The following is a 144,179-nucleotide window of genomic DNA, read 5'->3' as shown; positions in this document are numbered from 1 at the left end:
CACACCCGATACATCGTTGAAATTGTCAGGGTGTGCAGATGAACATAGGCTATATAAATAAAAAAATATTAGGTATTTAAAAAATTTACGAGAAAAAAAAAGTAGTCCCATGGAAGTAGCGCCGGCCGCTACGTGCGTGCTGACATCTGGAGCGCGGGGAGGAGCGGCGTCCAGGAGCGCGAGGAGGAGCGGCGGACATGAACGCGGGGAGGAGCGGCAGACATGCGGGGAGGAGCGGTGAGGAGCAGCGGACAGGCTGGGAGGAGCGGCGGACAGGCAGGGAGGAGCGGCCGACCGATGAACTCAGGAGTGCAGGGAGGTGCGGCGGATGAGGAAAGGCTCCAGGGGATCCACGGACAATGTCGGGGCGGGCGGGGGCCCTGAAGCCAAGGTCGGGATGGGCTGCTACTCCGGGGGACCCACGGACAATGTCAGGGCGGGCGGGGGCCCTTAAGCCTGATTGCTCCCGGACAAGGTCGGGACGGGCTGCTAGTATCAGACTAAAAAGGAAGGAATATAAACAGGTTCAGGCAGAAGCACCCGGATTTGGGATTACATATATGATGCTGAAAACTATGAGGAGTCATCTGGTGGCTAAAGAGAGGCAGAGTGGTAAATAGCACATATAAAACTTTACCCACCCTGAGCCCTGGCATAAGCACTTTTCTGATTTAAATGGCCTACCCCGAGGGATGGGCGAGCCTAGGGTAAGCAGCAGGGCCCAACGGAGTGTCTGGGGATCTTTTTCACTCAGACCCAGTGAATTGGGCCACATACATAGATATATTATTTAATGGAATATTCGGGTATTGCTATTCAGAGCAGCTGAAAAGCAGCAGAGATCATTCCAGCTCACAAACAGGGCTCCAGGGACTCGCCCTTAAATAACAGATTGATATATTTTTTTTATGTTAACCAGAATGTTTTCTGCGGGCAGCTTCTTAACAAGCTTGACCTCTGGATTGAAGAACGGAATTCCTATCAAACCTGCATAAGGGTTCTAGGAGAGATATGAGCACCATCGACCAGTTCTTCAAATTTGTTACTATTTACTGGAAGATGGTGGTCCTCCAGAAATCACAACTATATTTATTTGGATTTGGTTTCTCGCCATAAACTTTGTGAGGTATTGAGGCAAAATGAGATCCCCCCTGCCTTGCTGAATATTTCTGATATGTTTGTACAAAGAAGAACATGCCCAAGTGCACTGGGGACACTCCAGCGAACTTGCAGAACGCATACAAGGTGTACGCCACAGGTGCTCCAACTTTATTCTCTCTATACCTTAATGATGTGGTGGCCAAACTCGAGGACTGTGAGACTGATACTGCAGGCCAATAGATCCCCTTGTTTTTATTTGCAGACTACACCTTGTTGGTGTCTAAGACATTGGTTGGCTGGCAGAACCTTGTGGATCACTTTGCGGCCTTTCGTGATGAGCTAGGGTTGATGATAAATCATACACGGACTAATACATTTATGCCCATAAATCCCCACAGATCATTTAAAGACTCTATCAGCCTTGAGGGAAGTAGCCTAAATAGAGTGATTGCGTTCAATTACCTTGGAATTTGGTTAACCAGGAATATGATATGGGCTTCTCAAGTTCAGAAAAGCAGCTGGAATTTACGCAACACCAGTAGTACAAGAAACACTGCAGAGGTGTCAACGGAGGTTTTAAGTAAAAAGAGATGGAGATAGTATCAGGCATTGCATTTCCACGTGTCCTCCCATCTACGTGAGATGTTCAAGTGTTAGAAAAAGTCCCCGTTCACTGATCAACTGTGCATGGGAGAGCAGGGCCTGGGAAGTGTACACATGCATGCCACCCAAACTGCTCAGTACCAAAAGAGTGTTATTGCACCACCCTAAATACTGGTGGGATATTCACCACTGGTCTCCTATCTATGTATTTTTCGCTGTACCGTGTTTGATTTTATTTGGACAGCTCGGAATCGCTGTAACAAAAATAGTAAATACAAAACATGTAATGCAGTTCAGCAGAAGCACACCGGTTACCTGCACTGCGGATACGGTACATCCAGATGCTGTAGTAATGCATCAAATTTCCTCTGGACCTCAGAAAGTGGGCCGCGGAGTGACTATGAAAATGATCTACAGCAGTTAACACATAATAATACTTTACAAGCCAACATTCACGGAATGTTCCACGTTTATGTGAAACATTCTGCTTTTGCAACTAAGCACACACTTCTGTACAAAGGCGTGCACATCTGTCAAAGGATCAACAGATGTCTCGATATTTATGAATTCAGAAACAACAATCAAGGTCACTTCATTTTGGCCAGTAGAAAGTATGCTGGATACCTTAAAATATAGCATGGTACATGATACAATCATTCTGTTTATTTTTCTCAAGCACATTGCCGTTATCTCACTTTGTTTACATCCATTGCTCCCCTTTCCGACAAATCCTGACCTTTGCTGTTCAAACATGTTGTTTATTGTTGGAGCATACTCTGCTTTTATAGTAAATAAAACGTAATCTTTGGCTTTAAATAATAAATCTCCAGTGGTGAAGGATTCATTTTATATTAACTTTAATTGAAGTTCCCAAACACCAGATTTATTCTGCAAGGACATTTTAATCGACTTGAATTTTAATCATTCTTGGAAATTAATACTTTATTTTACAGTCTGTACACAGCCAGAGTGGCAGAAAATCTATCTTGCAAACTGCCCAATTGCATTGTCTGCACTGTAGCGTGTCTAAAGCATAGTGATGGGCAAACATAGGGCCTTATTTATAGTGTGGCAGACAGGGTACTCAAAGTATAGCGTTTGTCACATCCGATTAAATTAGAGTGCCCTTGCCTATAATTTGCCTTAATACATGAGATTCTGCAACTTCTGCATAAAGGTCCATCTCTAATATCTGTACAATAGGGGACTCGTGACACACCCAGTAGCCGATCATAAAGAAAATACATCAGAACTGAACTATTGCAAGTAAAGTTCTGGCTTCACAATACCTGCAGCCAGAGCCAGCAGTCATTCGAAAGGCAGGTCAAGTTACAGAGCATAATTAAAGCAGCTGTTTAAAGCAAGAGAACATGACATGCTGCTTTTCTTTCTTGTGATCTATTTTAATCCTTTGCAATGACAAGCTGAGAATATATGTATATTTTGCACTCTTCAGATACAACTAGAATCTTTCTGCATGTTTCTACATATTCTGAGATACTGCAGCTATTTTATTTATTTTTCCAAACTGGCTTCTATTGAACTATCTCTAATCTGTTTGCAGCAAATATCTAACAGTTGTTTTTAATGCGTTTCATTTTGCATTGGAAGTTTTATTTGTGGTTCTTCATGTTTGCAAAAATGTGTGTTTTCTGGAGCTATGCACCAAGGTTTTAAATGGTTTGTAGGAGACCTGACGGTGTGACCATGTATCATATGGGATAAAGTACCGCCTGGCATACATGATAAGCATGTTGCAAGTCAACTCGGAGTTCATAACCTTATAAAGGAACTTGGCCTTCAACCTTCTTCCTCTATATGGTTATGGAACTCAGTGACTTTCAATATCCCTAAAATGTACAGCAACAGGTACTTTATCCCGTATACAATACTGGATAGGTGACATGTTTGATAGTACGAAAATTGTCAATATTTAATTAAGGCCCTATTAGAAATTGGGTTTCTGGTTGGCAGAGTTTTGCACCCTGTCCAAGCTGGAGCCACAGTCCTCATCAGGGTAAGTCAGATACACATGAAAAGATAACCTGTGCTCACCCTTTGGTAGCCAGGCACACAGCAGTTAGGCTTATATAAAGAAGACAGTAACACAATAAAACACCACAAAAATACTCCACAAAGGTTTAGAAAAATAGAGGATATTTTTATCAACAGAACAAGACCAAAACAACTAAAATCTAATAAGTTGGACCAGCAATATGATTTAAAAAATAAAAAGTAGTGCTTAGATTCTCCTCTGCCTTTCCCTTTTTTTAGTAGCTGGCTGGGCCATTGCTCCTGGCTCCAGCCATGTTTGTCTCCCTTCCTGGGCAGCCATGTACCTTGTTACACAGACTCAATCAGGTAACCTCAACAACTTCACATGAGCCTTGAGCTCCAGGTTCTTCCAGGTAATCATTATCCAACTAACAGTCCACAGGCATGGTAGGGCACACAGCAACTTTTAGAAGAAAGGAACTCCTCCGCCCCCACTCTAGTGGAACAAGGGTCACTTGGTAGTGACCCTCTCTTTTGTCAGGCACCACAACTTGGTGGAATGCATCACCTACTCTGGGGTCACCAGCTGACTCCAACGCCATAGTCATGCTGGCACCTGTATCCCCCAAAGCCTGAACACCTTGCCCATTGATGGTGACCCATTGCCTATACTTAGTAGGATCTGAAGGCCCATTGATCTTAGGAAAATCTCCCTGTCACCCACGGACACTAAGGTAACCCCACTAACTTCCCCTGATTAACTGGGACAAACTACTCACCAGCCTTACACTAGCTACCCCTGGATTCTTTCCACCAGTGAAAGGCGGTGCTGTTTTGGTACAATTGGCCTCCCCTTTGAAGTTTCCCTACTCAGAGCACTTGATAGGCTTGGACTGCTGACTCTTGTCAGGGAAGTTTTTCTTCTGGTGGCCATATTGGGAATGAGAACCATACCCTTTCCCCTTTGACATGTTTTAGGGCCTTAAGATAACTCTGTCTTTTTATCTCCCCCTCCTTCTTCTGATGGGAACCCTGACCAGCCTTTTGGGAGTACCCCACAGATGCCTTCTTGGACACTTTGTTGCTGACAAATCGGGGCTCTCCCCCGCCCCCACCGACATGCAAGTCTGCGCTTAGCTAACAAGAGAGCAGTGTCCATAAATTTCCTATTCCCTCTGAGTATATGTGCAGTATGTCCAAGGAGGAAAACCATGGGATCTCTCGCTAACTGCAGTGTATGCATACTCTCCAATGCACCATATATTTGTTCCCAATAAGAACAGACCCGTGGGCATATCCACGCTAGATGGAAAAAGTCAGCTCCTGGTTGCCCACATCATTCACAGCGGTCTGTTTCTGGCAGTTTAAATCTATATTTCCTCGCAGGGGTATAATAAAGCCGGTGTAAGAATTTGTAGTGAATGATCTTAAATCTACAGCTAGATGTAATATGCCCTGTCACTTCGCAGCAGTACTCCTATTGCTCATCAGAGATCTCCACCTCCAAATCAGCGACCCAGGGACTCCTAGCCGCTCCCTCAACTTCAGGGGTATGCGCCCGGATGCTGCTGTATAATCTAGAGACTAGATGTGTGCCATCGGCTAGAACTCACTGGGCCGCTGATTCAGGGGTAGCGGCTGTGCAATCCATTCCTCCACAGCTATCTGCGGCATGTATCTTGTGGGTCTATTCCAGTGGTATAAAAAGTGAGCATGAGCACTAAGATAGTATGTCTCAAAATCAGGGATGCCAAATCCGCCTTTGTTATACGGTTGTGCCATGACACTCCATTTGAGCCGTGGCTGACGGCCCCCCCAGACCAGTCTCATCAGCTCCGATTTTAGGGTTTTGAAGAAGAACGCCCCCGGATAATAAGGGATATTAAGGAAATAATAGAGGAAGCGTGGGAGTATGACCATTTTGATTAAAGAGACTCGTCCCGCCATTGACAAGGGCAGTGCAATCCAGCATGTAATGGCATCTTTCAGTTTCATTATAGTCATTCCATAGTTCATGCGCAAGGTTTCCTCCCTGTCTCTCAATACCTGTACCCCTAGGTATTTTAAATCGGAGTGCCACCATTCCAGCGGGTAGTCCAGAGAGAACTCGGAGACAACAGGTGTTAGCGGAAAAAGTTGAGACTTGCTCCAGTTAATATTTACACCTGACAGTCCGCCAAATACCAGAAATTCCCGTAATAGGGCGTTCAACCTAGTCTGTGGCTCTCTGACATATAATGTTACATCATCTGCATATAGTGATACAGAAATCTGCCTCTGAGGGCAACGGAACGCACTGTCCTGATGTAACTGCCAGAGCCGGCACGCCAGCGGCTCGATTGCAATGGCAAATAAAAGTGGGGACAGCGGGCACCCCTGTCGGGTGCCCCTTGTAAGAGAAATTGCAGGCGATAGATGCCCGTTCACAAGCACCTTAGCGCTTGGTTCATGATACAATAGTTGGATCCATGACAAAAAGACTAGGGGGAAGCCCATTCTGTGCAGCACCGTAAAAAGATATTTCCATTCGACAGAGTCGAATGCCTTTGACGCATCCAGAAACACAGCAGCGAGCGGTAAGTCCGGCGCCACTGCCTGCATTAGGGAAAAGAGAGTGCGGAGGTTATGACTCGTAGCTCTCGTTGGGACAAACCCCGATTGATCTGGGAGTACTATCTGAGTCATAAGTAGCGACAGTCTGGTGGCCAATACCTTGTCCAATATCTTTGCGTCACAATTAATGAGCGACAGGGGTCGACACGAGTCAAAGGATTTGGGGTTCTTACCAGGCTTTAGGAGAGATGTAATCACCATGTCGTGCAGTGTTTGAGGTAGTAACCCCACTTCTAGCAAGTCCCCAAAAACTTCTCGCAGGACCGGCGCCATTATATCTATATAGCACTTATAAAATTCCGCCGGTAGACCGTCCAGACCTGGTGCTTTCCCATTTTGTAGAGACATTATCGCATCCTTGATCTCATCTAGTTCTAGAGGGGCACTCAAGAACTTCCTGTGAACATCACTCAGCCAGAAGAGAGCTATATCACCCAAAAAGGCATCAAAATCTGTTGCGCCCGAGACTTGGGAAGTGTATAAGCTCTTAAAGTGACCTGTGAGGACCTCCAGGATGCGGCTATTATCTTTGCACAGTTCGCCAGTGCAGTCTACAATTTCCAGTATATTGGTAGCGCCTCGAGCATTTCGTATAATTGTAGCTAGGGCTTTTCCTGGCCGCTCTCCCTCCCCATATTTTCTAGCAGTCCAGTATTTACTTCGAAACTTTGATTCACGAGCCACCTCATTCTCATATTCTGACAGCTTTACCATAACTCTGCCCGGTTCCCTTCCCCCTGCATCTGGTGCTCTAAGTTTTTCAACTCGCCCTCTAATCTACGCATGGTGCGCTGAATATCAGGTAGTACACCAAATCCCTTTGCTATGCACCAGCCACGAACAGTGACCCTAAAGGCCTCCCATATGGTTGCAACGCTTGCTACAGTGCCCTGATTGCGCGGGAAGAAATCAGTAATGTCCACTTGCAGTTCCTCCCTAAAAACCATGTCCAAGAGGGCCGTGGGTTGAAGCCGCCAGTTTGGCCTGGGACTGTCTCTACCCGGTATCTTCAGTGTAACCAACACAGGGCAGTGATCCGAATATGTACGGGCCAGGTGTTTCACAGCTGTCATAATACCCGCAAGTCTTTGTGACAGGAGACAATAGTCCAACCGTGTCCAAGTCCCTGTGTGAGAAGTGAAGTGCGTACCTTCAAGTGTGTTGGGATGTAGGTGTCTCCAACTATCTATTAACATTCCTTCCCCCAAAATATCTTGAAGAGCCTCCCTTGCTTTAACGTGATATTGTGCCATTCCATCCGCCCTGTCTAGTGCCGGCAGGAGTGGCACATTAAAATCACCCCCCCAAATCACATGCGCAGATCCTATGTCTAAAATCTTGCCCCACAGTAATATACAAAAAATTCCGGTGCATCCACATTGGGGGCATAACAATTTACCACTGTGACCGAGTCATCACCCAGCCTCCCCCACACAATCACATATCATTTCACATCATCAGTTACACTACCCTAGAGCAAGAACGGGACATTACGTTTAATAAGTATAGCAACACCTCTGGAATAGGAGGAGTAAGAGGAGAAGTATCGGCCACCAGCCCACTTGCTTGCAAAGGAGGGGTTGGTCTGCGGGGGGATATGTGTCTCCTGTAACAATACCAGTTGTGCCCCATGCCCTTCCAGGTAGGATATAACTTTTCGACATTTTCGTGGATCGTTAAGGCCCCTGACATTCCAGGATAGTATAGTTAACAACTTGTTAGTCGGTTCGCCAGTCATAAGCACACACAAAATATGTATAGTAATTCAGCAATGTCTTTGACGACCCTGCTACCCTGTAATCACCCCAAGATTCTGCTTTCTCATTGTGTGCCTTCGCACTGCCCAGACCGTAGTGGTCAACTGCCCACGTCACCTCCCCCCTACCACAGAAGAAACCCCCCTCCCACTGAAGCATCCCCAACTAATCAACTAGTCCCCTCATCTCCCTCTCTTCAGTTGTGACATATCCATTACGATACAGTACGCATTCGCACCCCATCCACCCCCTCCCACTGAAGCATCCCCAACTTGCCAGAGTTGTCCACCCCCCCATTACTCCCAAAAAACAAAAGAAGTATCCCACTGACATTGTCCATTAATGGGGAATACCCATAGGGGGACATCATTAGAAGGTCACACAGCCACTATCCCCCCTCAAGCCCCAGAACCTGTGCACCCTCTGGGCTGCGTCTGAAGTGGGGTAGTGGGGGCCTGGAATACGTTACCACTGGAACTGGTGTAAAGCTTAATGGGCAGTAAGCCATGAACCTCCGTCCTCCCCTTATATGCCCTGCAGTCCGTGCAGTGCTCATGAATCACAGTTCAGTTCCCAAGTCCTGCCGATTAAGCGTCCTCATCTGTCTCCCTTGCGTCCGCACGTCTCTCCGGGCTGCGATCAGTATCTACACATTGTGCATGTTTCAGTGCACGCAAATATTCCTCCACTTGCTGCGGGTTTGTGAAAAAACGTTGTTTCCCCTGATGCGTCACCCTGAGCCTCGCAGGGTATAGCAATGCATATTCAATTTGGGTTGCCTGGAGCTTCTTCTTCACCACTACAAACTTGCGTCGGTCTTCCTGAACTAATGGTGTAAAATCCGGGAAGATTGAAAAGGTAACTCCATCATAAACTAAGTTCTGATGAGTGCGCGCAGCCCGCAACGCCACATCGTGATCGACATAATTTAGGAGTTGCGCAATTATGGGTCGCGGCGGGGAGCCAGGTTGTGGTTTAGGCCCTAGAGACCTATGTGCCCTTTCAACAATAAATTGCGTAGAGAAAGCTTCAGAACCAATGGACGTCAAAAGCAGTCTTTCAATATAGCCCTCCATACGCCCCGTGTTTGTTGATTCCGGCACGCCCGTGACACGTATGTTATTGCGTCAGCTGCGGCCTTCCAAGTCTTCATTTTTTGCAGCAATGACCTGCAGCAGATTGTTCATTCTCGCTAATTGCGTCGTGTGGCCAGCTGTGACATCATCAGCAGTAGAGATGCAACTTTCCGCCTCCTTCAGCCGTTCTTCATGTTGATCCACTTTATGGACTATGGCGTCCATTCTGGAGGACATCCGATCCACCTTGTCCACCACAGTAGCGAACCCCTGTTGCATCTCTTGCAGAAGTTGGCGCATATCGCTGCTCCATTACATGACACGGCTGCGTCATGTGCCTCAGCCTCCGGCCGGGCAGTTTTGGGAGGAGTCCATTCTTGGTTGCGTCAAAAGTAAGTTTAGGCTGCAGAGTGTCTGGTTTCCCCATGACGCCACTAGGTAGCTAGTAAATTGCGGTTGAACAGTCAGCTTGTGATGCAACATTCACCTCAGGATCGCTTTGTGTCTTTGCTACTCCGCCAAATGAAGGTGGCAATGTCTTGAGCAGCTCTGACTCACCGCAAATAGATCTGACGCACCCCGGAGCGGTCGCACTACTATCGTGCTTGTTTCACCCCTGAGGCGGAAGCCGGGGGCTCTACTTGCTTTTCTCGATCAATTTTTAACTGACTGTGAAACTCAATTTTTATTATTTGCGCCGTTTCTCTTTACAAGTCACTTACTTACTTGTGGGGAATCTTAAGGATAGATTGTTGAGCTTGCCAAACCTCCAACCCCTATCCCCGCGCAGCCGAGTGGGGGCTGGCGCTGAGGGACAGAGACAGGGGCTTACAGCCATTCATAGCCGCCATCTTGAGAGGACTAAGGGGTTTGCAGTCTAGCTGCAGGACGCCTCCCGCCCTCATGCGGTATTTAAATCGCCATAATCTGTAGCACGTTTGATTACTATCGTGCTTGTTTCACCCTTGAGGCGGAAGCCGGGGGCTCTACTTGCTTTTCTCGATCTATTTTTAACTGACTGTGAAACTCAATTTTTATTATTTGCGCTGTTTCTCTTTACAAGTCACTTACTTGCTTGTGGGGAATCTTAAGGATAGATTGTTGAGCTTGCCAAGCCTCCAACCCCGATCCCCGTGCAGCCGATTGGGGGCTGGCGCTGAGGGACAGAGACAGGGGCTTACAGCCATTCATAGCCGCCATCTTGAGAGGGCTAAGGGGTTTGCAGTCTAGCTGCAGGACGCCTCCCACCCTCTTCTGCACCATATAAATTCCATATGTCTCTACGTCCGCCAGTGGGTGCAGCGGGTGCGCCGGTGGCGCGCCAAAGGCAAGCCCGTCTGCGCCCGTCTGTGCCCGACCGGGACTAGGGGCCACCCCCCCCGTTCGTCTTCAACGACAGAGGCTAACATATAATAAGGATTCCCTGCTCCAACTGCGTCCTTCCACACTAACATGCTGCCATCACCACCTTCACCCCTTGGAGATTCCTCATTCTTGTCCTCACTGTAAGTCTGAGTTAATTAACCCATCGACCGACTCAGTTTTAAAGTACTATTATATGTTTCTTCTTAACTGCAGATCTCTCCCTAAACATAGCCTAGAGATATCTTTGTTGTTGGAGGAATATACCCCGGATGTAGTTTTTTTAACTGAGACTTGGCTCACCCAAGACTCCCAGTATGACGTAGTACAAGCCCTTATTCCTGTCTATCAGATAGCCTGATTAGATCATCCGCAGGGCAAAGGAGGAGGGCTTGCGATTATTTATAAGGACATCTATGTATGTCGCTGCCTGACGGAGTCTATTGCTGACTGCGAAAGTCTCCCCTTTGTTATTGAATTTTCACCCAATAACAGCTTCTCTGGCATTCTTATCTACCGTCCGCATGGTCCTATAAAACAATTTCAAACGGATCTTCCATCTGTTGTGGCAGAACTGGTTACTTCTCCATCAAACTTTACACTACTCGGAGATCTTAATATCCATTTTGATAAAATTTTAGACACTATCGCCATAGGAATGACAGCCAGCTTAGCCGCTATTCAATTAGAGCAACTTGTCCTGGGTTCAATGCATATTAAGGGTCATCTTTTGGACCCAGTATTTAGTAACAGCGAACATCTAAAAGTGGGCAGTATCAGCCGTCTTCCTTGGACTGATCACTTTCTGATCCCTTTAATCTGGACCACTCCTAAACCTCCATCCTCTATCCCCCTTCCACGTACAACTCAAAATTGGTCCAAGCTCAATACAGACAAATGAACCAGCATTCTCACTGCCACTAGTCCCTCATTTTCTTGTGATCCTTGTGCCAATAACAGGCTATTTAACAACTGGATAATGAGCTCCTTGGACTCCGCACTTCCTTTTCGAGCCTTTGGCACAAAAAGGAAACAAAAAACAGCACCCTGGTATTCAAAAGAGCTCAGGGAAAAAAAACGTCTCTGCAAAGTATTAGAAAGGAAGTGGCGCATGTCCTACGATTCCACGGACAAAGCGACTTACAGGGAAGCCATTAGGACCTATGAAAATGAAATAAGAATTACACAGTCTACATACTACACTGAAAAGATTAGATCGGCCAAGTCTAAGCCTAAAGAGATCTATCAGATAGTGAAAACACTGACCAGGCAGCCATCTCCGTCGATAGGTAATGACAATTCATCCTCTCGATGCGACGAACTGGCTAATTCTTTCTTTTTGAAAGTAAATACAATTTATCTCTCCTTTTCTGATCCGGACGTAGAATTGTCCACTCAAAAATCGGATTTACCCATAGAGCTAGAGGCCTCCTTTCAAAAAAACTATCTGGACCATTTTCCTATGCTGCATCTTGACACTCTTGAGCCTTTAATAAATCAAATAAAATCGGGCTCTCCATGTGACCCTGCTCCCCCTGGCACACTGATCCTAGCCAACAAAGTCATCCTTCCCACTCTTATGGAGTTGTTGAACTCTTCCATAGCAAGTGGGACAGTGCCACAGGCCTGGAAGCATGCCATGGTTTGAGCATCGTTGAAAAAACCCACTCTTGATCCGATGAGCTTTAATAACTATCGTCCGATATCACTTCTCCCCTGGGTAACCAAGATCTTAGAGAAACATATTAACATCATTGTAACTCAGTTCTTCAAGCACAACCATCTGCTCGACGTTACCCAGACAGGCTTCCGCCAAAAACACGGCACGGAGACTGCCTTGCTGGCTGTGACAGAAGAGACAAGGTAGATCCTCGATCAGGGAGGGTCAGTGGCAGTGATCCTCCATGGTAAATCATAAAATACTCTTAAACCGTCTCCTCGACTTGGGAATATCGGGAGAAGCCCTGGCTTGGTTCAGGTCTTTTTTAAGTGATCGAACCTTCCAGGTCTTTGAAGGTACATCGGTCTCTTCTAGCAAGCCACTGGGATGCGGGGTGCCGCAGGGCTCTTCACTGAGCCCTACGCTCTTTAATGCCTACATGAGACCGATGGCTGGGATTGTGCGTCCGCATGGATTAACATCATTACCTATGCGGACGACACCCAGCTAGTGGTCTCTCTTGTGCAAAAGAGCAGCCCACTACCACAGTCCAACTTAACAACATGCCTGGAACAGGTCAAGAGTTGGATGACAAAGTCCTGTCTGAAGCTCAATGATGATAAAACGGAGCTTATGCTCTTAGGCCCCCCAACTCATTCCACCTTAGAGTTGTTATGGCCTCTGAGCATGGGCACAGCCCCCACCCCAAGAGACAACATCAAAAGCCTTGGGGTGTGGATGGACAAATCATTGACCTTCGACACGCAGGCAACCAAAGTCTCAGCGACCTGTTTTGGCCTTCTGAGGATGGTCAAAAGAATCCTTCCGCTTCTTCCCTTTGAGTTCAGGCAAATAGTTATACAGGGCTTAATTCAATCTCGCCTTGATTTCAACTATGCCCTGTACCTGTGGGCGCCGGAGTACACATTACAAAAACTGCAGCGCATCCAAAACTGTGCAGCTCGCACATTGCTTGGCACCCCTCGCAGAACCTCAATAAAATCTGGCTTAAGAGCATTGCATTGGCTCCCCATTAGAGAGAGAGTCAAGTTTAAGTCTATGTGCATCGCACATCAGGCTTACTGGAAATCTGGCCCAGAAATCAGCCACTCTTTGGTATCACCATACCAACCCACCAAAGTCCTCCGCTCCTCACATGCTTTCTTAGCCCAAGTCCCAAGGATTTATTGAGCGAGGGCTGGAGGTCGATCCTTTGCTTATAAAGCTCCTAAACTATAGAACGCCCTACCCCTCCATCTTAGAGCTGACTCCAACCTGTTGAGCTTTCGCAAACAGCTCAAAACTTTCCTTTTTAATCAATAGGGTCCCCCCAGCTCTTTTTTTCTGAAGGCATTGGTTGTAGTCTTAGCGCCTGGACGCCTCAGGGCAGCTGTTAGCGCTTAATAAAACTGGTTTTCATTTAATTGCATTTCAACAATTATCCGCAGTGTCACCTGATTTGTATAGGTATATATCAGAGAGTCCGCTTCCCTGTCCTGGACTGCCCCATGTGAACCAATCGACTAAAAAAGTCCCTCGGTACTGGTAGGTCACGTCCACTAACAGCTCAATGCAATATGGCGACAAAATGAGTGCCCCAGCGGTCGCGGCACCTAGGCGATGTCTTCCGCTATGTTGGTGATCACAGCCGCGGGCAAAGCAGAGATCCGCCGGGCAGCAGTTCCCGCTGTCGGGCACTGTAGATAGAGTGCGATTCGCCCCAGCTGACTCCTGCGTAGATGCACGCCCTGGCCCCTTTCACAGTGTGTCTGGACAGGCCCTCCTCAAAGCGCTGCCCGCAATGGTCACGGGCAGTTCGAGGGGGGTTGCTGCTTCCTCGTCTGCCTCACAGATGGCAACCGTTGGCGTAGGGGCGTTTGCACAGGCTATCCGCTCCCGCTGCAGCGCCACGAGCTGCTCTCACCTTCAGACCGAATCCGCTTCTCAGCCGCGCCACACGCACGCAGCAAGGAGGGCCCCTAGCCCTCGCAGAAAGCCTCGGGGTTTCGTGCTTCAGGCAGCCACTCACAGCAGACCCCTCCGCTCCAGCGCAGACCCGATGCAGAGTTCAGAGTGGTCGCTTTCAGGCTTGGAGAGAGTAATCAGTCCCAAACTTCCACCGAGGGCAGATGAAGGTATAAAAGGTATCAAAGACGTGTACCCTTCTTTTCAGCTGTGTGGTAACCGTTTTTAAGCAAATAAATGCAGGATCACTGGTCCAGGCAACAGGAGCCTCACCAACAGGCGGCCATTCTGTTTGTGCGCCCTCTAGCGCCCCCCATTTGTTGTTCAGTAGTTAAACATGCAGATGACAAATCTGGTCTTAAACTTAACCTTGACCTTTAAACGCCTTATACTCACTGAAACTTGGCTGAATGAATCCTCATCCCCAACCTTTGACATACTAGTCCCCTAAGCCATGACATCATCAGACTAGACCACTCAGGCACTCTGGGAGTGGCTTAGCCAGTATATTCAGAATAACACTTCTATGAAACAAACAGATTCTCTTTCACTGCCCTACTGGGAATATCTCAATATCAACATTACCACTAGGGACAACACATCATGCTCTTTTGACACGCTCTACCAACCTCCAGGTTTCTTGGTGATTTCAACATCCATTGGAACATCCCTAGTGACCCTGTTGCACACAGTTTTAAATACTTCCTTCAGGACATCAATCTTACCCAAGTTTGAAACAGCTTGACTCACAACAAAGGCGCTACCTTAGATTTATTCACTGCTAAAGAAAACTCCATCTAAATTGAATCTATCTAACCATGTAATTGGATCGTCCACAACTGCATCCCCTTCTGCATACCTGCAAAGGCATCTCTTTCTGAGGGCTAATGTTAGAAAGCCAAACATTGGGGTAGAAAAACACAAAACATTAACCATTTCATGATGTCCACTGTCAGTAATTGCAACTTGCTCCCTTCCTCCACCATGACTGGCGCTCTGGACCGCTCTGATAACTACTTCAAATCCATGTCCAAAATCATGGATACTACTGCCGACAAACAACTTAAAAGAGCCCCGACTACAAGCTCCAACCCCTGCTTCAAATGAAACACTAATGACGAATGACAATGCCTCAGACTTGCTGAAAGAACATGGCAAGTCTAAACTCAAATTTCTATGACATAAACGGACACTTAGAACAGGCACATTACAAACTCTAAAGCAAGATTCTTCCAGAATCAACTGGATACAGCTACTAATCAACCAAAAAGTCCGTTCGAAAAGATGAAAAATCAAACGAGCCTGAATATCAATGTTTTGCCCTCAGACTACACATCCTCTCCTGCCTGCAAAACCTATGCCTCCATCTTTGATTATAAAATGTGCCTTATTTCCACCAATATTTAGACCGATGTGAAGCTCTTACTTTTCAACCCCCCACATCCCATCCCGACTAACCCAGATAAATGCACAAGACCCCACGCATCCAAAAACAATGTCACCTAGTCATGCTTTAATGCCTTTGATGAAAATGATTGCTCTAAACTTCTATCCTCTCTGAAATAACTCCAACCCCTCCAAACTCCTCAATGAGTTCACGCACCTCCTACTCACCTTATGGACTAGAATTATCAATGCTCATTCATCCAGACTCCATACCCGACTTCCTATAAAGTGGGGAGGTTGCCCCATTCCTAAAAAAAAAAATAACGCCAACCAATCTGATCCCATCAACTTCCGCCCCATCTGTAACATCCCTAATCTGGCCAAACTCCTGGAAGAATGTGTGCTTCTACTTTTTCATTGTCACATCAAGCATCTTCAACTCCTCTACTAATATCAATCCGGTTTCAGGCCAGGCCACAGAACCAAAACTGCATTGATCCATATTGTTTATTATGCTCGATGTTTACTATCAGCTGTGTTCAACACTGTCAATCACAAAACCATTTTAAACCTTTTAGAACAAAGGATGGATATTGCTGGTACTATACCTAATGGCTCTCCTCATTCCCTCAGAATAGATATCAGTGCTTCTTATTCAATCATGTTCTCTTGAATTAGTCACCAGTGGTGCTCAGTGTCCCCCAAGGTTCTACTCTCTCCCTGACATTGTATAACCTATACACAGAACCACAAACTGAAATCCTCACACAATCTAACACCTCTCACCTCATGTATGTGGATGATATTCAACTCTACATAAAAATCACCTCTCCTAGTGACAGCATCACCCTAAATAGCACCTTGACAAAACCACAATATTGGCTGACCCGTAACCATCTCATGCCGTTAAAACTTCATTTTTATTGATACTACTGCCAGTTCGTGTTTGGAGGAGGTTGCTGTGGCTGAGAGAAGGACTGCAAGTCCCGGGGGACCTGCTGCTGATTGCTCGCACCTGAGCCTGTCACACCCTATTTCACAGCTCGCCGCTTCACGGGAGCCGCTTCATGTTTGGAGGAGGTTGCTGTGGCTGAGAGAAGGACTGCAAGTCCCAGGGGGCCCGTTGCTGATTGCCCGCACCTGAACCTGTCACACCCTAGTTCACAGCTCGCCGCTCCTGCTTCACATGACGCGGGCGGGCACGAGCCGGGCGAAGCCCGGGCCAAGGGCGGGCCCATTTGAGCCCATTGGAGACCAGACAAGGCCGGGCCGGGCCCACCCACTGAGACTGCTCATCTCATAAGGTTAGTCCTCTTCAGCATACTGGTGTTAATTAGTGAGGTACACAGAGGAAGTTTGCTATAATTCTAAATTTTTACCTGAGGATGAACCTACGAGAGGGTAAGGGGAGAATTGGGCCACCCCCAGGAAGTGTGGTCGGGACTTAGGACCAGTTCTTAATTAGAGCCAGCTAGGTTCCTTGCCCATGAGATAGCGCTGGCGGAGCGTCGTCTGTCTCTTGATCCCCAACTTTCTAAACAATCATCTTTGGCCGTTATAGTGTCTGCACGTACTCCTTATCATTCTTTGGTTGTAGACACTGACTCCCCTGATAAGGCACGTGATGCTGGTCAGTTTTCTAATGGGCCATTTGAAACCTCTGCACCGCTGGTCACTGATAATATATCCCAGCATGATGAGTCGGTCCAGACGGATGCGGTACCCATCCAAAGCAGCCCATGTCAACATATTGCTACAAGGTCAGCACCTCAACGTTCCTGCTCCGATCCCAGATCCACCGCTTAAAAGAAAGCGTGGAGGTGGACCTCAGAGACAGAAACCGGTGAAGACCCAAAGGACAAAAATACTAATGGTGGAAGTATTACTCCATTAACGGTAGCAATGGGGGATTCGGCCTTCAGTATGTCTGGATTCCTGACCTCAGAGATTACGGGTGGCTCCTCTGCTGAAGCAAATGAGGCTATGTGGAACAATTTGAGGGGTTTATTTGCAATATCCTTAACTCCTATTATCCACAGATTGACTAAGATCGAGGAGAGACTAAATAACTTTGATCAGAAGGTCATGACAAATCACAGTACTATAGAGCGTTTACCAACACAAGCCAATCGATTATCTACATCGTCAGAGCTGAGAAATGCGGTAGTAACCAATTCCAAATCATTAAATCTAAAGACAACTAGGTTGATGTCATTGCCGTCGGGGAACAATGGTACTGTGCTCATTAACCATGAAGCTGGGGTAACGAATGTGGGAATTGAAGTGGGTGAAATAGGGAATGTGCTAAGTGGTTTTGGTCTAGCTAACCAGGGTCCTCGGAGAGGGGAGGAAAGTAGACCATGTATAAGGCTAGCAGGTGAAATTGTACAAAAGCCAATTACCCGTACACGAGTAAATTGGGCTAGCTCTATACCAGGGCCACATGGCTGAGAGTACCCCCGGACGCACGAGGGACTAGACAATAGTCCAGCGTTAGAGAGCTCTAGAGTCTTACACCTTCCCCCGGCCGCAGCCCCTTTGGTGGTAGTTCTGAGGAATGGTACACAGTCAAAATATTGAGTTTTAGATTTCCGCCTACCAAAATATTGTGTTTGAAATTTCGAAGGTGCAGAATATCGATGTCAAGAATATCGTTGGACAGAATATCGACCCTAAGGTAAGTAATATCGAAATTCTTTATATCGATGTAAGTAATACCGAAGTTAGTAATATCGATAGCATATATATCAATGTAACTAATTTCGATGACACTAATATCGTTATTGTATTATTTTTTTGTCTTTTATTATGTATGTGTTATATGTTTTAGTTAAGTATTTAAAATAAATTATATTATATGTGCATTAATTTTATATATTAATTCATTTATTTATAAGTAAATTATATGTTTTAGTACTGGAGCGGGTTGTGGGTTTATAGGGGAATAGGGTGGGAAGTAATTTAATTGTAATTAATAAAACATTTTTTATGTATAATTTATTTTGTAATTAATTATTAATTGGCAATTAATTAATTTAAATGATAAATTAATTTTATAATTGGAAATTAATGTTCATTTTAATTAAATGTTATGTTTTAGTACCGGAGCAGGTTGTGAGTTTATAGGGGAATAGGGTGGGAAGTAATTTAATTGTAATTAACAAAATATTTATTTATGTATAATGTATTTTGTAATTAATTATTAATTGGCAATTAATGATTTTAATTGATAAATTAATTATTTAATTGGTAATTAATGTTATTTTTAATTAAATGTTATGTTTTAGTACCGGAGCGGGTTGTGGGTTTATAGGGGAATAGTGTGGGAAGTAATTTAATTGTAATTAATAAAATATTTTTTTATGTATAATGTATTTTGTAATTAATTATTAATTGGTAAATAATTATTTTAAATGATAAATATATTATTTAACTGGTAATTCATGTTAATTTTAATTAAATGTCATGTTTTAGTACCTGAGCGTGTTGTGGGTTTATAGGGGTATTGGGTGGAAAGTAATTTTATTGTAAATATTTAAATATTTATACATTTTTAGTTATGGATAATTAATGTAATAAATAATTATTAATTGGTAATTAATTATTTTAATAGATAATTATTTTTTAAATTGTCAATTAATATTTGTAATTTGAAAATATTTTTTAATACTAGAAAAATTAATTAATTAATTGTTAAACATTTTAAAAACAAATATTAATTAGTATAATGTATTTTAATTTTTAATATTAATTTAAATTTAAATAATATTTTATTGTTATGATAAATAATTTATTCTTTAATATTTATTATTTGGTGAGTAATATTTAATAATCATTATTCATTGGGGTTTGTTGTTAATTTATTGTCAATTAATTGTTCAAATGTAATTGGTTTTATTAATTATTAATTGTTTTTTATTGATGTTGATGTATTTGAAAAATTAATTATACATTATTTCAAATATAAATAAAAATAAAAATCTATGTTATTAAACGCTTTCCCTACTGTTGCACCCTTTGGTGTTAGAATAGTAATTTTTCCCCCTATGCTCTCCAAAGCTTTCCCTACTGTTGCTCCCTTTGGAGTTGGAATAGTACTTTTTCCCCCTACGCTATCCAAAGCTTTCCCTACCATTGCACTCTCTGGAGTAAGAATAGTAATGTTACACCCTACACTATCCAACGCATTCCCTACTGTTGCACTCATTGGAGTGGTAATAGTCATTTTTACCTACCAGCTATCCAACGCTTTCCCAACTGTTGCACCCACTGGAGTGGGAATAGTAATTTTTACCCATACGCTATCCAATGCTTTCCCTACTGTTGCACTCACTGGAGTGGGAATAGTAATTGTAACCCCTACACTATCCAACACTTTTCCTACTGTTGCACCCACTGGAGTGGGAATAGTAATTTTTACCCGTACGCTATCCAACGCTCTCCCTACTGTTGCACTCACTGGAGTGGGAATAGTAATTTTTAACCACCCGCTATCCAACGCTTTCCCTACTGTTGCACTCTCTGGAGTGGGAATAGTAATTTTACTCCCTACACTATCCAACGCTTTCCCTACTGTTGCACCCTTTGGAGTTGGAATAGTAATTTGTACCCTTACGCTATCCAACGCTTTCCCTACTGTTGCACTCACTGGAGTGGGAATAGTAATTTTTACCCACACGCTATCCAACGCTTTCCCTACTGTTGCACTCTCTGGAGTAGGAATAGTAATTTTACTCCCTACACTATCCAACGCTTTCCCTACTGTTGCACCCTTTGGAGTTGGAAAAGTCATTTTTACCCTTACGCTATCCAACGCTTTCCCTACTGTTGCACTCACTGGAGTTGGAATAGTAATTTATACTCTTATGCTATCCAACGCTTTCCTTACTGTTGCACTCACTGGAGTGGGACTAGTAATTTTTACCCAGCTGCTATCCAACGCTTTCCCTACCGCTGCACTCTCTGGAGTGGGAATAGTTATTTTTACCCACCCGCTATACAATGTTTTCTCTACTACTGCACTCTCTGGAGTGTGAATAGTAATTATTCTCCCTACACTATCCAATGCTTTCCCTACTGTTGCACCCTTTGGAGTTGGAATAGTAATTTTTACCCTTACGCTATCCAAAGCTTTCCCTAATGTTGCACTCATTGGAGTGGGAATAGTCATTTTTACCTACCCGCTATCCAACACTTTCCCTACTGTTGCACCCACTGGAGTGGGAATAGAAAATTTTACCCATACGCTATCCAACGCTTTCCCTACTGTTGCACTCACTGGAGTGGGAATAGTAATTTTTACCCACCTGCTATCCAACGCTTTCCCTACTGTTGCACTCTCTGGAGTGGGAATAGTAATTTTACCCCCTACACTATCCAACGCTTTCCCTACTGTTGCACCCTTTGGAGTTGGAATAGTAATTTTTACCCTTACGCTATCCAATGCTTTCCCTAATGTTGCACTCATGGGAGTGGGAATAGTCATTTTTAGCTACCCGCTATCCAACACTTTCCCTACTGTTGCACCCACTGGAGTTTGAATAGTAATTTTTACACGTACGCTATCCAACGCTTTTCCTACTGTTGCACTCACTGGAGAGGGAATAGTAATTTTTACCCACCCACTATCCAACGCTTTCCCTACTGTTGCACTCTCTGGAGTTGGAATAGTAATTTTACCCCCTACACTATCCAACGCTTTCCCTACTGTTGCACCCTTTGGAGTTGGAATAGTAATTTTTACCCTTACGATATAAGAACGCTTTCCCTAATGTTGCACTCGTTGGAGTGGGAATAATAATTTTTACCTATCCGCTATCCAACACTTTCCCTACTGTTGCACCCTATGGAGTTTGAATAGTAATTTTTAGCCTTACGCTATCCAATATAATTTATATTTATTTATGTATTTTGTAATATTTGTATTATGTTACATAATGTTGTGTTTAATTAATTTTAGTAATATTGAAAGTATATTTCATTGTTTTTATGTATTAAATATACATATTTATTATTATTTATGTTATTATTTTATGAGTGTTGATGTATTTGTAATTTATAGCATTTGTTAATATTTTTCAATTAATAAAAAAAAAAAAATATTATAATTAATTAAATATATATTACATATTGTATGTTTAATTTTAATTAAATGTTTAACATTAAATATGTATTATTTATTCATTTTAAACATTCTAAAATATTTTTACATAAGTTTAAATTATATAAAAGTATTATTTACTTTATATTTCTTTTTTTAATAACAAAAAAACCCCGATATATTTAATTACGATATTTTTAACATCAATATTTTAGTTTCCATATTTTTGTACTTACCATGTTGTAGATAGGGTGACGATATACTTGCCTTCAATATTCCAGCGTCGATATTTTGTCTGTCAATATCCTGTCTCTCGATATTCTGTTAGAGATTCCTGAGGAATGTCCCAGTATTACAGGACGGCTACATCAAAACCAACGATCAGCTGATGGCTAAAACCATGCACTGGCTTACAACACAATTGAAGGAGGCTGGGGTAGGGAACTGGGATATCTGTAACCAGATGATTATCTGCAGACGATCATCATGGATAGGTTATTCAACAAAGGACGGGAGAGGGAACTGCATATTTGCTAAAAAATAACAAGATTGTTGTAAGATTTCTTTTGGACCACCTAGGTAGCACTAATTTAGTGTATCATCCAAGAAAAATCTCCCTTCTGCCCCTAGGGTTCTATTATAGACCTCGCCACACACCCTTGATGGGTTGCGCGATTCCACGTGCAATGAACCACCCAAGGGCACCCCACAGAATCTTACATAGACCAGCTGACTTACATTTAGGTAATAGATTTGTTCCTCTTTCTGGTTTAGATGCCTGTGATTGACTACCAACCACAATCTTCCCCAGCAAGCTTTATCCCCTTCCCCAAAGAGCAGTGCGATTAGGTCTTTTTCAGATAGGGGGGTTAGCATTGCTCCCCCCTCCTATTAAATATAATATCCTGGAACATTGCTGGTCTTCAAACAAAAACTATCTCTAGTGACTGGTTGTGTTTTGTAGAGAATCAAGACATCATCATGTTCCAGGAGACTTGGTCATTGAACACGATCTTTCGTCCTGGGTATTTGGCTTTTGGTAAATCGGCTATTCCCAGTCATAAAGGGAGACCATCTGGGGGTTTGCTCATCTGGGTTAGACAGCAGGCATGTTACCAGGTGGAAGAGCTATTAATAGATGACCCTGACATTCTGGCTATCAAGATTCGTTTTGAACATGGGCTAGATCTCATATTTGTGAATTTCTACGCAAGAGGCATAGTGGGAGAGAAAGCTTCTTCTACTATCTATAAACTTGATCTATTCATCAAACCACTGAATGGGGCAAACCACCTAGTAGTCACAGGTGATTTTTAAAAAATGTTTTAAATTAAAATTAAAAAAAAGATTTTTCCGACATTTTACAATTCATGCTATCGGAGACCCGATCAAATGCCTTTTCTGCATCTAGAAGAATTAGGGAGATCGGGTCTCCTTACACCTCTGCGGCATCGAATAAGGTGATCGTGTGATGGACGTGCTTAGTGGTGCCTTTTTTGGGTATTAAACCGTGTTGCCATTTTGAGACTAAATCCTCATTGTTATTAGCAAGTCTGGTAGCGATGATTTTGGAAAAGATTTTTGAGTCAGTGTTGATTAGTGTTATGGGTCTATATGATGACATTTCTAATGGTGATTTGTCTTTTTAAGGGAAGATGATTATCCTAGCTGATGACCAGGAATCTGGAGGTTTGGTGCCCTTAAAAATAGATCTCACCACCTCAATTAATATTTCTTTTATTTGCTGCGAAAAAACTATGTAGAATTCTACGGGTATATTGTCGGTCCCTGCGGCTTTACCGTCCGGGAGGGAAGACATTGCTATTAGAATCTCATTCCATTCTGGGGGGATTTCCATTGCCTCACATTCGTTTAAGTTGAGCTCATTAATGGGGATGTTGGCTAAATAATCTCTTATCTTACCCTGGTTAGCTGAATCAGTTCCTCTGATTTTTTCCGAGTACAGTTCTGTGTAATATCTCTTGAAAGCCTCTTCAATTTTTCTCGGGTAAGATGTTGCTACATTGTCTATATTTATTGTGGAGATAGCGTTGGCGGTTATTTGTTGTCTAGTAGCGATGACGAGTTGGTGGCCAATATGCTTTCCAAGGTCATAGCATTTTTCCTTACCCGCTGCCCATTTGGTGGCTACTTTTTCTACCATTACTGCCCCCATTTCTGATTTGGCGATTGAGACCACTAGTTGTGCCGCATCAATCTCTGTGCCAGTCTGAACTGCGGATATTAATTTTTCCTAAGCTTCTCTCACCCGCCCCTGTGCCAGATTAATTTGAAGCTTCTCTTTTTTGTTCCTCCTAATGGAGAAGCGTAGTGTCTCACCCCTTATACCAGCCTTAAGAGTATCCCACACTGTCATAGTGGAACCTGACCTGTTGTTTGCTCTCAATAATTCTAAAATCCAGCTTGACATATGTTCACAATAGTCAACATTATACAATAGTGCTTTTTCAAAGGTCCACTGTGAGGTGAATTCTAGACCCTTCTAAAGTTAAAGTTAGAAGATTGTGATCAGAAAGAATTCTGGGGGTAATATCAATAGAGCAGTCATGTATTAAAGAGGGCGAAACCAGGCTAGTGACAAATGCGGGGCAGAGAAAAAAGTAAAGCCATGTTGATTCGGTTTGGTATGGCCCAGATGTCCTTTAGGCCGTGATTGCTCATTAGGCCCGAAACACTTTGGGTTTCCCGCCCTGATAGTCCCATGTCCCATTTGGATCCCAAGTACTAGGCAGGTTTAGGTTCAGATCCCCACATAGTATAATCATAAGTGGCCAATGGGCTAGTTCCTCATTTACCTGTTGTATAGCCCCCCGGTCATCTAGGTTGCTGGTATAAATAGAGCAAATCGTGAATGCAAATTTCGAGAATAAAGTACAACGTGCAATGACCCATCTCCCTAATTAATCGACTTTAACTTGATTCGCCACTAATGGCAGGTTTCTCCTATCCATAATCCCGACCCCCTTCACCCTAGCCTCTTTGGATGTTGCCCCTATGACTTTGAACCCAAGGGAATTCAGCAGAGCTCTCTGGGCACCCTCAATGTGTGTTTCCTGCAGACATATTATATCTGCCACCATTAGTCGGAGTGTTTGTGCAGCTTTTTGTCGTTTTGATGGATCGTTCAGGCCGCAAATGATTAAAGACACTACCTTAAGTTTATTTAATGAGCTCATAGTCTAGATTTGATGGCATTCCACTTTTTGTTGTGTGCTCTTGCTTGAGGGTCCTTCTATATCCTGTGATCACCCCCAGCCATGTCCCCATTCCCCTCGGCCGACCAACACCATGCTCATATGGCCTTCCTAGGTTTTAGTACAGAAAAATCTTATATACAGTTAAATACAACCCCTTAAGTGTTAACCCTGTGTGTTCCCCAGACTTTGTTACCCTCCCTCCCAAAAATTGGACAGTCAGGGAAACCCTGAATGATGGTAAGCGTGTGTGAGGTGCCGACCTCCACCTCATTGTGTAATCTCTGATTAGTGGGCTGAACAACATTACATTTTTTTAAAAAACAGGCAAAAAGACATTTCAGTCCGTACAAGAACCACTATTAATAGGGGGACTGAGAAGGAAAAAGATAAGAAAAAGGAAAGGAAAGTAAAAGAGTCCAAAAAAAAGAGAATCTTTAGCCCCTGCTTAGGATCATCCTGCAAGCCTTAGACCAGTCTTTAGCCGGAGCCCCAAAGAAGACAAAAAAAAAGTCTTGAGTATCTTAAAAATAGAATTTCAGCTGTTTAAGGTCTCTTCCTTTCAGTTAGCTCTTTTAGGTACTCTCCAGCTTTAATCTCAGAAAGAGAAACCCGGGTTGTTCCTTCAAAGTTGATTTTCAGGTCATAGACTAATTGCCTCAGCAGAAAATTCCGAAAGAAAACTAGGAAGACTCTTGGTTTATCACTGCTTGAGTTGGTGCCTGCTTGCATTTGTCTTTGCTTCCGGTTTAAAGGGAAAGCAGTGAGCTTGAATCTCTTGATCCCAGTTCAAACCGGTCTGTGAGGGAAAGGCGGACTGGAGGAGTTTCACAATGAATGCCCTAGGATCTTCTCCCTCAACTTCTTATGGGATTCCTAGCAGTCTCAGGTTGCTCCTTCGCATTAAATTTTCCTGCTCTTCCAGTTTTATCATCATATCAGTTAGGCATGCCTCCTGGGATGCTGATTGTTCTTTTACTTGCACCACTTCTGTCTCAAGGTTCCCTGTTCTTTCTTCTACCAGGACAAGCCTGTCCCCAATGTCTGTGCATATTTTGTTTAGTTTCCGAATGCCACCTTGAAGTTTTTTTGAGGCCCCTCTTGCCGCTAAGCCATCTGTTTTTGCTTCTTCCCAGAATTCATTGATAGATTCCAGGATTGAGAACAGGGAAGGCTCGCCCACCTTTGCAGTGGCTAGCTGTGGGCATGCCTTTTGCTGAGACCTTGAGGGCTCAGAGGATGGTATCTCTTGTAAATCTGAATGATCCCATTTGAGCTGGCTGGGTTACTGACTCAATTTTTTTCCCTGTTTTATTGTATTCATGGCCTGCTTCCTCAGCCCCTCTTCTGAACTGCTGCTTTCAAAAGAGCTTATTACCTCGTCCTCTGTCCCTGTTAAGGAGCCATCTGAGAGAGAGTAGAATTTTTCATTTGCCGGATCTGGGTATTGTAGGTCATCAGCCCTTTGGTTCTCTTTGCCCAAGCTTTCCCAGCTCCCTAGTCCCTTGTTTTGAGGGCCTCCAATGTCAGTAGGGGTTAGTGAGTTTACTGTGGTCAAGGCAACATTATCAGCTATGGCGTTTCTATCTCCTAGACTTATTGCTGGAGGAATTATTTCCTTATTTGTCATAGCTGCCATTATTGGATGTGCACTTTGTGGTGGTGGCAGTGCAAAATCTTGACTTAATATAGGTACAGTGTCAAATAGGTTAATAGCATTGTCTGGCGCAAGGCTAGGAACAGAGGCAGAGACAGTGGTAATAGCAGCAGGTGGGGTGAGGGTAGTGGGGGTCTTTGCAGCGATGGGGAAATGCCTGGCAATTAAAAGCGTTTTTCCTGTTACAGACGTGTTTGCCGCAGGATAGCCCCCTCCACCTGGTTTTCTTGTTTTCTTTACCCCCCCCTCTTCCCTTTTACCTTTTTTGAGAAAGTCTGCTTTTTCTGTGGCTTTATCAGCTTTGTCTTTTTCCTCGTGTTCCTCGTGGCTCGTGATCACTTTATTTTTGCCGATTTTCTGCCCTTGCGTAGTCATCCTCCAGAAGTTTGTGTAGCTCTGCTTGGGAAGTGCGAGTTCTATGCTCACGTTGATATGCTTTCTAGAAGAGCATCCGTTCAGTTAATCCGGTGGTGTGCTGTCACTCGATACCCACTTGGCCTTACTGAGGATGCTGTCGGGAGAAGATGAGCCGTCGGTTTCTATCGATACGTCAATGCGTTTCCAAGGGCACCAGCTTACTTTGATCCGGACTGGAAAGTCAGCGTCGCTGTGGCCGTGCCGAGCATGTGCTGCTGCTTGCGTCAGCCGTAGCTCATTGCTGCCTGTCTGCTTGATCCTGCGCATCCGATCCGTGCTGGAGCAGCCAGGTAGATATGCCACACCTCATAATGGAATGGTCCCAAATGAAGTCTTGACTTTTGAGCAAGCTGTGCTGAAGGACATCAATAAACTTGATCGGCAATCTCCACATTCTAATATCTCCAAGAACGAGTTGGATATATTAAAATCACTAGCAGAAGACCCCTTGATCACCATTAAACAGGCGGACAAAGGGGGAGCCACAGTCCTAATGAATACTGCTGACTATGAGTTGGAATGCACCAGACAACTCAATGATCAAAGATACTACACACCCATCCCCAATGACCCAACCAGACGCCTACAGACCACGATTACCAGCTTAGTCACAAACGCGGAATGTGAACAATGGATCACCAGAAAAGAGGCAGATTTTCTTATAAAAAAGGACCCAAGGGTACCATATTTTTATATACTGCCCAAGATCCATAAAGCTACCAGACCAATACCAGGGAGACCGATTGTTTCAGGGATAGACTCCGTATTGGAGCCACTTTCACAATTCTGTGACCATTTTTTACAACCCCTTGTGAAAGCCATACCCTCTTACATCCAAGACACCACGGATGTACTACGTATTCTGGATACCATCCAGGACATAGGAGAAATAGATCTCTTGATGACCCTTGACGTAGAAGCCCTCTACACGAACATTCCCCAGAGGGCCACTCTAGAGGTGATCGAGGAAAGACTGAGCTTAGAAACCTGGAACTCTAGCACTCCGCAGACCTTTGTTATGGAATGCGCCACCCTAGCCCTTACCGAAAATTATTTCGAGTATAGAGGCAAGTACTATCACCAGACCCAGGGGACCTCAATGGGCAGTACTTTTGCCCCTTCGGTGGCCTGCCTGTATATGGCGGACTTCGAGGGATTACATATACACCATGAGTCGAATCCTTTCCCGGGACAACATCAAAATGTGGAAACGCTTCATTGATGACATCATAATTTTGTGGAAAGGCCCCCCAACCTCTCAAGAAGCTTTCCTTGATTGGGTTAACACATTGAACCCTTACCTACACTTCACCATGGCCTCCTCACCTAATGAGATCTCCTTCCTTGACCTAACAATAAAACTGGAAGCAGGGTCCATTAGTACTACCATGTACAGAAAACCCACGGACCGCAACAGCCTTCTACACTACAAGAGCCACCACCCAAGGGCCTTACGCAACAACCTGCCCTTTGGCCAATTCCTGCGGATAAGACGCAATTGTAGTGCTGTAACCGAATATAGGAAGGAGTCCGCAATCCTCTCGAGGAACCTACTAGATAGAGGCTACCCTAAAAGTGAAGTCCTAAAAGCTAGAAAACGGGCCAGGAATAACAACCGAGAAGCCCTCCTGGAACGGCAGGAAAGAGCCCCGGTTGAGAATCAACCAATCACCTGTGTGACCACTTTCACCCCACTATCCAACAAGATCAGGAATACGATCAAACACCACTGAAGTATTCTTAACACAGGTGACATGGTACTGGAAGAACCGAGATTCGCGTTCAAAAGATCCCAAAACCTGAAGGATATTCTAATCAGCACAAGGCCCAAGGGTGTTAGAAAAGAAACCCAACAAACCTTGTGGCATCTACCCCCCGTGACGGGCCATTACCCTTGTGGCATGTGTGGGGTCTGCAGATATACCATGACACTCAAGACCATCCAACTTTCTGAGACTTTCAATTGGGAGCTCAGACATCACACCAATTGTAACACATCTCATTGCATATACATGCTTACTTGTCCATGTGGCTTACAATACATCGGGATGACTACCCGTGCCATCAAAATCCGCATCACCGAACATCGCAGCAACTTTCGCTGCAAGAAAACCCATACAAAAATGTGTAAACATTATGTCGACTCCAACCATAATGAAGACTCTTTGAAATGAGTTGTACTAGAATCCAGCCCTAACTGCCCCAAGAATGCCTTTTTCCGGAAGGAACAGAGATGGGTACACCGACTGTCCTCTGATAAACATGGCCTAAATGAAGACATTCCCTGGCACTCACTCTAAACCATCCTGCTACATAATGTATACCGTGGTACCCCCTTGTTTTTACACCTGACAAAAGTGAAACACTAAGTTTGAACACAACATCTAATCTAACTCTCCCTTGTTGTCATTATCACTGCCACTGGTCTTGACCCAAACGATAGCATTGGGTCCCAGCCACCTACATACCAGGGTCCGCTTAACTATAAGTTGTATTGTAGGTCGTTATCCCTTATATAAAGTGAAAGACATTCACTGCTCAAGGGAGGCTTGCTGCCCACTACATCATGGCCGCCACAATCAAAGCCGGTAACAGACCGAGTAGCCTCACCAATGTACACGCAGAAACACTATGGGCTCATCTTCCTAATACTGAGTCATTCCTCACATTTCTCCAAATATTAGCGTTTCAATGCCCTATGGTGCAAATCACGAGCCACTACACAATCTAATGAGTAGCGGTACAGTACTTCCTGACCATTACAAAATGGCCGCCACAATACCGGCGTTTATCACGTGACTAAACACTTTGGGCGATGACGCGCTAGTGCACGCCGGTCTCCGCGTTTGTTTAAATAATCCCGACCGCCGAGCTCTTTCATCTACTCGAGCTCGGCGGATATGGGTAGGTCTCACAGCGCGGACACAGGCTTACTGAGGTGAGTGATACCGGTAACAGCGGGACGAGGGCGGTCATAATATTTACCCTAGAGGCTTCCTTTGGGAGCGCTATTAACACAGCGGCGCTACTTCTGTATTTACCTCCAGCCTCATCTAATGGGCTCACCCCTGATGTTCAGTCCCGCCGACCCTCATGTGGCAAATAGTCCCTGACCTTTAGGTGAGTAGGGAGTGCATACTATACGATTAATGCAATTGTCAGACAGCAGTGTGATTTTGTATCTGGTTCTTGCCAAGGCACAGTGTATATTACTTTTTTAATGGGTGCCTTTAATACTCGCACTGCTCATGATATGACACTGAATGGGTATTACATCCCTCCTAGACTGCTGCTCTTTTAATCATTGTTTTTAAACACCACCCTTCTACACCACAATCCCTCTCACGCACACAGTGTTTGAGTGTGCCCCGCACATGCACGCTGCACGCTCAATGTTCCCAGGCATGCATTGGTTGTGCTCAATAGTTCACAATACCGCCAGCATGCCACATTTTCTACACTTCCTGGCATTGACGTAACTTGTTTTTGACTATTGTAAAACGTATTAACCGTTGTTCCTTTTCTCTATGTTTAGGCATAGGAGATTCCACAGAGGTAACATACACCACATACATGACACAAGCATGTTTTTTTCCTTTCCTCACTTTTTGTAAGGTCCTGATGAATCGCGGGTAACTTGACCCTAAGCGAGAAACATGTCGACCCCTTTCACCTCTAGCCCTCTCTAGTGTCACTCAACCTAACCTGTTGACACCTAGCGAGCTAGTCCCACGTTTTAATTGCAGCCAGGGGACCCCCAGAATAAAGTGAATTCCGGTACCCCTTGCTAAATTTTAACAATCATACCATCATCACACACCATCCTGCCCACACACCCCCACTTCACCATAAGGCTGTTGGATAAAAGATCTCCGCCAAAGAGCCCCTCTTGAGGTGAGCCCGTCGGGGATTGCACCGCCTCCCCGACGAGGAGCAAACGCCAATGATGAAGCATGACATCCTTCGAGGTGTGTGAGGCAAATACATCCAACATAATGGATGCCCCAAGGTGTCATTCTAACACCTTTGGTCATGCCAGCTAAACCTCCCCAACCTCTACATAGGAACAGTACAGCAACCCCTTTCTTGCATCCTCTGTACTAGATATGCCAGATCGCCAAGCCGCCGGTTCAAGGAACGGGGAGCAGGGAGCAATCTGTTCTGTTCAGCCTCGCAGTTGAAAGTGGCGTGTAGGCCGGGAGGAAAAAACCTCACTCTAGCGCCATCTACTGTCCTCCATGGAGCTACAAGCAGGTGATTTTAACTGTACTTTGAGCCCCTGGGCATAGAAAATGGAAGTCTGTCCAGGGATGAGGATGCGACCTTGGATATACCAATGCTGGAGCTCACCCCGATTAACAAATGGTCAGAGGTAGTCCTCCAGCTAAAAAGTTTATCTCTGGAATTAAGCCTTGGGGCTGTAAACGGAAGGTCAAAATCGGAGTCAGAGGGTACGCACACTTGTAATAATGGGATAAGAAGTAGCAGAATTGACTACTTCCTAATCAATGTGGAACAGTGGGTAAGGTTAGAGGATATGAAGGTCCAGAGTAGACCAGAGAGTGATCATGACCCCTTAATTTTAACTCTCAAAACTATTAGTCAATCTACGGCAAGTGTAGGCATTGAAATATCTACAGCTGAAGTGACTATGTCCAATGATTGCCGTAGATTAAAGTGGGCATTGGTCTCAGAGGATGAGGGCACTATGGACCTGATAAAGTTAACCCTTGAAGACGCCCAATTAGTTCTCACACAGTTTGATTTGCATGAGACTTCTCTTCCTGTCCTTACAAAGGTACATGAGGAACTATTTATAAGTTGAAAACTACAAAAAATAAAAGGACCTCCAAGTATGTCATTCAGAAATCAGCAAAATGGTATGAAGGGGCATGCAGGGCTGCTTTTAATTACCTCTCCTAAGCTATAAGGTCAGGTTTGCCGCAACAAGTTAGGGAAGCTAGGGTTGCATATAAGGAAACCCAGCAAAGGTCAAAGAAGAGCTTCACTGAGAAAAGATGGCAGGATTTACTAAATACAAGTAATGGGAAAAATTGGGTGTGGTTCTGGCAAACAGTGAAATGGGGTAGTGGTGATACAGGGTCATCACCAACTAATAATGTCCCACCTGAAGCATGGGTCATGCACTATCAGACCCAGTTTGCCTCAACGAATAGTAGTCCAAACCGTTACCCACAAGTAATGTGTGACACCTTGTTAACCTTTAAAGTAGGGGAAATTGATAGAGCACTGGATAGCGTGGCCGCAGATAGAGCCCCAGATCCGGACTGTATCCCAGCGGACATTTTTAAATTTGACAAGAAAAACTGTCTCAAATATATACATCATATGGTCAATGGACGAGCAAGAGGGGCTCCCTTGCCAGATTCCTGGAGCGGGGCAGAGATTATCCCTATGTACAAAAAAGGGGATCGTGCCAGCCCAAGTAACTACAGGCCTATAAGTCTTATATATACAATGAAAAATATTGTGGCCAGACTTGTGCTGAGTAGGTAAACTACTTGGATAGATGAAGAAGAAATTCTATCCACTTTTCAAGCTGGCTTCCGCCCTCATGTCAGCACTATCGACCAAGTTTTTAGATTCATGATCATTTATTGGAATAAAGTGGTCTTAACAAGGGGGACTCTCTACGCCGCAATCATAGATTTAAAGTCAGCATTTGATCTGGTGCCCCGCTCTAAGTTGTGGGATTCACTTACGGAAGTAGGGATGCCCCCTGCAATTTTAAATTTCATCATTAAACTTCATGAGTCTAATTATGCTTGGATTCGGTGGGGTCAACATGGAGAGATAAAAGAACGGTTTCCTGTGGCAGGGTTGTGTTTTGGCCCCCACTCTCTTCTCTTTGTTTATAAATAATGTTATCTCATACTACTCTGAATATCCAACTGATGCTCCTACTCTCGCTGTCGTGAGGTTTCCACTTTTAAAGTTTGCAGACAACACCCTAATTTTATCCAAAACACAATCAGGTCTGCAACGAGCCCTCGACAGATTCACTTTATTTTGTAATGACCATGAGCTTATAGTTAATGTAGATATGACTAAGTTCATGGTGCTGCACAAACACAAAAAAATGAAAGGCAGAGTTGTAATGAATAACGCACCGTTGGAGCAAACTGACACCTTTACGTACCTGGGCGTAACGATGGGCAAGAGGATGAATCGGAAGCCTCAGATAGATGTACTAGCCCTCATGCATAATTAATTAGCAGGGGCCCTTTTAAAAGTGTATTGGCTGTCCTATACTAAACTAGTAGGTCCAGCACATGCCATATACAATGGGAAAATCAGGCCCTCCATAATTTATGGTGCAGAACTCTGGGGCTTTGATAATCTAGGCCCAAAACAAGTTTCTGAGATCTCTGACTGGCCTTCCCCAACCGTCCCCCCTCAAACCTCTACTTTTAGATCTGGGTTGTATTCCCATTGAGGAGGCAGCGGGCTTCAGCCCCCTTGCATATTGGAGACAGCTTTGGACAACTCCTGAGTTAGTACCATATGCCAAAGCAGTTAAGCATATCAGAGAAGCTGATATGTCTTCAAAAATCACTTGATTGAAAAAAATTAAGGGCATGCTGGTCGACATGGGGCTTAAGCACTTGTGGGAGGACCCAAAAAGAAATCAGTTCCCATCTGAAAACGATTTTAAAACTCATTATTGGGACATGGTTTGTCTTAAGTCCCTGTCACTGGTGGATAGTGCGTCCCTTACAGGCCTCTTTTTAGATCAAAATTATGAATATAGGTTGGAGGCCTATTGGGATGTCAGTACGAGACCTGGTGACAGGAAACTATATCACCAATTTAAAGTGGGTACCCTCCCCTTGAAAACCTTACGACAAGATGGGAATATGGTGATACAAAATGCACTGTGTGTACATCTCAGGATGAGTCCATACCCTATGTATTGTTTGTGTGCCCTCTGAATAAGGGTCCCCGTCATAAATGGATTAAGCCGATCTGCCGCAATATCATCCCAAGATCATCCCAAACAGCATTGCGTATTTTAAAGACAGACACAAGGGAACCGGTAGTCATAGCTATGGCAAAATTCTTGAGCTGGTCATGGGTCTTTAGAAGGAGCAATTTGAAAGATAATGCAGGCTTCATTTTGCATTAATGATGAGGATTTTGCTTGAAGTTTTTCTCCTCTGATGGCTATGTGGGAATACTGTTTCTTCTTTTACGTGGCTCCCTAATGACATAAGTATGCTTTGTAATGAATGTAAATTTTATCTGTCTTTTTTAATATAATTAATTTATTTTTTAATAACAATTGTATTCTATAAAGTGTGGCGCATTGGTTTTATATAATGTTTTATATGTGTCTTTTATGATTGAAAATTATCGAATAAAGACAATTTGAATTGAATTGAATTGATTCTACTGCCCAGTATCGCTCCATGTATCAAAGATTGTCTCCCAAACCTTATGGTGAACTGTACCCCACACATCATTAACCCAGCAAAATCCCTTAGAATAACCTTAGACACTACCCTCTCCATGCGAAAACATATCAATACTACAACCAGGGGACCTAATCATCAACTATAAGCACTTGTGATATCGAAATTAGACTATGGCAGCGCTACACATGTGGGCCTTTTGAAGATCAGTCTTGCTCCCCTGAAGGTTACCTTGAACACTGCAGCAAGGCTCATCACTAGCTCAAAAAAAAAAGGAATCACATTACCCCTGACCTCCACTTTCTGAAATGACTACCCATTGAGGCTAGGATCAATCTCAAAATTGCGTGTATGACCCACAAAGCCCTACACCATAACACCCCATCCTACTTGACCTAGAAACTAACCCTATCTGGTGGAACCAGATCTTCTAGAAGCACAAGCTTTCTACTACTTAAGCCACAAAAACTCAACAAAAAGAAAATCTACAGTCAATCGTTCTCTAGAATGGCCTCTAAAATCTGGAACTTCTTTTCTCCGAAGATTAGATGCATCCTTTCCACAACCACTTTCAGGAAGGAAGTAAAACTTCTACTATCCAAAAGATCCCTCTCACATTAAGTATAACCTCCCCTGCCCCCATGCACAACTACTATGGGCTTTAGTGATTTTTTCCATTCAATAATGCTGTCCCCCACAACAACAAGATCGGCGCTGTCTCTTCTACTTTCTAAACCTCTACATACTAACTGGACTCCCTATCGGGTTCTGCTTATATCAGTATTTTTAATTTATTTTTCATTTGTTTCTACTATCTTCTTGTCATATACTATTGTTCATGTAACGCACTCACCATGTTTGTCCTAACGACCTTACTTTATTATGTATTTGTACCCGACTTACCTTATGTTTCCTACCTACCTTTTGATTTTTCTTTAAAGCACTCTGTCAACCGCTTGGGTCTTGTTTGTGCTATGTAAAACTCTAAAAATACATAAAATACTCCTTTCTAATCAGGAATTACAGCTTAACACCTTCACTGGGGCGGCTATTCCGCCGCAGAGCTAACGGTCGCGGGGGTGCGCGGCTCACCTGCGCCGGTGACAGAACCGTTCCGTCACGGCTCGCGGGTGAGCTGTGCATGTGACGGAACAGTTCCGTCACGGCCCCGCCCGATTAATGAAACGCGCCGCGAGCGGGACGTGACGGAACCTTTCCGTCATGAGCACAGCCCACCCGAGGGGCGTGACGGAACGGTTCCGTCAATAGCGTCGAAGGTGTTAAAGGCGTTTTAAGGAATTCCCAATGCTAGCCTATTAAAGGAGCAGGCCTCGCAGTAGTGAAAAATGAATTTAGCTGTTTGTCACTACAAGGACATGTAAAATTTAAAAGGACACCTTAGTTACACAGTACTCTGCCCTTAGGGCTAACTAAGTCCTTCCTTAGGCCCTGAGTGAATTAGTACAAGAGTTTAAGGATTAGCAAGTAGTTTTAAATGGCAAGTTGAAGTGGCAGTAAACCTCACACACAGGTCTTGAAATAGCAGGCCTGAGACAGGCTTGATGGACACTTGTGTGGGTGGCACACCCAGTGCTGCATGACCAATAGTGTCTTAACAGGTAATAAATAAGGACAAACGTGTCCAATTATGCATATAAATTGCAAAGGGAGGGACGCAGGGAGATGTCAATGGCTCTTTAATTTGATAGAGAGCAAAAATATATTTCGGGAGAGGGAGAAAGGGAGGACAGGAAACAATATCCACATTTCATACTGTTCACAACAGTGTCTGTGCAATTGTGAGAATGGCGCAAGGCACAAGTGAGGTAAGAACACAGTGGGAAGACGGCACAAAAGGATGACAATTTCTTAAATGGCTGTGATTGTACAGAAATGGTCCTCAATAATGATGAGGGACAATTTTATCATCTTCAACAAATTAAAGATAAAAAATGCACCAGAAGTTGCGCTGTCTTGTTCATGTTTCGACCTGTGATAAATTAAAGCCATCTTCATGACCTTGTTACAACAGCATTGATCAATGCTGTATGACAGCAGAAAAATAAAAGGAAACAACGGGATAGAATAAGAATAAAAAGATCCAGCAGGCATGTGTCACCAATAGGACAATTACCCCGACCGCTCCTGCTTCGATTATACTTGTCTTCAGGTGAAGGCCTCCACTTAAATCGCAAATTCGTATAATTGAATTGCCATTGCATTGTACTAGTATTCTCATCCTTCATAGCACGCTACGATCCACAATTTCTTGCAGGTATTTTTCTTGACTTGTATTTCACAATTACTACCGCATTGTACTAATATGACATGCTATATCCTCTTCCTTCCTGGCACACCACAATTGACAATTGCCTGCAGGTCTATTACTTGACTTGTCTTTCGCCATTACCGATTTACCACCGCATTGTACTAATAAGACATGCTGGATCCTCCTCCTCCATGGCACGCTACAATCAATAAACTCTGGAAGAATGATGTCCTCGTCTTCCCCAAGTACTCACCTAGGCCTTGCTTTCTTTGATTTTCACAGGCCCTTCCACTGCCTCCTGTGTAAGCAGGCATTCTTTCCCTTTCTCAGAACCCCCTGACATGCACCCAGAGACACACGCTTCTAGCATTGTCACCCTGAACCGAGTACTTGTGGCACCATGGAGGCTATCCTGACTGCCCTCGTAGGGCATCCTTTCCATTCATTAACAGGTAATTGTCCTATTTGTGACACATGCCAGCTGGACTGCAATAAACATCTTTTATTCTCATTCAAACCGCTTATTTTCCTTTCATTTCTTAGCTATCATACAGCACTGATCAATACTGTTGTAACCCAGTCCTTAGGATGACCTGAATTTATCACAGGTCGAAACTTCGTTGACTACTCAGTGCACTATCTGGCGCATTTTTTATCTTTAATTTAGTTGATGATGTTAAATGTCCCTCATAATCATAGCGGAACATTTCTGTACAATCACAACCATTTGAAAACATGGTTTCAAATGTTTCCTTTAGTGCCATCTTCCCACTGCGTTCCTATCTCACTTGTGCAATTTCTCACAATTGCACGACCTCTCTTGTGCACAAGTTCCTGTGGGTTACACCCTCGTTCAATGTATATATTGTTGATATTGTTTCCTGTTTCCTTCCCTGCCCCTTTTTCCCACTCTCAAAATACATTTTTGCTCTCTATCAAATTAAAGAATCATTGACATCTCCCTGCTTCCCTGCCGGTGCAATTTATGTGCATAATTGAAAAACAAATCCTTAATTAATGCTTGTTGAGATATTGTTGAATGTTACATTACTAAACAACCAGGGGCCTCATTTATGAAAAGTGACGCATTGCTGCGTGAAAACAGCGATGCGCCACTTTTCACTGCGCACTCCTTGCGACAACAATGATGCGTCATATTTAATATATGACGCATCATGTCGCAAGGACTTACAGATACGTCAGTATTTCTGACGCATCTGTAAGCGCAAAAGTGACGCATTGCTGGTGCGGGGAATGAGATTTTGATACCCTTTTTGATCACTTAGATATTAATCTCATTCTTTAATTTGGATCGGTTGTTATCTGTCATTGAGTAAAAGACAAACCCCGCATAGGTTAGATAAACCCCATTAACTGACGCAACTCTGAAGAACCACTTACAACTGATGAAGTTTTGAAAGTTTTATATAAAATCAAGATTAAATGCGTATACAATCCCCTCAGGATAAATCTCAATAAGTATACAAAAGAATACAATCAAAATCAATTCCAAATCTCATCAGATTAAAGCATCGATACAACGTGGTCCTGTTGCGTCATCTACAAAAGAATAGACAAGTTAAATCTGTCCCTACTCTGTACTAAGTGACATCCCTACTTCGCAAATTCCTTACCTAAAAAGGTGTCAGCAGTTTGACTTCCAAAGAAGTTCAAACTCTCTTAACCCCTAATGGTAATTTCTATCGAGAAGCAGTACCCTCTCTGCCTACCCATCCGCTCTCTAAGGGTCCTCGGCCTACTGCTTTCTCGCGCTCTGATCTCTCTGTGCTCTGAGCCCTTCGCCTCAGGACATCTGCGCTATCTTCTCCCCGGGATACTGTCCCTAAAATACACAATCACAGTATGGGTGGAACGCCCCTTCGACGCCCACCACGTACTTTCTCAATGATGTCATTCTTCGCTCTTTCCATGGCTTCATCTCTTCGTGCCGTCTGTTAAGTTGACCTTTCTCCTTAGACGCCATCTTCGTCTTCCTGCTGGTGACTTCATTCGACATTACAATTGACACTTTCGGAGCAAAGTCTATCACCTCATCAGACCTTTAGTTCTTTACGGCTGTCTCAGTAACCTTAGTTGGTCCTGTGAATGGTCTTTTCTTAACAAAGCTCAAATTCCAAGCGTCTCTTCTCACGTTTAGGCAATAACTTCGTCCGGCATTGTCACCTTAAATCTAGCAAGACCTCAGACTCTCGTCTCGCACGTTCACATCAAGACTATTCACGGCTCCTGTGAGCCCACTAAATTACATACAGCGGACTACACTCCTGCGAACTCTTGGTCAGTTAGGTTAAAATCACATATGACCTAAACCTTGTCTAACATTCCTACAAGAAGCCTTCTACACAGTATAACCTTTAACATACATTTATATATAACCGTATTTAGTAAATCGTTTGATTATAAGTGAATACATTCTACATATAACGCAACATTTATTTTCTCGTGTTTACATCGTACTATACATTCTCTACACACTTCGTCACGTTATGTTTGCCGTTTTCTCCATTCAAAGTTACACACGTATAATCGGTTTTACACGTTCTTCAGTTCGTAGTATTTCTATACATTTCTACATTAGCCCACTCTGTATACGGGCCTTCTAAATCTAATGCATTTTAGATTAAATACAGAATACATTTCCTATTACATTGGTTACATCTGCTAACTTTAGGCTATAGGCGTTAACTCCACGTTATCGATTCCACGTTTATGTGATATGCTTGTAAATATGGTTCATACATATTTTTTATTCAAATTTGCGCTCTCTCAGTCCCCCCTTTGATGACTTTTAGGAGTCATCACTAAATGCAATTTGAATAACACTTTTACACAGAACTAGTTACAACATTCCCTCTTTTTATCGTTTCGAGAGCTCTTAAGCTTTTGTACTGTTGATCTTGTAAAGCAGCTAATCTCCTTTCTTGCTCTCTCATGGACCTTTGTAACCGATTCGACCTATACCATTTATACAATTTCACTAACCCTAATAATGTGATTATGCAAATTAATACTATTAATACAGGTTTTAATATATACCACACAATGCTTTTACCAAGGTTGGCAAACCAACTTCCAACCTTTCCTACTCCATGACCTACTTTTTCCCAAACAATTGTTTTTGATAAATCTTCGATTTCTTTATGTATCTGTGTAATGTTCTGTATTACCTTCTCAAGTGGTTTTGAATTATCAGGAATATAGGTACAACATTCCTGGACCTTCAAAGCCTTGCAAACTCCGCCCTCTTTTGCTAGCAGTACATCTAAAGCAAGTCGGTTCTGAAGAACCATTGCTCTAATCGACTGCATCTCTCCCTCTACTAACATTAATGACCTTGCAGTACTTGCAGATAATCTATCTACGACTGTAGCTAGTCTCCTGATCTTAACATCGTTAAGTATTAAACCTAACATAGGAAACATTGCTCCAAATATGTCTCCAACCACTTCTGCGTCTCCTACTTCCCTTCTCGTTCTTGTCGAAGCCTTTCCTTCTATTATCGCTAAATCCTTTGCATGATATATTTTGGGGAAGACAATTGCCAAGTAACACGAACCATACCAATTGTCAGGCAGTTTTACATAGGCATTTCTTCCACATACAAAATATACATTAGGAATCGCTTGCATCCCTTTCATGAAATCTTTCGTATAGTACTCTAATCTAAAAGCATGTTCGCAATTCACTTCACCTACAAATACACTCTCATAATACGTCTTGCTTCGAGTTAAACATAACTTTCCTTTCTGCGTTCTATCCAAAGCTATTGGACCATTGCTACCCTTCTTTTTATGTGCCTTTTCTTCTTCGGTCCAATCAGTTTTCCACTGTCCTGACATTTTCAGAATCTTCTGCCTTCTGTATCGGTCATCTACTTGTCCTATGAATTTTTTCTCAACCTCTGACACTTTGCAAGTCAGATTATTTCTGCGTGCGTATGATGTATCTAACGTATCCCAAGGAAGAAAGAATTTGGCTAATCGATCTTCCTTTTTGTAATAATCCCACTTATTCATTTCCTTATAATTCGGAACTTCAGGCAGTACCGAATCATAATTCGAAAAGTAGTACTCAAATCTTTCTCTACCATAAAATATACTGAGCAGTAAACTACACGTTATCCCGTAAGTCAGTGGGAGATGATGATATCTGATGCCTTCATCTACGGAAGCCGGCAATTGCATACATACATACCATTCCTTGGCCTCCATGGCATCGATATACTCATATAATAGCTTGGCATATGCATTTGACCTAAAATTTCCCTGTGACTCGTCTACATGTAATCTACGAGCTTCATCTGCCAGTAACGTCCTTTCACGGATGACATTGCTCTCCTCCTTCTTCCCCACAAGAGCAGGTTCCAAAGTCGTTACAAGCTTTACATCTGTTGTTTCTTTATCAGTTTCATGTCCTACTATGTATGATGTGGTAACTACTATAATAATGAGAAAAATTACTACTGCTATTAGTGTACCTATTATGCATTTTGCTTTTCGGTTTGGGTTGCCGTTCTCCATGTTATCAAACAGCATCACTCCTTCCTTTTCGAAGAAAAGTTTCTTTTCAAGTCCTTGGTTTGCTTTATTTTCTTTAAAGTGCTCTTTATCAACAAAGTCTCTTTTTCGCAACAATGTCTTTTTATCTTTGGCAATAGACAACCCTAACCCTTCTCCGTCCTCTAAATGTAATCCCTAATTTTATTCTTCTTTCCACTTGGCGCTAGGTTATCTTCTTCTTTATAGCTTACACACAAAAGTCTTTATACATCTACAATTATTCTCGTACCTGCAGCTTTAGCAACAAGTTCCAATAATTCAAAACAAATGACTTTTTCTTCTTGTTCTGGTATTTGATGACCAAAAGTCGGAAACTGTAATCGATTTAGCACTAGATCTTTGATCCGACTCAAGTATGGGGGTATGGGAAGTGTGAAAGTCAGTAACCCCTCAGTCTCGAGTCCAGGCGTCAACATCCATATCTCCACTGCCACAAATGGATCGAGATCGATTACCTTCACTTCTTTCACTCTCCCAGATTTCTGTCCCCAAGACATCTGCTAGATAAGTCCACTCTGGGGTGGCGTACCTTCTGCAGGGCACACGTACCCTTCTCGATCTTCTCGGACTCTCAGAACCTGAATCTGTCGTTTCTTCTTCTTGATCCGACTCTTCAGAGATAGGGACAAGAGTTCTTTCTTGACCTGCTTTTAAGCTTGGCCTCCTCCTTCTCTCCGGCCAACTAGCTTCGCCACTCCTTGTCCTCCTGCTCCTTGTTCTTGGACTTGTCTCTTGATCGCTCACAGCTTGTTCATTCTCTGATTCGGATTCCCATGTACTCTCTTCTTCTGAGACGACTTCGGTCCCACTGGTGTCCTGACCATCGTCGGCCTGCTCCGACACCGTCTCAGCCTCTTCGGTCACCTCTACAGCTTGGCTTTCCCCCTCTGTGGCTTCTCCGCTTTCCGCTGGATTCTCATCCGAGAGAGGAGCTGTTTCTTCCAGAGGTGTTGGCACTCTTCGGGTGTGTGAGGCGTGTATCCAGTTGGGCAAACCTCCACACTTTACTGCAGTGTTAGTAACAAGTATGACTTGAAACGGTCCTCTCCAGCGCACGTCTAGACAGTTCTTCCTAACGTGCTTCTTCACCAGGACCCAGTCCCCCGGACACAGGTCATGGCACAAGTCTTGTGCTGATGGAACCTCTGCAGCCTGGACCTGGAGGGACACAGAATTAATGGCATCAGATAGTCCCTTGCAGTAGTCCAAGATCAAATCGTCTGTGATGTTCAACAACGTTGCAGTCGGAACCGATGGCAATCTCATAGCTCTTCCCATTAGCACCTCGTGTGGGGACAGACCTGTTTTCCTATCTGGTGTGCTACGTATGCTCATAAGAACCAATGGAAGTGCATCCGGCCAATTCAGGGATGTCGATGAACAGACTTTGGCAAGTCTGGACTTGATTGTACTGTTGATTTGTTCTACAATCCCTGAAGCTTCTGGTCGATAGCTGCAGTGTAACTTCTGATCGATACTCAAAGCTGAACATAGCATCTTCACTACTTCGCTATTGAAATGAGTTCCTCTGTCCGATTCCAAAGAGGATGGCACCCCGAACCTCGGTATCAACTCCCTAAGCAACAATTTTGCTACTGTGAGTGTATCGCACCTACGTGTAGGGTAAGCTTCGACCCATCTAGAAAATATACAGACAATCACTAACACGTATCTGAGCCTATTGCATTGAGGCATTTCAATGAAATCCAACTGCATTCTATTGAAAGGCCCCCCAGACCTCCCAATGTGACTCAGTGTGACTGGTGTTCTCTTTCCTACGTTTAGTTGCTGACAGATTGCACATCGCTGACACACTGCTTCTGCCGCTACTCTAAACTTCGGGTTAAACCACGTTTGTCTGAATACTCTCACCATAGCATCTCTACCTATATGTGCTGATCCATGCAATTTCCTTGCCATTGGACTAACAAGTTCGTTTGGTAAAACTGCTCTCCCATCAGCAGATATCCAGAAATTCATTTCACTTTTAGTACATCCAGCTGTTTCCCAGCCCTTTTTCTCATCATCTGGTGCATTCTCCTGAACACTCTTTAACTCACCCCATGTATCTACAGTGTCTAACAACATTGTCAATTCAGTTCTTTCCTGTATTCCCCCCACTTCAACATTGGTGTGAGAATAACCTTGTTCTGCGCAGTAACGCGCTACCTCATCAGCATAACGGTTGCCTTGCGACACAAAGTCTACATTCTTAGTGTGCGCGGCACACTTGACAACTGCTATGGCTGACGGACCTTGCAATGCCTCTAACAATAATCTCACGAATTCTCCATTCCTAATTGGAGAACCCGAGGAGGTCATGTAACCTCTTTGAGACCACAACTGCCCATAGTCGTGAACTACCCCGAAACCATACTGGCTATCGGTGTATATGGTGACTCGAATTTTATTACCCGCTAAACAGGCATGCGTCAAAGCAATAATTTCAGCTACCTGAGCGGAATGTACTCCTTCCAGGCAGGCGGCTTCCACAACTCTGGTAATAGTACAAACTGCATATGCTGCTCTCAGCTGACCAATATCGTCTCTTACGCATGAACCATCAACAAAGAATATTTCATCGGGGTCAGTCAATGGCTCATCTACGATATCTGGTCTCGGTTTGGTGCATAGTTCAGTCACATCTAGGCAGTCATGATCTGTACAAATTTCATCATCAATCCCATTTGGAAGTGGCATCAAAGTTGCGGGATTCAAGACGGAGCATCTTTTTAGGGTCACATTCTCGGCAGCCAATATGACTTGCTCGTAGCGTGTGAGCCTGCTATTCGTCAGATGCTGAGTCTTAGTCCTGGTCATTAACAATTCTACAGAGTGCGGTACGTACACCACTAACTGATGCCCCATTACCACACTTTCACATCGTTCAATGCTGACACCCGTTGCAGCTACGGATTTGAGACATCCGGGCAACGCTGCGGCTACTGGGTCTAATGTAGCCGAAAAATATGCAACTGGCCTACGCGCATCTCCGTGTAACTGGGCCAAAACTGCTAAAGCGCATCCCTCTCTTTCGCAGCAGTAAAGCAAGAATGGTTTTGTGTAATCCGGCATTCCCAAAGCCGGGGCACGACATAAGTCCTCCCTCAGCTGCAAAAACGCCATCAAACAGTCTTTGTCCCATGGTACCGGATCACTTACTCCTTTGTGCGTCAGCTGTAGTAACGGTTTTGCCTTTAGTGAAAAGTTGGCTATCCACTGCCGACAGTAACCGACCATGCCTAAAAACATCCTGACTTCTCTCTGTGTTTTAGGCGCATTCATTTTCATGATTGCCTCTATTCTGTCTGGAGACACCTTCCGTTTTCCCTTTTCAATCCTGTGGCCCAAGTATTGCACTTCGGTCAGACAATACTGCAATTTACTTGGAGACACTTTGTGTCCGTTCTCGGCCAAATGATTTAACAAGGTAATGGTGTCTACTCTGCAAGCTTCCTCAGTTTCTGACGCAACTAGGAGGTCGTCTATGTACTGGACTAGAACCGAGTTCTTGGGCAGTACTAGACTCTCAAGATTTTTCTTCAGCAGCTGGTTAAAGATCGATGGGCTTTCTGTATACCCCTGAGGGATACGACACCATGTTAAAACGCGATCTTCCAGCTTAAAAGCGAAAAGATACTGGCTCTCTTCATCTAACGGAATCGAAAAGAAAGCCTGGCATAAATCTATCACGGTAAACCATTCAGCTTGGAACGGTATCTGAAACAATATCACTGATGGATTCGGTACCACTGGACAACATGAAACAACGATATTATTAATCTTTCGTAGATCCTTCACAATTCTGTATTTCCCACTAGGCTTCTGCAAACCCATAATCGGGGAGTTACATGGACTTCCCATGATCTCTTTCAGTATTCCCTGTTTAATCATGGATTCGATCACAGGCTTTATTCCTGCAATCGTCTCCGGTGTCAACTTATATTGTGGTATCCTCGGATACTCGGCATTGGGTCTTATTATGATCTTTACTGGCTCTACTCCTTTAATCAATCCTATTTCTTCTCCAGTAAAATCCCACACCTCAGCTGACACTTTTTCCCTCAAATCCTGTGGAAGCTCCTCCACTGTCAAGGTAGGATATAGTTCCACGCATTCCTGTGAGTTTACAATTTTGAAATCGGCATCCTCATCGTTCGTCTGCACTTCTACTCCTTCAGGTGTGCAATGTATTGTGCAATTCAGTTTACACAACAGATCTCTTCCTAACAGACACACAGGGCTAGAATCACAGATTACAAACTGATGTTCATCACTGTAATTCCCTATCTTTACTGACACTGGTTCTGTTAGAGGATTTGTCATTCTCCTGTTTGCGACTCCTACCACCTGAATCGTCTCTCCCGACACTGGCAAACCTGGGACTACCGCTGATCTCAACGTGGATCGAGTGGCCCCCGTGTCTACCAAAAAGGTCATAGGACATCCAGCTACTTCAGCCTCTACGTATGGTCCTCTCTGATCTACTTCCAGGGCTGCTCCTAGAGTACAGTCTTCCTCTCTATTCACCCGTTGCCCTGTAAGAGGATCAACGTAGTAGCATTCTTCTCCTCCTACGAACAATGGCATTTGTCTATAGGTTTTCCCTCCATTTATAATGCGAGGTGGTTGAGGGAACGGTGCTCGAGGAGTCTGATTCCCCCCTTTGATAAACTTTCCCTTCGGGACTGTTGTTCCCTTTACCATGCTGGGTTGAACCTCGTCCTCTTCCTGTTCTAATTCCCCCGTCTCGACATTATATGGACACTCGCGTCTCCAATGTCCCACCTCGTTACACTGATGGCACCTCGTTGTCTTTTTCAGTGTCGCGATATCCATTCTCGGCCTCGGTCTTTCTTCCTCATCTCTGTTCTGATTATTCTGTTTCTTTGCTGGTGCTCCTGTTCCCTGTTGCCGCTGTCCACCCTTTCCAGCTGATTGCATCTGCACCAACATCAGCTTTTCCTTTAGTTTCTTTGCTTTTGAATCTATTTCGTCGCTACAGTATCTTGCATACCTCAGAATCTCGTCTAACGGTTTGTTCTGCCAACAAATCAAATGCTGTTGAATCATTAGGCTTATGTCTGGCCTCAATCCTAGAACAAACTTCGACACAAACTGTCCTATGTCTTTAGGATCCATGACATCCAACCCGCTATACTGTTTGAATGCTTTCAGCAATCTCTCGTAGAACTCGTGAACTGTCTCTTTAGGCTCCTGAGTTGTTCGATCTATCTTAACCCAGTCTATGTCTTGCACTGGCACTTTCTCTTTTAGCCATGCAATTACTCTCTCGTACTTTTCCATTACCCTCTCTGATGGACCGTTTGTCTGAGTATCCCTCGGAGGCTCACAAGCGGGCCATTCAATACTAAGTTTGCATGCCGTCCACAAATCTCCGGGTACTACGATATCGAACAAAGTGTTCAAATCGATCCACAGTTCCTTAGAGATCTTCACGAATCTCTCTACCTGTTTGTACCACTCCACGGGGTTCTCTCTAAGCTTGGGGAAAGAATTAGTAAATGCCGCTAAATCCCCCCTACTCCAGGGCACATGCACGTAGTTTCCGTTCGCGATTTCTCGCAAAGGGAAAGCTTCCATTCGCATTAGGTCTCCATCCGACTTCACAAGTGTACTCCTCCTGACGGAGCCCCTCTTGGACCATTTTTCCTCCCATCTATCCAGATCTCTCCATATTCTGATACACATGATTAGTTCCCTTATGTGTACTCTTAGTCCAATCGTTCTACGCTCATCTAGATCTCGATCTGTGCAATTTAGCCTATGGTTGGCCTGTAAGGCTTTAGTTCGTGACATGTCTATCATGTACCTGTCTGCCAATTCAGATAATTTTTCATGAGCTGCCCTTGCTTTTCGAGTAACATCCTTAGATAAAAACAGTATTTCATCCGGTTCGTACAGTTCTAACCTTTCTATTGCCACTGTGCCGTCAATTATCTCATCCAAATCTGATTTTAAACTCATTAGATCAAGCCGTCTTGCTTTTATTTCAGCTCTCAGTACGTCTGTCCTAGGTTGTTCACTTATACCCCTCTCACCTCCACTATGCGCCCTACGTCTAAGCACAGGTGAGTTATGAGGAGTTCTTCTTGTTTCTCTTTGTTCCCACCTCTCTAGATCCCAAGCCTTTCCATCATCCCTTGGGGTGTGGTGGAACATTGATCTATTCCCCATTACTACATTCTGTCTTTTCTGCTCGGTTTCTTCCGGTACGATATAGGATCCTCCGTGCTGTTCTAAACCGTTGTAACTCGCTTGCTGTCTGGTGTCGCTCAATAGTATGAAGGGTCCTCTACGGTCCTCCATGTTCCCGCGATCTCGTTCCTGATCACCGGATGCATGGCGAGACGTTTCGCGACTCTCCATATTCCCCTGACTCTGTCCGTGATCACCGGATGCATGGCCAGACGCTTCGCGACTTTCCATGTTCCCGTGATTCCAATGTCGCACATTATTATCCGGGGCATGGTGAGTGCACTTAAAACTATTTCGATATTCCTGCGTCCTTCGTTCTCCCTCACTAAAGGTGACGCGAGGCACTTCCCCACACCCTGCACTTCTGTCTTCGCACATTTGCCTATTGCCGCTGGTAATATGGCAAGTATCTCCTCTGCTTCCTTGACTCCCTCTCTCCCACTCAGGGCTACTTTCGCCAGCTCCGCAGTGAGAGAGAATCCGGTTATCCTGATCACTCCATTCGGCTCCGGTTTCTAATCTTTTATTCTGAGTCTCTTCGGCAGCATCCCATTCTCTCAAATACTCCCTTAATTCCTTATAGGATTTCGGTTTCGGTCCCCTCAAATCCATCTGTCCTCTTTGACTCCCTTGTTCTATCCAGGGACCCGTTGCGGAATCTAATGGGGTACTCCGACTCATTGGTGCTAGTATCTGCCTCTGAGGATTGATCGTCCTATTCCTATTCTCCATCTCTGCCCTTTCCCTGTCCCATTGTGCCTGTTCCTCCTGCTGGACCCCCTCTGGGTTGTAGATTGACACTATAGGGCCTATGGTAACAGGTACTTGTAGAGCATCGGGCATTTGATACGACCTTGCATGCTGTGTTTCTGGCACCTTCTGGACCACAAATCTTCCCACTACTCTCTGTTCGGAACTAGATTGAGGTACTTCCTCATCTTTCTTGACATCCCACTCTGTTACTGGGAGTGATTTATATTCCCCCCATCTAGCTCCGTCCCCTTGCTGCAATACAGGACTTGCGACTTCGCTGTTGTACGGAGGTGGTCTATCTGTTAATAGTCTTTCTATCAGTTCCTCCTCTGGCTCACTATCTTCATCTTCGTCTAGAGGTTTCTTCTCCCCCGTAACTTCTACCATTGTGAACAGTTTGTCTGCTTCTATCTTCTGCACTCTCCACTTTTTAGCCTCATCGTCCCATTTAGCATCCTGCACTGCTTTTACCGATCGTCTCACTCTTTCTTGGCGCCTTTTTAAGCTCTTTTCGTGTGCTGCTCTAAACCATGCACTAAGTGCTTCGAATTGTGTTGGCCTCGGTAGAGGTCTTGTCGCAAGCATTACCGCTTTCAATTGGTTCAAAGCTTCTAGCTTAAACGTCCCGTATCTCGGAAACGTCAGTTCCTTATTCCCTTCCGTTAGCTTATTCCATTCGGAGATCCATAATATCGAATGTAAGCCTACATTCACTGCCATATGATAAGCTGGTGTGCCTTCTGGTGGAGCTTCTTCTCCGGCATACAAGTTTCTTCTATCTCTCTTAAAGATCGCCCTTAAACTCTTAAAACACTTCATTTTCGATAATCTACGATGTTCCTCTATTCTCTTCCTTGTTTATGTCCCGATGACAAACCAACCAATCCCTACGCGGCTCTCGCTAATCGGCCTATCCCAGCGTGATTCTACGCTGACCGACCAATCTCAGCGCGGCTCTACGCTGACGTCACTCGTTCCCTCTGCAGCAGTTCCCAACTCGCCTCACGATCCTACATGCGTTTTCATTCATACGCTGAAAAATGACTACTTCCGTCCAAGCGATCACTTTTCTCTGACTGTACGGCCACAGTCTAACTGTAATTGTCACCTCTACTGACGAAACGTCTTTCCTCTCACGGTCAGACGATCGCCTTAACTGATAGGTTACTTACACACAGTAAACGTACGACCAGCGTCCGTTACTCATACACTCACTCTTACGCTCCCCCTATCATCGGTCTGTCGGGCGATCAATGGTACCTCATGACCCCCTTTCAATGGTGGACAAATTACTCTGGGTGTTCGATACACCCGAACCACTTAAGCTCTCCTTGAACTTAAGATTTTATCCGGTTGCGCGCGCTCACAACCTTCCCTCAATCACACTACAGGCATTCAACTCCGCTTGACATTACAACACAGGTACAACATAAAATACCGCAATCTTACAACGCATGACCCTTATACTCACTCTCGACCGACTCTGCTGCTTTTCTCTCGACGCACCGTCAGCACCGTCTTCGGCAGGGATTCTTCTTCTGGTCGTCGATGACTAGGGACCTTGGGGTAATCTAGACCTGACCTAGGTTGTCTTCCTCAAGAAGAAAACCATCTTTCTCTGCTACCAACTGCGGGGAATGAGATTTTGATACCCTTTTTGATCACTTAGATATTAATCTCATTCTTTAATTTGGATCGGTTGTTATCTGTCATTGAGTAAAAGACAAACCCCGCATAGGTTAGATAAACCCCATTAACTGACGCAACTCTGAAGAACCACTTACAACTCATGAAGTTTTGAAAGTTTTATATAAAATCAAGATTAAATGCGTATTCAATCCCCTCAGGATAAATCTCAATAAGTATACAAAAGAATACAATCAAAATCAATTCCAAATCTCATCAGATTAAAGCATCGATACAACGTGGTCCTGTTGCGTCATCTACAAAAGAATAGACAAGTTAAATCTGTCCCTACTCTGTACTAAGTGACATCCCTACTTCGCAAATTCCTTACCTAAAAAGGTGTCAGCAGTTTGACTTCCAAAGAAGTTCAAACTCTCTTAACCCCTAATGGTAATTTCTATCGAGAAGCAGTACCCTCTCTGCCTACCCATCCGCTCTCTAAGGGTCCTCGGCCTACTGCTTTCTCGCGCTCTGATCTCTCTGTGCTCTGAGCCCTTCGCCTCAGGACATCTGCACTATCTTCTCCCCGGGATACTGTCCCTAAAATACACAATCACAGTATGGGTGGAACGCCCCTTCGACGCCCACCACGTACTTTCTCAATGATGTCATTCTTCGCTCTTTCCATGGCTTCATCTCTTCGTGCCGTCCGTTAAGTTGACCTTTCTCCTTAGACGCCATCTTCGTCTTCCTGCTGGTGACTTCATTCGACATTACAATTGACACTTTCGGAGCAAAGTCTATCACCTCATCAGACCTTTAGTTCTTTACGGCTGTCTCAGTAACCTTAGTTGGTCCTGTGAATGGTCTTTTCTAAACAAAGCTCAAATTCCAAGCGTCTCTTCTCACGTTTAGGCAATAACTTCGTCCGGCATTGTCACCTTAAATCTAGCAAGACCTCAGACTCTCGTCTCGCACGTTCACATCAAGACTATTCACGGCTCCTGTGAGCCCACTAAATTACATACAGCGGACTACACTCCTGCGAACTCTTGGTCAGTTAGGTTAAAATCACATATGACCTAAACCTTGTCTAACATTCCTACAAGAAGCCTTCTACACAGTATAACCTTTAACATACATTTATATATAACCGTATTTAGTAAATCGTTTGATTATAAGTGAATACATTCTACATATAACGCAACATTTATTTTCTCGTGTTTACATCGTACTATACATTCTCTACACACTTCGTCACGTTATGTTTGCCGTTTTCTCCATTCAAAGTTACACACGTATAATCGGTTTTACACGTTCTTCAGTTCGTAGTATTTCTATACATTTCTACATTAGCCCACTCTGTATACGGGCTTTCTAAATCTAATGCATTTTAGATTAAATACAGAATACATTTCCTATTACATTGGTTACATCTACTAACTTTAGGCTATAGGCGTTAACTCCACGTTATCGATTCCACGTTTATGTGATATGCTTGTAAATATGGTTCATACATATTTTTTATTCAAATTTGCGCTCTCTCACTGGAGTATGTCACAAAAGAGACGCAACTCCAGCAATGTGTCCTTTCACATGGGGAAAGCCCCATGTGAAAGGGCTTGCGTCAGTCTTACGCCTGCTGTGAGGCAGGCACAAGATTTTGTCGCAACAGCATCCTAAAAGTGACGCAGTGAAATCTCATAGATTTCACTGCGTCACTATTACGAGGCTTTTTGCGGGGGAACACCCCCTCTGCATACATTATACCTGACGCAGGTATAATGTGGTGCAGGGGTTAAGTGACGCATCTACCTAGATGCGTCATTTTTTAAATATGGCGCAACAAGGCGCATTTTGTACGCCGCTGGTGCGTCACAAAAAGTGACGCACCGGCAGCGCAAAACTGACGCAAGGCCTCATAAATAAGGGCCCAGGTCTCAACTAGGTCTGTGGTTATTCTCCTGTTGAAGCTTACTGCAAGCCCATAAGTAGCATTTAGAATACAAGCCCTGGGTATATGGTATACCACTTTACAAGGGACTTTTTTTTTAACACACTTCATTGATGACATTGTTACATCATATAATGTGAGAAAGATTTTACAGAGACAGTCTTTTATTTGGCCAATAGTTACAGTATATGTGTCATATACAGATTCTCGTATGTTACTCCGCATGACAGAAATCAAGGGCCATAGTCTCCAGTGACATTGCTGTTTGTAAAACAGTAGATATGCAATGTAAACATCGTTAATACAAAGCTGTGTACATTTACAATTAACAAAAGGGAACTAGTTCAATCCAGTTCTCCCCCCCCCCCCTCTCTAACCCCACGACTCCGACTCCTGGTCAATCCTACTTCAGCTTTCACGGAAATAAAAAGAAGTTCTTATAGATGTATCATTCCAAGGAATGTAGTTTCTCAGGGTTAGGACGTATTTGTCCGGGTCTCAGGACCTAAAGCTTAGGAGTCACATGGCGACCTTGTATGTTATGTGGTCGTGGTAACCTGTGGAGGAGACAAATCAAGCATTTCCAGTTCAATTAGCAGAGCCTCCCAGTACATCGAGATGGGCTGCTTTCTCAGCCCCCTTTCTTCTTCTCTACGAAGAGCTGCACCCTCTGCTCGCCCCCATTGAAGCATGTTGGCTTGCCAAGTGGATACCGTCGGATATCTGGGGGACTTTGAGGGCTCTCACCGCTAAGATGAGTGCCAGATCTAAAAACTTTAATTGTACCTTGTGTACCCGGGAGCGCCTACGGAGGCCTATGAGGATATTTAGAGCTTCATCCGGGAGCTGTGTCACTAAATTCAGCGAGTGTCGGACTCTCCCCAGTAGTCCCTCAGACAAGGGCAAGACCATAGCATATGAAGAAATTCCACCTCGTCTCCTCTTCAATGGGGGCAACAATGGGAGGATTCCGGGAACATGCGATGTATTCTTTTAGGGGTGAGACATGATCTATGAAGGACCATCTGCTGGATAAATTCCAGTTTCGCGTTACGCAATACTTTTTTGGGGTGTTCAAGCATACATTTCCATGCCTTGTCCGTAATTTCAAAGCTAGAGTCCTCAGACCAGTGTGCTCTAAGGGAAGTAAGTGCGATTGCTGCATGTGCCCGGACTCTGGTGTATAACCACCGCACCAGATGCTCCCTAGGTCACATGTAGCATAAGAGGTGTACCAGGTTATGCAGTGGGAGTTCATTCCTCTGTGGGGCTCATGTGGTGCTAATATAATGCGCCACTGTAGCATGTAATAAGCATAGGCGTGGTGGTGCACCTGTGGCTTGTAAAAAGGAGTCATGATCTAGCATGATCGCCGAAGAACACAGCTACGTCTTTTATCCCACTGTCTGCCCAGTCCTGTATCCTGGTCCTCGTGAGTCTTCCCTGTGGGGATAGCCAGGATGGGAATGTTTGTGGCGTAAGGGGTCGCTGTAGCTGTTCACAATAGAGCTTTCCTCCAACAGTGTAGGGCGGTCTTCAGTAGGGCAATCTGGAGGAATCTTAGCTTTCGGTAATTGCAAGGATTGTAGCTCGCCCCGATATAACCTCTGAGGCGTGAACCCAATCTCCTGAAAATTTCCCCCCGCAGTCCAGTATGATAGCCGCTGGAGCTGATTTGCGTAGTAGTAACTTCTAAAGTCAGGGACTCCCTGGCCGTCATTTAGAGTCCAGTTGGAGCTTCCTAAGACTTATTCGTCTGCGGCCAGCATCCCAAATGAGATCCACCAGTATAGTATTCAACGTGTTAAAAATGGACTGTGGAAGAACCACGGGCAAATTCACGAAATAGTATAATAGATGAGGCAGCATCACCATTTTTGAGATGGTGATTCTTCCCATCAATGATAATGGTAGAGAGGACCAGAAGCCCATGCTAGCACGGAGACCCATAATCGCCCGTACTATGTTGCCCTCAATTTGATCCGCCTGTGTTCTGTAAGCTTGAATGCTTAAATATTTAAAGGTGGCGGGAGTTACTGGTAAGGTGTGAGTGCCAAATTGTAGGTGGGTTAGGTGTGGCATTTCCTGAAAGAAGTAGGTTGTCGAATTTCTCAGAGTTTATAGCCAGGCCCGACAGGCATTCAAAAGTGGCAAATATATTGGGGAGAGGGGCATTGTCAGCCGTCAGATCCCGTAAGAGTATATCACCTGCATAGATAAATATTCGGTGATGTATCCCATCAACGGGAATGCCAAGCTGGTCCGCTGAGTTTTAAAGAGCTATATGTTCCAATTCGAGCACAAACAGCAGGGTGGACAGTGGGCATCCCAGACTAGTGCCCCTGTGAACGTTATATTGATCTGAGATGTAATGACCTGTGTGAGCTCTGGCCGTGGGGGATGTATATAATAAGCGAACCCATTTAAGATATGTGTTCGGGAATCCAAAGCATCTCAATGTCGCAAACATGAAGTCCCAAGTGAGGGAGTCAAATGCCTGCCTAAGGTCTAGTGCTATGCACCCTGCATATTGGTAAGCCTGTGGGGTGGCCTTCATTATATAGTGTAGCCGTGGGTTGTTTAGGGAGGAGCTGCGGTTTGGTAGGAATCTGCATTGGCCTATAATTAGACATCTCTAAGCCATCTCGTCCTGGTTTGGGTATTGACATGACCAACGCTTGCATGGTGGAATCTGGTCTCAAAGGCAACCTTGTACACGGCTTCCAGCACGGGTACCAAGGACTCTGAGTAGGTATGGTGAAACTCGACAGGGAGTCCATCAATCCCAGGTGCTTTGTTACGATTCAGACCCTTAATTGCAGCACGGATTTCTTGTTGCCTTATGGGGTCATCTATGTCTATTTATACGTCATTGGGAAGCACTGGGAAGGGGAGATCCTGTAGGAACTCTGTGATGGAGGTGCCTTCCACAGGAGCAGGGGGTGCATAAAGCGCTTCAAGATGATCGTAAAAGGCTGTGTCTATTTCTTTTTGTGTGTGGACTATGTGTCCTATAAGTGCACAGATTCTAGATGTGATTGGCCGATCTGGCCTTATTCTGACTATAGGGGCAAGCAGTGCACCGGACCTATCCGCTTCAGTGTGTTTCCGTTAGAGAAATGCTCTGTGGTCTATTGTCCGCAGTGTCTCTATTGTTTCCGCATGGTCTATGTGGGCAGATTGCAATGCTTCTCGTTTGTCTGGGTCAGACACTGCCTCCTGTTCTAGTGTATCCAATCATTGTTCAATGCTCTTTAATTGTGGTGTGTCTCCTGCCTAGCCCCCATCAACTGTCTGATGGACGCCCCCCTTACCACCACTTTCAGAGCATCCCATTCAATCAAATTGGAGGAGGCTGTGTTCGAGTGTTCCAGTGTTCGGCCAAATAATTAGTAATAGTGTTGGACAGGGTTGTGCAGATTGGGGCGTCTTCTAGTAGTTGTGGGTGTCATTTCCAGGTGGGTACTGGGGTGGGCACCGTGCCTCAGCTAAATGTGAGCTCTAGGGGTTTGTGGTCGAAGAAGGTTTTCGCCAGATATGTGGTGTGGTGTGGTGGGTCCTAGTGATGATTGATCTAGAGCAGAGGAACCTGTTGATTCTGGTATGGAGACTGTGTACTGAAGAATAAAAAGAATATTCCTTGTGGGTAGGGTAAACGCTTCAGAAAGTGTCCACCCCTCCGCCCTTGTCGAGAATTGAACAGCTAGTTTGCTAGCGTTTTTGCCATGTAAGGGTGGAAATGACCTGTCTAGGGGAGTGTCCAATACAGCATTCCAATCCCCTCCCAGTATCATGGGGATACCATCCCAGTCCGCTAATACTGTACCCAGCTTACTCAAGAAATGGTCCTGGTCAAAGTTAGGGGCATAAACGCTGCCGAGGACCACCAAGGAGCTATCAAGTGTGCCTTTCACCAGAAAGTACCTGCCCTGGTCATCAACCTGGTGCTCCAGCTCTAGAAATGGGACCCTGTGGCATATCCAAATGGTCGCCCCCTCTAGCAAAAGCAGAATAATTAGTGGAATAAATGTGTGCTCTCCATTTTTTGCGCATTTTTTGTGTTTCAGACTCGGTTAAATGGGATTCTTGGAGGAACCCGACCTGCGTCTTACGTCTGAGGAGATAGACATGAATACAGTGCCTTTTCTGGATTGCTCCTAATCCCTGTACATTCCATGTGATTAGGTTTTTAAGACCCTATGGTGTTAACATTTCTAGGCAGGTTCCTGTTTATAATGTGGAGCTCCCATGTACGTGGAGCCGGTAGAGCAAACTCGACCACAGGAGTCCCCGTTCCAAAAAACCTCAACAAAACTTGGCGCAGCGCCTGAACTACGCTGGGCCCAACAATGGTGTACAAGTAGTACAGAACAGATAACGGTGCATAGGCGATTAGGGAGGCAAACAACCTCATTCCTGGTCATGGTCACAGAAGGGGCTCCACCCCGGGGGTGTGCGTGATCAGGTATCAGGTTCGTTTTGGACAGTGTTACCATCATAATGATTCATATGTGAGAGTATGCCGGAGCCCCCCTTAGAATAAAACATAACCCAGAATTGCAGCGGTCCATTTTCAATACCGATGGGACATACAACTTGAGCCCTTTACATTACCAAACTGAGCATAGCAGAGTGACAGCATTCATATAACTCATTACAAGCAAAATGATATGATAATCTCTCTGGTGTGGAGTCCATACCAGCTGCTATGGGTAATACCACTGTATCTGTCTCAGGTATCGTAGACTCCTCACCTGTGGTCAGTTATCAATCATGTCATCGGCCTCCCTAGGTGTGATCGTGTGGAAGAGAGTTATGCTGTGTTCAGAGTCTGAATGAAGAGTACGAATTGGTAAAAATGTTGTTTGTAATTTTTACGGAATGCACCAGCAACCGCAACCACTCCTTCCTGGTCTTGTCATTGTTGTTCTCGCGATGGGCCAGCGCCTCCTTTACTCCGGTTGGGGTTCTGGGAACAATGAGAGTTCCGTTTCAGGAGTTTGTCTGAGTCCTGTGAGGAGAAGTCTGGGTGGCTGATTTGGCTAGAACCAATGCACATGCCTTCCATTAATTCCTCAGCATCTGCTGGACTTTCAAAACATTTTTTTTTTTGCTGTGAATAACTTTCAGCCGGGATGGATATAAGAGTGGGTATTTGAGTTGTGCTTTCTGGAGTTTTTTCTTTACTGCCTGGCAGGACAATCTCTGTCTCTGTACCTAGAGGGTATAATCAGGGTACAATGATATACTGTGGTTTTTGAACTGGATTAGCACTTTTTCTCTTCCTTTCTGTAGTAAGATGTCGCGATCCCTATAATTGAGGATTTTCACTACCAGAGCGCTGGGCTGCTCGCCAGGCCTGGGTTGTCCTGTCAGAATTCAAAGGGCCCGTTCTACGCAAAAGTACTGAGAAAGCTCCTCAGGTGCCACATGGTCTACGAACCATGTCTCCATGAAGTCTGCCACCTTACTCCCTTTGCAGCGTTCCGGTAGGCCGATAACGCATATATTATTGCGTCTGTTTCTGCCCTCCGCATCCTCTACCAGGTCCATAAGTGTTGTCATCTGCTGCTGTAGTTGTTGCAAGGTAGACGAATGTTCCGCAACTCTGGGGGTGAGGTCTGTGATAGATTAGCCGTGGTCCTTGACCGTGTCAGCCAGCTTACTGTGGTCTGCCCTTAGTAGCATTAGTCCTGTGGTGAGAGTACACATCTATAACTCGAGCGCCGCTCTAGAGTCTTGGATCTCCTTAAGAATGAGGTCTAGTTTATCAGGTGTTCCCTCAGTGTGCCCAGTAGATTCTGCTCCAGGCGAGGAAGGCCGGCTAGTGTGGTCTGTCTTAGTGGGAGAGGGGTCAGGTCCTTGCTGTCCCTCCAGTGTCTTCGCCCAGACCCTGCCCTGCCCATAAAGTTTCTACTATGCTCAGTGCCAGTCCATCTCTGTGGATAAGCCAGAGGGGGTGCTGGTAATGTCTCCGGTAGTGGTGTAGCACAGACTTGTTGCCTCTCAGCGTGTGCTGAATGAGTATTGATGGTGAGATAAGGGGTAGATAAGACTTGTCCCGTTGTGTAGGTCAAGGCAGGACCAAGGGGTCTAGTGCTAGTGGACAGTGGTGTCCCAAAGTTGGTGGGTTAGGTAAGTGTCCACCGGCTTTGTCCCTCCTGCACATTAGTTACTTTGCGCAATATATCGGGATCACACTGTATGTTCCCAAGTTAGTGTGGTGGCTCACCCCATGCAAATTAGGCTGTCTCGGGGGGACGTTTCCTGTGTTGCTGTCTCCCTGTAAGAGGCGGCGCTACAAGTGACAGGGGTCTTGTGTAGGGTAGCTCTCCACTGTGGGGGGAGATGGGAGAAGGGGTCCCAGTATCGACTATGCAGTGTGCACCAGGGTCTTAGGCCAATCTTTGGAGTGTTTAAAGGTAGTCTGTATCCCCCTAGGCCTAGTCAGCTTTCAGTCAGCAAAGGGCACACCCAGCTGCACCTCCCAGCTCAATTGGCTCAGGGGCAGATTGCAAGAGTCAATATGGGGACATAACGCTGCACCAGTCACTGCATCATCCCTCAATGGGTCCCCCTGGCGCGCCGCCGTTCCTCTCCAGCTGCGCACTCCCGGGGGCGGCCCTGTCTTCAGGTCGCGCGTCCCACTGTTACAGTCCGCAAGAGGTAATTTGTGACACGCCTGGTTCTTAGTGGTGTGGGAGGCACATGAAAGGCGGCATGGGGTCAGAGCCAAGGGATTCCCCTGCCCTCGGATCCAGAGCAGGCCCTGCACCAGAGCGCACCTAGACGTCTGCGCCGCACACTGGCCCGCGCCCCACCCCAGGTCCCAGCCTCCTCCCAAGTGCGGCAACGAATAGGCCCAGTCCTCCCCAATGTCGTAGCACTGGCTCCAGGGTCCCAGCAGGCCACAGACTCAGGGGCAGAGTGTGAGCTGGTGCAGTACCCCACGGTTCCCTCGCTCACCACACTAGTCTTCACCAAGCCCCTCCTGCACAACGACGCTCTGCATCCGCTGCACACTCCCGGGTGGTCCATCCGTCAGGCCACCCGCTCACCCACAGCAGCCCGTCAGGACGGATACGGAGCACGTACGGCACTGCTAGGTGAGTGACAGAGGGGGTTCAAAATCTTCCGGGCCAAGGGCAGGTCCCGGGCTGTATCGCGCCCAGGTGTCTGCTTGGCACGCGGGCTCCCGCTCCACACTAGGCCCCGGCCTCTGCTTGAGCTTAGCGGTCGATAGGCTCTGAACTGTATCTTCGGTGTGGGGCCATCTCCAAAGCCGATGGAAGCACTCCTCTGTGCTGGGGGCTCTGATGCTCCTATACGTATGCCCCCAAGCTAGAAGTGGCAGGGGTACAGCCACTTCTAGCCTCCGGAAGGTCCGAAGCTCTATCGAGTTGCGACCGCCATTTTGGATGGCTAGCCACACCCCCCCCCCTTACAAGAGACGTATAGGTAAACTAAATATTCCAAACAAGTATACACCAATGTCACCATGTTTAGGGCAGAAGCACATGAACTTTAGCACTGATTAGCACTGGTAAAGAGCTCAGAATCCCACATTGGATAGGTTACAATATAGTTCTTTCAGAAACCTTGCTCAACCTGTAGCTCAGCACAAGCAGGCTTTGCATGTTAAGTTCAAGTAGTACCAACAGTTTTAATGACAAGAAGCAACAAAATATTTTTAATGAACCAATTTAGAATAATTGAGAAAATATGCAAAAAGACAATGAAACAATCAAAAATGGATTAGGGAAACCAGAGAGTTAAAGCTTTAAAGGCAAAAAGCACCACAAAAAAAACAAAGAGGCAATGAAATGATCTGTTCTTGGCTTACTGAGGTACAGTTTCTAGATGCACTTGTTATCTTGTTATCTTGGCACTTGGCACTTAGGGTCTGATTTAAGGTTTGGCAGACAGTGCACTATCTGTCAAGGTGGCAAAGAACATTAATTCTGCATCATGACAGACTACTGTTTGCCATTATTGTATTTCTGTCTCTTGCTACCAGGTTTTATCTTCCTTGACAGGTAACAAAAAAAAGGCATCACACTGTCCATGCTAAATAGGGGTGGGTGTCAGTTGTGTAAAATTAGCCCCAGAAGCCGCCTCTTCTTTAGAGCTGTTAAATAAAAAAAACAATGCATTTATTTTTGTGAGCACAATAATCATTGTCATAACTCATACTCTAGTATAGTATAACTTAACATAACCACAAGGAAAACAAATTGAAATTACCAAGCAAAGTACAAAAATCAAATAACTCAAAAATGATCTGTATATGATAAGACATCTCTAACACCTTTCAATGATTTTTGAGAGGTCCCAAAATAACTCCATACTGATGAAAAATCTATTCATTTTACTGGGCCAAAGCGTATTATGAACCAATCCTAATTAAAGGTCAGATTATTAGAAAATCAATTAAATTGTTTTCCAAAGTAGATACATTTAAAAGGATAATATGGATACCTACTGTACATATAATCAAAAAGATCTATCTGTTCCTTATTTGCTTCCCTATGTCATTTCACATCACAATATAGCATAATAAGTATTTTTTTTATTTGAATTATATGCCAATTTGATTTCCATTTCTTGAAAATGCAGTCCTGTGGGACAGCGTTGGAATTCTCGAAAGACCAACAGTCCAGACATCTCTTTGATTTTGACATTAATTTCTCCAAAATGGCTGAAAGGATTTACACCATAATCCGGGTAAAGAACAGACTTTCTGCCAAATTTGGTGTATTGATGTTCAGCAGTTTTCTCAATATCACTGTTCAAAAATGGAAATTGCATGGAGTAAAAAACACTATGGGACTCCTATTTTTCTCAGCACTCGCTTGATGGATCACCCCAAAACATTCAGAAAGGAACTGAAGTAGTTTAACTTTTTTCCAAACGTTTATGAAGATTTGTCAAACAACGCCAAAGTTATTAGCAAAACGAAAATAGTTCTTTCTTTGGCCCCTCCCAGAGCTTTCAACAGGACCCGGGGGCCACATCCCCGGGGCCAGTATATATTATGAGGAGAATGGGTATGGCCCCCCAACCTGAGCTGATAATCTGCCTTGGGGACCTGTTCCCTGGAGCCAGATATCTTTGCATTGTCCTATGCCCTGATACACTGTAGTTCCCTGTTCGAGAGAGTGCTGCTTTACACTGCACACAAACAAAAAGGTTTCTGTTTCCAGATACCTAAGAGCCTTGCTAGAAAAACAGCCAGCACACACTGGGGTTGACTGTAGGAATTGTGTATAATGTATATAAAAAAGGAAAAATTGTTCCTTTTTTAGGTGTCCCCTCACTCACCGGGGTTGCCCCACAGTGACATGCTTCATCATTGGGGCCATCCCAGTCCTCTACAGGCTGGGGCGTGCTACGACTTGCGAAGTTACGTAGGAGCACTTTTATGGACTATGTGTGGTGCATGTGTATTTGTGGGGAGTGGACTATGTGATGTGGGTTAAAAATACCTGCCCAGTAGGTTTTCAATAAACTTTATTCTGACCTCTAGGTGGCAATATTAAAAAAGGGGTGGGGAGATAGGCTGCCCTAAACTTAATGTGTCCAGATGTACCTATCAACTCCTAAGTCGACATGTTTCGTGCATACCCCAAGCACTTCTTCGGGACTACACAGGGACCAGCCCTGTGTTCGCCACTCCTTAGCTCTTTCACTGAGATATTTATAGAAAAAGACTTACGTACTGCAGCAAACTCTACTAAGTGCATGCAATAATACCTACGTATTTTGTTCCAAAAAACACGTGGTTCTTTTCACGAGACCTAACTGGGCCCCATGGAGTCGGAGGGGTATCGGTATCCTAGCAACTTTGTGCTCCGGTTACCTCCTGTATTCAGGCACCTACTTGTCTCCCTCCGGTCCTCATGTCACTGTGGGGCAACCCCCGGTGAGTGAGGGGACACCTAAAAAAGGAACAATTTTTCCTTTTTTATATACATTATACACAATTCCTACAGTCAACCCCAGTGTGTGCTGGCTGTTTTTCTAGCAAGGCTCTTAGGTATCTGGAAACAGAAACCTTTTTGTTTGACTTAATTCCTGGAGGGCGAGCCTAGCTAATAACCCTCTAACTCCCTTCCTTATTTATTTACACTGCACACACTCTGCCAGGCAGGGAGTGCAACTTTGCTCCCACCCAGGTGCGATCAGTGGAAAATGCTACTCCCACCCGAACGGGAGCAAAGTAATGGAGCTGGCTTCTGTGAATATCCAGTATGGTGCTGGCCAGAGAGTTAGCAGGGGCCACAGGGCCCTTTAGGCCCCCGTGGCAGACAATCTTTCTGTGTGTATGGGTGCCCGAGGTGTCCCCTGGGGATCAACTAAAAAAAAAAATTAACTGGCTCACATCACAGTTGTGGTTGGGAATTGGGTTGGGACTGTGATGCCCTATGGGTGCCCCGCTGCCTCAAGCATTAAAAAAAATTGTGTGAATGCCATGGGTGGGCAACGGAGCACTCATCAAGTGGAGCACTCATTAAAAAAAAGGCGTTTACAATTATATATCTTCTTGCTGGTGATGACCTTAGCGGGAGCAGGTGCTCCACCAAATATTTTTTAATAGAAACAAAACACAAATTGACTCCATGACCCAAGAAGAGCTTACCATACTTCTTAAAACACTCTAAGTTGGAGCTGTATGCTCTTCAGCTGGAGGGCAGGAAACACAGGTTGTTGGTTCTGTGGCTGGACTTTGTGTCCTGAGAAATGTAAAAAAAACTCAGACATATTAATGTACTTTTTGAAAGGCTTTGTAAAAATGTTTTATCACTATTATTAAATATGGCATTGTTTGAATGTATCAAATACATATTTAATCATGATTTTTGCTGCCTTCTTGACATACCCAATAGGTCAGCGTTATATGTGTTGATGTGGTAACCTCTTGATAGAGCCAATAGTCCTTGGCACTATATTTTGATATTTGAGTCTTTGACAACGCCGGTTGCTTTGCCTTTATTAAAATGATAACTTGTATATTGTTATATGACAAAGCCAGCCATGTGCAGCAGCGGGGTAGGGGGTTTAGCTCAGGATCTGACGAAAGGCTCCTGCAGGCTGCACCCAAAGGCTGTGTGCAGCGTGGGGTTGGGTGGTTGGCCTGGGTACATGGCCTAAATCCAGGCCCTGAACCTGACCTCATACCATGCATGATGATGGTCATCTCTCTATATGAAGAAACATTGAAATTCACTGGAAAAAACAATAAACTGACATCATATTTAGCAATTGTTATAATATGTTACCTTACACTAGAATAAACCTTAGAAATTAACTGAAAAAACTAAGGATAAAAAGTTGATATTGTAAGGTAAAAATGTCTCTTTTCACCAACGCCTCTTATGTTAGTGATAACTATCGCTAATGAGAAGCAAGGTAGGCGTTCCAGTGCGAAAACACATGCTAACAACACTTTGTGATATTTACAATGATTGCCCAGTCTCGCAATACATTTAGAAAACAGCTACGAAAGCCTGTTAGCAGCTGGGATTTAAGACCATAAAAAAGGTGGTCTTAAAAATGGTGATGAAGAACAGTATATAAGGGAGACTAGCCCAGACGCACTGATGCCATGGAGGTACTACTCATGCAGCTTGGAGCACCAAGAAGGCCACAACATCCACTGCCACTGCCACTGCCCCCAGGATCACCACAGAGGTAGCACAGAAGAAGACAGCGGGTCCACTCCCCACGTCTCACCATCACAGACTTAACGCCAGAGGATGTAATTGCCGACTACAGGCTCAAAAGGTCATCTATCCTCCGCATCCTGACCTAGATAGCACCTTGGCTGCAGGTACCAACGGAGCAGAGAACCAACATCCCTCCGCCGACAAAGCTTCTGGCAGTGCTGCACATGTTGGCCTCTGGTACCTTCCAACCAACAACTGCCAGAAATGGGGGAGTCTCACAGTCAGCCCTATCAAGGTTCCATCCAATTGTCTTGGATGGCATAATCAGCTTGACACCCCAGCACCTAAGCTTGCCCAACACTGCGCAGGAACAGCTTGAGACCATGCAAGGCTTTTATGCCATTGCTGGCTTACAGGTGTTGGGGGCAATTGACTGCACACATGTCCTACTGGTGCCCCCTGCGGACATAGCACACATAAACTGCAACAGGAAGCACACACAAAGCATACACATTCCATCAATGTGCCGGCAATTGTGGACCACCGGGGCTTGTTCACCAATGTCGTAGCGAAGTTCCCAGGGAGTGTGTATGATTTCTACATCTTCAGCCAGTCCATCATCAGCCAGCAGTTTCAGGATGGCACATATGGAAATACACTGCTTGTTGAAAAGTACTAACTGAACACACCACACACCTCAAGTCCACAAACATGTAACTCACAAATGTGAGAAAGCACATGTAGCAAATTTCATACAACATGCCTATTAACATGTCCACCTACCATACACAACAACCCAAGTGACTGTGGTTACTGGGGCTAGCCTTGTAGACAACTATCCTCACAGGCACAGCCCCTCCGCCACACATTAGCATATGCTGGGACGGGAGTAAACCAAGTAGTTGCAATGGAAGGTCTGGACCTATGAGGACAGTATGAACACAAGGCCGAGTCTGGCGGCGGTGTCCTGTTTAGACTTGAGCTTGCAGAGCACAGACTTGTCTATGGAGGCATATAGGGCATTTCAGTAGTTCAGTCTAATGGTAATGACTGTGTGGGAGACTGTCTTTCTTGAATTGGGGGGATCCATTTGAAGGTCTCATGGAGAATGCAAAGGGTGTTGATGCAGCTGGAGGCCACGGCGTAGACCTGTTGGTTCGTGGAGAGGGAGGAGCTGAGTACAATGCCTAGGTACATGGAGTTGTTGGTGGGGGGGGGCTGCCGAATTCGGTCACCCGCAGGTGTTGTTACATGCTGATGGGGTGGTTAAAAGGATGAGGACTTATGTCTCCTCTGCATTGAGTACCAGGCAGCTGTTGATCATTCATGTTGCAACTTCCTGGGAAGCCCAGTCTAGCGGGTGTGGGCGCCTTGGTGAGGGAGACTATGAGCTGGGTGTCCTTGTAGGTGGTGAAGTCTTTTGAGTGACTTGATGTTGCTCCAGTTCTTTTTCAGGCGTCTGCAGATGCATCTGTCATCTTGGAGGTCGGTTGTGACTGAGGCAGCTATTCTTGCATTCTGTATGTTGAAGTTGCATAGCGGGGAAGTTTGTATGCGCAGTTGGAGATCCATGTGTGGAAATCCCTGGCAGTGCCGTTAGTGTAAGCTGCAGGGGTGAGGGTGTTGCCGTTGATGGTGAAGTTTATCAGCTCCTCAGGCCCTCAGCTCTAGTTCCTTTGTTTGGCTCAGGCTGTGGGATTGGGTGGCTTGGGTGTCTTGATGAGGAATTGTATGCAATGGTGGTCACTCCATGGGGCTTGAGTGGTGTGAATGAAGTGGCCGCTGTTTCCACATGCGAAGATGGGTTCGAGGGTGTGTCCTGTCTTGTGGGTCAGTGTGGTGACAAGTTGGGTCAGTCAGATGTTTGCGAGCTTTGGCCAGAGGGTACTGGAGTTGGAGTTGTTGTGGTTTGTGAGGTGGAAGCTCAGGTTCAAATGAGTATGTAGTCCATGGAGTAGATGGCGTGGTGTGTAATGATGTTGATGGTGTGGGCGAAGCGGGCCCGGCCTCTGGGGGCCCTGCAGGCGAGGGTGGAGTAGAGTGTTGCTTTGCGTCTGGATCTGAAAGTGCAGGTGTTCGGCGGTGGTGAAGGTCTGGCGGCAGCAGGTGAACTGGACATGAGTTGTGTCTGGTGTGGCCTACTGTCAGTTGTACTGTCTCCTGGCTTATACTTTGAGGAGGGCAGGTGAGTCGTAGTGTTAGACGGCAGGAGAACTAGGGTTCCTGGTGCTGTTTACGTTTGGCTCATGGATGTGCACTTTGGCACGCCGTTGCAGTGCCAGTGATGCAACCATGCAGCGCACATAATAAAATAGGCTGGGGGTAGGGACAGGCAGCTATGAGGCAATGTAATTTTCATTGATGGTCAATTTCCTGCAGCTACACATGGCGATCCTGAATTCCAAAGTCGCACAAATTGCACACCACAAAATATAAACACTGTAAACAAAGAATGCACAACAACTTATGGACACATCTTTCCATTAATTGTTTCAGGTGATCAAGGATATGCACTCTCCCCATGGCTGATGACACCCCTCCAAGCCACAAACACCCAGGCCCAGAGGCAGTATAATTTGGCCCTTGGATGCACCAGGACCATTGTGGAGCGCACTTTTAGTGTGCCAAAGTCAAGTTTCGGTGCATTGACCTCATAGGTGGCAGATTGTAGTACAGTCTGGAAATAGTGTGCAAGATAATCATAGCATGTTTTGAGTTGCACAATTATATATATAGTGCACTACTCACCCGCACGGGTCTCAAGGCACTTGTACGAATACCACTGTGGAACCCATCCTGGCTTTCCCTGTGAGGCGTCCAAGGTGGAGGCCAGGCATCCTTAGCGTTTTGGGGGCCGTTGTGGAGATTAAGCAAGCTATTGCCCAGAGTTGCAGAGTGGGACCCATGATTGGAATAGGCACCAAGGCAAGAATTATCAGGTCCGGGGAATTTTGAGCCCAAGACCCACCGAGGCAGGGAATTGAACCCTGGTCCCGGGCCAGACCTCTGCATCAGGGTCTGCCGCTCTAACCATTGAGCCACACTTCTCCACAATAGATTTGTACACACCAATGCCCAATAGAGTCAAGTGCCAGATGCACCAAACAATGAGGATGATAAAGAAGATGAGGCTGGTGCTGCACACCCCACAGTTTCTGCTGCAGGAACTGCCCGAAGGAACCAAATCATAAACAATTTCTTCAACTGAGCACGTCACAATGTGACAGTCCTTTGTGAAATTTATGTTAAAAATGCATCTAAGCACAGTTTGTGCAATAAAACAACAGAACACACATACCTTGTGTGAATGTTTATCCTCTGCATAAGTATATCTTTCTGACAAGTAAAAGTCAATCATTTTGCAGTAAGTATTGTACTATTGTAATTTTGAGGGTGGAAATGTCTTTTGTAGTTTGAGATGCTTTTTAGGGAGTCATTTGGGGTAAATATGATTTTTAGGTTGACATTTGGGGTCAGATATGCTTATAGGGTGTCATTTGGGGTCATGTATGCTTTTGAGTGTGGCATTTGGAGTAAAATATACTTTTCAGGGTGTCATTTCGGGTCAGATATGCTTTTCATGGTGTCATTTGTGGTCAGAAATTCTTTTTAGTGTGTCATTTGGGGTAAAATATGCTCTTTAGGATGTCGTTTGGGGTCAGATATGCTTATTAGGGTGTAATTTGGGGTCTGAAATGAAACTACATCTAATACTGTTAATCTGTGTAACAATTTGCACGTAGCGTGGAATATCTTGCTGCATTAACGTTAACGTAATTTTTTTTCAGTATCGCTATGGAAAATCTATCGCTACGCACATTGAACATCACAAAATGTTACTCCTAAGCTAATTTGTGTGCAGATACTCACCGCAAAGTCAAAAACCGGGCTGCAAACACAAAAGAAGTGATGTCTGCATGCTTCCTGGAGGAGTGCTGTGCACTTTCACTTTCTCATTTGAGCACATTGCTGGTGATTGTGGAGAGTGTTAGAGGTGTATGGTGTTGTGGGCTGCAGATTTGTGAATCAGAGAGTGTTGCTGTGTTCTGTCGATAGTGTACCCGTGAAGTGTTGTGTACTTGTTTTACATGTTTTTGCTTCTTGCCTCAATCTTGTCCGGTGTTTGTCTAAGGGGTAGTTTAAATAATTACTAGTTGTTGGGGCATATATTGGGCATTTTTTTCTTAGGTAAGGGGTTTAGGTGTGCTGGAAGATGGTGGGTGTGGGTAGGGAGGCAGGATGTCAGAGGGTGGCATGGGGGGGCTGCCTTTGGCTGGTGAAATTTGACCTGCCCTTTATGGTGGAGTGTGGGAGTCGTATCCTATCTGGATATCCCGTCCATGTGCGAAAGATCAAGTGGGAGTGCATGACAGCACAGATGCTGCATGTCTTCGTGTGGACAGGACTGTCCGCCAATGGAAACACCGATGGCAGGATTACGTGGGCTGTTAGGGTGACCTGTTGGACCACCTGGGAGTTATCATTGGGCTACAGTGTGGTAAGCTCAACCTCAAAAATGATATATGAACATTCATACGAAAAGCCAAAAATGCAGTGTGTGACACAATGGTGTAAATGTGTACAAATATGACGGGGTGAGGCGTTAGACGTCATGCCTTCACGCCTAACGTTGCCATATCAGAAACGCAATGCAGTACCATATGTACAAGCATAGTGTACAGGCTTGCATTTCCCCCTGCGCTGGTGCAACACTTAACACTGTAGTGCCAATGCTGGCACCCTTGCACAATAGTGCGTGCAGGGCAAAGATTGTTCATGTACAGGAAGGGTGACTGTACATAAAAAATCCAAGGCATTGGTTTTGAACATGTGTCTTGCACAAAAGGAAGAGTATGTTACAATGGATGAGATAGGCACAAATGTTGTATTGAAATAGGACATCTCCAGAGTGTCATACACCACCAACAGTTGTGACACAGCCTTGTGCGATCTGTAGCAATGCTATCATCCATGAGGGGGGGTGCTATCATCCACAGAATTTGTCAGAATCATTGTCTTGCTGGCCTAACTCAGCATTCTCAGGTCTTGTGGGAATGACAGACAAAGTAGACACAATCATGTAGGCAACATTGACTGCAACAGTAGTCACAGAGCATTGTCAGTGATGGTGTTGAATTGTATGATGAATAGGACACATGTGATTTTACGTCTGATACCAACACATATTTCTTTTCATGTCTCATAGATGGAAGACAACTCATCACACAGGTTGTCTTCAAGGACCCACATGCCACTGGTGAGTTCAGCCATTAAATAATGGCACTGTGAGATGTGATCAATGTCTGGGTGAAATCATTGACGTTGCACCATACAATTTGGGTGTGCATCACATGTACCTTGCCGCCAGTGTGATGATGTTTTGTGGGAGTTTGAAGTGTGTACAAATCAGTAAGTGAAAATGGAGCAATGCATATGTCTTCTAGATGTAACTTTGCACATCCCCTGTCAGTGATGCAAGTGACATCTATGGGTTCTGTTACGACAGCACATGCGTACAGATAGGAGAGGAGACATGTGAGTGATGTTGCTGATGAGTATGACCAGACATGGAATGCATGTACATCCTTGACTGAGATAACTGTGCAAGTGAGCCCAATAATGCCCAAGGAGGTAGTGCTTTTCAGGTTGTGTGTGGTCAGACACAGGTCTGCACAGCACTATTGTAGGTATGCTGTATACCAGCTTCACGTAAGTAGCAGGGCAAAGCTTTAAGCCAAGGATATCAATGGCATGTTCCCCAAACACCTAGCAAAGATGGGGCTATGTATCTGATTGGCATTTTTTGCCACTGCAATTGTGTTGCCAAGTGGTCTCCTTTGGGTCATTCGCCTGGTAGACTCAGGGTCAAATGTCCCTTTTGTGACTTTACTCCACATGCATTTACACTGCATGGTTCTGCTCTGCAGTTATTTCTGCACAAAATATTTTAGAACGCAGGCCTCTACAAAACTATTCATTAAAACCCATTCCCCATTATAACACAATTACCATTATGACTCCAGGGGGCCGTTACTTTGGGGAATGCATTGTAACAGTTTGCATTGTAAAGCACTGCACTGTAAAATCATCAGTGGAATAAGAATTGCGGATCAAAGACATGCACATTTATAAAAATTTAGCAAACTGAGGGGCATATTACCAAGGAGTAGCGATATTTATCGCTAACTAGGCTTAGCAACGATTTTGTTATCGCTAAGCATCGCCGGAAATTATCGCTGAGATAACGTGCTATTAGCAACGTTTTTCCCCAAAGCGATAATTTTTCCGGCGATAGCGTGAATATTGCTGGGAATACAGTGATATTCACGCTTTAGCGACGAAATGCTCTCAGCCATGTAATCCACCTCCCATTGGATAACATGGCTAAGAACTGGTCTGAGCAGGCGTTAGTTTTTGGCGATAGCGGGAATATTTCCATCGCTACGCCCGCCCTGCTAATAGGCAACAGCGACGTTAGCGACTGCTTTCAGTCGCTAACAGGTTGGGTACGCCCACTTTGCATGTCATTAGCAATAAATATCGCAGACATGCAAAGCGGGCCCAAACCGCTCGATATCACCTAAAAGCTGTCGCTAACATCAGTTAGCGACAGCTTGCTAATATAGTGATAGATTTGTCGCCACTTACGGCCGCTAAACTGGCGATAATTGCCTATCGCCCCCCTTGGTAATATGCCCCTATGTTTCCCCCTCTCGACAGCACCATGTCACCTATTGTGAAGTTGTGATGGAGACAGGGCCTGCGCCTCATGTACAATTCAGTGTTCAGTCACCTAACGTGTTTCCTTGTGTGCTGATTGATGCAGCACAAATGTAAGTGTAATTAGGGCTGTTCCAGGATTGCTCAGGTGCAGGAAGGGTAACCTTCCTTCACATAAACAAACCTTCCCTGCACACAGACACCCTTGTACTCTTGTGCAAGGGTGCCTGTGTTGGCGCTGAGTTGATGAACTTCATGCCGCCGCTGGGTTACCCAGTAACAAGCCCCACATTCCAGAGATAGCCAGTGGAGGGCCCAACAGAGTACTTCAGGGGTGACATGTCCAGAGGAAGAGGTTGAGTTCAGTCAGCAGCCTGATTGCAGTGTCATTGGGAACAACACAATTCTTGGTAGTCCATGTTGAGGTCCAAGGTGAGTGTCGAAGAGTGGATCTGGGGGTAGTGAAAGCCGATGTTCTAGGGCATGATGCCAAGCACTGATCCAAGGCAAAACAGTCCATTTGGCAAAGATGAATGCTACCGCTTTCTTCTTTGCAATAATGCAGATTCATCCACATCTTCGTCCTCTGATGTGTCATGTGCCTCACATGTGCCAGGTGGTAGATTGGCTGCTCTACTGTGAGGCACTGACACATCAGGGGGTGGAGATATGGATGTAGAAGCAGCAGCAACATTCATGTGTGCCAAACCTTGATGCTTGCATCCACTCCATGTTCTCCATTATTATTCGCATGCGGGCCAACTCCTGGCTGACATTGCTGGAGCCACTCTGACTGGACAGTTATTCTTGTCTCTGAGTTATGACTCCAGCGATGTAAGCCATGGAATGTCAGAGAGCTTGGAGATGGTTGTGGGTGTCTGTGATGTTCTGTAGGTGGTTCGGACTGGCACTCAGACACCCACATACAGCATTGAGTTTGGCCACCAGGCTGTCCAACCACAACCTCACCTGATCAGCCATCTCCTGCTGGACCTCTATCGCACGGTGTTAAAATGCCAGAAGTGGGTCCTCGAGGTCCAGGGAGACAGCTGTGGTGGTAGGTGCTTGCTGGTGGGTGGTTTCTGCACGGGGTGGAGTTTTCATTACACAGCTGGATGGCCCTGCTTCTGGGGATAGGGTTCTAAATGAGTCTAGCAGTGCAGCTGTTGGAGGTGGAACTATGACAGAATTTCGACAGACAGAATTTCGACCTACACAAATATCGGCATAATTATATCGATAGCAAAAATATCGACGCCCTATGTACAACATGGTAAGTACCAAAATATCGAAAAAATAATATTGATGTTAAAAATATCGTTGTCAAATATATCGATTTTTTGGGGATTTAAAATAACATAAAAAATACTGTAAATAATACTTATTAATTACTTAAACATATTTAAATATATGTAATAATGGTAAAAAAAATAATAATACATATTTAATAAAAAAAATAATATTTAAAAATGATATATAATATATACTTACTTAACAATAATTACTATTCCCACTCCAGTGGGTGCACCAGTAGGGAAAACTGACCCTGAATCCTAAAAATACCCCTTTACCCAAAAACCTAAAACTGACCCTGAACCCTAAAAATCCCCCTTTACCCAAAAACTGAAAACTGACCCTGAACTAAGCATGAGCGGATTTTGCGGATTGGCAATCCGCGAATTTGCGGATTTGCGAACTCGCAATCCGCAAAATCCGCGAATTCCCGCGAATTTGCGGATTTTTTTTTTTTTTTGTGTTCGCCCGTGTTTCTGCCAGTTCGCGAGGGTTTTTACAATTTCGCAATTTGCGAACTTACCTGTCGGGTCGCAAGTTTTGCGAACTTGTTGTTTCTACGTGTCCAACCTGTTTGGGACACTCTTCTTCATCACTGCCACTCTCTGTCACCACTGCCACTCTCTGACTACTCATGCCACCCTCTGGCCCACCCATGCCACCCTCTGTTTCATCACCACACCCTCTGGTTGTCCAGTGTACATTATTTTCGGCAAAGCAAAGCACACCTTCCCTGCCTCAAGTGACCTGAATTAATTTGGGGCTGATTAATGTGTCACAGAATATTTTTTTAGCTGGCACCTGCTTCCTTAGTGCGCCCTGATTAGTGATCTTTTGCACTTGCTAAGTGCTTTCATTGTTGCAAAATTAGTTACAACACCTGCCCTGCCCCAACTGACAATAATGAATTAGGGGCTGATTAATGGATTTTAACTTCCAGCCTGGCTCCTGCTTGTCTTCCTTAGCTGTAATTCATGACCTTTGTGGCATATGTGTAACTATTCTGAGGTTCAGAGCAGGGTCACATAATAGTTTCAACTGGCAACTGAACTCTGGAGGGGCCCCTCAGGAAGCACTACAGGAAATGGCTACTAATGATGTGCCTGAACTTTTGAACCTGGTAAGTAGTTACTTTCAGTTTTGCTTAGAACGTATTTCTGCAATTTCGCACTTATTCGCGGGGCGCGAACTCACGCGAACAGTGCGAGCAGTGCGAGCAAAATCCGCTGCTCGCGGATTTGCGGATTTTGCAGGAAATTCGCAAATCTCGCGGATTGCGGATTTCCCGAAAATCCGCAAAATCCGCGAGCGGAACGGATTTTCCGCCCACGCCTACCCTGAACCCAAAAAATACCCCTTTACCCAAAACTGACCCTGAACCCAAAAAATACCCCTTTACCCAAAAACTGAAAACTGACCCTGAACCCTAAAAATACCCCTTTACCCAAAAACTGAAAACTGACCCTGAACCCTAAAAATACCCCTTTACCCAAAACTGAAAACTGACCCTGAACCCTAAAAATACCCCTTTACCCAAAAACTGAAAACTGACCCTGAACCCAAAAAATAACAAAACTGAAAACTGACCCTGAACCCTAAAAATACCCCTTTACCCAAAAACTGAATACTGACCCTGAATCCTAAAAATACCCCTTTACCCAAAAACTGAAAACTGCCCCTGAACCCTAAAAATCCCCCTTTACCCAAAAACTGAAAACTGATCCTGAACCCATAAAATACTCCTTTACCCAAGAACTGAAAACTGACCCTGAACCCTAAAAATACTCCTTTACCCAAAATTAATTAATATTACAAATAAATTACTTCCCACCTTATTCCCCTATAAACCCACAACCCGCTCCAGTAGTAAAATATATAATTTACTTAAAAATATACATAAATTATCAATTAATTAATCAATTAAATAATTAATTGCCAATTAATATTTAATTGCAAAATAAATTAATCATTAAAAAATAATTATTTAATTACAAATAAATTACTTCCCACCCTATTCCCTTAAAAACCCACAACCCGCTCCAGTAGTAAAACATAAAATTTACTTAAAAACATATTATTTACATTTATATATTTTTTATTTATAAAAACATATTAAACATATATTATAACAATTAATTTAAATACTTAACTAAAATTTCTAACACATATTAGTAAATCGAAATTACTTACATCGATATATATGCTATCGATATAAGTAATTTCGATATTACTTACCTTAGGGTCGATATTCTGGCCATCGATATTCTGGACATCGATATTCTGTCCCATCGATATTAGCAACTCAATATAATTGTAAGTCGAAATTAAAAATTCGATATTTTGACTGTTTACCGTTGGAGGTTGACCTGGTTGATGGTGATGAATTCCTTATCTTCATCAGTGAAGAGTGGGACAGACTGCTGTACAGGAGGTGATATTTCTCCCTCTGCAATGTAAAGTTGAGATGTATTTAAATGTGTGTTTCAAGGATGTTCATGCATTGGATGAGTTTGCAAGCAGACTGCATGACAATGTCCATTCTGACTGTTTAGGAGGAGATGCCTATTAGATGCCGGATAGTAATTATTTGTACAACATCACGGATATGAGGTTGTAGTTGCACATTATCATCTCACAATTTACAGCTATGTCAAATTTGAATGGCCAATTTGTTCTGTCCTCTGTTCAGTAGTGTAAGTGATGAAGTTTGTACTACATTGTAGTCAATGTTGATTAGCTCAGATTTATGTGTCTGGGCACTGCATTGTGGGCGAGTAACCCCTGTAGCCTTGGGTTTACTGCCTCTTATCCCTTTCCGCTTGTGAGCCTTTGACTTAAGAGCATTTACGATGATATGTTGTAAGCTGGAGTAAATATTGGTCTTGGTCAGAGATGAGACACTTGTGCATTGTTGAGAAGCAGATTTCTTCTTTAAATCAGGGGTTGTATGTACACAAAGAGGGGTCAGAGTGTGACCTGCTCCTTTAAGGATGAACACCACACTCAGTCACCTCAGTGACCATTTCCTGCACCATGTTAAAATGTTTAGGGTACAGGCACGCTATTCATCATGCACTGTCACTTGCAATGTCAGTGTGGCTCACAGTCAGCTTTGCTGGGTAATGCACATGTGCATGGGCTTGGTGCGAGAATGGTTATGTGTGAGGAGGGACCCCTTTAGGCAGATTGGCAATATTATATAATTGCTGTTTCTATGTGTGCTGCATAGTGCAGTACAAATGTACATCCAGGTAGCTTAGGTCATGTTTTTCCTTGCATGCATTGCTTACTGCCCTCCTGTTGGCTTTCCCTTTGTGAGTATAGTGCAGCATGAGTTTCTATTGTTTTTGCAGGCTGAACAGACAGTGACAACACCCATTACCCTCAACGTTGGTCCAAGTGGGCCTAGATTTGATGGATGTGGATTTCCAAAGGCGAATTATTGGTGCTCTGGCCCTATCACCTCCCCACCCCTCCCATCAGATGCAAATGGCAGGCTGATGTGTGTTTGTGTATTCGCCACACAGATGGCCACATGGATGATACATGTTTTCCTGTTTCAGATTATTTAATGCTGGGGTTTTTGGGTGGGTGATAACAGACATGACTGCATATTTGTTCACTTACACAGTAGACTTAACAAACTGACAGGTTTCATGCACATCATGGGGTAATGGGCAATTATCACTATGAATGATGTGGGATGCTGTTTTCTGTATGACACATGTGTACACTTGTGAGTGGAGGAGTGTATTTTGACCTAAGGGATGATGGTGCCATTTAGCTACGTGTTATTATTTGGTGCTTCTTTGTATTCTTTCTTGTTGTCCTACTTAGGATGTCGTACTTATTTACAGGGACATTGTAGTTCTGTGAGTATGGCACATAGACAAGTCATGTAGTACATATTTGGGTGACACATTCCTGATATGCATTATCCATGCACTGTAGAGTTGTAGGCATAACCCCCTGCTCATAGTATGACATCACATTTATACTCGTCTGTTGAATGTGAGCATTGTGGGATATGCACCTTTTAGACAGATGGCTATATGATCATTTTGTTGTGACAATGCATGTGCTTATGGTATGCAGACTCACTAGATGCTTTCTCACTTCGTGTACACAGGACTGTGTCTCTTGAACAAGCAAGGGGGCACATTGACTGGAGATGTGGCAGGATGTCAAAATGGCCCTCTTGCCTCAATACCACACATCTACAATTTGTCTGCACAAGGATGCATCTCTCTGATGCCTAATTGAGTATGCAATGTGAATGTGACTGATCATGTGAATAGATAGGCATGCCACCACCAATGGCAGCATACAAGTGCCATTGTGCCAGTGTGTTTGAGTTGTGTGCAAGATTGTGTATGCGCAGTAAGGTCCCCCTTGATGCACATGCTTATACTTGCATACGACTCAGACACACAGGCACATGCATAAGCGTGATGTTGAGGCAAGGGGACCTTTTGACAACCTGCAGCATCTCCAGGCAATGTGGCCCTTTGCTATTTCATGTTGCCCTTATTTTTTGGTTGGATGTGAATATTGGACTATATTTGGTGTACATTTCTGTGCACATTTCCAGGTCTGTGAGCCCACCAACATGTGTCTTGCAATGCATTGGTTGAGTAGGGTGATATGTGTCTATGCCATCAGGGACAAGGGTATCCGGAAAATGATCCACAGTCAGGTGTGCACTGAGAGATATTTAATTGTGCATGAGTGCCATTGGGCCTATCCACCCCACCCCCCAGTCCCTGGTTGTTACTCACCCTCTTGCTGATGTGTCTGGTCCTGTTCAGCAGTATCCTGTCCTGGAACTCTAACCACCGCCTCCTAGCTTTTGACAGTGGACACGTGTTCCTCCAATGTTTCCAGCTCCTCCTGTGGTGCTGGACTCCCACCTCCAGTCTGCATTGCTGCTTCACGATTGGCTGCAAGTTTCGCCTTGGTCTTACGTGTAGCATCAGACCAGCGCTTCTTGCAGTCATCCAATGTCCTCATCACCTCTCCGACAGCATTTACCTTGACTGCGATGGACTGCCATATTACATTTTTTGTTCCCAATGACACTGTGTTCGGCTGACAAAAAGCCGTTGTTGTTTTTCTGTCATCTCCCCAATCAGGACCTGGTGTTCCTGCTGACTGACCCGGGTCTTCCTCTTCCTCTTCTCCTTGCTCTTCCCCTGCGTCTCTGCCTGGTCCTCCTGGGTGTTTGGGTGCTTGTTGTATGCTTCGGTACTGGCTGCTGCTTCCTCCATGGTTCTTCAAATCGTATTTTGTGTGTTTGGGCTACACTGCAGGCGTTTTATGGTAGTTTTGCGGCCAAAATGTGAAAAAAGTGGCATCAGCCAAATTAGCCTGCAGTTTCTGGCTGCTAATTGGCCTATTGCCACTTTTTTCACATTAGCGTCAGGATTTTCATCACTATGCTGCTGTTCTTGATGCGGGAATGTTCACACGTTAAGATAAACTATTGCTATTTAGTGGCATGTTGTGAATACCCCGCTAACACGGCAATAGTTAACCGCGGTACCCAGCGATAAAAATACTAGTGCTAACTTGCGTTAGCGATAGTGATCGCCATATCTTGTACATATGCCCCATAGTAATTTCTTTCCACAGGAAACTGTGCGCAACGTCTGCTGTCAGAAGAGTATATACGATAAGCAGCCATGGTGACGAAATTTGTCGCTGAGGCCTTCAATCTGAACAGTGAGTATTTTATGCCCAAGAAACATGCACTCAATAAATATTCTGGCATGTTCGCTGAAGGTTATGAGCTTCAAACGGGAAGCAATTCAACTAAAATAACAAACATTTTAAATGAAATGAGATTGTAAGAAGGATAATTCCTGTCAAAGTATTTCACCCTGTACCACCAAAAAAGAAGCCTTTTCCACATTTTGAGCGCCTGCAAATAAAGAGCAACAGCTGGTGCTATAAGTGGTTTGAGTGCGGGAGGTGTGCCCAATCCCCTGCTGCCTAAAGTGCTTTGAAATGTTATCATTGCTCTTCTCATGGTGCCCACCTTTTAATGGCAAGCTAAAGGTACATCAGTAAAATATTTTTAAAAACTAGTTAGCGCAATGACTGGATGATTTATTTACACCACACAAACAATAACTTGAGGTAATATAGGGCCTGCAGTTTTTTTTGGCGCTGTAAACTGCAGGTGGTATTATCACCATAATGTATCAGAATCCTCTTAGCAAATGGGAAACAATGAAAAGCTGTGGTGTCCTTGTGGGAAATCCAGGGCGGTGACCGAGGACAATAGCTGATATCAGCCATCAACAACCCATCTTTTGGTTGTCAAAGCAAAACCTGAACATCCCACATACCTCCAGGGGACAGGAATATTTCACTACAGGCCTGTAGAACTTGAAGCTCAGTTTTCATTTTAATTCCATTTCCCACGTTTGCATGAGTGGTAAGGCTTTGTCCTGGGAAAGATAAGACCATCTCCACCTGAACTGGACAGATTATTTATAATTTCCAGGTGGACAATATAGTGCTTGTCCGCTCTGATGGAGGAACCGGAGGGCAGCCTCCCCTCTTTAAAAAAGCCTGACAGCACACAATTTTGTCTGGAAGGTGAAGCCTAGATTAACCTGGACAGAGCTTGAATAAGGGGTGATGGTTTCCTGGCAGGTGGACACGCTGCCCACCTTTCATGGAAGGAGGAACATTAATGTATGCATACTCCGCCATGTCCCTCCCTCCCACAGCCTGCTCTTCATCCGTGTCAGCAGATTATGTGTAAAAGGTAAGTGCTCCTGATGAAGGCTTTTAAGCATCAAAATTGCGAGCCTCAGCAGTCCATTCTGAAGACACACAGCTCCAGCGTGCATGCCGTTTGAAGCACATTTTATTATATCACATGCATCCAGAATGAACCAGCTTTGAAATTAGTCACTAGTTTTAAAGTATTCTCGAGTGCATACCAGCATAGATATGGTGTCAGGAACAACTTGTTTACAGTACCCAGATAATGAAACCAATGGACTTACCCATGTGCAAATTCAAAGCCGTCTCTTGGAGAATTTCCCTCCACGTTTCCCATCCATCCATAGTGGCTTTGTGCTTTACCCATTCCAATATTGGTTGGCATTCTAGTCTTTGCTGCATGGGTATGAGGCTGACACATGTGGACCATTGCCAGATAAAAACCTTGCCTCCCCCAAGCTCAACCTACAGCAGCCACACGCTAGAGTGGACAGAGACGTCCCTCGGTGTCTCTCGTAAACCACCAAGGTAAGGTAAGACTATAATTTAATTTTAACAAACATCTATCTGTCAAGGCGGAATCATTTGAGACTTATTGGGGGGAAGGAATGTGAGTTTAGTGAACAAACATGAAGGCAAGCCACAGTGTTGTGGCTGCAGGGAGACTGAAAGTTATTTTTTCCATCTGTGGGTGGGCGGTGAAGTAATACTTTGCCCGCTCTATGAACTCTGTGGAATTGCACAGAGTTTTTTAGTCGCTCCACGGAATTGAGTGGAGTAAAACTCCATGAGTTCCTCGCACCCTTAATCCTAGTATCTCTCAATATCTAACACTGAAATCTAGTTTGAAGAACCACTTTACCCACAACATACACAGACATAGAAGTCTAGTAGGACAAATGCTGGGTCCTTTAGCAACCAGACAGGCGATACACAAGAATTGTCCAAGCAACCTGTCTGTGTCCTCTGAAGGGCACAGAACATTTACTTGTGCTTCAGAGAGATCTGTCATGCAAGGTATGGCACTGGGGTGTCAACAGTGCCATACCTTGCATGACAGAGAGGCCCCACCCTGCATATTCTATGGAGCTGAGAGAAGTAATCTATTTTTATTCAGTCTGCCTATTGTGTGCCCCTGGGAGGATTTTCACACCTCTTCCCATGATCAGCATCGTCTGGGAGTGGCTGGAAAGTTAATGTCACCAAGCAGAGAAAAGGTAACTTTCTAAAACTTAAATTTCCATAATATTTATTAAAATGATTGTTAAGATCTGTCTTCACCATAGAATTGTATTTTTAACAATTATAGAAAATAGTGATTTAATTATTTTTGTAGCTTGTCTCTTTCTTGAGATAAAATTATTAGTATTTTAGAATTAGTATTTTAATTCGCAGTCTGGTTTTCTACATGAGACGCACAATGGCTATTTTATAGAATGAGAAAAATTACCTTGCATTCCGATCATTAAGAAAATGATAATTTTTTTCATGTAGCATTTTTTTTTCAATTCTTCTATCGTAACAGTGAGGAAACAAGACACATATATGTGTTAGCAACAGTCATTAGTTGGAAGCCTATTGTCAAATAGGCATCTGCATATTTTATTTAGTCTTGAGTGATCAGTCCAGTTTAATATGTTCAACAACAGGGCTGATTCCCAAAGGCGATATCCACAATTAAGAATCTCTAAAGTCTGAAATAGTCCCAATCTTCTTTTTGTGTGTGGATTTTTCAATATTATACACTAGTTTGAAATGGTCTTAGAACAAAGCAATGAAAATGTCAATATCTAATGCTGCAGTTTATTGTCTGTGCCACCACGTGCTACCACAATAAAAACCAATCGACATGTCACATTAACTTTCTGATAATGCATGCTAATCGAATCCAGGGATATAAATGTACCATCACAAATAATAGTAATCATGCATTAATATCACACATAAACAAACATTTCTGAACATGTGCATTCTTAGAAAACATAAAAAACGTATTCCAAGCCTAAATAATGCACTCATACACATGAAACAACTGAAACATGTGACACTGATGCCTGCAACACATTTGTTTGTATTTTACACATGTATATTTAAAATATGCAAAAGGGCACATAATAGACACCCTTTTGCATATTTTACAAATGCACATTGTAAACATGCTTTTAGCCAAAATGTCTTGGATATGCTTTTTCATATACAATAAGGTATAGTGAAGCTCTCATGAGAGGTGCTGGGGGGATAATTGGTATATGATAATAGTGAAAAGTTGGTGTTGGTTGAATACTGAGACTCAGCCCCAAACTCTTAACTTTAAAGAAATTCACAAATATTTGCAAACTACCTTTGTCAGTCCTAAGTTAAAAGTCTAAATTGGTCTAGTAAGTGCGACGGACCATGAGTGAAAGGATAGAAATCAATCCCTTTTAGATGTGGTAACCACGGAAAAACAAGATGTGTTTTGGAACATATTTGGGTGGGACTAATTTTTTTTCTTATCTTCATCTTTTTCTATTTCATGATTGTTATCTTTGGCACTGGTATATCTACGCAAGGCATACGCTAACAGCACTTTTCATCTACTGTCATTGTCTTATGGGCTCAATTTTGTTAATATCATTTACCTATGTTTTATAGATAAGACATTCTTGAATTACACTACATTTACTTGTTTTTTTTATGATTTTCACTAGGAGATGTAGCTTCAAAATACATGTCAGCGTAACTTACAACTACTTTAATTTCCACACCTTTTCTACATTGGTCCTAGTATGGGTTTAAAGATCACATCATTCCTTTACGACCTGGCCATCCATATGGCCTGTAAAGGAACACTGCAATTAATAATTAGTTGTAATTCTCTACCAAGGCATGCTCGATGGTCAGATGGCATTTTCATAAACATATTTCATAAATATTAGTGAAAAAAGGAAGATACTTTTATTGGATACAATAATTTAAAATAATAACACACTGGTATTTTGGGAAATTAATTGTGGGACCGGAAACAGCAAATATCCACCAAAGCTAATGACAGTAAAATCACTGTTGAAAATGTGCATATGGACCAGAATATATTAGTGGACTTTACTTTTCCATCAATCCCCTTATATGACACAATACGCTCTCAAGTGAAAAAAATATTTTGGACTGGGACTGGGGTGCCGTTACTAACCACCATGTTTGGTATGTCTGGATAGAATGGCCCATGTAATCAGAAGACAACTTGATGGTAAAAGCAGGGCATATTCCATTTTCAAATCATTTGTGTAGTACTCAACACTTTCATTTACTCACTTGTCCCGAAACTGGGTAGTATTCAAAATCAATTGACTGCTTAACACAACCACAAAATAAACATTCCCAGATATTTTCCAGGATTCTTGTTTTGTTTGAGAGATGATTTACTATTATCAACTTAAACCAGCATCAGATCATACCTGTGAGAACTTGCCCCTGTTTATGTGGTTACCCCATTGATTTTAAACTGGTGTTTTTTTATTCTCAAGCACTCATGTCCAGGCCCCAGTGCATGCACTCTGAACCCTGAACCAAAAATTGGTCAACTTCTATTTGCCCTATTTTACTCTCTTGTAAAGCAATAGTACATAGTGCAGAAGACCATCTATGGTATATGAATTAAGGCCACCTGTGAACTGCAGTACTTATTGTGTCATGCATTAGAGTGACTAGCAAAACATGGCTTTAGGCCTACCATTGTAACCTGACCGCCGCAGTTTGAACCTGCAGCCCAACCTGTCACAATGTTCCTTTTGATGGGGGAAACAACCTTCCTTTTAAGTTTAAATTGGCCACTCCTGTGTGGTGCTTGGAACCACAAGGAGTGTCTTCCAAGAACCATATATTTAAAAATGGGACATGTAGAACTTTAAGGTAACTATGTCCCTGCAGTGACAAGCCCCCAAAAGCTATTTCCACTGTGGAAGGCCCTGGCTGGTCTGTGAAAATACTAGGCTACAGATTAAAATATTAATTATGTATCTAGAGTTTATGACCGGCTAGAAATATAATTTAAACATTATTTTTAATATATATTAAAAACCCAATTCAATGGTGAATTTAGATATTTAGCAAATATTTAGAAAAACTAGCTGTTAAAAAGTGATCATTTCCCTGTTTAAAACACTTAGAGGATATATGTATGTTAGCTGTCTAGCACTTATCCAGCAAATGTGTGACTTTAATGAGGTGTGAAAATGTCTCCCAGACCAGGCACAATGGCTTGGCGTTGGGGAGGTGTTTTTCTTTCTCTGACAGGAACTTGATTAACTTCAAAGATGCCTACCCTGTCACAAGGGAATGTTAGGTGAGACTTGAAGAGGACAAGCCTTTGTTCCTCTAGTTTGGCTGGCACTAAAAACAGTGGGAGGATAGCTACCCCCAGAACCGATTTTGAGTGAACACAGAGGAAATGGCTGTTCATTTCCTTGGCCATACCTCTGGGTGGGTACAAAGGCTACACTCATTTGGAAAATGATTTTTCCTTCTTTGATTTCGGGTGCAATGCACACTGTTGGATTGTTTGCAGTATGGCAAAAAGAAACTGCTGCAAAAATGAGTAGGGAGGAGTTAGTAGTCATCCACACTCTCAAGCTAGTGCCAAGCATAAATGTGGCCCCCCCAGGCAATATCCCCAGAAGAAAGTTGCACATGCTGTTTCAGACATGTAAGGAGACCAGAATCGCAGGACCTGCACTCAATTGTACCTGACCATTTCTAATTGGGCGAGGAATGGACCCTCCTAGAGGTCTCTGCTGGAGTGAGTTTAAACTCCTAGGTGTTATCTCTGAAGTGCTGTGACCCTTGGCTGTGTCTAACTCAACTTTACCTAAAATGTCTGCAAATTTGGAAATTAGACTTTTTTTCGACTCACAGACCTTCTGAGAACCAAGAAGAAATACCCACGCTAATCCACACAAGAAACAACTTCACAGGGCTCAAGAGAACAGATTTCTCCTGCTTAAAGCTTCTTCGCACTATCAAATCCAGCGATAAGGTATCGGTTTTGTGAAACTTTTGATAGATACATCCAGCAAACTTGTCCTGCTGTAGAGTGTTGAGCTCCAAAAAGAGACCATAAGCTGATTTAGAATTCAGAGTCGAGGCAACAGTTCTTCTGTCATGGAGCATTTAAACTGTCTGCGGTGCTGATGACATTCTGCCCATGCTATTTATAGTTTGTGTTAAAGGCCTGGCAATTATCATGATGCAGTTGTCTTCTTAATCCAAAAAAGATGATTCCATTGTCGGTCATCACTCCATTGAGATTAGAACAACACACATCCATCCACCATATTTAGAGTCATATGCCATCACAGTGGGATAGAGGAAACAGCGCAATGGAGTATGTCGAGGTCAAATTGCTGACCTGCCCCTCAAAATGACTGACTTGTATGTCAAAATGGAGGTTGCACACGTCAGTTAACATACACATAACTGCGTATCTTCACCTTAGATAAATCAATTGCTCCTAACAATATAAAAGGGAAGGCTCTACATATACTAACTACCTTTTACGTTTTCTTCACTCATACCAGAAGTAGGATTAGCAGCCGCCCCACTACCATTAACCAAGCCCTGTTTTATTTTCTTTGCCATAAGTGTATATTTATTTCTTTCATAAAATGGCAGAGAGAAGAGCCGCTAGAGTTTCTTAAAATGAACAGCTGTGGTGGATGAAATAGTGAGGGTTGAACCACAGTTTTTAGGAGCCCTAGTGCAAAAAACAACCTTGAGTCAGAGAGGCAAATGTGGGACGACATAATCAATATGGTCAATGCCGTGGCAATGCTGTGTTCAAATGTGCACCTCACAGAAGGACAAGAGGTAGCTCCCAGGACACACAGAAATGCCCTGGCAACTGGTAGGAGAGTTTCTTGCCCATACTCCACATTGAAGAAATTCTAGACAGAGTGGGAGGTTAGTGACCTATACAGTTGGGAATAATAATTGCCTCAAAACGTAAAAATGTTGGGTGCATGTAATCTTTATAGAAATAATAAGATACAAACATGTATATATACACACACACACACACATATATATATATATATATATATATATATATATACATATATATATATATATATTACCTACTGGCTATCGCCAGTAGGTATATATAGTTAGGATTAATTCGCTATGGGATTTTTGAAAATTCTATGTCTAATAACTTTGGCGTTTGAGGACGGAATCGGCTGAAATTTTCAGGAAAATGGCACATTTTGTTTCTGAGCAGCCCCTGAAAATTTGGTGGAGTTTCGTCAAGGGGGGGCTGAGAAAAAAGGGGGGTCCCAAAACGCGTTTTTCCCATTTATTTCTCCATAGGGCGGTTGGACTCACTTTTAGCTCGAACGGCTGAATGGATTTGCACGAAACTTGGCAAAATTGTAGGGACTGTTAGCCCGATGTGCCTTTGCTAGGTCTCAATATATGTGCTCCAGTAGTTTTTGAGAAATTAACGTTCAAAACAAGATATATATCTGTAACAGCGCTCCGGGCAGCGATCCGGTCCGCTTACTTTTCGCGAAACGGAACTTTGCGCGCAGAAAGCTGATTGGCTCTCCGGTGTCTGTCAACATTCTAAACAGTCCGGAGCGGCCGCCATCTTATCTCTCGGTAGGATCGAGAGAGAAGAGGTGAAAAACGAAGGGGGAATTTATTGAAAGGGTGCAAGGTATACCCCTCTTGACCCCCTAGGATTGTTGTTGGGGTTATTAAAGGGTCCCGTGGGGAAAATAAAAAAAAAATTATTTTTCACGGTAGAAGCGTTTCCCGGGCCGCGAACTGGGCCGCAAACTGGTAGCGAAACGGGAATTCGCCATTTTGTGCTTCGTTTTAATTGTTTAGAGACAAAAATTATCGCCGCACATCGGCCACAATGCATGAATATCGTTGAAAAGTCAGCGATATTCATGCATTATCCAGGAAATGCTCTTAGCCATGTTATCCACCTTCCATTGGATAACAGAAAGCTGATTGGCTCTCCGGTGTCTGTCAACATTCTAAATAGTCCGGAGCGGCCGCCATCTTATCTCTCGGTAGGATCGAGAGAGAAGAAGAGGTGAAAAACGAAGGGGGAATTTATTGAAAGGGGGCAAGGTATACCCCTCTTGACCCCCTAGGAATGTTGTTGGGGTTATTAAAGGGTCCCGTGGGGAAAATAAAAAAAAAATGATTTTTCACGGTAGAAGCGCTTCACGGGCCGCGAACTGGGCCGCAAACTGGTAGCGAAACGGGAATTCGCCATTTTGTGCTTCGTTTTAATTGTTTAGAGACAAAAATTATCGCCGCACATCGGCCACAATGCATGAATATCGCTGAAAAGTCAGCGATATTCATGCATTATCCAGCAAATGCTCTTAGCCATGTTATCCACCTTCCATTGGATAACATGGCTAAAAACCGCTCTGTGCGTGAGCTTTTTTTTTTTTTTTTTTTTGCTGCGTGACGTTTGTTAACGTTCGATTCGATGGAAATCAGGAAGTGTTGAACACCATTTTGTCACTGCGAGTAAATATTTTGTTATAAATGAATCCTTATTGATAAACATTGTCTGCGCCATCTTGCGTTTTTGTCCAATGCCACAATTTTGTCTTGCACGGCAGCCATTTTAGATGCCTTGACCAGGGCCACTCTCTGCACGCCGTCGATTCTCAGCATGGCTCCCCACCCTCGCACGCATCTCCCCCACGCAATGGTCACCCCCGCTCTCTCTCTCATGCATGGGCCATATACTTCCCCCATCTGCGCTGCTCTTCTCTGAGAATCACACCCTGTGCCCGTTCGACACCTCCCTTTCACCCTATTCACTACCGCACCCTCTGACACTTCTCTTCCTCTGTGTCCGATTGTCCAGGCCGGACCTAGGCTATCACCTAGCCCTGCGGATGTAGTTTATGGCTCCAGCTGTAGAGTATCCAGACATGCCAACCCTCCCGATTCAGGTGTGAGACTACTGATTTCAGTGCTAGTCTTTCGCTTCCCGATTCCTGCAAGGAAAAACCCGGGGGCATATTTCCAACAACTAGCGGTAATTTTTGTCTCTAACTTGTTTAGAGACAATAATTATCGCCGCACTTCGGCGAATTTTATCGCACATAAACCTTGCTATTAGCAAGGTTTATCGCAAATGCGATAAAAAACGGCCGCAATGCATGAATATCGCTGAAAAGTCTGCGATATTCATGCATTAGTCAGCAAATGCTCTTAGCCATGTTATCCACTTCCCATTGAACAAGCGCATGGTCTTTTAAAGATTTGTGAAGTACTCGGGGCGGCGGTGTGTGTGTCCTCTTTCAGGAGCGGGCGGGGGGGCACTGGCAGCAATTTGCAGGCCAGGCAGTGTTCAACACGTGCATCACCCTTTCTCTGCCTGCTATTGCGCTCCATGCTTCGGAAAGGTAAGAAAAAGAACGTGCATTTGAGTTTGAAATGTCCGATCTTGTAGCAGTACACTTGCAAAGCCCACACATGACAATACCCCGATTCAAGGCCCCATTCACCCGATTTTTAAAAAAAATATAGTACTCCAAGACAGTTACATTTTAAAACTTTATTAATATTTAAATATAACGAACGCAACAAAAACTGTAAATATATTTAACCATTTTTTGAAATTAACGAGAACTATAACGATAACAACAACAACAACAATAATATAACTTTTATGCCTAAATTACGCAAACATTTAGCTAATCTGCTAAAGGGGGGAGTCGCCATTTCTTTACAATAATCAATAATGAAAAATCCACATCAATAGGGTTGCCCGTTTTCTCGATGCAGCACTATAGTGCAATATACACAGCACCTGGGGTGTCAAGAGTGAACAGGTCTTTCTTTGTTCCTTAAGATGTTATCTCCGAGAATGCTGATGCATTGGTGTCTGTACACTTCTTTGTCAATTCTGTCAAGATGATAACTGCTTTATAAACAGACGATATCTTTGTTTCGTCATTAGTGTTAAGTGTGTCTGAAACTACAGTGCCCTTCTGTTTTTTTTTCTTCAGGCTCTACAGAGTTTTGTGTGTTGTTCTTTTGAGCGACAATTATTCCAGAGGTTTCAGGTTCACTTGTTTTGTTCTGCAGTGAGTTAACAGCTTTAGAGAGTTCATGTTTATTTGCTATGTCCTGCTGTTCGTGAACTGCTTCAGAGACGTCAGCCTCATTTTTTATGTTTCAGTAGATCCTGGACCTGCCCGGCCGCGCCCAAAATGGCGCCGGTGTAAATGGGACTCGTAACTGCTTGTTCTGTACTGGTTGCCCAACCTTGATATCACGAGATACATATGCAGTTTTGAAGCACATGGCGGAGGCTTGTCTGCTGTAGTGGGGCGCCCCTTTATCGTTTCAGTCGCCATTCCGCCCGCTTTTGCTACACTGTGCCTCATCCGCCATTCAGCTGTTTACCGCCCGCTCTTACGGCTACAGCGTCTCGCTCACCATGTAGTTGAGTTGCTCCCACTCTTGCGGTGCAGCGGTAGGCGGCTGCCACAGGACTCTTAAAATGGCGGCCGGCTCTTCGGATTTGGGCCTGGTCCAGTAAAATGGCCCTGGGACACCTTGGAACTCGGACGCTTGTCTGCCAGGGCTTGGGTTCCATTCTCGAAAGCGTCCCCTCAGCCTTGAAGATTGTACAAAAGTCTTGGGGGCCCTCGACTCCCGCAGGCTTCCGGTGGGGAGCGGCTGCCATGATTGCTTGCGGAATGGCCACGACGGAGCTACGAGATGGTGGTGCTCTCATGGTGACGCCAGCTTCAGTCTGAAACATCCAGAAACAAGGTGGGGCTTTCATCGTTTGGGGAAAAAAAATGTTTTAATCCAATGAAAAGTGTTATTTTTAGGTCACATGACCTAGTCTTACATAATTAGGAAAAGAAAAGTAAAATGAACCAATGAAAAGTTTTATTAACAAGTCACATGACCTGTTATGCTTACGTTACGCGCTGCGCGGCGCGCTCTGGATCGTTTCCGGGAAGCTGCGCCTTGCGCACCGGAGCACTTCCGGGTGCGCTAACGCGTCGCGTCATATGACGCATTACGCGACAATGCAGGTGCAGAATATAGTCAAAATGTCTCCACCAACCAGCGGTCGGAATTCCACCGCTTTCAGCAGTCCAAAAAGTTCGGTCAAATCTTAAGAGCGGGAGCAACTCAACTACATGGTGAGCGAGACGTTGTAGTCGCAAGAGCGAGCGGTAAACAGCTGAATGGCGGAAGAGGCACAGAGTACCAAAAGCGGGCGGAATGGCGACTGAAAAGATAAAGGGGCGCCCTACGACAGCGTGTCTTCAGGTGAAACGGATTGTGGGACAAGGTCCAGAATGAAAGATTCTTCAAAAGGGAAAAAATTCCGCCGGACCCCGGGAGCCGGCCGCCTATGCCGGGGGCGATCTCAGGCCTCACCAGGGCAACACGACTTGGGGAGGGGGCAGGAGCCAAGCGCCCCCTCTCAGTCCGCGCCATCTCACCGCCCCTCGGGGGCCTCCGTCAAGCGGTTTAGGGAGGCACCGTATCACATTGTTTTCCAATGCAGTCAGGTCCACAAATGGACCCCACTTACTTTGAATAGTGAAGCTGCAGCAGGTGCAAATAAGGTTTAAACAGTGTTACAAGAACTGCTTAGAACTCTGAAGTATGGCACTCAATAACCAGGACTTATGCCATTTATGTAAGGCAGTGACATGGAAGCAACTCAGGGACAAAAAGCATGAACGAACATTCACGTATGAAAATCTTATTTGGAGAAGGGGTAGAATCCAAACGCCCCCTGCCAGTTCGCGCCACTACACCGTATGTGGAAAATCTGAAGCCATCATTCTACAAACTCTCAACGCTTGTTATCAGTGCATGACTTTCATGCTCGATCGATTGAGCTAGCCGGATCGGGCAATAAAAAGTATAAAATAGTTATGTAAATAGTTATTTAATAAAATGTTTTATTCTGTTTCTTTGGTGGTGTGTTGTGTATATTTATAATATTTGCATAGGGTTTGCCGTTATTTTGGGCGGTGTGGGTGGCGGAGTCGAGCTGTTTTGCAGCCCTCATGGTGTGGAGCTCAATTCATTTCACTATTTTCGTATTTCTCATGAAGGGTTATTCCTAATGTTTGTATTTTACCGAGGTTAAAAAGAGATCGAATTAGTGGTCTACTGATTTTGCTCGATTACTTTTATTTTTTTACACGATTTTTCACTATCTGCAAAGACTAAACAGAGTATTGCGACTTTGTGCTTGTTTGTAAATAGAGAATGATCCAAAGAGAACCAATTGTAAAACAGTAAATGCTTGGATAATAATCAATCAAATGGAGAGACAAGCAGGTACGACGGATTACAACAGGGGTAAAGGTCTGCGTTAACTACCGTTCCCTATCTGCAAAGAGAGAGTACTACTAAGAGAAAAGAGGGGAGTGGGGGGGGGGGGCAGCGTTCAAAGCACATCAGCGTGCATAAACACGAAAACGTTTTTACCTATCACGTACTTGACATTTGACAGCTTTTGATGTTTGCTATTTAAAAACCATTGAAATTCACAGAAAAAACCATAGGTTATACTCCATATATAGTTAGGAATTTGCATTTACAAAACCTTGAAAATTCAATGAAAAAACCATTGGTTTTAGGCCATATATAGTTAGGGATTTGCATTTAGAAAACCTTATTTTACTCGCATAAAACCATTGAAATTCCATATATAGTTATAAGCGCTAACTATATATCGCGCACCCGCAATCCACTGCTGATGATGTCACATATTACATCATTCATGACATGGTTAGTGACATCACTGATGACATCACTGATGACATCTCAAATGACATCACTGATGACATCACTGATAACATCTCATTTGACATGACTGATCACATCACTGATGATATCATTCATGTGATAATACCATGAACCTCTTCAGACTCTAATATAACCTTAGATAAAATCAGTGTAAACAGACAGTCACTCATCCATGGAGTTACTCACACACCTAGTCAGTTATGCCAAAAATCAATCACACCTCCATTTTCTCAACTATACAGTTATACACACCTTACTTATTCAAACATATACTAACACATATTTACTTTACTCTCTTATACAATCTCTGATACATGTTCACAATGATCCATACAGCCACTCACACATTCACTAGCTCTTATGCACAGTTATTTATAGATGTCAACTCTCACATGTACTGTGTTTTACATATGTACTTAATTTGACATGTAGCACTGAGATATCCATTCACTCACTAATACACTCATGCACAGTCAACCGCCCATACAGCTGTTTCCACATGCAGTTTTGAATCTATACATATAGTGAATCAACTACTCACACATCTATGTACAGAGTCACACACCTCCCAGCCACCCATACACACACACTCAGTTTCCCATACAAATACTTGGACAACCAATCAATAACCCATACAGTTACTCATATAGCTACTGATCAACATATGCAGCAGTTTGTAGAACAACAGATATAATGATGCACAAATTAAAACAGTTTAGTCACTAACCCATGCACTCAGTGAGACACATTTAATCACTCACTCAATCAGTCAGTCATGCACCTAGTAAATCCTTCATCCAGACACTTATATATCCACTCATTCTTCAATATGTAAAACATATTTTAACTTTACAGAAACATACAGTCACTGGATGTTGTAGTCAGTGATGTCATCAGTGATGTCATTTGAGATGTCATCAGTGATGTCATCAGTGATGTCACTAACCATGTCATGAATGATGTAATATGTGACATCATCAGCAGTGGATTGCGGGTGCGCGATATATAGTTAGCGCTTATAACTATATATGGAATTTCAATGGTTTTATGCGAGTAAAATAAGGTTTTCTAAATGCAAATCCCTAACTATATATGGCCTAAAACCAATGGTTTTTTCATTGAATATATATATATATATATATATTCACTGAAAAAACCATAGGTTATAGACCATATATAGTTAGGAATTAGCATTTACAAAACCTTGAAAATTCACTGAAAAAAACATAGGTTATGGACCATACATAGTTAGGGATTAGCATTTTCAAAACCTTATTTTACTCACACAAAACCATTGAAATTCGCACATATAGTTAGTTGCACTAACTATATATCGCGCACTGCTGATGATGTCACATATTACGTCATTCATGACATGGTCAGTGACATCACTGATGACATCACTGATGACATCATCCAGTGACTGTATTTTTCTGTAAAGTTAAAATATGTCTTACATATTGAAGAATGAGTGGATGTATAAGTGTCTGGATGAAGGATTTAGTAGGTGCATGACTGACTGTATGAGAGAGAGATTAAATGTGTCTCACTGAGTGCATGGGTTAGTGACTAAACTGTCTTAATTTGTGTATCGGTATATCTGTTGTTCTGTAAACTGCTGCATGTGTTGATCAGTAGCTATATCAGTAACTGTATGGGTTATTGATTGGTTGCCCAAGTATTTGTATGGGAGAGTGAGTGTGTGTGTGTGGGTGGCTGGGAGGTGTGTGACTCTGTGCATAGATGTGTGAACAGTTGATTCACTAGATGTATGGGTTCAAACCTGCATGTGGAAACAGCTGTATGGGTGGTTGACTGTGTGCATGAGTGTATTGGTGAGTGAATGGATATCTCAGTGCTACATGTCAAAGTAGGTACATATGTAAAACACAGTACATGTGAGAGTTGACATATATAAATTATTGTGTATAAGAGCCAGTGAATGTGTGAGTGGCTGCATGGATCATTAAAAACTTGTATCAGTGATTGTATAAGAGAGTAAATATGTGTTAGAATATGTTTGAATAAGTAAGGTGTGTATAACTGTAGAGTTGAGGAAATGGAGGTGTGATTTATTCTTTGCATGACTGACTAGGTGTATGAGTAACACCATGGATGAGTGACAATCTGTGAGAGTCTGTTTACACTGAGTGTATCTAAGGTTATATTAGAGTCTGAAGAGGTTCATCGCATTATCACATGAATGATGTCATCAGTGATGTTGTCAGTGATGTCATTTGAGCTGCCAACAGTGATGTCATCAGTGATGTCACTGACCATGTCATGAATGATGTAATATGTGACATCATCAGCAGTGGATTGCGGGTGCGTGATATATAGTTAGTGCAACTAACTATATATGCGAATTTCAATGGTTTTATGTGAGTAAAATAAGATTTTGTAAATGCTAATCCCTAACTATATATGGTCTATAACCTATGGTTTTTTCAGTGAATTTTCAAGGTTTTGTAAATGCTAATTCCTAACTTTGGGGCTCATTATGATTGCGGATTTTCCGCATCCTCCGGGCCGGCGGAAGCCACCGCCGGACCGGAGGATGCGGAAAATCCGCAGCGGACCCACCAAAGACCCACCGCCACATTAGGATGGCTGGTGGGTCCTGGTTTCCGTCCGCAGCTTTTCCTCCGCGGTTGGCTTACAACCGCGGAGGAAAAGCACTAATCTGGTGACGGTGTCTCTCAGACACCGTCCGCCAGATTAGTATGTGCCTGCAAACATGCTTTCCGCGGCGGCTTTTCCGCCGTGGAAAAGCATGTGTAACTTCCCTGCGGGGGCCCATTGCGGGCCCCCTAGGTGAAGGGGGGGTGCACATGGGGGGTGGTACCCCCCTGCATTTGTATGCAGAAAGCGGCAGGCACCGCGCGGTGCCACCCTCTTTCTGCATGCAAATGCAATGCGTGCATTTTTAACATTGCCGCGGGTGCAGCTTGAAGCCGCACCCACCCCAATGTTAAAAATAGAGGATGTGACCGCCACCCTGGCGGTCACATCCTAATCGCACAGGAGGGGACTCCGCAGCCCATGCGGACGTCCCCTCCTCCTCAATGATCGCGGACGGACGCAAGTCCGTCCGTGATCATAATCGGCCCCTATATATAGTCTATAACCTATGGTTTTTTCAGTGAATTTCAATGGTTTTTTAATAGAAAATATCAAAAGCTGTAAAATATATTCTTCATTTAAAGGAAAAATATATTTTATATGTTTTTATTTTAATTTGTTTATGCATCTGCCAAACCCTGACCTCTTAATAGTGCACTGTGGTGGAAATGATTTTGGCACTATGACTGGGGTTGGTCTGGAAATTCTTTTAAAGGACACCTTTCATCAATTGATGACACTTTTTCCCCAAACTGCCTTGGTATATTCCAATATATGCCAAAGACAGAAATGGAACTGTTCCAACCAATTTTGTCCACAATTTGAGAAAGCACAGAAACATGTGAATAAATCTGTTTCTGCTTACATGAGAGACTTTAGGGTTCAATATACAACAATAACTTGCGTTACAACATGCAAGACATCTACAGAGGAGATGGTGTGCACTTCTCAGATGAGGGGAATAGCCTCCCCTTCCGCTCGGATTTAGATGCGAGGTACCGACGGATAGAGCGGGGCCTCCATTTCCCGAGCAGTTGCCGGGCGAGGTGAGGTCACACAAAGCTGGGAAGAAGATTTTTTCCTGTGAACAGTGGACACTGGTGTTCCAAGTTGAGAGGGGGAGACATGACTTCCTTGAGTATACTACATGTTATTGTTACAATTGATCCTTTTTCACATGTGTATGCACCCCCCTACCTGTGTTGCAGTAGCTTATCTTATACAATTTTTTAGGTCCTGATGAAAGCTGGAGCAATTCTCCTGTAAGCTGAAACTAGTTGACCACTTGCACATCGCCTAAAAGTAGTCTTACTCACCCACTAGTAGGCGTTTTTAATCTTGACACCTAGACTAATCAGTTTAGTAATGTCTTCAATCTAGGTAGCCATTTTTAGTTAGCACATTTTCAACAGCACTGCACTATCTTCTACAATTTTCATATTAGTATTATTTTTTGAGCATTACTGTGGCTATATTTGCCGCTCTCCACTTATGCACCGCCATGAGATGGTTCAGGCGATGCCTGGAGCGACTACTAATCCCCATATGATGAAATGCCGCCACATGGGTGGTCTGATGGGACTTTTATAGCCCAGTAAGACTCTTTACTCTTTTTCACATATGTGCCCGCGTGATTGCCACACACCATTCAGGACAAGACACCACCTCTGACCTGGTCTTCTCTCTTTGTTTTTCAAGTTTTCGAATAGAATATTCCTCCTGAATTTAAGACTGTGCATTGGACCCTACTTGTAGGTACCTAAATCAGCCACAGAACCCATTAGCTATTTTCAGAGCTACCCTACCTCTGATCATTCAAAATGTTTATCTTTTTCTAACATTTTTCACTATTTTTCACCAAAGTACTCTCCCCGGTAAGCTTACCGGTTCGCGTACCGGGCACTCCCCACACAAATGTATTTATTTATTTTTTTGCCTATATGAGCGTCCTAAGCCCCCCTCAGAAAACCTAGAGTCTACCGTGCCCCCTTTCTACCCATTCCGAACATTGTTTGCCCTCCATCTTGTGTCTCAATTCTACCGAAACACAAAATGGAGGACTCCCGTAACGATGCCGGTGCGCGTACCGGGACGCGCACCGGTAAGCGCTCGCTAAAAAAAGGTGGGAAAGTAATTTACAGAAAAACCACTGGAGACACTTTCATCAAATATAGAATAAGCCCTACTACATAGCAGTCCCTACCATTTACCCAAATTTGATGGAATTCCATTGAGACATTTATGCTGTAGGCCTGACTAAATATCCTGAGGTAAATTACATGACAAAAACACATATGAAGTGTTAGAATTGACAACCAATTAAAATGTTACTTTCATTTTCTACTATTATTTCATGACATTTGATTGGTTATGTACCTGAATATATATAAAGAAAGAGAGAGAAACGCAGCCATTTTGACTACTACTTCCTGAAGTACATTTCAAGAGCATTTTCACTGACAACTTAAACTTCTTTTTGAAAGGTAAGATGTTATTTTAAAAATTTGAAAGGAGAACTATGTTATGCACTTTAACTTAATTTAGGAAATCGTTTTCAGATAGTTATATACTGTACCTCTATAAGAGTTAGTCATTGAGAAAGGCTTAATTATTTAAATTATTGATTGAGTTAGGCTTCTGTGGTATAATTATGAATTTACTTAGTCTTCATCACAGGCACTTTTTAATAGTTCTACTTCCTGCCTGAAACCATACAGTGCCCAAAGATAACACCACTGTTAAAAACTCACAAGTACCAGTCTGAACTTAAACCCAACAGTGCCCTGTTATTTTTTATGCAATTTACAGCAAGAAAATGGAAGCACAACAAAAAGAAAATGATATTACATTTCAAATTAAGATTGAAAACAATCCTAAGGAAGAAAAAGAAGAAATAGACTTTTTGGATGACACTGTAGACCAAGAATTAATTAAATGTGTTGAAGAATGTGAATCATGGAATGAAAAGGAGGACATACCAGATGAATTAATGTTACAAATTCTTTTAGATTTTGAAAAAACAGAACAATAAATGTAAATTTTAAAAGTTAAAATTGTTTAAGACATTATTGTTTTTTATATGAAAATTATGAAATAGTACCCAAAAAGATATAATATAAAGTGAGACTAGTGAAGTAGTGTGGCTCACTGGTTAGAGGCGGCAGACCCGAGAGCAGAGAACGGCCCGGGACCAGGGTTCGATTCCCGGCGCGGCAGGTTTCTGGACCAGGGTCAGCGGACTCGATAATTCTCTCGCCTCGGTGCCCACTCTGATCAGCGATCACACTCAGCAACTCTGGGCATTAGCTTGCCTCATCTTCATTAACGGCCCCACCAGACCGCCGGGGATGCCTGGTCTCACCCTGGAGATACCCATTAAGGGACCATCTCTCAGGGAAGCCAGGAAGGGTTTTGCAGCGGTCGAAGCGCCTTGGGACCCTCCGGGTAAGTAGTGCGCTATATAAATGCCTATACATTTACATTTACATTTGAGACTTAAAATATACTGTGCAACTTTTTTGTGTTACATAGTAAGTTTGCTCATAGTTACTTCCTTTCTCCAACTATATTATCTCCAATGTGTATTTAACATCTCTTTATCATCTCCTGCCTCCATATTGTTTCTGCTTTCCTGACAGACTAAGGTATGAATTCCATATACCACAATAACTTCTGAAACAACATGCAAGATATCTACAAAGGAGACGGTGTATATTAATTTTTAGACTCTGCATTGGTACCTACATGTTGCTACTTAAATAAAAAAACAACAAAAAGAACAATCAATAAACATACAATATTTGAAAAGTCTATCATTCTTTTTTCCCCATAGTACACTCCCCCGACCGCTTCCCGGTGCGCGTAACGGGCGCTCCCCCCCGAAAAAAAAACGAAAAAAAAAATTATTTATATATATATATATATCTTCCACCATTAATGTCTCCATACGAGAAACAAAAGCTGCGTACTCAAGCTTAATATGCTTAGTTTAGTTTATTCCAGCTCGCTTCAGGAATCAGAAACACACGCGTTCCGGCCACCTGGAATTCGTCAGTGTTAGTTAACTCATAATACATCACCTTTAAATAACAAACTATTTCATTCGTCAAAAGTCTAATTCATAGAAAAAAAGCAAAGGACTTTCAAAAAGATCGCTTATCGCTTAATTTGGATCACTGTTTATGAATTATTCCATGGATAGTGCCCCATAATGTAATAGGATATATGTGGGCTAATGAGGATATATACAGCCACAATATCGTGGGAAGCAATATGTAAAGATCCATTTTTTACATCAATCCATTAAGTCTGATGTTTTAGATGTATTTGTAGATTGTTTTGACAAATGAAATAGTTTGTTATTTAAAGGTGATGTATTGTGAGTTCTGTGTATAAGAGGGAGCTGGTGTACCATACAGGGCTCCTTTCAGATCACTTACAGCAAGCCCAGTTCTCTTATGTTATTCTTCAGGTCCGGGAGTGTTTTCAAGTGAGTGGCTGGAGGTGAGACATAAATGGCTGCCATGCATTACTGATTGACTCCTAGGCATCCCATAACCAAAAGGTAAAGATTTCCCAGGGCCAACAATATACGCTTTGCTAGTCTTCAAGATGACAGAAATTTTCTGGAACCAATAGCTTAGGCAATGAGAGCTAGGAAAGTGTGGGGATTGTGCTATGGTGAGGCTGGTGTCAACCAACATCTAACACTGAAAAAAATCATGTTAGTATCCGACATGCTCCCAAAAAACACAGAGACAGAAGTCTGGTAGGGTTCTGCAGCCACTGGACTATGGCTGTAGAACAATTTTCAAAACATCATATGCCTGGCCTTTCAAGTGCATCCCCCAGTGTTTTTTGCAAACCCCATCTGATCGGTGATGCAGGATTTAATATTCAATCAGGATTTTACACTGAAATATTTTTTTAGATTTAGAGGAGTCATCTCTGCCCTTTGACTCCACCCACCAAGCACAATGACCTTTTGTGTTGCTCCTGGCAAAACTGTTAACACCTCATTTACACATATTGAAATTCTAGTCACAGCTTCGTAAAAACGTAAGTGCAAACGAAGATTTCCTATCTAAAACTCACATAAGCCAGTTCTCTGGTGAGCCCTGATCAGCAGCGGCCTATGGAGAAAGACAAATGAAAGACAAGGGCTGAGAATTAACATGTACAAAGATGTCAAGGTAGGAGGTTGGCGCCTATGTTTTCGAGATACTCACCCTAGAACCAGCAGAGAAAGAGAAAAGGCCCTTGAAACCGCATTCTCTTTTTTGGTGCAAACGGGAATAGGCAATTTCGAACCTTGGTAAAAATACAGAATCCCGACCGTGGGAAACATGAACAATGAAATGTTATGATTTGTTTAACTAATATTAGTTTACATTGTAACAAGAACCTGAAAAGCAAGGTAATGAAAAACCTTCAAAAATACAATTGACCTTTTAGCATACAAATGTATTTTAGAAAAATCAGTGCATGAAATTGATTTGACGACATAGAACTGTGTATAAAAATAGAAAGGGAGAAAGAGCAAACAGAAAGACCAGGTAATGATTGCAAGATTCATGGTGAAGTGTCTCGGTTATTAAAACCTATCAACACGCATTTGCAAGATCACAATACACCATAGGTGAACAATGGGAGCAAGGCACAGAGCAGGGGGATTCTATGTGGGTGAAAGCAAGAGTACATGTAGTAGGAATCCAAACGAAGCTATAATGCTATAAAACTGAGAGGGGGTAGGGATGTGTTTAATATGTGTTTTGCATTACAGCAAATGAAGCATATCTGGTGACGTCGCTTTGCAAGGACCAAAGGCCCTCTCTGGCTAGAGGATGCACTGGAACACAACATGTGACAAACTTCTTCTCCCGTTGCACCCTCCTTTTCCCCTGTTGTGCTGGAGCTCACCGCCATCCCAGAAGGACACTGTCGCTCCCTCAGGGAAAACATACCATGTTGTTCACAGTCTATAATATTAGCCTCCAGGGAATTCATACAAAAGATTATTTTCGTTGTTTTAATTCATTATTAGTATGTATAGTAAAGAAAAATACACATTGAATTGTATGTATCTACTTTTTTTATTATTTGCACTATGCCTTACGTTATGTTTGTAGTGTCCTGCTGGACACGTTCTAGTTGTTTTACTCTGTAACCCTACACTGAACACCCACCCACCACTGGTGTCACAAGTCAGGTGACCGAGTCAATAAAGTGGGCGGAGCGCACGTGCTCTCTGCCCATTAACTAGCCCACTATCCTGGTGTCCGCGTGTCCCTCATTACCCTAATGCGGGCCTAGGGCCCAACTATACACTGGCGACGAGGTGGCTGTACCCTGGCGTGCTACAGCCCAAGAAGAAGGGGGAGAGAATGATGCCTGCCGAAAGGCACCCCCCCCTGCGACAATCGGCTAAGGCCGCCGAGAAGCTTGCAGCGCGAGTGCCCAGCCCCGAGCCTGCACGTCCATGAGAAGGTGACAGGGAGCCCACCCCGCACCTCTCCATCCCTGCCGAGTGCTGCTGTGCTGAGGAAGGCACACAGAGACACAGCAGACCGACCGGAGCCCACCTGTGTCGGGCTCTGCCTGAGCCCCCACCGCGTGGAGACCGACGCAGTGCCCACCCGCTTGGCAGAAAAGGCCCGTAGGCCGGAGGTGAGGCAGGGCGCTGAGAATGCCCTCGGTGGTCACGTAAGCCTGAAGCGACCCCCCCTCAAGACTGCGACGCTAAGCAGAGCCCAATCGCTGTGAAGCGACAAACATGGCCCCACCAGCGCAACACAGACACTGTCATTCCTCGCGTCTCCGCATCGCCGCCCGTTTCCCGCCGCCGTGTCCCGTAGCTCCGCCCCCCTCGCACCCTATTGGCAGCGGCGTCCCGTAGCTCCGCCCCCTCACACCCTATTGGCCGCCCCGCTCCTCCCTCCCTTTCCCACTCATATGGAGGCCGCACAGCGGACGCGCAGCGGACGCGCTCAGCGGGCACGCTGCTGGCGCGCTGAAGGTGCGTCTAAGGCAAGCCCGTCTGTGCCCGTCCGCGCCTGGCCCGCGCCCAGTGCCAGGACCCCTGTCTCCCGCAGACACCAGCCCACCCGCCGGACCTAGGACGCCACCGAACTCTACGCACTCAACGCCGGCTGAATCCCGGGCTGCTATCGAGCCACCCCGAGACGCACCCACGGACCCTTCTGCTGCCACTCCTGCAAGTTCACCTGCTTCCGGACCTGCACTACACCAGCACCGACCAAGCCGAGCACCAGCAGCAACCACCTGAAGTGCATCCTGCTCAACACCCGCTCCATCCACAGACACGCCGTCAAGCTCTGGAACCTGCTCGGCACCACAGCCCCAGACGTCGCCTTCCTCACGGAAACCTGGATGAACGCCTCCTCAGCGCCCGACATCGCCATCGCCATCCCGGATGGCTACAAGATCATCCGGAGGGACCGCGTACACCAGACAGGAGGAGGCATTGCCATCATCCACAGGAACACCATCCGCATCACGACCAACACCGACGACACCCTCGCACCCGCCGAACACCTGCACTTCCAGATCCACATCAACCCCAAGACCACCCTCAGAGGCACCCTCATCTACAGACCCCCAGGACCACGCACACAATTCTGCGAAGACATCGCTGACTTCATCAGCCCGCACGCCCTCCTCTCCACTGACTACATCCTCCTCGGTGACCTCAACTTCCACCTGAAGAACAACAACGACCGCAACACCACCGGCCTGCTGGACAGCCTCGCCAACCTCGGTCTCAAGCAGCTGGTGACCACTCCCACCCACTACGCCGGACACACACTCGACCCTGTGTTCTCATCCAGCAAGGACATCACCTTCAGCCACGCCACCGGACTCCACTGGACGGACCACAGCTGCATCCACTTCAGCTTCAGAAGGACCACGATCCACCACCACCAACAACAGGTGGTACGCAGAATCTGGAACAAGATTACAGCCGACCAGCTCACGAACTCCCTGAGCATGAGCCCTCCCACCAGTGCAACTAACCCAAGCCAGGCGGCCACAAACCTCACGGAGGGGATCAGCAACTGCGCAGACGACCTCGCTCCTCTGAAGACCCCGCCTAGCAGACCCGGCAGCAAGAAGCCCCATGGTTCACCGACGAACTCAAGAGCTCCAAGAAGAACTGCCGAGCACTCGAGAAAGCCTGGCGCAGAGATCCAACACCGAACAACATGACTGCCCTCAAGCTTGCCACCCGAAAACACCACCAACTGATCCACGCCACCAAGAAAACTGCATTCAAGGAACGACTGGACAACAACGCACACAACAGCAAGCAACTCTTCAACATCGTTAAAGAGCTCTCCAACCCCAACGCCGGAAACAACTACATCACCCCTTCGCAAGACCTCTGCAACTCCCTCACCTCCTACTTCAACAAGATCGCGGACGTACACAACAGCTTCAGCACTCAACCGACGCACGCCACGACTGAACCACCGCCCCTCACCACCACCCTCCGCGCCTGGCTGGACCCCGATCAGCACCGAAGACACCATCCACCCGATGAACTCCATCCACTCTGGATCTCCGACCGACCCCTGCCCTCACCACGTCTTCAACAAGGCCGACGCTGTCATCGCACCCCACCTGCGGGACATCATCAACACCTCCTTCAACACCGCTACCTTCCCGAATAGCTGGAAGCACGCCGAACTCAGCGCTCTACTAAAGAAGCCATCAGCCGACCCCACCGACCTCAAGAACTACCGCCCCATCTCACTGCTCCCGTTTCCTGCAAAAGTCATCAAGAAGACCGTTAACAAGCAGCTGGCCGCCTTCCTCGAGACGAACGGATCCCTCGACCTCTCGCAGTCTGGCTTCCAAGCCAACCACAGCACCGAGACCGCCCTGATCGCAGCCACCGATGACATCCGAGCCCTGCTCAACAACGGAGAAACAGCGGCCCTCATCCTCCTAGACCTCTCCGCGGCCTTCGACACTGTCTACCAACGTACCCTAGTGCGGCGCCTCAGCAACGTCGGAATCCAGGAGAAGGCACTGGAATGGATAATCTCATTCCTCGCCGGATGGACACAGAGGGTCCGCCTCCCCCCGTTCAGATCAGAAGCCACCGAAGTCATCTGCGGCGTTCCCCAAGGCTCCTCGCTCAGCCCAACCCTCTTCAACATCTACATGAGCCCCCTCGCAGCCATCGCATGCCAACACAACCTCAACATCATCTCCTACGCCGACGACACCCAGCTGATCCTCTCCCTCACCAACGACCCCGCCACCGCCAGAGCCAACCTACACGAAGAGATGACAGACGTAACCAAGTGGATGATGAACAGCCGCCTGAAACTGAATTCGGACAAGACGGAAGTCCTCATCCTGGGATCTTCACCCTCCGCCTGGGAGGACTCCTGGTGGCCCCCCGCCCTGGGCAACGCACCCAAACCAACAGACCACGCACGCAACCTGGGCTTCATCCTGGACTCCTCCCTCTCCATGACCAGACAAGTCAACGCCGTCTCCTTGTCGTGCTTCAACATCCTGCGCATGCTACATAAGATCTTCCACTGGATCCCCACCCAGACCAGGAAGACGGTCACCCAGGCCCTCGTCACCAGCCGTCTGGACTACGGCAACTCCCTCTATGCCGGAACCACCGCCAAACTCCAGAAGAGACTCCAGCGAATGCACGACACATCCTGGACATCCCCCGACGCAACCACATCTCCGGACACCTGAGAAATCTGCACTGGCTCCCGGTCAACAAGAGAATCACCTTCCGTCTCCTCACCCACACACACAAAGCCCTACACAACCAAGGCGCAGGATACCTCAACAGCCGCATCAACTTCTACGCCCCCACACGCCAGCTTCGATCGACCGGCCAGGCCCTCGCCTCCATCCCCCGCATCCAAAGAGCCACCACAGGAGGAAGGTCCTTCTCCTACCTGGCCATCAAGACTTGGAACTCCCTCCCGACCCACCTCCGCCTGACCCAGGACCACCTTGCCTTCAGGAAGCAGCTCAAGACCTGGCTGTTCGAGCAGTAGCGGACCCCCCCTCCCCTATCGCCTTGAGACCCTCCGGGTGAGTAGTGCGCTATATAAATGCTTTGATTGATTGATTGATTCTATGAGCCGGCCAACACTTCCCCGAGGTGAAGCAGAGCCAGCGGAGCCCACCCGCGGCCTGCCTGCAGTGTCCCCTGTCCCCACCATGCAGCGTGTGTGGTGTGAGGCTAGGGCAGCGGGGTGAATGAACTAAAGAGGAAAAGGAAGCGCCCACAGCATGTGGAGAGCTGCCGGGCAGAATGATACTGCAAGTGGAGCCCAACCGCTGTGGCAAGAATTGAGCTCGTGGCGGCTGCCAGCACGAGCCCCAACAAACTCCCAGGCCAGCTAGTGCCCACCTCGCTGCACCCGGTCTAAGCCGCACTGATTCCCCTGCCACGCAGCATGTGAGCTGTGAAGCTGCGGCAGTGGGGTGAAGGAGACAAAGGAACGCCCACAGCGTGTACTGAGCAGCAGGGCAGGAACACTGAAAGCGGAGCCCACTCATGACACCACAAGCACCTCCGCAAAGCGCACATGCTGCTAGCACCGACGTAAGTGTCAGGGGCAGTGAAAGGCGGAATCAGAAGAGTGTCCAGAGGCGTGTGCGGTCCCTGCCCTGCCGTGCGTACAGTGAAGCTGCCGGGGCTGACCAGAACACTGCTGGCGGAATCGACAAAGTCCCGGCCAAACTGAGCAGCGAGGGCCCTGACCCTCCTCTCCCTTCCTCAAAGGTATTTGGTAAACTCACTGTTCGAGGTGAGAGCGCTTCTCCGATTTGGGAGCAGGCAACAGCAATCCCTGTCAAGTCGGGACAGGAAGGAGGCAGCGTGCGCAGTAGCAGCAGTGGGGACAATAGAAATGGATAAGTTCAAGAACTTACCGTGAGATGGGCAGACATCTGTCCGGACAGCAAATGAAGCAATTTAGCCCGAGAAAGCCCTGCCGAGGAGAGATCTGGCCCCAGGAAGAACCGGCCGAGAGCAACAAAAGCAGGCCAGGAAAAGCAACACTAAAATCTGCAACAAGCCTTAGACAAACCAATCAAAGAACTCTTCCTAAGACAAGCCTGCAGCAACGCGGACTGGAGACGGCAACCCACGCTACCTGGTAAGGAGAGATGTGGTGACGCCTGGTGGCCACAGGTGCTCACCACAACAGCAGCAAAGACATCCCCTTCACGCTACACAGCAAGGAAGCTTCACGACCGCCAACCGCGAGCAGCAAAGTGCAAGAACTCCAAACGCACATCAGGACAACACAGCACTGCGCAGGAATGCCCCGGGGGTGAAAGTACTCCATGCACAAGGACGTGCAATGAAAGAGTGACACAAGTTCACTGCGCAACCAAAGAAGGCAAAGCAACCACACACGTTTAACACCCCAAGAAGCACAAAAAACCTCACCTTCAGCACGCGAGAGAGCGTGCCCAGCGAAGCGAAGATCCAAGGAGCGGTGATGTAACCCTCCTGAGACAGCGAAGCACATGAAGAGCGCTGACAAAAGCGTGCAAATGCAAAAGCACTGCAACGGAAAAAGAACAGTGATCACACAGATCACCAGAAGCATGAAGACTCACGAAGAGGAAGCCGACCACCCAGTCTGGTCGCAAAGAAGATGAAGCTGGCCACCCAGTCTGGTCGCAAGAAGGAAAAGCCGACCACCCAGTCTGGTTGCAAGAAGGTAAAGCCGACCACCCAGTCTGGCCGTAAGAAGGAAAAGCCAACCACCCAGTCTGGTCGCAAGAAGGAAAAGCCGACCACCCAGTCTGATCGCAAGAAGGAAACGCCGACCACCCAGTCTGGTCACAAGAAGGAAAAGCTGACCACCCAGTCTGGTCGCAAGAAGGTAAACCCGACCACCCAGTCTGGTCACAAGGAGAATGAAGTCACAAGGGAGATCGTCCATGAAGAAAGAAGGGTGACCACCCAGTCTGCTCAGGAGGAAGACAAAGCCAGACAATCGCATAGAAAGAAAAGGAGAATCCAACCAGCAAGATTGTCACCAGCGAGGAGAGACCTGGCAGGAGGTCTGCTGAGAAGGAAAAAGACATCTGTGAACTGAGTAACCAAGAGAGCGTCCGAAAGAGGACCCGAAGAGACGGACGTAACACATACACAAATTAGGAGCACAAGAGAAGATCGCAATGACCGGTCCAGTCACAGAAGAGAAGAAGACAGTGTCCGAAAGCCAGGACAAGACCAGAGGGAAACAGGCAGAGTGCACACTGCCTGGAGAAGCCCAGTCAGGAAGACAAGGACAGCGAGATGACCAGACCCCTTCTCGAAAAGGAAAGCAGAGAAGAAGGACACAACGACATGAAGGAAGGAGAAGAAGAAAGGAGTCATGTGGCATGACGCGTTGGAGCAACGCTGCAGAGAACACCCAGCCAAGCGGAAACCTGAAGAAGAAGGCCTCCGGGACATCTTGTGGCAGGAGAACACCCGCGAGAGGGGCGTCCCAGTGAGAGGGATGTCCATCAACCACTCCCTCCTTTGCAATGTGAAGCCAAGCTGCCTATAGTGAAGAAACCAGACAGACTAGTAGAAGATAACATCCCTCAAGGCTACCATCTGGTCATCCTGTTTGGCGTCACCCCAAAAGCAATATCTCAATTGACTGAAGAACACACTGCCATGGTGCAAGTCCAGAAGAGCACGCCCACTGAGAACCAGGACGCCGAGCCCAAGAGAACGAACGTTTCAGCTGCAAGTTTCCACCGTTGTCATCTAGCAGGCAGCTGAAGAGCCTCCTTCTAAGTTTATGATATTGCATATCTATGTTTTTCCTCCCATAGGTTCGGACTTTGCTTTTCCTCAATTCTTATTAAAGTTTAGGAGAAATGTAGTGTCCTGCTGGACACGTTCTAGTTGTTTTACTCTGTAACCTTACACTGTACACCCACCCACCACTGGTGTCACGAGTCAGGTGACCCATTCAAAAAAGGGGGAGGAGCGCCCGTGCTCTTGGCTCATTAACTAGCCCACTATCCTGGTGTCCGCGTGTCCCTCATAACCCTAATGCGGGCCTAAGGCCCAACATTATAATGTTATATTAGCAGTTTGTAAAGCGCATGGTTACTCCAATCCGGAGTGTCCCAGCACTAGATTTCAATCACCATTTCTTGAGGTAGAAATTCCTTTAGTGGTTTAGTGGGCATGGCCCTTTCAAATAGCAGAGGTTTCAGATGCTTCAGAAAAAGAGTGTTAGGGTTTGTGCACAGCAAAGAGCATGTCCCCTCTCATTGCACTAGGGGTCTCTGTAATAGCTCTCTTTAAACATACTACTGAAAGCCTTTCTAGTTATCTCAGCCCCTCCCTAAGACTTCTGTGTATGTTGCTCAATGTATTCACAAGTTTTGACATTGCTGTCTTGTTTGTACATTGGACCTTGCTTTTACCAAGGCTTATTTCATTAAACTTTGGATCTTGCCTTTACCCAGGCTTATTTAGAACACTCTTCCCTAGGCCATGTGTTACTTCAACTCATTAGCATAATAACTGAAGCTCTGCACACCTGATTATGAGAACCACACCCAGTTCTCCGAACCACACCCAGCTCTTCGAACCACACCCAGCCCTGTCTATAAAAGGCAGCCCCTGAGCCTCACTCAGTGCTTGTGCTCGTCTACCTCCCACTTACCTGAGAAGAGATCCTTCGGCGCTGGCACTCCTGCTCTCTCCAGACCTTCATTGACTTCAACGGGCGTGGCCTCTGGCTCTTCCTTCTTCTGGTTTCGGGCTACTTCTTGCCTCAGCCCCTCTTCTGTCCACTGCATTCGACCTGCAAAAGAGAAAGAGTTCAAGGTTAGACTGATCAGTATCCATTTTCAGCAACAAGTAAGTGCAAAACCTTTTATTACCTGAAAGAACTTTATCGGCGATTTCTGGATTCATGTAAAGACAATTTGGAACAAGATATCTCCCACGAACTTTGTGCTTCAAACCTTTTGTTACAAGAATACTTTGTGGAACTTTGTGAAATAAACATTGTTTTACATGGAACTTTTTTAAGAATCGAACAGAGGAAACCATTGACAGCAAGGCAAACAGTAAATCAAGGACTTGCACAAATTACCTACTGTATTTTGATTTAAAAGTACAGTATTTGTTTTATAAAAAGTCTGGAAATGTGTGAAAAGTGAGTTTGCTATAAAGAATTTAGGCTTTAGTTATATTAAGGTGAATGATAGACGTTGGTAATTCTGATAATAATATTCGTTGGATTTTACAGAAGTTTTACAGTTATAGAAAGCATATCCCAGAACAGTAACACATTCCAAACCTGGAAGCTTGAGACCAGGATCCAAGAGGTACTTTTAGAAGAGAATTTCTAATTTGATGAAGGTTTAGTCAGGAATCAGGAACACATTTAGAGATAGGTTGCACTTATCTGTTCTTTGTTTATGTTTCATTAGGCACCAGTTTCTACAGAAGTCAGAGAGAGCAGCAGAATTTAGCAGCTCTTCTACAGTGGAAACGCAAGAACGGTGTTGTCTCTCTTTTTTTATTTTATCCACTTCCCCCCTTCCCTTGAGCTTCTGGTTCTTAGTGCACTGTTTTAAAACTAGTGTGCTGGAACAAGCAGTTTCAGGGTGGGGTCTGACTGTCTTCAACCTCCATCAGAACTGAACAGAAACTCAGGTGAGCTGGGCTTTGACAAAGAGCCTCTGAGGGCTCTGATCTCAGATGGGAGGGCAAACTATTCCATTGTTTTGCAGCTAAGAATCTAAATGAGCTGCTTACAAAATGCGTTCTACGAAATTTCAGGACACTGGATAGGCCTATTCCCGCTGATCGCAAACAGCGGTTTGAGAGATAGTGCTGGATCAGAGCAGGGAGATAGCCAGGGCCTTTCTTATGAAGGATCCTATGGACAAAGCACATTGCTTTTAGAGAAATGTTTTCCGCAATGGGAAGCCAGAGTAGTTTGCTTAAGGCTGACCCCATTGGGGCTCGTCTGGATAAGTTCAGCAGCAGACAAGTTGCCGCCATTTGTATACTCTGGAGCATTAAAATGCACATCCGAGAGGCCTTTAAGTAAAGAACATTGCAATAATCTAGCCGTCCTATCACGAGTGCCTGGACTGCAGTTCTTTTTGCAGAAACTGAGAGTAGCCCCAGAATCTTCTGGAGCACTTTTAGGTTGCAAAAGCACATACCTACAAGAGGTGAAATTTGATCTCCAAATGATAGAGCGGAGTCAAACCAGACCACTACATTTTTCACTTTAGGATTCAGAGTCTGAACAGGACTAATTCATCTGGCCACAATGATTACCAGATTTCCTACCACCAGGATCTCTGTTTTGGCAATTTAAGTCGCAGATAGCTGCTCTTCATTCAGTTGGCCAGTTCCACCTAACAGAGCCTTAGGGTCCTAAAGACTTTTTAGAGGTGCCTATAAATTGCTTAAAAGTAAGCTGTAGATTAGTCAAAAGTAAAGATTTTGAGTGTTAACATTGCATATTTAAAACTGCCACAATCAGGCAGCAATGGCAGGTCTAAGGCTTTATTTGCCCTACCACTGTAGTGGATAGTTTAATACACCAGTACACGAGTCACTTGTAACTTCCAGGCCCTGGCTACTCTTTGTACCATATACAGGGGACTTATTTGTAAGTTATATATTTCAAGTAGCAGTATGCAAATTTGAAACAATTCTATATCAGGTCCAGGTAGCTTTCAATAAATAAAACCAGGGCTTAACCCTTGGTAGTTGCAGCTGTAATACCTCACTCTCACGTGGCACTTAAGAACATGGTAGTTCTACCCACAACATTTTCTGAGCCTTATACTCATGTTGCCAACTGGCCCTCAAGTTTCATGATAATATCTTATTTCAATCTCAGCCCCTAACCTCAGCCCCCGGCTCTGTTCATGCACCTGTGCACAACATTTAGGGATAGCTCAGGCCCCTGAAATGCTGTCAATAAATATATTGTGTAAGTGTAAAACTGCGGTGGTAATATTATCATCACCGTTTATAGGGCTTTACATGCCTGCCTTCATTTGCATTTAGTTTCTGACCGCTGTTGATGGATTTGCCAGGATCTTGTGAGATTGTGGCAAATCTCAGTGGCCAACTTGGTAACGGTCAGTATTTAAACCACACCCAGGCCCACTCACTGTCTTTTCCTTGAGTCTCCTGCCGAGACAACACTGATTTGGCAGGACTCCTTCAATTTTCGTCGTCACAACATTGAACTCAACCTCAGCCACAGCTCCTGACCACATGCAACTTTACAAACCTGAAATTAGTCTGGGCCATGGATGGGAATGAGTTAATTCAGTCTAACAAGGAACAGTTAAACAGGACCTGTGATAACTTCCATACTGAACACTTCTGGTTTGACATAATTAATTACTTTAGTTCCTTTTGATATTAGTACTTCCATGGCTCGTCAAACATACCACCCAGAAAGACTGGGAAAAGTGAAGCCTTGTATTTCTTTGTAAATCTTGTGATAAAGGTTTTCATTCAGGACTGGTTAGGGGACAAAAAAATCATGGACACATCTTTTTTAGGTAGGTAAATAGCGTTTTAGCCCTAGAATGTCTTACAGAAGTCTATGCAGATTTGGCATACTTATTTGATAAACAAAAAACAAATATTTTGCCACCACATTGATATTTTGATTGCAGGATTGATTCAATTCCTGGGGCAAAACTGTCCTGCAATAAAATTTACGCTCTTATCAAAAAGGAAAACGATAATCTTCTACAGTACCTAGATGAATACCTAATCAATGTTTGTTTTTGGCATTCTAAGTCACCTGTGTCATCCCCTCAGTTCTTTGTGACAGGAAAAGGAGGGAAGCTTTGTACGTATATAGAATATCATGCCTTGAATGACATACAATAAAACAGATATCCTTTACTGTTGATTTCTAGTCTGTTCGATCAGTTGAAAGATCTCATGATATCTACAAAGTTGGATCTGCAAGGAACATATTATCTGGAGCAAGTCTGAAAGGGTGCCGAATGAAAAACAGCTTTCAGAATTAAGTATGGTCTATTTGAATGCCATGTCATGCCTCTCGGGCTCTGCAGTGCCCCAGCAGCTTTTTAATTCTTCATAGACATAGTGTTGAGAGATTTTATCACTGCTTACTGTGTGCTATATGTAGACGATATACTAATCCATTCAATATCTATGTCAGAGCATATACAACAAGTTTCTTTCTTAAACAACTAGATAAACATTCTCTGTGTGCCAAATTGAAATAACTACCTTCCATATGACACAAATAGACTTCTTAGGATATATCCTCTGTCCACAAGTAGTGGCATGGACCCTGAGAAGGTGGAAGTATTATTAAATTGGCCCAGACCAACTACCACCAAAGAGATCCAAAGCTTCCCTGGCTCTGCCAACTTCTATTGCAGATTTATAGATAACTTCTCCAGCATATTCACTCTGTACGCCTATCTTCTTCGTAAGGGAGTGAAGTTCAAATCGACCTCAATAGCTGAAAAAGTCTTTAAATTTAAACAGAAATTTTCCACGCCCCTGTACTAAGTCACCCCAATCCATCTAGTCCATTTATAGTGCAGCTGATGCTTCACATTTTGCGACAGGAAGAGTCATTTCTCAAAGAGACAAGACTACAGGCCAAATGCACTCGAAAGCTTACTATTCCCAAAATCTGTTACTAGCAGAAAAGAACTGCCCAGTTGCTGACTGCAAATTTCTGGCCAGTAAGGCAGTTTTTGAAGAATGACATCAGTATGTGTTAGGAGCCAAGCATCCAGTCACCATTTATAGTGACCATAGAAATTAGCAATTTCCACAATCCTTGTCTGCACAACAATTGAGATGGACATTGTTTTTTAGTGATTATAATTTTGGGATTACTTTTGGGCCATGGTAAAGAAAATGCCAAAGTGGATGCTCTTTCTTTCATCGGTGAAACTGAGACAACATCAGCATAAGTAGACCAAAAAACAATTCTTCCTGCTGAATGCTTTCAAGCTAATACTTTCTCGTCACTGACTCTAGATGACTTAAGTCTCCAAATACAAAACAAAACCCAAGCCCAATGGCTACAAGAATATCTGACCCTGTCATATCATGATGGGCTTTTGTTCTTAAAACAAAAAATGTTTATACCAGGACAGGAAATGTGAACACTAGCTAATAAAAGTATGTCATGACACCTTGTTAGCAGCACGTTCTGGTGTTAAGAAAACTCTCCTGCATACACAAGTATGTTGAAATCTGTGCTACTTGCACTCAAAGCAAGGCGCTCCATTACCACCAATAGCATTGTTACATCCTTTTCCACTACCACCTGAAGCCTTGGCACACAGTTTCAATGGAATTTGTAGTGTAATTACCCCCAAACCATGTTTCAAATATAACAAATCCTAGGCAACTTAAGGGGCCTGAAAATTGTCAGGTACATTAACACACATTGGATAAAACTGACAGTGTACTAGGCTAAAAACAACAGCAACGTTTCAAAAATATATTGTTCATTTATTTAAAAAAATACACATAAGAATTAAAAACCATGTGATTGGGTGAAAATACAATCAATTACAATAATAATGGACACAATATAAGAATTACAACAATAATAAACACAATATAAAACATAAGTTGATGTGAATACAATGCATATATGAAATTAAATAAGAGACTAAACAACAACATTGGGTAAAAGATATTATTTTCTCTACGCGCTTTTCGGCGTTACACACATGTGTATTTTTTTTAATAAATGAACAATATATTTTTGAAACGTTGCTGTTGTTTTTTGCCTAGTACACTGTCAGTTTTATCCAATGTGTGTAAATGTACCTGACAATTTTCAGGACCCTCAAGTTGCCTAGGATTTGTTATATTTGGAACATCATTGCCCTGACCTAGGATCTCGTACTAGTTTTCAGGGGGTCCCTTTATTCTATTCATTACCCCCAAACCATGACTTGTCTCACCATTGTGTTAACTGTTGTAGATCACTTGTCCAAAGTGCCCCATTTACTACCATTAAAGAAGCTCCCAACAGTCCCAGAACTAGCTTCAATGTTTATGACAAATATAGTGTGACTACATTGTTTACCATTTGTGCTAATTACGGTCCGGGTAACATAATTTTCTTCACCGTTTTGGACCTCCTTGTGTACAGCGTTAGACATGAATGTGCATTTATACTCCAGCTATCATCCTCAAATGGATGGTCTAGCAGAAACCAAAGAGTGGTACTTATGTTACCTCCTACTTGATTGTGAAGGAAACTGGGCCACTGTGGCCAGTTACATTTGCAGATAATTACTCCAACCATGACTCCTTGGGCATGACACCATTCTACAGTGTTCAAGGTTATCATTCAAAAAACATCCCTTAGGAAGAAATATCACACACAAAGGTTTGGTTCAAGAATATCACACTCATTTACGAACTCACTACAAAAGGCCTGCTCCCATTTCACTGCTGCCAAGGAGGCAATAGATAGCCACCGATCTCCACTGTAAACAAAAAGAACAAGAATATTCTTAAAGTGATCAGCTATATCTCTCAACTTGGAACTTGACTCTGAATGGGAAGAAGAAACTCCTACCCCATTTCATAAGTCCCTTCCCAGTGAACTTAATAGTGAACTCGGTGGTGATAAAACATACTCTACCTCAATCATTAAAAATCCTTCCAGTATTCCACGTATCACTCCTCAAATCATATCACCCTAATTCCAGATTAACTTCACCACCCACCACCTAGCCTATTGAGGCAAAAGGAATATGAAGTTTGTGCAATCCTTGATTCAAAAAGAATCCCTGGAAAACTTTATTATTTAGTCGATTGGAAGACGTATAGGCCACAACATGTTTTTGGCCTTATGCATATGTTGCTCACGTTTTGTGATCATATCTTATTTACAATCTCAGCCATCAACTTCAGCTCCTGGCACTGCTCAGACACACATGCACATTTAGGTATAGCTCAGCCCCCAGTATTGATGTCAAAGAATATATTGTGCAAGTGTGAAAACATAGTTCAAATATTCTCATGCTCAATTATAGGGCTTTGCTTGCCCACCTTCATGTGAATCTATTTTCCGATCGCTTCCGCAGGATTTGTGAAATGTTGTGAGTTTGTGGAAAATATCATAAGCCATCTTGGGTGCAGTCATTATTTAAACCACGCCCATTCCCAGTCACCTGCTTGGCCTTGAGTCACTAGCAGAGGCAACACGGATTTGGCAGTACTCTCTGAAGTCGCTGCATTGTCGCTTACCTGATTAGCCAAGACGGTGCTCCTTGAATTCACCTTTTCACAGCATTGAACTCAGCCTTCAACCACCGCCTCTTGGATACAGGAAGTCACAAGTACAAAAATAGGGCATAAGGAGCTGGCTCCATATTGTCCCTGCAAAGCAAGAGTGGAGGTTATCAAGATAAGAATAATATATTTCGAACTTGACAGCAGCACAGAGCAGAAAGGCTTAACTTTGGAGAAATGTGTGGAACATTTATCAGTACCAATACAGTTAATAAGTCAAAAGCACAACACAATAAAAATCCCACTCTAATGTATAAAAACAAAAGAAATGAACAAATAGACACCAAAACAACATAAAAATAGAAGTAGCGAAACAGAGATATTATTCTAGAAGTTTTAAGTCAAAATAGTGCCTAAGAGCGATAAGCATCAATCTCTGTTATCTGGTCATGCTAGACCGGGTCCAAGTCAAAAATTTTGGCTGACTGTGGACTAGTGCTTTTTGAGTCCATAGACTAGGTTTGCTCTGCTGGAAAGGTTATTTTCGGATATTGTAGGTTTTCCAGAGAAAGTACACATAGGCGGGTCATTGGTGAGTCGGGGCTGCAGGCTAGGTCAGAAGGAGGGCACGATAAAGGCAACTTGGTGAAGCATGGGTTCTTGGTGAGAGATTCAGCTCTGGTGGGAAACGTGGCATGGTTGTTGCCATCTGGGCGAAGCTCTGAGATGGTGAAGTCCAGAATCCTTACCCAGAAAGGTCTTCTGACGGTCGTATGAGGTTCGAGGGTCGAGACGTTCTCTCTATACTCGGACTCAGAATCTTTTCAGAAAATCAAAATCCTTTGTTGGTGAAGCAATTCAACGTAGTTCACCTAGGTTCCAGAGAACCAGTCTCTGCTGGTTCTCTGGAGGGAAAGTTCAAAAAAGGTTTTTAAGTGTCCAGTTTTGCAGGCTGCAGGTTCAGAGGAGTACACTCTGACACCAACCAAAGGTCCAGGACCTTGTGGGAATCATTTGGGGGTTAGAACTCACCCGCCCAAAAGCTATAAGTAGGGTCCAGGGCAAATCTGGTTGGAACTGTTCAGCTAGGCACTTGGACATAGTAGGCTTCTTGTGACCATACAGGTTACCAGGAGGTCAACCAACTGGCCCTTGATGTCCACCACTGTGTCTAGGGTACATGTGGGTACTGGTCCAGCCCTTGGGCTCACTAGCCACAGATTCAACAGCAGGTGCTGTCATATTTTGTCTTCCACAGATCCAGGTGTGTTCTGCAAAAGTTACCCAGGGGTACAACATTCAAGCCTGGCACTAGCTTGTGGGTGGGGAAGTCTCCCTGACCAATTGGAAAAAAGTTCCCAATGTCAACCCTACTCACTTTGGGGTTTTGCCTAGACAAGCATGGCATTGGACATTTCTGGTTAAAGCTCTGGGTCCCTTTGATACAGTCATCCTGCTACCCTTGTGTGAAGATGGAGTGGAGTGCTTGCCAGTGAAGGGGTAAAACCACCAGCAAAGTGGGGCTCACCGGAAAAGTGTAAGTTGCATGAGTATGGGCTAGAGCCTTATCCCTGGAGCACAGAATGTAATGTAATGTAATGTAATGTAAATACCAATTTATAACGCGCGACAATCGCTCCAAGGAGCATCTAGGCGCCCAGAAAGGACCACCAGATGTTAGGTAGTTCCTATGCTTACTTGACCGAGACCCGAATTACACTAGGCTTTGGGCAGTCGTGTCTTGTAGATTAAAGATCCAGGTTTTTAGGTGTTTACGGAAATCTATTTCTTTATCCAGTGATCTCAACTGGGGGGGAAGAGTATTCCAGGCTTTTGCTCCCAGTACCGCCAGGGATTTACCCCCTCGAGTTTTAAGTCTGAAACTTGGGACAGTAAGCAGGTTGGCCGTTGAAGAACGCAGTGCTCTGGTTGGGCAGTATCTGCTGAATTTTTTCCTCAAGTAGGATGGGCCTAAGTTGTGGACAGCTCTAAAAGTAATTAAGAGTACTTTAAACAAGACCCTTTTTATAATAGGCAGCCAGTGTAATGCCTTAAGGGCTTTGGTTGCAGATGATCTTTTCGGCCACTTTAAAACCAACCTCGCAGCTGCATGTTGCACCATCTGAAGTTTGTGTGTGACAGCTTTATTTGTGCCAGCGTAGAGGCTATTACAGTAATCGATGCGTGATGTTACTAGTGCAACCGTAACTGTTTTCCTTGCTTCAAGGGGCAAAAGATCAAAGAACTTTCTCAGTCCCTTTATTACCCCAAAGCACATGCCTGCCACTCTAGCCGCTTGTTGTCTAAAGGACAGGTCCGAGTCAAAATGCACCCCCAGATTACGGGCCACGTTGGTTGTATGAGGTGGTATTTCAGCTTTTTCTGGCCACCATAATCGAGGGATGAACTCATTATTTGGGCCTATGGGCATGATCTCTGTTTTGCCTGTGTTGCATTTCAGATGGTTTAAACGCATCCATTCGAAGGTGGCCGTTAGGCAACCTTTGAGATTTTCCTCCCAGGCTTGGTTATCCTTATCCATTACCAGGATAAGTTGTGTGTCATCGGCATAGGCTATGGCGTCTATGCCAAATGACGAAATCAATTTTATCAGGGGTGCGGTATAAACATTAAACAGGGTCGGGCTCAGGCTCGAACCCTGCGGGACTCCCGTCAACAGCGCTTTTTCACTGGAGCAGAATTCCCCCAGGGTCACCACTTGCCTCCTGTCACTTAAAAAGTTTCTTATCCACTCAAGCACTGTCCCTGTGACGCCAGATGTTATTAGCCGGTCTAATAGGATGGCATGTGAGACCGTGTCGAAGGCCGCCGATAGGTCTAATAAAATCAAGACGGCCTTCTTACCTTGGTCTAGGGCTGAGCGGATAGTTTCTGTGGTGAACAGGAGGGCCGATTCGGTGGAATGTTGGACCCTGAATCCTGCCTGGTTAGGGTGCCATGCCTCACTCTCTTCCAAGAAACGAGTAAGTTGTTTATTTACAATTGACTCTGTAACTTTACACAGGGCCGGAAGTAGTGAGATGGGTCGTAGGTTCGACAATGTGGTGGGGTCGGGGAGTTGTTTTTTTTGCAGTGGTTTCACCGCTGCCAGTTTCCACTCAGGGGGGACTTTGGCTGTGGACAGTGAGGTGTTGACAATGGCATTTATTATTGGATTGGCGATGTCCACAATGAGGTGTAAGAGTCTAACTGGACAGGGGTCAAAGGGGGATCCAGATTTTGTTGCCAGAATTCCTCTTTTGGTGTCCTCCAGGCTAACTGGAAGGAAAGTTTTCAGCTGCATGGCTCCTTGCCTCACTATATCCTCCTCTATTCTGGGCTCTAATATAGGAACATCAAAGTCCTTCGTCAGCCCCTGTACTTTCCCCTCAAAGAAATCTGCGATCTTATCACAGAGTGCCTGCGAGGGCGGGATGTCCTGCGCTAAACATTTAGGTTTGTTAAAGCCGTTAACAATTTTGAATATTTCCTTTTGTTTGCTGCTGGCTGTTTCTATTGCCAGCGAGAAGTACCTTTTTTTTGCTTGTTTGATCAGCGCATGATAGGCATTTTTTATCCTTTTGTATTTGCTGCGTTCTAGGCTAGAGTAATTTTTCCGCCAGCTTCTTTCAGCTCTTCTGAGCTCTCCTTGTTTGTCTTTGAGATCTCGATCGAACCAGGGTGCAGATGTTTTCTTTCTACCCTGCCTCATTCTGTTTTTTCCCTGCCCAACTGTGCCTTTCAGATCATTCATCCATGTTCTGAAGCTGATGGGATTAGCAGGTACTACCAGCTGGGGTCTACAGTTCCTGGCTATGGTTATCAGTTCTGGGTGGGACAATATCGTTTTCCATTCATCCCTTGTGACCATGCTGTGTTCCTTTTTAAAATCGTTTTCTCGGTAGGACATAAGAGGGAACGTAAAAGGTATCAGCATATGGTCAGTCCATATTTGGGGTCTAAGGGGGTAGGTTGTCAAAGCATCTAGGTTGGTGGCAATGCAATCTATTGTATGCCCTGCCTCATGGGTGGCTAGGGTGTCTAGGATAGTCAAACCCATGACCTCCATGGTTTCCCGATAGGAGGCGGCAGAAGTATCGGTAGTGGACTCAAGGTGGATGTTTATGTCACCCATCAGAGTGAAATTAGAATACCTAAGAATCAATGGATATGGAGATATTATGCCATTTGATGCCTGAGGCTTGAGCTGGGCAGATGCTTAGACTTGAATTTTAAAAATCTTTTAAATACTTTGTGGAATACCACCTCCTTTGTGTCCTTTCCCCCCCCTGCACAGCGCGCGATCTAACGCAGCGCGTGTCTCCACTTATTGAGGGTGGAGGCATAATTTCATTTAATTTTAAAAATTACCTCCTGAATCCCCCCGAATCCCGCGCTGCACGGACAGCACTTCAGCCTCCCCCCAGAGCAACCGGCCAGTTCAGGGCGCTCTTGCCGGGACAGCGAAGGGAAACGGCGGCGGCCATTTTGGGTAGGGCTAGTGACTATAAAAAGAGTAGAAGGACTCCGTTCGCGAGATATTATGCCATTTGATGCCTGAGGCTTGAGCCGGGCAGATGCTTAGACTTGAATTTTAAAAATCTTTTAAATACTTTGTGGAATACCACCTCCTTTGTGTCCTTTCCCCCCCCTGCACAGCGCGCGATCTAACGCAGCGCGTGTCTCCACTTATTGAGGGTGGAGGCATAATTTCATTTAATTTTAAAAATTACCTCCTGAATCCCCCCGAATCCCGCGCTGCACGGACAACACTTCAGCCTCCCCCCAGAGCAACCGGCCAGTTCAGGGCGCTCTTGCCGGGACAGCGAAGGGAAACGGCGGCGGCCATTTTGGGTAGGGCTAGTGACTATAAAAATAGACGGCTATGACACCGCGCAGCGGACGCGCTCAGCGGGCACGCCGCATTCACGCCGGAGTCAAGCCAGAGTCCAGCCCGTCTGCGCCCGTCCGCGCACAGGCCGGGCGCAGGGCCAGGGACCCGGTAAAAAATGTCATACCCAGGCGCTATGATAGACAAGACCTGCTGGCCTTACAAACAAAGCCCTGTTGTGACTCAAACAATTTTGATCCCTCACACTGGGCAGGACCAGTGAGCTGCCAGGCCTGCCGCCACACTTTTCTGTGGTCCCAGGTTTCGGCCTTTTCAACACCCCAAGATAGCTTTAAAGCTGCCCTAATAAATGCCAGATCTGTACCGAGGCATGCCCAGCATATCCAGGACCTATTGATTGATGACAACTTAGATTGTCTCTTCATTACGGAGACATGGCTTAAACCCTGGTGCACCCCAGATGTGGTTCATGCCCTGCCCCCTGGATATGGTATACAAAGAGTAGATAGAGAGAATGATGGCTGTGGACAAAATGGCATGAAGACCCCAGCCACTGCAGCACACCCACATAGTTTGGTGGAGCCGACCAACGCTTTGAAGTGCTTGGAGTGCGCCTGGAAACTTAAAGGTCCTACCAGTTTGCTGCAGGCACGCTGAGTTCAGCAGAGGTCTAGAAGCGGCAAGGACCCATAGCTAAAATTAATTTCTCAACCCCGGGGCAGAAAGATGTTTCAGAGCAGTGTTGTGCCTAAGTGAACAGCAATTGATGCCTGCTGCAATATCTTAGGCAGTGAATTTGGGGTGCCCGCGCCTGCTGGTGGGTATACGCTTGCCTGGCTGAGGCTGGCCCGGTCAGGGGGGACTGGGTATCCTGCCTTATGAGAGCACTGGTCCAAGGACTGGGGGCGGCAAAGTCCATAAACAGGGGAAAGCTGCAGACTCCATCTAGGGTGGCCCTTGGGGTCTGTGTCTCTCCATGTGCAGCTCCACTAGTCCTCTAGCTCAAACATGGACCTCATTGCAGAAGACTTTCCCTGGTGCTTTGGGGATTCGTGGAGGAGCTAATAGCCATGAATGACATGGATAAGCGCAATCTCCTGAAAACGCATAGAAGAACAAGTCAAGGGTATTATTTGACATAATATAATTTACTAGTAATTTTTCCAATATACCACGACAGAAATGCTTCTAACTAACCTACGATTCAGGTCCTCATTGCAGCCAGTTCTGCCATCTCTTGCGGTATACTGCTGTTGTGTTGCATCAGCAAGTCAGGGGTAGATCAGAAAATCTTACAAACACACTTTAAATGTAGAGATTGGGTAAGCAAACAACCTGAATATTGATGGAGTGGATATGTTTTCGATTACCATCCACTTGCTCAGCACCATGAGGTGGCCCCAATGTTACATGTGTTCCATCAATGGTACCAACTACATTTGGAATGCCTCTCAAACCATAGAAGCCTGCCTTGATATTATTTTTTGTAGCATTATCCATTGTTGTATGTAGTCATTCACACATTGGAGAATGACAACCAATACTTGTCTGAGAACAGCAGAAAACTGAATATTGAAATTAGCCTGTTGTACAAAAATATAATACAGACATAGGGGTCTATTATAATGTTGGGCGGATCACCACCGCCCGCATGGCAGTGGCGATCCGCCCGACTTTCTTCTCCACCCGCATGCCATTTGCCCCTGCCATATTAGTATGGCGGTGGGGACCCCGGAGGACGGAAAAACCGGTGACCGGGTGGAAAAGGGGCCTTAAATGGTGGCGGTGTCTGATAGACACCGCCATCCATTTTATGATGGCATGCGGTTTGCTCAGTTGGGGGTCAGTTGCGGGCCACCAGGATGTTGGGGATGTGGAGGGGGGCACATGGGGGGTACCTATAGTATCCCCTGAATTTGTTTGGACGACGTGGCAGGCACCGTGCGGTGCCTGCCACATTGTGCATGCAAATGCGTACATACTTTTTAAAAAAAAATCAAAATCTGTTTACTTGGTTTTAATATGACAATAGACGAGCATCATGCACAATACATAAAAATAGAGCAAATATACGGGGAGAGCCAGGAGTTATAGAGAGCTAGTAGGAGTGTCATCTTCGTCCCCAGTTCTATGGCTCTAAAAGGTCTCAACTGAAAAGTATACATCAAGTATTGTTGTGTGCAGTCTTTAACAGCATACCAATCACCCCCCCCCCCATGGGGGGTGTTACAGAGAATTTTGATAGTTAGAGCAAAACAGTAAAACAACAAAACAAGGGTGCCGTGGTGCCAGAAACATAATAAGTGTACTGGGGGTGGGTTAAGTGTCTGTGTTCTCCTTGTTGATTTTGGGCAACAAACACAAGTGGCTGAGAAGCTAGGCCCCTAGATAAGGAACAAGTTGAGGGTTCTAAGCAGTGGCGTGCAGGACGTAAGTGTAAGGCCTTCAGAAAGGTAGCCTACAAGCGGGAACCATGTATATTCAAATTCCTTCCTGGTGTCATCTATAATGTCCGCCATACGCTCGAGGGCCAGTGCCCTCCACAATCTTGCGAGCCACTGAGTCAGTGCCTCTGGTCTCTTCCATGCACCTGCTATAGCCATTTTAGCAGCCCCCATGCACAGCCACATAACCGAGCAATCACTACATATTTGACACTTTAAAGGGGGATCTCGTATCCCTAACAGAGTGTTTTCTAGGGTCTGAGGCATTGGGTATCCTAAAAAAAGCTTAATTTGAGAGAGGATCTCTTTCCAGAAAGGCTGGATATGGGGACAGTCCCACCAGATATGCTTACAGTCACCCAGAAGGCCACAACCTCTCCATTATCTGTCTGAGGTATTGGGAAATAATCCTGTGTAGTTTCTTACGGTATAGACACCAGTCGTACACAACCTTATAGTGCGCTTCTCGCAAGCATATTGCTCGGTTAGATTTCGTAATATCGTTGTTTAGATGTTCCCATTGTTTTCCCTCGCGTAGAGTGTCTATTAGGGAATCCCAGAAGCCTCTTTATCTTGGGGTGGTGCTGGGGCTTTAGGACTGAAAAAGTTCATAAAGGAAGGAGATGCACCCCTTAGAGCCAATTGCTGATTGGTAAAATTTTTCAATGGGGAACAGATCCCTGGTGGCGGCCCACCGCACCGAGGGCTGCATCACTCAGTGTTTGAGCTCTGAGTAGTGGAAATGTTCCCTACTTGTCAATGTGAACTGCTGCTGGCATTCACTAAATGTGGGGTGCTCTCCTTTGTGAAACAGATGGAAAATCGTGTTGCACCCACCCTCCTTCCAAGCCTCAAAAGGTCCCTTGTGTAATGCTGGGGGAAGGCCGCATTGTAATGGAAGGGAGTGTATTGTATTGGGAGGGGAAAGTGGTCAGCTGCAGTCGTGTAGTAAGCGTGTCCCAGACCCGGAGTGTGGTGGAGGTGGGCGTGCTGATATACGCATTGCCGGCCTGTCAACTTTGGGTTTTCAGAGCAAGTCCCAGATAGTACAGCCTGTGATTTGGCGATCTATGTGAAGCCAATGCTTCTCTGACTCTCGAAGCGACCACTCCGTGATCACCCGAAGCTGAGCTGCTCTATAGTACCCCTGGAAGTCAGGGAGAGCCAGTCCTCCCTCTTAAAGAGGGCACATCAACAGGCAGTGGGGCAGGCGAGCCCTGTTCCCCTGCCAAATGAACTTAGTCACCATTCTTTTGAAAAAGCCCTCGTCCACTGGAAAGAGGTAGAGCAAACAAGGGAATGCGTTCATTTTAATGGCGTTGATTCTACCCAGCCAGGTGATATATACGGTACTCCAACGGACCATATCTTTCTTTATTTGGCAAAGCAGCAGAGGGAAATTGGCTTTATAAAGGTCGGAGATTTGTGGAGTGAGTCAAACTCCTAAGTATGTGATCTCCTTAGTTACACAAGAGAATGGAGTGGTGCTCCCTATCTGATGCCAGACTTTGGTAGGAAGGGTTAAATTAAACTGAAAGACTTGGTCAGATTAGTATTGAATCCAGATGCACACTCGAACTGTGATAGTTCTTCTTGGATGGACGGGAGAGTAATTTGCGAGTTAGTGATCAGGAGGAGCACATCGTCAGCGAATAATAACATTTTATGATCGTCCAGTCCGAAGCGCATTTCTGTGATAGCAGGGTTCTGCCTGATCTTGTGTGCTAGTGGCTCAATATACAGAGCAAAGAGAAGGTTGGATAGCGGGCACCCCTGCCATGTTCCGTGAGCCAGGGGGAATGGGGAAGATGCCACCCCATTGAGTAGTACCCACAAGTTGGTGCATGATAATTGTCGCGGATCATCCCAATGAAGGCCTCAGGGAAGCCAAATCTCTGTAAACTTGAAACAAGAAGGACCATTCAACCCGGTCAAACACCTTCTCTGCATCCAGCGCAAGAAGATCCATTGGAATATGTTTTCTCTGAGACTTTTCTATAACATGGATAATGCGTCTCAAGTTTTCGTGGCTTTTTCAGCCCTTAATAAAGTCAGATTGACCTGGGTCAATGAGGGAAAGAAGCACCGATTCAAGGTGGGTGGCTAAAATTTTTGTATAGATCTTGGTGTCCAAACTTAGGAGGGCAATTGGGCGATATGAAGAGCAGGCCGTGGGCTTTTTACCTGGTTTGGAGATCACTGCTACTATTGCCTCTCTCATAGACGGAGTGGTCTGTTGTGTTGAAGCAATGTCAAATAAGGTAGTTAAAAATTGAGTTATTCCTGGGGCAATGGTACAATAAAAATTAGCTGTGTATGTGTCGGGCCCAGGCAATTTCCGGAGTTTATGTGCATCAAACGCTTTCTACACCTCCTCCTGGGTGATAGGTAGGGCCAGGTCGCAATTGACTGACTTGGGGACCTGGGGGAGATCCGTGGAATCTAGATAAGTCTGTTGGTCTTGGGGCAGGGGGTTGTCTGAGGTACATTGCTTGAGATGGAAGGTTTCAAAGGCTAGTGCCTTCTTCTGTCTTGTGGGAGACGCCCTCGTCATCCACTATAAGCTTAATATACTTTCGTTCTTGTTTTATCCTCAATTGGCATGCAAGAAGGGATCCCACTTCATTTCCCTCTGTGTAGTCCCCAGTTTGAAGCCGTAGGAGAGACTTTTCTACCCTATTGGATATATTGCCTGCAATTTCCCCTTTAAAGCAGTGAATTTTCTCAATGCAGGAGCTGACGGGGAGGTTTTATGTGCTGCTTCTGCGACTTGTAATTCCGTTTCCAGTAGGAGACGTTCCTCCTTTGGTTGGGACTTCAGAGTGGAGGCCAATTCAATGCACTTCTCCCTGATGACGGCCTTTGAGCCATCCCAGGTTGTGGCAAGGAAAGTGAGGGTGGGGGCATTATGCTCCAATTTATTTTATAGAGTGTCTAATTTCATCCCTGAGTAGTCTATCTCGACATAAAAAGTTGGGGAAATACCAGCGCGGGTGTTTAGGGCTGGGGTTCGGCCAGGAAAGGGTCAGTTCAAGTGGGGCATGGTCAGATAAGTAAAATTATTTCTTTTGTATTTTAGATCCCCTGACAAAGGAATTTTTAATCCCGAAATGCATTGGGTGACTTTTAATAAAATTGTGACATGTGGAACTTAATGGTGCTCCTGTGCTTATGTGAACATCGTGGCCAAACACTGGAATGAGTAAAACGAATTGAATAAAAATGGAAAAAAAGAAGGATTTAAAAAGTGGAAAACATAGATAAACAGAGGATCAAACTATCTGAATTTAATTCATCTGATACATTTGGATATGTGGCTCTGCATCTTGGTATATCTGAGTAGGTTCCCTCGTGTTTTGTCAAACTCAACTCCACCAAAATGGAAGTACTGATCTTTGGAAAGAACACCTCCTTATGGAACCACAGCTGGTGGCCAGCAAAACTCGGATCAACACTCACAGGAACAAACCACGCACACCCCCTTGGCCTCATCCTCGACAGCCAACTGACCATGAAACAAGTCAATGAAGTCGCCTCCTCCTGCTTCCACACCCTCTACGTGCTCAGCAGAATCTTCAGATGGATACCAATGAACACCAGCAAGACCATCACCCAGACCCTTGTCACCAGCTCCCTCGACCATGGCAATGCTCTTGTCGTTAGAATTTCCTCTCATCTCCTCAAAAGATGCTAAACCTTACATAACAATGCTGCCAAACTCATCGAGGACGTCCCCAAATGAACCCACATCGGTCCCGACCTCAGAAATATCCACTGGCTCCCCATCCAGAAGAGATGTAAATTCAAGATCCTCCTACAAAGCTCTACATGATCAAGGACCATCCTACATCAACTATGGACTCAACTTCCATCTGCCCACAAGACTTCTGAGCTCCTCTTCTCTTGCTCTTGCACACACCTCTCTCATCTGTTGCAGCCGCTGCTGGGGGAACTCCTTCTCCTACATTATCAACAAGACCTGGAAAGACCGGCCCCTCCACCTCCGAACAGCACCCTCACTGGAGAACTTCAGATAGAAATTCGAGATATGGCTTTTCAATGGAGACATGGCACCCTCAGTGCCCAGAAACCCCTAGGGGTTATAGTGTTGCACTATACAAATGCTTGTTGATTTCTCTGTTTTCATCAATGGGGCAGACATTTTTATTGTGTTGTGGTTTTCACTTTTTAACTGTTTTGATACTTCAAAATGGTCTACACATTTTCTTTAAGTTAAGCCTATCTGCTCTGTGGTGTAGCTACCAGGAGATGGGCTCAGTTTTAAATTACTGAAACCTTACTCTACCTCACTCTAAACTGTATCTGTGGCTAATATGATATTCATTAAACTCTTGAATTTTTAGCAGAATCATCGATATAACCTTAGTGACTACATTTAATGGATCTCTGCTGCTGTCCACATTAGGTGTTCAATTACATTTTCAGTTGATATTTAATGACTATTAAGAATAGAAATGTCCTAACAAGCAGAGACTCCAGTTGGTGGGATATTCCCACCGGTAGGAGCCCTAGTCAGTCATGTCTTGTGGCTGGCAAAATAGTAGCTAGATCTGTCTGCTACATGCCACATAAAAAACTACACTCTCACCCACCACTAGCTTCAAAGTGCAAATCTGCATTAGCAAGATGATAGAACAAGGGTAACTCCATAAACAATAAAATGAAACAATTTAGCTGGTGTTCTTTTGGCTGACGATTGAGTATGCCAATCTCATAGCTGCTGGAGTGTGAAAACCAGCAGGGAATTGCTTCGGGCACAAAGGCTGTTAACTGGCAGGCAGAAATGGATGGATGAACAGAAACATTGGTAGTGTAAAAAGCTCTGGTAAATAAGGTCAACAAAAACCCTTTCAATCAATCAATCAATCAATCAATCAATAAATCATCAAATTTGTATAGCGCGCTACTCACCCGTAAGGGTTTCAAGGCGCTGAGGGGAGGGGGGTGGCTACTGCTCGAACAGCCAGGTCTTGAGTTGTTTCCTGAAGGAAAGATGGTCCTGGATCAGCCGAAGGTGGGTGGGGAGGGAGTTCCATGTCTTGGCTGCCAGGTAGGAGAAGGATCTTCCTCCGATGGTGGATTTCCGAAATCGTGGGACGGAGGCGACGGCGAGGCTGGCAGAGCGGAGTTGGCGGGTGGGTGTGAGGATGTGAGGTGGCTGTTGAGGTACTTCGGGCCCATGTCGTGGAGAGCCTTGTGAGCGTGGGTGAGGAGTCTGAACGTGATCCTCTTGTTGACGGGGAGCCAGTGAAGGTCTTTCAGGTGGGCAGAGATGTGGCTGCGGCGAGGGATGTCCAGGATGAGTCGTGCTGGAGTCTGAATGCGCTGGAGTTTTTTCTGGAGTTTGGCTGTGGTTCCAGCGTATAGGGTATTCCTGTTGTCCAGACGGCTGGTGACGAGGGCCTGGGTGACCGTCTTCCTGGTGAACCATGCAGGCCAGCTTAAAAACACTATGTTGTCTCACCGGGAGCCAATGGAGTTGTTTCAGCATTGGTTTCACATGCTGGCGCACAGGAAGTTGGAGAATGAGTCTGGCCGCATGGTTCTGGATCAACTGCAGGCGCTGAACTTGATAGGCCGGGATACCGGTGTAAAGGGAGTTGGCATAGTCCAGACGGGAGATAATGAGCGCCAGGACGACCAAAGTGAGCGCTTCTCTTGAGAGAAATCTTGTTATTTTCTTAATTTTCCGTAGGAAGAATAAACAAGTCGACACTACGGAGCTGATCTGGGGGTTCATCGATAAGTCATTGCTTATCATTATCCCCAGACTTTTTACTTTAAGTACTGGGATGGGCGGGGGGTCCCAAGATGTTGGCCAGAAGTTAAGATTCCAGGCGTTGAGGGTCTCTCGGGTCAAAATAAGCTCCGTTTTATCAGGGTTCAACTTGAGCTGATTGGCGCTCATCCAGTTACTGATGTAAGTCCTAACAACCTTCAAATTGGACTCGGAGGAGCTGGTGTGTTGTATGTTAATAATTAGTTGAAGGTCATCCGCATAATTAAAAACCTGGACTTCCATCTCCTTCAATGTAATAATCATGGGCTGCAGGTACAAATTAAATAAAAGAGGGGATAAAGAGGAGCCCTGGGGGACTCCACATTGGAGTCTTCCTTTTTTTGAACCAAAATTGCCCAGGCGGACTGATTGGTATCGGTCTGTCAGGAAAGATTGGATCCACATCAATGCCTGGCCACCTATCCCAGCGCCGCGGATACGGTTGATCAAGATGTTGTGATCGACCATGTCAAATGCCGCTGACAAGTCTAAGAGTATCAATGCTTGAGGAGAGTTCTGATCTGCACCTACTCTTAGTTCGTCCAAGATAGTCAAAAATATTTCCTCTGTAGAGTGGGCTGGCTGGAAACCCGCCTGGTGGGGATCAAGATGGTTTGACTCCTCTATAAACAAGCTCAAATAGCCAGCCACATGGGCCTCCAGTATTTTGCTCAAATAGGGCAACAAGGAAATCGGCCGATAGTTACTCATCACCTGAGAGTTAGCACCTGGTTTCTTTAAGATGGCCAGGATTTCCGCATTTTTAACACCATCGCGGCTGCAGCAATTCTACTCCTATGCTGACTATTATGTTTTCCCATTGTTCATGACGAGCTCAGCTCGTCATCAGCGCAGCTCAACCGTGCCTCATGACGAGCTGAGCTCGTCATGAGCATCAAAGGGGTTAAAAGGTTTGGGGACCGTGCCACTACTGATAGAGGTGTTGAGCAGAGAGATAGGAGGGTCAGGGCATATACGAAAAGCTTCCAGCAAGATGTGAGGTAGACCACTATCGAGGGGATAGCCCGACTTGATTTTGTTGATCAAATCGAGAAAGTTTTCCATGGAATTGGAGGTAATCTGATGTAGGACAGCTTGTGTTTGCCATACTCTAGTTGGCGCCAAAGGGAGGTTGTTCTGTGGAACACTGGACTTTATTGTAGCTATTTTCTCAAGGAAGTAGTGATTTAGTGAGTCACACAGTGATTGCGAGTGAACTGGATGCACAGTGACTCTCTCGGGATCTGTCAGTTCTTCAACGAAAAAATCTCTTTTGTGCTGTGTTGTGTGCAGGTGGCTGGCCAATGCCTCGGCGGTGCCTGGGGAGGGGGCAGCGGGGCAGTTCTCATCCCACGCTTTCCCAGGGAAGGCAGTCTCTGCTCACTGCCCTCCTTTCTCCGAGACGCCCGCCCCTGCCAGCCTGAATGGTCTGCCATGGAGCAGGGTACATGCCCCCCTGGGAGTGCGCATAAAGGGGGGAGTTTAAGGCTGTGCTGAGCCTTCGAAGGGGAGGGGGTGATTGACGCCCCTGACACCAGCCCCGGCCTGGGATTAATAGCCCACCCTTGTGAATGGCGAGGGCGGGACCACTGGCCCCACTGCTGGGTTGCCAGGCCCTACACAATTCAAAGCTGAAGTCAGCCCAGGCTTGGCCTCTCCAATCAGCAAGTTACACTTCACTGATGGAGCCCGGGAGACAGAGCCGGAGAGACCGAGTCAATGAGACAGAGCCAGAGAGACAGAGACAGAGTCTAGGAGACAGATCTGGGGAGACAGAGCTGGAGAGACAGTCTGATATATACAGCCAGAGAGACAGAGACTGACACAGAGCTAGAGAGCTAGAGCTGGTGGTTAGAGACAATTGTAGTTCAAGCATTTAATAAAACATTCTAAATACTTTGCACTACTGATGCTTGATTTAAACTGCAGAATTTGTAATATTCTCTGTCTGGTGGTTGGTATCATGAAAAAAGGTACATTTTTCAGTATCTCAGTACCCCTGACATTGTGTTCCTGGGAGAAAAAGGAAGCATCTAAGAAATACAGGGAGCAAAGGATATTAATAAAGGGTGTTAAAGATTAAAACTGATTGGCGCAAAGTGGTTTGTGAAACATTCAGGAAACACGAGGGGAGAAACATGCCCCTTCCCTGAAAAAGAACAGTGATGTTAGTTGGAACGGGAACAAACCGGTTAACAGCAATATTAACACTTCACATGTGAGTAAAGTTCAGTACTTACATGTCCGAATCAGTGAATGCTCTGTGCGGTCTCTGTGGTCCATGAATTAGAGGATTATCCTTGCAGTCTTACATTGCCATGTTTAAATAACCACTCAGTGAACTGTGAACAAACATGCGCTGTCAGGAGGCTCAGAATGGCCATGGAAAAAATATGTACGACGCCAGGCAAGGCAGGGGGAAACTAAAATAAAGTCTAATATACCAAAACCCTCTGTAGGGCTATTGACACAAAATGGAACAGGAGAAGTAATGATTGGTAAGAACAAGGGAAATTGAAAGAACTTCACCGTACCTGAATATGTGCTGCGCGGCTCGTGCAAACCAGGGAGGTGGCAGCCAAAGCGCCCAAAGCAACAAAAAACAAGAAGGGATGGGGGAAATTATAAATCACGTAAAGGACTAGAGGGAACCGACGGAGGCCACACATCAATGAGGGAGATAGGCCAACACCCAAAAAACGGTTATGCAGCGATATCACTAGGATTTTGAGAGACTCCGGGTTGGAGAGGAAATAGTGGGTCGGGGCAAACTGTGAAAATGTTTAGGTTCAGTAGGTTATAGCACATGTAAACACAATAAAATATGGCATATAAAACTAAAAAAAGTGGCCATAGTAGCAACGCATATCGTTTTAAAGAAGCAGGAAGTGGGATAAGGGAGCGGTGGCAAATGTTGAGCAGTTTTGCGGCCACTTTGATGTTCTCAGTGGCTGAGCAGCTCACTGAGAACTTCAAAGCGGCCACAAAAGTCCTCCCAAAGGCTGCAGGCGGACAAATGGTGCGTGCACCCGGCGCACATGCACTGTGCCCGATCCGCCTGCAGACTTTGGGAGCATTTTTGAAAGCCCTCACTTAACTCTCACAAAGCAACGAAATGCGCTTTGGCACAGCGAGACGTAAAAATGGTGATCACTTTCACGTCCGCTTGAAGTTTGTGTGGTCTATATACAAACACTGTTGAGGTTTCCTTTTATTGCTGCATTCTTCCAGTTACATCTTCCTATTCGCTGCATCGGTCCCTTTTGTTTCCTTTAACTTTATTTTCTTTTATAGCTTCCTTAATGTTATGTTTTCCATTGTAAAGGAAGATGTCTAATGGCATGTGATGCACACAACAAAATATTGTACACAGAGCAGTGTTGCATGATTCCAAGTTCTATGTTCCATTTCTATTATTGTTTGAAACTTGACAAGCATTTCAGGAGCAGTGGATTTTGCCTATGAGAGTACAATAAACGTTGTTTAACCAGCAAAAATACTGACCTGTGAACTGTCACAAGAAGGCACTAGTGCACCATCCCACCTTCGAGAAGATTAGGTTGAGTCCCATGACTTGCAACTAGTCAAGAATGTGGGCCTGTGCTCTCAGTGCAACAAGTCAGTGGCACCTCGTCCAAGATAATTCCGCTCGATCCAATAACATGCAAGCAGCATGGGACCTCTGTGCCCAGATGCAGTGTGCCACTCGGCCCGATAGTACAAGGATGATGCCACCACTGTAAAATCTGAATCCAGCTAAAAGTGTGTAACTGGGGAATGACAATGTGTTTCTTGTTTATGTCTCCATGTGCACAGTCTCTGTAAACGTTTCCTTGCAAAATAGGTAATGATTAACGCTGATACTTATGAGAACTATATTACAAATGTGGGATTTAAAACACGTGATTTTTTTCACTCATTTTGGTGAAGACCTAAAAAACCAGTAGAGGAAGTCCAGCAGGAGCCCACCCGGCCTTCGTGAATGTGGCATGGTGCAGCCAAAGCAAAATTTCAGGCGGGGCTCCTGTGAGCAAGAAGGAGCCCTGTGTGTTGCTGCAGTGACTGGCTGAAGACGGAGATCAGCCGATAAGCAGCGCAGACTCCCCACAAGAGCCGGTAAGTGGGGTGAGGCATGCTGTACATGCAGTGCCGCACTGGCTGTTGCGGGCACCGGGCAATCCCCCGTTGTGCCGCAAGGGTGGGGCCGGTTTTGGGCCCCTGGGGGCTGCTTTTGTTACAGGACCGTTTTTGCAATGCAAAATCGGTCCTGTAACAAAATCGGCCAAAAACTGGCCGGGGCAAAGAGCTTGGTCGCACCCCCAAACGCCCCCGCCCCGGGAGTGGAGGTGGGGGGGCCGATGCCGAGCACTTTGCCAGGGCCGGTTTTCGTTCCCAGTCCGGCCCTGTGTACATGTAAAGCGTGCCGAGCTTGGAGCTCGCGTGCGCATAAAAAACAAGCATTGGCATAGCCAATAGGTCGACCTTTTGGGACCTTATAAGTGTCATGTGCCATGCAACAGCTGATGTTGCTGCACGAAAGATATTGTGCTGCATAACTGCGCTTCAGTCCGGGACCGGGAAAAAAAACAGATGGAATGCGGAGTGCTTAGGTGGTGGGGCTGGCCAGCTTGAGTGACAGTCTGAGTCTGCAGCAGGTCAGCAGCAGTACTGTACCTGCGCATGAGGATTTTAGGGCTGCACCTAGCCCAAGCATGCGCGTTACAAGGCTGACACTGAAGTTCCACTGAGAGGGACCGAAGGGGCCAGGGGTGCTGCTTTAGCCGGGCCCGGGGTTTCAAAGGCACCAGAGGGCGAGTAGTCAGTGTGCCCCCCTAGCCAATACTGGCGCTGCATGCAGCGCCAGGATTGGCTGGTCCACCGCGCATAAGGGCAGGCAATCCATTATTGGATGCCGCGCGTTGGTGGTGGTGGGTGGCACACTGCCTCAGCACTGACTGTATATCCTGGCCAATCACAGCATGTGAAGCCATGCAGTGATTGGCCATTCTGGAATGGATGTGCGCGCGCCGTGACGTCGTTTTCGCTTTTTCAGTAGTTTCTGTTGTTTCTAATCTACTGTACTTTTAGTCCCAGGCATCCGGCCACCTGTCCTGCCCCCCTGGGCCCTGGCGCGGTTTAGACATTTGGTCACGAGGGCCTCTTAAAACCATTTTTGGAGCCTTCCTCGGGGGGCTGATGCTGCGGGGGATGGCTGAGAGCGCAGACAGTGAGGAAGCTGCAGCCGGCAACCCTTCACAATTGGCACCCGGCTCTCTCTGCCCAAATCAAATGCGCCGATGGAGACCCCGGCATGGCCGCCCTGGACAACGGCAGCCTGCACCAGTGCACCCCAACCTTAACGACCGCGTGTCCCTCTACCTGGCGCAGGCCCAGGCGGGTTCCTGCCAGCCCTGCACCCCCACAGCTGGGGTCCCAAGGGGGCCCGGCCCCACAGACTCCATCTCCGAGGAGGACCAGATGAACTGGAACACTCTGGCCGCCCGCGCCATCAGGAAGATCACTCTGTCCAACTGGAGAGGAGGCCGGCTGGGGTCATCGAGGGGACCCCCAGGGGCTCCCCCCGGGCTCTGAGCAGAACCTTAACAACAACAACAGTCGGATGAGCCGGGATCTGCCACGCATGGGCGGCATGCGCCGTGAGAACCGACCCCAGGTCAAGGTAAGTCACTGACTGAGCATGCAGCCAACTGAGCGCAGGGCGTGTCTGACACCTTGGGCAAGCAATGGCTTCTTAAACAACACCACTAGGGTTTTTGGGACTTGTAGTTTCAAATTTGCTGTTGGTTTGGGCCTGAAAGACCCAGAAACATAGGTATGGTTCAGTGTCTCACACATGGCATTGGGCTTCTTGAAGCTATGTTTAGAGTGTAATGTAATATATGTTTATCGATTTGTAAAGCCACAGCGCTTACTCTGAGCTCCCAAGCTGTGTCACTGCAGGTGTGAGGTATATACTGTTGCTTGTCCATTTACATTATCTACTATAAACGGAGCACTACAAGTACCAGGATGCAAAGGGACAAACACATGCAGTGCTGACTGCACAGCAAACCTCACTCCTGACATGGAACGAGCTGCCTCGCAGCTCTGCGCTTTCCACTTACCACAGAAATGTTTTAAAAACAATTTTTTTTCTGCTGTCTAATGCCGCTGCCTGGCAGTGTTTGTTCGGTTGCTGAGTCCAGTGAGTCGTCGCCACGTGCGTGCAGGCAGCTGAGTGAGCAGCAGATATCGGACTCTGACACTTCACTCACTGGAGCCCGAGCCTACCCTACTCGAGATACAGTCAGACAGAAAGTAAGCTGCTGTGACAGAAGACAGAAGACAATAGAATAGTAGGTGCAGTGCTGCTGTAATTTTTTTTTACTATGAATAGAATTAGAATAATCTGTAGTACTAGTAATTACAAACTCAGTCATTGACGAATTGATCCTCCTCGTCACGTCTCGAAACGCTCTCGGGAAAGAACTCAGACATTAGGGCAGGTTGGCAATAAAGCATTTGTGGAGCATATGTGGGGGACAAATGAAACAAAACGCATCGAGCAGCTCGTGACTGACTGGTGCTTCAGAGACAGGATTTGTTTTGCTCAAGCCACCCCAATGACGCCATGTACCAGTATGGTGCCATTTAAAAAAAAAAAGGGTAAGGAAAAATGTTTATTATTATGCAAATTACAATAGTCACTGACATTTTGCCTGTTGCTATAAAAACCCTTTGTCGATTTCCACATGGCCCCATGTTGAAATTATAGTCTTTAATTGTACTAAAAACATAATATAAATTTCAGCTCCACAACCACTTAAATATTATTCATGATCATGAATACAGATACCAGCTCACAGTTCACCCCCTTCCCAACAGCTGAAAATTAAGAAAAAACTCGAATTCCTCCGCAAATAACCAAAAGCAATAATTATTTGTAATGATGGAGCATGGTTTCCCTCCAGCACCTGCAGAATTATCACAGCTAATGGATTCCTGTTCCTTAATTTCTTGTGTGGTGGTTTTAATTGGAAAATGCACAAAATGCAATAGATGGCTGAGGTTCTTTGTCAAAAGAGTTGAGGTGAGGATTGGCGTCAATTTACCAACTTTTGAGGGGCAGAGGATTTGACATCATGCAGTCTCTGAGACTATTGATGACATCACAGGTTTAATCCTTGGACCAACCATTGCCCCTCAACGGTACCTATTTGCCTCAAAGTAAACGTTTACGATGAGAAAATCACGATGAGATGAGGCAATATTTCTCTCCATGTGTTCCCATTCCTGACGTGTCATGCAGTTTGGTGCTTATTTCCCATGTTAAAGAACAATAGATGTTTCAGCACCCAGGCTAATGTGCTGTATAGCTCAATACATATAAGGTCCCAAAGGCGAGACCGATTGTATTGCAAATGCTTGTTGTTGAATAGACTTGAATACAAATGCAAATTGCAAATTGCAAATGCTTGTTGTTGAGTAGGCTTAAATACAAAAGGCCATGATTTGGGCGTGAAAGAATGCGGCATGTGACTTTGGACCGTTCAAACTCTTTCTTATCTGCACTCTTAACAAAGGAATGACTTGGAAGCTGGCCTTGTGATACGACCTCCGCATGCTTTGTCTTGTGGTCAAGATCCTTAGGCTTGTGATATATTTTTAAGACACTATAGAATCTTTTAAAAATAATATAATGGACAGGGAGGGTCATGGTGTACTTTTAAATTGTTTTGAGGGAGGGATGTATTGAAAAAAGGCTAGAGGATGGTGGCGCTCGTGAGAAGCTTCCTCAAAAAACACGGGCGAGTTGTTTGTGAAAAAACACCTAAATGGAGCAAGAGCATAAAACAGTTCCCTTGTAGACTGGTTTTATTAATTCTACATGTAGAAGGCCATTGTGCAGGCCACTAACTATGTTTTGCATTTACTATACAATGAATTGTAGCTACTTTGCAGGTTTGAGACCACACTTCCCACAAAGATGAACAGTAGAGAGTGTGCATGCATAACACAGGATGGCCTTCTTATACGTAGACTCTGGTCAGTATGCAGGTCAAGGTTTAAACCTTTTTATATGTATGACCTGTGATCAGTTCACAGTAAAGCAATGTACATTTTCATAAATATGTCTTGTGGTCAGGGTACTCTTTTAGGACTGGATGTTTTGATAGATGTAATGTGTTGCAAATGTGCAGATCTGTTACTGGAAAAGCTCATACATGTGGCCTGTGGTCAGTGCCAGTAAAGGAGTAAAACCTTTTTATTTGTGTGACTTATGCTCAATGTGTGGGTCTCAGATTGGACCTTTTCATATCTGTCACTTGTAGTCAGTCTGCAGGTCTCAAACTGGACCTATCATACATGTGACTTCAGGACCATGTGCAGTCCAAAGACTTGATCATTTCACATATGTGGCTTATAGTTTGCATGTAGGACAAACAATGGACGGTTTGATATACATGATTTATGGTCTGTGTGCAGGCCTAAGACTAGACCCTTCATATACAGTTAACTATGACTCTAATCCAGGGTAATGAAGCACGGCTTTAATTCAGGGCCATGCACCATGACTCTAATCCAAGGCAATGAGCCATGATACTAATCCAGGTTCTGACAATAAATTATGTCGGTGAATTGAACTCAGACCTGCACACTTACCGTGACCACAAGTCACATTTATAAAGTTGCCTAGTCCTAGTCCTGGACACTGACCACAGGTTTTATATATATATATATATATATATATATATATATATATATATATATATATATATATATTCACTGAAAAAAACATAGGTTTCACACTAGTTATAGTTAGGTATTAGCATTTAAAAAAACTATTAAATTCACTGAAAAAACATAGTTATAGTTAGTTGGACTCACTATAACTTGCGCGTGCAATGCACTGCTGATGACGTCACATATTACATCATTCATGACATGGTCAGTGACATCACTCATGACATCACTGATGACACCATCCAGTGAATGTGTGTCTTTCTGAAAAATAAATATAAGTGAGTAATATTTAAATATTTAATTATATGTATTAGTGTTTCACTTTGTGTATAAGTGGCTGCATGGGTTGGTGAGTAGCTACATGTGTATGTATATGGGTTATTAGATGTTTTTTTAAATATCAGTATGAGTATCTATATGGTTTGGTGGGGGTATTACTTAGCACATAGATGCATGAGTGACTGATTCTGTGTTTGTATGTGTTTTGAAGACAGCATATGTACAGGACTGTATGGGTGGGTGAGTGTGTATATGTTAGTGAGTGAATGAATGTCTCAGTAGTGTTTTTATTAATAACTATATATGTTTTAATCTAGTATATGTGAATATTGATGTATATAAGTGAGTACATGTGAGAGTGAGGGATTGTAAGAGTTCCTGTTTAAATTAGTATGTTTTTCTATAAGTGATTGTTTAAGAGAGTAAGTATGTGTACGTTTCCTTAGAAGTAAAGTGGTAGTGTGTGTATAGCTGTGTATGCAAATAAATAGATGTTCAATAGTTTATTTGTATGTGTGAGTATGTGTGCGAGTAACTTTTGGGTGACTGTTGGTGTGTAACAGGATGTATAGGTGTATCACTACATATCATGAGTGAGTACATGTATGAGTGACTATATAGAACTGTTGGTGAATGAGTGGATGTGTATATAGATGCTGGAATTATTGATTTTGTTGTTGTAACTGGTATGGGTATCTGCATTGTTTTGAAAATTTTAGTTTGTATTTTTGAATATGTGTTTCAAGGGTTACATTACAGTGAAAGGAGGTCTGTCACTCTGTCACAAGGATGCTGTCACTGACCATGTCATGAGTGATGTAATATGTGACGTCATCAGCAGTGCATTGCACGCGCAAGTTATAGTGAGTCCAACTAACTATAACGTGGGAATTTCAATGGTTTTATGCGAGTAAAACTTCCAGCTAACTATAACTGGTGTGAAACCTATGTTTTTTTCAGTGAATTTAATAGGTTTTTTAAATGCTAATTCCTAACTATAACTGGTGTGAAACCTATGGTTTTTTCAGTGAATTTCAAAGGTTTTTTAAATGCTAATTCCTATCTATAACTGGTGTAAAACCTATGGGTTTTTCAGTGAATTTCATAGGTTTTTTAAATGCTATTTCCTAACTATATATAAGGCCCCAAACCTATGTTTTTTCCTTTGAATTTCAAAATTTTGTTAACAGCAAATGTCTGTAGCTATAAAATGTAATATTTTTGAAAATGAATGAATCCTATATTTTATTTGTATTTAAAACAATTTTTTTAATGTATATATATATATATATATATATATATATTTTTACCCTGGAGCGCTCCCGGGGCGCGCCCCGGAAAGCTTAGTCTTTTGAAGCGCTCCAGGGCACGCTCCGGAGAGCGTCCCGTTAGCGCTATTGCCGCGAACCAAAAACATCATCGTGATGTATCCCGTAGCCGTGTCCACGTGATACGCACGGCGTAAGCGCACCCGGAAGCACTCGAGCGAATACGATCGCGCAACGTAAACATGTGACGCGCCTACGCGATGCGCCCGGGGGCACGCAGCGTAAGCGCGTCGGTCATGTGACCTGAAAATAACACTTTTTATTGGTGCAGAACAGTTTTGGTTTCATAATGATGAAATCCCTGGTCTTGTGACCTGAAAATAACACTTCTCATTGGTCCAGAACAGTTCTTTTTTCCAAATGATGAAAGACCCCACCTTTTTTCCTTATTCTGACTTTGTCCTTTGACTGAGGAAGATCTGTTTCAGCAATACAGAGAACTAATTTGTACTTTCAAATGGCTACTGTAGCAGCAACAGCTGGAGCCTCTGCACCACCACCACCACCACCACCACCACCACCACCACCACCAAGAGGACCACCACAACAGTACATTGGTGGTCAAGAAGAGGAGGAGGAGGAAGAGGAAGACGAGGAGGGGAGAATATGGCTGCCTGAACAGAATACCCCATACCAGCCCTAACCACACATTGTATGGATTTTCAATCCCAGAGGGCAAAAAAAAGTCAATGCCTAATCTGTGGCATGGAACTCTCAAGGGGTAACCCAAACAAAAAATATTAATTTGGTAACAATACCATGATTAGGCATATGATCCGCAAGCATCCAAACAACTATTCTGCTGCAGAGTTCAGGGAACTGGCCAGTAACCTCCCCCAGTCTTCAAGGACCACCTCCAAAAGAAAGCAACCCACTCCATCGGGACCAGAAACAACGGAGACGATGCCTTGTATTCAACAACGATTTGAAGATTTTAGAATTACATGCATTCATTGTGGCAAGCTGATCTCCTATGGGGAAAAGAGCGTAAAGCTCATCGTCCTTGCTGGTGACAATCACAATTGCCCAAAAAAACCCTAATTTTTTCCGTTTTTTGTTTTTTGCTCGAGTTGAGCCATTTTCAATTCCCTGTTTTTTTTTTCTCCCCATAAAAATAACAAAAAAATAAAATATAGTTCACAAAAGCCAAAAAAAGTACAAAATGTCCATAAAACACAAAAAAATATAAAACAACAAAAAGAAGAAAAAAAACAGTTCTTTTTAGAACTACCTCCAATTTATAAATAAAAGCTACATTTTATTAAAACTCTGTCATTCTTCTTTCCCCATGTGCCGCTCCCCAGTCCGCTCCCCCCGCGCAAATCAAAAAAAAAATTTTTTTTTTGTCCCGCGGGGCCCTTTTATAACCCCCCACATCAAACCTAGGGGTCAGGGGGGTCTACTCTGCCCCCTTATGGTGTTTTCCCCCTTTGTTTTGGCCACCTCTTGTGTCTCAATCCTACCGAGACACAAGATGGCGGCCGCTCCGGACTGTTTGGAATGTTTACAGACACCGGAGAGCCAATCAGCTTTCCGTGCGCACCTCGCGTGTCGCGCCCGCTACGCTCCCCGGTGCGCGTACCGGGGCGCGGCCATAGATATATATATTTTTTTTAACATAAATTACTCAAAATCCACTGGAGCACATATCTTGAGACATAGCAGAGGCACATCGGGCTACCAGTCCCTACAATTTTGCCAAGTTTGGTGGAAATCCATTCAGCCGTTCGGGCTAAATGTGAGTTCGACCGCCCTATGGAAATTAACATGGGGAAATCACGTTTTGGGACCCCCCTTTTATCTCGGCCCCCACTTCACGAATCTCCCCCAAACTTTCAGGAAAGGACCGGAGCTCGACCAGACAAATTTGAAGAAACTTTCAAGCAGATTCGTCAACCGACGCCAAAGTTATTCACAATAGAATTTTGAGATTTTGCATTGAAAAAAATCCTAACTATAACTACCTACTGGCGACCGCCAGTAGGTAATATATATATATATACCAATATACCTATATATATATAAAACCTGTTGTCAGTGTCCAGGACTAGTATATGCAGTTCGCCAGGTTCTGTTTCAGTGGAGTGCGCTCTCTCTCTCTGGAGCAGGAACTTTATAAACATTGCGCATAATCAATGCACTTTACTCTTACATTGACACTTGGGCAAGCCCACCAGGTCTGGCCTTCTAGCAATGGCCCCCACCGCAGTCATGTTAAATTGTGTTAAGTGCTCTTGAATGACACATTCCCACCATAACTATGGCCTCAACGCCTCTTGTGAATGCTGCCGTCTTTGCTGTTCTCTGTTGATTTGGAATTTAGTGGAGTTTCTTGTTCTGTTGAGGAGAGTATTCTTACTGAATAGTGGTTGGCATGGCATGATGGACCCGATTAACGTATTGCCCAGTGATTGACTATGTTGGAGGAGGTGGTGGCTAAATCCTCCTACTGGTGTCTGTGTTCACCACCCTCCCTGTCTGGCTTTGCTATTCCTTGCTCCATGCAGTTGTTTCTGAATTTGTAAAGGCTGTTTCCCAACTGCTGTGCAACTTCTGCTATTCTTAGATCTGAGATTTTCATGAAAGTCTTATAGTCTGAATTCAGCAGCGAATGTATGAAGCTCTGTGGTTATACTGAATAAGCACCTACCTATGTTATGACATCTATTAATGTAATAACTGCACTTTCACAATAGCTTTATTAACCTTCCTGCTTTCTCAAATTTGCTTGAAAATGCACGATTTTTCTTCTTTTTTTCAAAATTTTCTTGGGGGAGGGGGTAACCCCCCCAAAACCCCCCTATTGGGGTTCGGGATCGTCGCTACGCTCTCTCGCTACGGTGCTGTATGCAAATCACTTTGCGGCCCACCACTTTCAAGTGTCACCCACCGCCCCTGACCTCATGTCTTATCCAATGTTGTTATGTACCCTGAGTCATACTTCATAATGCAATGTTTGCCACCACAGACGTATGCTTCTGTGACTGCTGTGAATGGTATCCAGTCAAACAGTACTAATTTGCTCCAGAAGGATGTTTGCTTGTGACCTGCATGTTGCGGATTTCTCGTCAGCAGGTGCATTAACCAACCAACCAGCCCTTCCAGCTATAAAGGTTGGTACCAAAGTCTGCCTCCCTGAAACCCAAGCCGAAGCCTTGCAACAATGAAAGGCTACATCCATCCCACGGTATGGTATTGTCATGACTTCAAGCTTCTTGCACTCGCGCTGCGTGTAAAACGCTCCTTTTGAATTTTAACATTTTAAAATAGTTATTTTTTTTTGCTTTGCGCCGAGCGATCCCGCTTTTTACTTTTCTTTGCCTGCGCCGCTTAGAGGGAATTATAGGGAGCTCTTACCCACATATAATTCTTGCACACCCACATTTTGTGGGGTAGAAGTGACTCGGGGGCACTGCACAATCATCGCGCCGGTTTCAGAGCGCCATTTTGGATTGGGGAGAAGGATTTCCTCATGGAGTGCCATCTTGGGTGAGGGAGAGCCACTCGCCCTGCCAGGACCCACGCATTGGAGGAGGAGGTAATAAAAGTAGGACCTCCTACCTCGCTCAGATAGACTTCAAGCTTCTTGCACTCGCGCTGCGTGTAAAACGCTCCTCTTGAATTTTAACATTTTAAAATAGTTCTTTTTTTGCTTTGCGCCGAGGGAGAGCCACTCGCCCTAACACGTGATATCTTTGCCTTGGCCATTTAAGATGGCTGCTGGACAGGTGCGCAGCGACGGTGCGCAGCGGGTGCGCCGTAGGGGCGCCGGAGGTGCGCCAGAGGTAAGCCCGTTTGCGCCCGTTCGCGCAACGGACGCGCCGGGGGCCGGTACTCCTGGATTTCCTTCCCGGGAGACTATTACCTATACTCGAGATGAACTTCTATGTTTTAACACTAGTTCCTCGTTAAGGGGACTAGCTGCATCTCCAGGAAAGCAGACAGATTCTTTTAGCTGTGGCCTTCTGAACGTGAGGTCGCTGTGCTCACATCATGGAGATATTGCCTTCATGATTGACCACCATGAGTTAGACATCTTACTCATGACGGAGACATGGACAAGCACGGACTGTGCAGTAGAGCTGGGCTTGGCCTGCCCCTCGGGATACAAAATCAGGCACATCCCTCGAATCGGTGCTAGAGGGGGAGGACTAGGTTTAATTTTTAGAGAGTCAATTGACTTATCCCTGATCGACATCAAGACCATTCCTGGTTGTGAACTACTTGCCTTTTCTCTAAATGGACAGGGGGCGCTCTATTCACCGGTCTACTTTGTTACAGACCTCCATCTAGCCCTTTATCGGCTGTGACAGGGCTGATTGAGCTAATCCTTGATTTATCCACCTCGCATTCAAGGTTAATGGTATTAGGTGATTTCAATCTTTGGTTAGGCGGCTCTGGAGATACAGCACTCACAGATCTGACCCAGACCTTTCGGAGTATTCAGCTGCAGCAGTTGGTCCTTACTCATACCCACCTACAGGGCCATATACTGGACCTAGTTTTTGCAGACCCAGAGCATGTAACTGTACGAAACATCTTGCCCCAGTGCTGGACGGACCATGCGTTGGTCCATTTCTCTCTCATGCCCAAGGTGGGGCAGGGGAGAAATAGGAACTCAAGTGGGGTTAAAAGTACCAGACAATGGTCAAAACTCTTGAGTCAGTCCCCTCTACCCTCACTACTCTCAGAGGGTTTTACCTTAGAGGAAAACGTAGACTTGAGCTATGAAAGGCTTAACCAACGGATTGTGTCTTCCCTAGACTCCTTGGCCCCTTTACGGAAAATCAGAAACAGGCCTACTCCGGCTATGCCATGGTTTTCCGAGGAGTTGTTTCAACTTAAACTCCAATGTAAGCGGGCCGAGCGCACGTGGAGAAAGAACTACCTGGACTCAGATCGGGCTCTTTACAAACAGGCCCTGTCCATCTATAAAGCACAGATTAAATGTGCGAAGGCCAGGTTTTTGGAAGAGTCTTTGCGGGTGGCAGTAAACAAATCGCAGACCTTGTTTAAGATCGTGAAGGACCTATCATGCCCTGCTAGTGCGATTAATACCATCTCTGCATCTCATTCTCTGTGCGATTCACTGGCACAGGCCTTTGAGGACAAAATCGCAGCCATTCTGAACAATCTTGGCGTAACATCTAGCGGTAATCCTCAGAGATGTACGGAAACGCACCCCGGGCCTACTATAGACATTACCTCCAGCTCTGCCAGGTTGGACTGTTTTCCTTCTCCAACTTTCGAGGAATTTTGTTCCTTGGCCAACAGCGTGTCGTCGGGATCACCTTTGGACCCGCTTCCACATAAACATTGGAAGCTCTTCCGGGAAGAACTTTTCCCCCCACTGTTTGCCATTTGTGATCAGTCCCTGGTTTCAGCATGGGTACCAGACTGCTGGAAACTAGCCGTGGTATCCCCTCTTCTTAAAAAGGTCACCTTGGACCCGGCTAGCCCTGCAAACTATCGACCCATCTCCTTGCTCCCGTTTTCAATAAAGATTCTGGAAAAGTGGGTCACAAAACATCTGTCTAAATACCTGGAGACCGGGTCCTGTGTGGATGAGGTTCAATTCGGGTTTAGACCGGCCCATGGGACGGAATTAGCGCTGGTGACTGTGTTAGACGACCTTAGGACGCGAGCCGACCATGGAAGAGCAGCCTTTTTAGTGCTGCTCGATATGTCGGCCGCGCTCGATACTGTCAGTCATGCAATTCTGATTAACAGACTAGAGGAAGTAGGGGTGACAGGCCTTGCCCTGCAGTGGCTGACATCATACCTTGGAAATTGTCACCAGGTAGTGGCATTGCCACCGTTCAAATCTAACATCAAAAGAGTGGCGCAAGGTGTTCCACAAGGGTCGGCCATCAGCCCTATCCTCTTCAACCTGTACCTGCGGCTCCTGGTTGCGCTGATTAGATCTTTCGGCATAGCGGTGATGAATTACGCGGATGACACTCAACTTGTCTTCTCACTTGAGGGCAAGGAAGCAGTGGCACTAGACACCTTCCACCGCTGTATGCTCGCAACTGCGGACTGGCTGAATCAGAATTCGCTGCAGTTCAACAGCTCTAAGACAGAAGTCTTAAACTGCACCACTGACCGCGTCCCTAGACCTCTCCCGCCGGATTTTTGGCCACCTTCCTTCTAGAGCACGACTGTGTCTACCACCTCGGTCCGTAATCTGGGAGTGATGTTTGGGTCCAATCTCCAACTGGATGCAGCCGTCAATAAAACAGTGAGCACTTGCATGGGACTGCTTCGTATGTTGAGAAAGGTCCTCCCGATGCTTCCTATGGATAGTAGGCCAGAGGTGGTGAGGAGCATCATTGTAAGTCGCCTGGACTACTGCAATGCTCTATTTCTTGGAGCACCATCTACCTTGATAGGAAAACTGCAACGGGTGCAGAATCTTGCAGCCAAATTAGCGCTTGCTCGCCGCCGCCTCGACTCCTCATCTCAGGCATTAAGAGACCTTCATTGGTTAACGATCCTTCACGGATCGATTTTAAATCTTTATGTATTGTATTCAGGGCCCTTCACGGACAAGGCCCAGTGCCACTTCAGAACATGTTCCATTTGTACACTCTGTTCAGATCCCTTCATTCGGCTTCTGCCTACCTTGCTGTGGTGCCTAAAGTTCTGAGATCGCGGTTGGGCGGTCGATCTTTCAGCTTTACGGCAGCCAGGCTATGGAACACTCTTCCGCTAGGACTGAGAAGTATGAATGATCTTGATTCTTTTAAGAAAAATTTAAAAACACATCTCTTTCCTAGGGCTGCATCACTGAGCGTCTGTGTAAATTAAGGAATTATACTTGCTCTTTAAATCTGTTGCACATAACTGCCTCTTCGATCTTATAGGCATCATCTGTGCTACAGTTTCTTTTGGCCCGTAGCAATTCCCCATAGGGGACGCTACACACAAGATTTTGTGGATGTGCACGACTGGCACTCAAAAGTATTTTGCTAAAGTCCTGTTTCTATTACCATGTGTTTAGTTATATGGCTGAGATACCCGCCACCCCCTCTCAACACAATCCCCAAGAATGGGAAGACGGAAACGGTTCTGAACTTTTGGAAGGCGGGAGGGAGTTACCCTCCCGGCCGTATTTATTAAAATATGAAACAAAATTAAAACATTAAAATAACAGTTTCATATCATGTACAATTTCATTTACACATTACGATGTTCTTGGCTGACCTTAACACATCTCTAATACAAAGGTTCTCCTAGCCGATACTAAACATCCTGTAAATGCATTTCTCAAAATTGAAATTGTACATCCTAACATTACGGGCCAATGGCAAGGTCGTAACCGGTGTCAGATCCCTAATACCAGAACTCCCCCCTCACTTGTGAGGGGCGGGCGCACAGAGGACTGTACCTCTGTGCCTACTTCCAATTTCCCTTGTCTTAGCGGGGGCCCCTGTTAACTCGACGCCATCTTAGTGGTCGTCCGAGGACTCGTGTGAGGTGTCTAGAAGGTAGCCTAGACCCCCCTCCCACCCCACACAACTTACCACATCTGCCGTCGCAGATGTCCTGGCCCCGGAAAATTCCCAGGAGGGGCCCGTAGCCCCTCCTCCCCAGGGAGGGGCCTATGATCGCCTTCCCTTTCGGCGTCCCCCTCCTTAGAGGGGACCGCCTCCCCATTTGAGGGGCCAATGGCCGCCTCCCCCCGGGCGCTCCCATCCATAATGGGTGACGCCCCACCTCTAGGGATCTTCCAATTACTGCTCACCGATCATGACCTTACCGCCACAGGCCGGATAGTTGACCGGCTATCCGGACCCCCCACAAAAACTCCTACTTAAAGGTCATGGCTGCAAACTCTTTAACCAAGCTACGAGGTCTCCTATGAG

The sequence above is a fragment of the Lissotriton vulgaris genome, chromosome 7 (genome assembly GCF_964263255.1).
Source record: "Lissotriton vulgaris chromosome 7, aLisVul1.2, whole genome shotgun sequence".
NCBI classification, from domain to species: domain Eukaryota; kingdom Metazoa; phylum Chordata; class Amphibia; order Caudata; family Salamandridae; genus Lissotriton; species Lissotriton vulgaris.
Note: the sequence above shows the minus strand (reverse complement) of the source record.